This window comes from Pogoniulus pusillus, chromosome 41 (assembly GCF_015220805.1).
Source record: "Pogoniulus pusillus isolate bPogPus1 chromosome 41, bPogPus1.pri, whole genome shotgun sequence".
In the NCBI taxonomy this organism is placed as follows: domain Eukaryota; kingdom Metazoa; phylum Chordata; class Aves; order Piciformes; family Lybiidae; genus Pogoniulus; species Pogoniulus pusillus.
The window spans coordinates 7,258,697-7,385,623 of record NC_087304.1 but is presented as its reverse complement, the minus strand read 5'-3'; the positions used below and the strand labels follow the sequence as shown (position 1 = coordinate 7,385,623).

General features: G+C 55.4%; 1 protein-coding gene and 1 long non-coding RNA gene across 3 annotated transcripts; both read right to left on the bottom strand.

Annotated features, from left to right (window-relative positions):
- Positions 1–8,397: 8,397 nt before the first annotated feature.
- Positions 8,398–12,997, bottom strand: LOC135192065 (uncharacterized). Of its 2 annotated transcripts, XR_010308901.1 has the most exons (5): positions 12,930–12,997; positions 11,542–11,652; positions 11,064–11,184; positions 10,045–10,174; positions 8,398–9,255 (listed from the first exon to the last, which is right to left on the bottom strand). It is a non-coding gene; the product is annotated as an uncharacterized LOC135192065 (long non-coding RNA). The 2 variants fall into 2 exon arrangements; XR_010308900.1 differs by lacking the exon at positions 8,398–9,255 and having other exon boundaries at positions 9,958–10,174.
- Positions 12,998–18,252: 5,255 nt separating this feature from the next.
- Positions 18,253–119,295, bottom strand: TCF3 (transcription factor 3). The gene is given in 21 exon segments (XM_064175316.1): positions 18,253–25,556; positions 27,616–27,760; positions 31,777–32,015; positions 32,987–33,137; positions 33,622–33,745; positions 35,555–35,758; positions 36,184–36,263; positions 37,322–37,400; positions 38,128–38,186; positions 39,058–39,184; positions 39,595–39,734; positions 40,016–40,118; positions 46,887–46,936; positions 48,398–48,527; positions 52,492–52,559; positions 62,515–62,608; positions 64,033–64,106; positions 107,387–107,432; positions 107,434–107,460; positions 116,372–116,473; positions 119,056–119,295. Coding segments are annotated over 19 exon segments (2,013 nt in total). The 5' UTR covers positions 116,447–116,473; positions 119,056–119,295; the 3' UTR covers positions 18,253–25,556; positions 27,616–27,617.
- Positions 119,296–126,927: the final 7,632 nt, after the last annotated feature.

The window sequence follows — 126,927 nt, the reverse complement described above, 5'->3', positions numbered from 1 at the left end:
AGGGGGGCCAAAAGAGGGGCGCAAAGTGAGGGAGTGGCAAAAGGGGGGCAAAGCGAGGGGGGCAAAAGAGAGGTGCAAAGCGAGCGGGGGGGCAAAAGAGGGATGCAAAGAGAGCGGGGGGCATAAGAGGGCCACAAAGCGTGCAGGGGAGCAAAAGAGGGGCGTAAAGTGATGGCAGGCCAAAAGAGGGGCACAAAGTGAGGGAGCGGCAAAAGAGGGGCTCAAAGTGGGGGGGGGCAAAAGAGGGATGCAAAGAGAGCAGGGGGGGCAAAAGAGGGGCACAAAGCGAGCGGGGGGGGAAAAGAGGGGAGCAAAGTGACGGGGGGCCAAAAGAGGGGCGCAAAGCGAATGGGAGGGCAAAAGGGGCACAAAGAGAGGGAGGGGACAAAAGAGGGGCACAAAGCGAGTGGGGGGGCAAAAGGGGTGCAAAGCAAGCGGGGGGGCAAAAGAGGGGCAGAAAGCGAGGGAAGGGGCAAAAGGGGGGCAAAGCGAGGGGGGGGGCAAAAGAGGGGGGCAAAGCGAGCGGAGGGTGAAAGAGGGGCGCAAAGCAAGCGGAGGGTGAAAGAGGGGCGCAAAGCGAGCGGAGGGCGAAAGAGGGGCTCAAAGTAAGGGGAGGGGTGAAAGAGGGGTGCAGAGCGAGGGAGAGGCGAAAGCTGGGCGCAAAGCGTTGGGGGGAGAAAGAGGATCGCAAAGCAAGTGGAGAGCCAAAAGAGTGGCGCAAATCGAGCGGGGAGGCAAAACAGGTGCAAAGCGAGCAGGAGGGCAAAAGTGGGGTGCAAAGTGAGTGGGGGCAAAAGTGGGGCGCAAAGTGAGTGGGGGCAAAAGGGGCACAAAGGGAGTGGGGGGGCAAAAGGGGCACAAAGCGAGGGAGGGGGCAAAAGGGGTGCAAAGTAAGGGGGGCAAAAGAGGGGCGCAAAGCGAGGGAGTGGCAAAAGAGGGGCGCAAAACAAGGGGGGCAAAAGAGGGGCACAAGGCGAGGTGGGGACAAAAGAGGGGCACAAAACAAGGGGGGGCCCAAATGGGGGAGCAAAGCGAGCGCAGGGGCAAAAAAGGGGGCAAAGCGAGGGGGTGGCAAAAGAGGGGCACAAAGCAAGGGGGGCAAAAGAGGGGAGCAAAGCAAGCAGGGAGGGCAATAGAGGGCTGCAAAGCGAGGGGAGGGCAAAAGAGGGCCGCAAAGCGAGGGGAGGGGTGAAAGAGGGGTGCAAAGTGAGAGGGAGGCGAAAGCTGGGCGCAGAGCAAGGTGGGGCAAAAGAGGCTCGCAAAGCAAGCGGAGAGCCTAAAGAGTGGCGCAAATCGAGCGGGGGGGCAAAACAGGTGCAAAGCAAGCAGGGGGGCAAAAGAGGGGAGCAAAGCGAGGGGGGGGCAAAAGAGGGGCGCAAAGCGAGCGGGGGGGCAAAAGGGGCACAAAGCGAGTGGGGGCGAAAGAGGGGCGCAAAGCGAGCGGGGGCAAAAGAGAGGCACAAAGCGAGGGGGGGTCAAAAGACGGGCGCCAAGCGAGCGGGAGGGCAAAAGAGGGGCGCGAAGTGAAGGGAGGAGTGAAAGAGGGGTGCAAAGCGAGGGGGAGGCGAAAGCTGGGCGCAAAGCAAGGCGGGGCAAAAGAGGCTCACAAAGCAAGCAGAGAGCCTAAAGAGTGGTGCAAATCGAGCGGGGGGGCAAAACAGGTGCAAAGTGAGCAGGGGGGCAAAAGTGGGGCGCAATGCGAGCGGGGGGTCAAAAGAGGGGTGCAAAGCAAGCAGGGGGGAAAAAGGGGGGCAAAAGAGGGGCGCAAATCGAGGGGGGCCAAAATTGGGGCACAAAGCGGAGTGGGGCCAAGATGGGGGCACGAAGAGAGCAGAGGGGCAAAAGAGGGGCGCAAAGTGAGGGTGGGGCAAAAGAAGGGCGCAAAGCGAGTGGGGGTAAAAGAGGGGCACAGAGAGGTGGGGAGAAAAGAGGGGCACAAAGCAAGGGGGGGCCCAAATGGGGGTGCAAAGCGAGCGGGGGGGCAAAAAAGGGCGCAAAGTGAGGGGGTGGCAAAAGAGGGGTGCAAAGCGAGGGGGGTGGCAAAAGAGGGACGCAAATAGAATGGGGGGCAAAGCAGGGGCAAAGAGAGACAAGGGCAAAGCGGGGCACAAAGAGAGGGTGGGCAAAGTGGGGCGCAAAGGGAAATGGGGGCAAAGCGGGGCGCAAAAAGAAATGGGGGGCAAAGCAGGGCGCAAAGAGAAGGGGCAAAGTGGGGAGCAAAGGAGGGGGCAAAGTGGGGCGCAAAGTGAGACAGGAGCAAAGCAGGGCACAAAGAGAGAGACGGGGCAAAACGGGGTGCAAAGGGAGAGAGATGGGGGCAAATGGGGGCACAAAGGGAGAGAGGGCAAAGCGGGGCATAAAGGGAGAGAGACGAGGGCAAAGCGGGGTGCAAAGAGAGAGAGATGGAGGCAAAGCAGGGTGCAAAGAAAGAGACGGGGGCAAAACGGGGCTCAAAGACAGAGACAGGCAAAGAGTGCACAGAGGGAGAGAGACAGGGTCAGAGTGAGGCACAAAGGGAGAGGGGTGGGCAAAGTGAGGCTCAAAGAGAGAGAGACGGGGCAAAACGGGGTGCAAAGGGAGAGAGATGGGGGCAAATGGGGGCACAAAGGGAGAGAGGGCAAAGCGTGGCGCAAAGAGAGAGAGACGGGGCAAAGCGGGGTGCAAAGGGAGAGAGATGGGGAAAGCGGGGCACAAAGAGAGACGGGGGCAAAGAGGGGCGCAAAGGGGGGGCAAAGATGGGCACAAAGGGGGGGGCAAAGCGGGATGGAAAGGGGAGGGCAAAGCAGGGGACAAAGAGAGATGGTGCAAAGCGTGACACAAAGGGAGAGAGACAGGTCAAAGTGGGGCTCAAAGAGAGAGAGACGGGGGCAAAGCGGGGTGCAAAGTGAGACGGGGAGCAAAAGGCGGGGCAACGCGGGGAGCAAAGGGGGGGCAACGCGGGGAGCAAAGAGAGACGGGGCAAAGCGGGGCGCAAAGGGGGGGCAAAGCGGGGCGCAAAGACAGACGGGGCAAAGCGGAGCACAAAGGGGGGGGACAAAGCGGGGCACAAAGAGGGTGGGGAAAAATGAGGCACCAAAGGGGGGTGCACAGCAGGGCGCAAAGGGGGGAGCAAAGCAGGGCGCAAAGGGGGCGGGGGCAAAGAGGGGCGCAAAGGGGGCGGGGGCAAAGCGGGGCGCAAAGAGAGACGGGGCAAAGCGGTGCACAAAGAGAGAGGGAGCAAAGGGGGGGCAAAGCGAGCAGGGGGGCAAAGGGGGGGGCAAAGCGGGGCGGCAAAGCGGGGCGGCAAAGCGGGGCGGCAAAGCGGGGCGGCAAAGCGGGGCGGCAAAGCGGGGCGGCAAAGCGGGGCGCAAAGAGAGAGAGAGCTGGGAGCAAAGCAGGATGCAAAGAGAGAGAGATGGGTCAAAGTGGGGCACGATGAGAGAGAGACGGGGGCAAAGCGGGGTGCTAAGAGGGGGGCCAAAGTGGGGCGCAAAGAGGGGGAGGGCAAAGCGGGGTGCAAAGGGGGGAGCAAAGCGCAGCACGAAGAGGGCTGGGGAAAGCGAGGCACCAAGAAAGGGGAGGGCAAAGCGGGGCGTGAAGAGAGAGAGACGGGTCAAAGCGGGGCGCAAAGAGAGAGAGACGGGTCAAAGCGGGGCGCAAAGAGAGAGAGACGGGTCAAAGCGGGGCGCAAAGAGAGAGAGAGACGGAGGCAAAGCGGGGGGCAACGCGGGGGACAAGGGGGGGCAACGCAGGGAGCAAAAGGAGGGACAAGCGGGAAGCAAAGTGCAGGGGCAAACTGGGGAGCAAGGGGGGTCAAAGTGTGGAGAAAAGGGGGGTCAAAGCGGGGCGCAAGGAGACGGGGTCAAAGCGGGACACAAAGAAGGCAGGGAAAAACGAGGCGCAAGGGGGGGCAACCCGGGGAGCAAAGGGGGGGGGGGGCAACCCGGGGAGCAAAGGGGGGGGGGGGCAACCCGGGGAGCAAAGGGGGGGGGGGGCAACCCGGGGAGCAAAGGGGGGGGGGGGCAACCCGGGGAGCAAAGGGGGGGGGGGGCACCCCGGGGAGCAAAGGGGGGGGGGGGGGGCAACCCGGGGAGCAAAGGGGGGGGGGGGGGCAACCCGGGGCGCAAAGGGGGGGGGGGGGGGCAACCCGGGGAGCAAAGGGGGGGGGGGGGCAACCCGGGGAGCAAAGGGGGGGGGGGGGGCAACCCGGGGAGCAAAGGGGGGGGGGGGGGGCAACCCGGGGAGCAAAGGGGGGGGGGGGGCAACCCGGGGAGCAAAGAGAGGGGGGGCAACCCGGGGAGCAAAGAGAGGGGGGGGCGGCAACCCGGGGAGCAAAGAGAGGGGGGCTGTGATGGTTTGGGCTCTTACCCGCCCCCCCCACACTTTTGGAATTGCCCCAGCTAACTCAGACGGTCTCTGGGAGTATAAATGAAGCTATTTATTTTACAGCAGCAAATACACAAGCAGATATTTACAATATATACAGTTATATACAGAAATATACAAAGGATAAACAATACAGAAGCACAACTCCCCTCCCAGAAACCTAAGTTCCCAGGAGGGGTTATCAAACCACCCCAACACCTTCCCCGGCCCCTCTTGTGGCCGTTTGAGCTGATCCTCTACCTCAGACATAGGGGAGAGATGAACATTCCAGGGATAGGCCACATAAATGGCAACAATAGATAAATTAATATAATTTCATTGGAGCATCAAGAACTTAATGTCTAGAAGCACAGTTTCTTCTCCCCCTTCTCCCGCTGGCTTCTGCTGCTGCAGCTTCGCCTATCTTCCCCGGCTGCTGTTTTGGCTACTGCTGCTTCTGCTGCTTCGCCGCCGCTTGACCCCTCCCCCATCTCCCTTAAGGTTATTGTATTGTTTGTGGGTTTTTTTTTCCTTCCTTCCTTCTCTAGTTATTATTTCTCTTTACATTGTTATACTTATACTATAAGAAAATACAATTTCATCTTTCCCTGACTTTCAAAAAAGGATGGGTTTTGTGTTGTGCTGAGTCAACTTCTCCCCAAGGGGCACCTCCCCCAACCCGGGACATCAATTCTTGGTGCTTTTTGGTGCTTTTTTCCAAACAGAGACTTCTCTCCTTCTTAGGTGCATTGGGGCCAGGACTCGAACCTGGGCCACCAACACTTCCCCCCCTCTGGGGAATCGAACCTGGGTCTCCCACATGGCAGGCGAGAATTCTACCACTGCACCACAAAAGGGCTTGGAACTGGCTGCTCCTTGTGGTTCCTTCCAACCCTGACTGATTCTATGACACTAGTTTTAGTGCTTCACACTCCTCTCTATTCTCCAGTTTCATTGGTAAGAATGTTCCAGTTCCTTGCTATTTGTGCTTGAAGTGCTTTATTGGTTTTGCCTTGAGCAGTAATGCAATTTAATTTCTGATATCAGCTAAGGAAATTTCAGGAAATAGATTAAATATTCTTCACTTCTCTATTTTGACAAACTTTCCATCTTAACTTTCCCCCGGGTCAAATTAAATAATCTGTTGGAGAAAATCTTGATTAGCACAGCACACAAGAATTGATAAACATGAGCAACCCATGCTGGGAACGTCTTTGGTTCCCAGTCAGCTCAGCAAATGGAGCTGTAAACAGCCGAGCACCCCACACACAGCTGCAGTGGGCAGAGACTAGATAACCAAAGGGGCTGGAAAAGATTAGCAACTGGGTGTGATTAGAGTAATTAATTTCAGCTTATACATAATGCTGAATTCAAGCTCGTAGACAATATTGAAGTCAAGCTTAGACATAATCACAGACTCACAGGATGTCAGAGGTTGGAAGGGACCCAAAGAGATCATCGAGTCCAACTCCCCTGCCAGAGCAGGACCATACAGACTGGCTCAGCTCACAGAGGAACAGATCCAGACAGGCCTTGAAAGGCTCCAGAGAATGAGACTCCACAACCTCTCTGGGCAGCCCCTGCCATCCTGCCGCTGCCCTCCACCTTCCCCCAGGCAGTCTCTGCTGCTTTCCTCCTCTCCACTCTACGTTACCAGCTTCAGCTCTGTTACCAGTTCCATTACCAGCTGCGGCTCCTGGTCCGTTACCGGCTCCAGTTCATGCTCCTGGTCCATGTTCACATCCATCGCAGAACCTAGAGTAAAACTTTTGAAGATCCTCGTCCGTTACCAACTCCAGTTTGTGCTCCTGCTCCATCTTTGCCTCCATCGCAGAACCTAGAGCAAAACCTTTGAGGATCCAAACTCCTAAAGCAAACTCAGCCTCAATAACAACACAGACTTAGCACCCGTGAGCTAAGGTGGATGTTGCAGTGGGTCAGTAGCCTAGCCCTAAGGTGGCCCTAGCTAGCCAGGGGGCCAGCCAGGCCCCCCAGCCTTTGAAACCCTCCACCACGCACCCGGTGCTCACCCGTGCGCACTCACCTGGGATGCCAGGCAGAGGATCCCTTGGCCCACAATGGGCCCAGCTTGGGGCTGGGCTCCTCCTGCACTGCTTATAAAGGGCACTGAGCAGGGAGGGCAAAGTGGCCACAGCTGGGGTGGGAGGAGACTTCAATTGACCTCCCCTTTTTAAGCTGCTCCAGGAGAGGCAGAAGCCTTTGGCTGATCCCCTTTGTGGGGGTAGATTGGCTGTGTCCTTTGTGGGGTGGTGTTGCTTTTCTCTAAGCCACTCCTCCCCTTTGCTCTGCTTGGGATTTCTGTTCTTCCTTGGTATGCTGTGCTTAAAGCTGTGCTTGAAGTTGTGCTGTTTCCTTCATGAGATAGGTTTGCTTTTGTGCTTCCTGCCTTGCTCCTCTCTTGTTTTCACCTGTTCGGGGCCAGAATCTCCCTTCCTCTTGTTGCAGCCTGGCAGCAAGAGTCAGAGTCCCTACAGCATCTCGTTGCCTCCTTTGCCCTTTGCTTGCTGCGACAGCACAGCTCTGGCCTCTGGTGTGGCTCTCGTTATTGTGCGGGGGAGAGAAGAGAGGAGGTGGGGGGGGTGAAGAGGAGTGGGAAAAGAGAGGAGGTGGGGGGGGTGAAGAGAAGTGGGAAAAGAGAGGAGGTGGGGGGGTGAAGAGAGGAGGGGTGGAAAAAGCAGGTGGGGGGGGTGAAGAGAGGAGGGGTGGAAAAAGAGAGGAGGTGGGGGGGGGTGAAGAGAGGAGGGGTGGGAAAAGAGAGGAGGTGGGGGGGTGAAGAGAGGAGGGGTGGGAAAAGAGAGGAGGTGGGGGGATGAAGAGAGGAGGGGTGGGAAAAGAGAGGAGGTGGGGGGGGTGAAGAGAAGAGGGGTGGGAAAAGAGGAGGTGGGGGGTGGGAAAAGAGAGGAGGTGGGGGGGGTGAAGAGAGGAGGGGTGGGAAAAGAGAGGAGGTGGGGGGGGTGAAGAGAGGAGGGGTGGGAAAAGAGAGGAGGTGGGGGGGGTGAAGAGAGGAGGGGTGGGAAAAGAGAGGAGGTGGGGGGGTGAATAGAGGAGGGGTGGGAAAAGAGAGGAGGTGGGGGGGTGAAGAGAGGAGGGGTGGGAAAAGAGAGGAGGTGGGGGGTGAAGAGAGGAGGGGTGGGAAAAGAGAGGAGGTGGGGGGGTGAAGAGAGGAGGGGTGGGAAAAGAGAGGAGGTGGGGGGGTGAAGAGAGGAGGGGTGGGAAAAGAGAGGAGGTGGGGGGGGTGAAGAGAGGAGGGGTGGGAAAAGAGAGGAGGTGGGGGGGGGTGAAGAGAGGAGGGGTGGGAAAAGGGAGGAGGTGGGGGGGGTGAAGAGAGGAGGGGTGGAAAAAGAGAGGAGGTGGGGGGGTGAAGAGAGGAGGGGTGGGAAAAGAGAGGAGGTGGGGGGGTGAAGAGAGGAGGGGTGGGAAAAGAGAGGAAGTGGGGGGGTGAAGAGAGGAGGGGTGGGAAAAGAGAGGAGGTGGGGGGGTGAAGAGAGGAGGGGTGGGAAAAGAGAGGAGGTGGGGGGGTGAAGAGAGGAGGGGTGGGGGTGAAGAGAGGAGGGGTGGGGGTGAAGAGAGGAGGGGTGGGCGTGAAGAGAGGAGGGGTGGGCGTGAAGAGAGGAGGTGGGGGGGTGAAGAGAGGAGGGGTGGGAAAAGAGAGGAGGTGGGGGGGTGAAGAGAGGAGGGGTGGGAAAAGAGAGGAGGTGGGGGGGTGAAGAGAGGAGGGGTGGGAAAAGAGAGGAGGTGGGGGGGTGAAGAGAGGAGGGGTGGGAAAAGAGAGGAGGTGGGGGGGTGAAGAGAGGAGGGGTGGGAAAAGAGAGAAGGTGGGGGGGTGAAGAGAGGAGGGGTGGGAAAAGAGAGGGGGGGTGGGAAAAGAGAGGGGGGGTGGGAAAAGAGAGGGGGGGTGAAGAGAGGAGGGGTGGGAAAAGAGAGGAGGTGGAGGGGGGGAAGAGAGGAGGCGGAAAAGAGAGGAGGTGGAGGGGGTGAAGAGAGGAGGGGGGGAAAAGAGAGGAGGTGGAGGGGGGGAAGAGAGGAGGGGTGGGAAAAGAGAGGAGGTGGGGGGGTGAAGAGAGGAGGGGTGGGAAAAGAGAGGAGGTGGAGGGGGGGGAAGAGAGGAGGTGGAGGGGGGCGAAGAGAGGAGGTGGAAGTGGGGGAGAGGACAGGGGGAGAGGAGGGGCTGGGACACGGTGGGAGGGGCAAGAGAGGAGGGGGCGGGACACGGGGGGAGGGGCAAGAGAGGAGGGGGCAGGACACAGTGGGGCTGGAAAGAAGAGTGAGAGGCCTGGGGCTGTTTAGTCTGGAGAAGAGAAGGGATCTTATTAACGTCTATACATTTCCCAGGGGCAGGTGTCAGCACCAAGGTGCCAGCTGCCTTTTGGTGGTGCTCAGCAATAGGCCAAGTAACAACAGACAGAAGCTGTTCCACCTCAACAGGAGCAGAGATTTCTTGTCTGTGAGGGTGGCAGAGGACTGGAACAGACTGAAACCAAAACATTGCTCAGAACACAAAAGAACCTCTGAAGCGATGGCAAAAAGCTCAAGGAAAAGATGTTGGATTTTCATGATTCTGTCTCTTAAATTATGTCAGACTAACAGCAGAGTGAAAAATGTGAAATTAATGCATGTGGAACAGTTAGAACTATGGCAGACATTATTGGCTATTTTAATCAAGAAGTTCATTTGGTTTAAGCCTAGTTATAAATAGTGACAATAGATACACTAGGCACAGCAGAGCAACAAGCTTACATCAAAGTATTTCTAAAGCCTCTGCAACTAAGTCTTTTTTGACTGACAAGAGCATCACCTCACTGAATAAGCAATAAACTCTACCATTACAGCAGACTTGGCCTCATAGATGACTCTCTTGCTCCGTTGCAGAAGTCCATCACCACCCTGTGCCTGCAATGTCAAATGGAACCATGTCAAAACTGCTGACGCTTTGCAGTTATGATCCCAACAGTTCATTCCTCAGACCTCCCAACCCTTAAGTCCCTTAAGAAGGAAGTGAAAAGCAATTGCTCTTGCATTTCATGCTGCCCAGACGCTCCCAGCTCCTCCAGTAAGGCTAAGCATTCCAACAGGCTCATGCCAAACTCCCCCACAGTTGTTTGAGACCATCACAGCCAACTAACAGCAAGTTGCTGCTCTACTCTCAGACCACAGAGGCTGCCTAGGGAGTCGCCGTCCCTGCAGCTGTTCAAGAAAAGCCTGGATGAGGCACTTAGTGCCATGGTCTAGCTGACTGGAGAGGACTGGGGGCTAGGTTGGGCTGGATGAGCTTGGATGTCTCTTCCAACCTGGCTGATTCCATGATTCTAAGTGTACAAATACCCCAGCTGTGTGCTTTGAACCTTGTAAATAAGCTTTCTGGAGAGATTGAATGATAAGAAACAGGTTGTTTGTAGTTATTAACAATCTTTGCCTGGATATCAACATTAATATTGATTATTAATTTTGCATCACTCATAACGCACCCATTCCATGGTTCTTGGAGTTCCCACAGTGAGAACAGCAAAGGATGGCACACCCCAAGCACTCCTCACCACGTATTCACTGCCAGCACCCAACACGGGAAGACAGCCAGGACAGGAAGATAAATCACACGGCGTAACAATCAGAGCCACCGCAGCTAAGGGGGGGAAAAAACAAACACCAACCAATATATCTCAAGCCACAACAAAGACTTACTTCAGCAGCACCATCCAAGATATCCTTCATGAACTTAACCATGTCCTCTGTCTTCTCCAGGTGTCTGTCTGGCAGCAAACAGTGCTGGTTGGAGGCATTCAAGACGACGGTAGTACGGATGGTCAGCTCGCTGGCAATGGAAAGCAGATGGGTTACAGGTTTGAAGAGCCACAGTGTAAAACACTGCAAAGCAAAGAATTCCTACAGCATTTCAGAGGGCGCTCATTAAGCTTCTCTCTGTGTGTGTTCCCTTAAAGGCAAGAGGGGAAGGGGGAAGAGAATGGTACAAAAAAGTTTCTCAGCAGTATTTTGTCCCCTCACATCCGTGCAGGCAACGCGATCAAAGCTTATTGCATTTCACACCCCCACAGGTAGCTCATGACTTCCCCAGCAGAAAGAGATCACAGACAGGAACCTTGCACATGAAACATACTGCTAAGGTAACACAGGAAGTATTTCAGCATGCAAAGGCAAAAGCACAACCCAAAACATTCCACATGGCCACAGTCCAGCTGAAGAACGAAAAACTGCTGGAACCAGTTCAGAGCAGGACCACGAGGATAAGCCAAGGGCTGGAGCACTTCTAAGAGGATAGGCTGAGGGAGCTGGGGCTGCTCAGCCTGAAGGGGACAAGACTCCAGGGAGACTTTAAAGCTACCTCCCAGTACCTGAAAGGAACCTGCAGGAAGGCTGCAGAGGGACTATTTCTATAAGGGTGTCTAAAGGCAGGGCAAGGGGAATGGTTTGAAGCTGAGGGAGAGCAGGGTTGCTTAGAGTGAATCTGAGGAAGAAGTTCTTCAGCATGAGAGTACTTTGACTTGCAGAGAGAGAAACACTGTAATGTCTGTTAATGAATTTACAGCCAAGTTCACAAGCGTGCTTCTGTCAGCAATTACTGCTTCTACGCCCACGAATCACACAGTATTGTGTCTTTTATGAAGAAACAGCATCTGAGGCCAGCTGCACCAAGTATTCAGCGACAAAACAAAGCAAATCCACAAAACAAATCTCCTACTTACCCAGCCAAAAAAGCAAACACTTCTCTGCCAGATGAACAGGCAGAAACATCTCAGCAGACAGACAGAAGAGCTTGCACAGGAGGAGCAATTAAGAAATTGAAGAAGGTCTCCTTTTTGGCAGCTATAAAGCACCAGATCAGTCACATCACTTTAACTTCACACCTCCGAACCACCTCTGAACCGCCCTTAAGTGCCCCCCAGTGCCCCCAAACCACCTCCAGTGCCCACTCCAATGCTCCCCAGTGCCCCCCACACTCAGCTGGTGCCCTCCATGCCCACTTGGTGCCCACTTGATGCCCCCCACCTGCACCTTGCTCAGCTCACAACCAACAGCCAAGCCCCAAACCGCCTCTGAACCACTTCCGAACTGCCCTTAAGTGCCCCCCAGTGCCCCCACACCCCCTCCAGTGCCCACCCCAGCAGCCCCCAGGCCCAGCTGGCGCCCCCCACGCCCACTTGGTGCCCATTTGGTGCCCACCAGGTGCAGCATGGTGGGGTTGCAGCCGATGATGAAGGGCAGGCTGCGGAAGCCACGGATGCAGTGGGCGATGCGCACAGGCAGCTCCTGCCACAGGTACCTGGCACTCTTCTGGGGGCAGGGGACACGGCGGGGGGCACAGCCTCAGCTGCCAGCCGCCCCCTGGCACTGCCCAGGCCCCCCTGGGCACCCCCCAGAGCCTTCCTCCCGCTCCCAGCAGCCCCCAGACCCAATAGGGACCCCCCCAGAGCCTGCCCCTGCGGTGCCGAAGGAGCTCTGCAGGGAGGGGAAGGCTCAGGGGGGACCCTCCCTGGGGGGGCTTGGGGACCCCTGCCAGGGCTTGGGGACCCCTCCTCAGCCATTAAAGACCCCCCCCAGGACGCTGAGGACCCCTCCCCAATATCAGGGACCCCTCCAGGCCCAACAGGACCCCCCCCCAGGAGCCCCCAGACCCAAAAGGAGCAGCTCAGAGCCTGCCCCTGGTGGCTGCAGCTGGTGGAGAGATGAAAGCTTAGGGGGGGAGCTCCCTGGGGGGGGTTGGGGACCCCTCCCCAGCTACTGGGGACCCCCCCAGGGCACTGAGGACCCCTCCCCAATATTAGGGACCCCTCCAGACCCAACAGGGCTTCCCCTAGACCCAACAGGAGCCCCCAGACCCAATAGGGACCCCCCCAGAGCCTGCCCCTGCGGCGCCGAAGGAGCTCCACAGGGAAGGGAAGGCTCAGGGGGGACCCTCCCTGGGGGGGCTTGTGGACCCCTCCCCAGCTATTGGGGACCCCCCCTAGGGACCCCAAATCCCCCTCCAGGGACCCCCAATCCCCCCCCCAAAGAGACCCCAAATCTCCCCCTAGGGACCCCCAAGTCCACCCCCAGGGACCCCACCCAAATCTCTCCCAGGGGCCCTCCCATAAGGCCCCCCAAATCCTTCCCCAGGTTGTCCCCCCCAAGGACCCCCAAACCCCTCCCCAAGACCCCTCCAAAGCCACCCAAGGACCCCCAAATCCAACCCAAGGACACCCCCAAAGACCCCCCCCAGGGACCCCCAAACCCCTCCCCAAGACCCTCCCCCAAGGACACCCCCCCCAGAGACCCCCAAAGACCCCCCAGGTCTCCCCCAAAGAGCCCTCCAGGGACCTCCAAACTCCTCCCAAGGAACCCCCCCAGAGACCCCTAAATCCCTCCCCAGGTCCCCCCAAAGAACCCTCCAGGGATCCCCCCAGAGACCCCCAAGGACCCCCCCAGAGACCCCCAAAACCAGGCCCTTGCCCCCTCCCCCCCCCCACCCCGGGTATGTGTCCCTGCCCCTCCCCCTCCTCCCCTCCCTGCCCCCTCCAGGCCGCTGGGGACGCTCCAGGCTCTCCTCCCACTGCCCCCCGACCCCCACTCACCACCTCCGGGGCCCAGACGCCCCCCGGGCAGCCTTCAGAGTGGCTCTGTCCCCTGCGCCCCACCCCGCGGCCTGGCCTCAGCGCTCTACGCTGCCGGCGGCGCCGTCGTGGTGAGGGCACTGCGAGCCTAGGAGCGGGCAGTGCCAGCTCACGGGGTGCGGCGCCAGCTTGCAGAAGGCCACTGCAAGCCTGCGGCGAGTGGTGGCCACTCAGTGAGGGCATTGCCAGCCTGCTGTGTGCAGTGCCAACTCGGTGAAGGCATTGCCAGCCTGCCGCAGCCAGTGCCAGATTGCTGCCGGCAGCGGCAGCCCGCGGCGCCATATTGGTAAGGTCACCGCCGGCTTGCGGCGTTTCGGCGCCGAATTGATGAGGTCACCGCCAGTCTGTCGCGCTCGGAGCCATGTTGGTGAGGTCACGTCCAACCCGACGCGCTTGGCGCCATCTTGGTGAGGTCAGTTCGAACCCGTCGCGCTCGGCGCCATCTTGGTGAGGTCACCGCCGAGCCTGCGCTGCCGGCGGCGCCGTCGTGATGAGGGCACTGCCAGCCTAGGAACGGGCAGTGCCAGCTCAAGGTGGGAGGCACCAGCTTGTAAAGGGTCACTGCCAGCCTGCGGCGAGCCGTGGCGACTCGGTGAGGGCATTGCCAGCTTGCTGCGGGCAGCGCCAAATCCGCGGCGTTGAGCGCCATATTGGTGAGGTCACCGCCGGCTTGCGGAGTTTCGGCGCCGAATTGATTAGGTCAGCGCCAGCACGTCGCGCTCGGCGCCATATTCGTGAGGTCACGTCCAACCCGTCGCGCTCGGCGCCATATTGGTAAGGTCGGTCCAACTCGTCGCGCTCGGCGCCGTATTGATGAGGTCACAGCAAGTCCGTCGTTCTCGGTGCCATATTGGTGAGGTCACCTACAGCCTGTCGCGTTCGGCGCCATATCGGTGAGGTCACCGCCGGCTTGCCGCGGCTCGGTGCCAACTTGGTGAGCTTAATGTCAACTCCGTGAGGGCAGCGCCAGCTTGCAGAGAGTCACTGCCAGCCTGTGGCGAGCGGTGGCGACTTGGTGGGGGCATTGCCAGCCTAGCAGCGGGCAGCGCCAGGACCGCGGCGTTGGGCACCATATTGGTAAGGTCACCGCCGGCTTGCGGCGCTTCGGCGCCCTATTGATGATGTCACAGCCAGACCGTCGCGCTCGGAGCCATCTTGGTAAGGTCACATCCCGCCCGGCGCGCTCATCGCCATATTAGTGAGGTCACTTTCAGACCGTCGCTCTCGGCGCATATTGGTGAAGTCACACCAACCCGTCGCGCTGAGCGCCATATTGGTGAGGTCGCTTTCAGTCCGTCGCGCTCGGCGCCATGTTGGTAAGGTCTCTTCCAACCCGTCGCGCTCAATGCCATCTTGGTGAGGGCAGTGCCCACTCGGTGAGGGCAGTGCCAGCTTGCAGATGGCCACTGACAGGCTGCGGCGAGCAGTGGCGACTCGGTGAGGGCCTCAGCAGCGCCCCCAGGCCAGGCTGCAGTGCTGCGGGGACAAGCTGAGGGCCTGAGTAGGCACTGGGGGGCGCTGGGAGGGGACGGGGAGGGGCTGGGGGATTAGTGAGGGCATACAAGGAGGTGAGTGGGGGTCTCTGAGAGGCCAGTGGGCGGGTCTGCGGGTCCCTGGGAGGTCCCTAGGAGGGTCTGGGGGTCCCTGGGTGGGTTTAAGGGTCCCTGAGAGGTCCCTAGGAGGGTCTGGGGGTCCCTGGGAGGGCCATGGGGTCCCTGAGCCCTCCCCCCGCAGGCTATGGGTCTCCCGGGGGGCTGGAGGCCTGCGGGGGTGGTCTCCTCCTTCCTGGAGCTGCTGGGGCTGTGCTGGAGACCATGGAGCGCTTTGGAGGGGCGGGGCAGGGGCAGGGGCAGGCCCCGCCCACGCCAGAGGACACACCAATCAGCTGCTGACCCTCCCCATCCTAACCAGTTTACCCCCCCAATAAAGTACCAAACTCTGCCAGGTGGACCCTGCCTTCATTTATGCAAATGAGGGGGCGGGGCACAGGGGTGACCATGCCCACAGCCCCCACAGGATCCACCAATCAGCTGCTGACCCTCCCAGTAACCCCTCCCCAACCCCCAACACATCTCCAAGGTACTCAAAGGCAGAGCCTGATATTGAAATGTATGCAAATGAGGGAGGCGGAACAAGCGGCAAACCACGCCCACCACAATCCACCAATCAGTAGATATCTCCTGAACTTCTCCTCCAACCATTTCACTGGTTACTGTGGGGCAGGGGCGGGGCCAGGCACAGCACGGGGGAGAGGGCGTGGCTATGGAGGGGGCGGGGACTAGACACAGCATGGGGAGAGGGCGTGGCTATGGAAAGGGCAGGGAATAGGCATTGCATTGAGGGGGCGTGGCTAAGGAAAAGGGGCGAGGACCAGACACAGAACTTGGAAGGGGGTGTGGCTAAGGAAAAGGGGCGGGGACCAGACACAGAACTTGGGAGGGGGCGTGGCACAGAAAGAAAGGGGCGGGGACTAGACAGCAAGGGGACGGGGGTGTGGCTATGCAAATAAAGAGGCAGCAACCAGAGCCAGGCAAGAAAGGCCAGGGAGGGGGCGTGGCTCCACGAGCCCACTCCTCCCGCAGCAGCAGACCCCTGCAGTACCTTAGAGACATCTACAGCCTCCTACAGACAACTTCAGACCTTTCCAAGGGATCTGCAGACCCTTACAGACCCCTGCAAACTCTTCACACCCCTAAGACCTCTACACACACCCACAGACTCCTCTGCAGAGCCCTGCAGCCCACTCCAGACCTTTAATGGATTCCTGCAGACACTTAACAGATGCCTGACATTGCTTCTCAGACCTTTAAAAGATGCCTGCAGACACCTGCGGGCCCAGAACAGAAACCTCCAGACACCTGCTGAATGCTACAGACACTTGCACACCCCTCCAGCCTCCTAGAGACCTCTAGGGACCCCTCCCGACCTTTCCATAGACTCCTGCAGACCCCTACATATCTTTAAGAGGCCCCTAGAGACCCCCACAGACCTCTACAGACTTCCAGAGAAGCCTGCAGACCCCTAAAGACCTCGACAGACACCTCAAGACCTTTGCAAGGCAACTCAAGACCTTCACAGCCTTTTGAGACACCTACAGCACCACAGACACCTCTACAGACCCCTAACCACCTCCACAGACACCCAGAGAGCTCCACAGACTTCCAGAGAGCCCTCCAGGCCCCTAAGTGTACCTACAGATGCCTCCAGACCCCCGCACACCTCTGCACACTCAGAAAAGCCTCCAGGCCTTTTAGAAGACCCCTGCAGACACCTACAGACCTGGGCAGACTTCTACAGATGCTTGCACACCCCTGCAGACACCGACAGGCTCCTCCTGGCCTGCAAGCTCACACCACGTGCTCGCACTCAGCTTCTCCCCAGCACCCCTAGGGCTGCTCTTTATCACCTCCGCCCACACGCAGCACCCTGCCCTTGCTCTCCTGGAACCTCACAAGCTTCGCCTGGGCCCAGCTCCCCTGCCTGCCCAGGTGTTTCCTGGATGCCATCTTGCCCCTCTGCTTTCTCCCTAGCACCACTCAGTTTGGGGCCATCTGCAAACACGCTGCCAGTGCACCTCTATCTCGTTTGGGACACTCACAGTTTAGAGACACTGGACAACAGTGTCCTGGAGCCAAAGAACTCCTTCACTGAATGCAGACATCTACAGACCCCTCCACACCTTTAACAGACCACTGCAGCCCACTGCAGAACTCTGCAGAGCCCTCCAGACCTCCACAGACCCATTAAAAGGCACCTCCAGACCCAGGCAGACCTCTACAGAGAACCAACAGAGCCCTGCAAATCCCTACAGGCATCTACGGACCCCTGCAGACGCCTGCAAACACATACAGACCCCTACAGAGCTCCCCAGACCCACCCAGACCCCTCCAGATGTTTAACAGACCCCTGCACACATCTACAGACCCCTCCAGAGCCTTCAATGATGCCTGCAGGCACCTACAGACCCACACAGAAACCTCCAAACACCTACTCAACTCTACAGACCTCTGCAGACTCTCTCAGACCCTGACAAATAGCTACAGACCCCTTCACACCTCTGCAGACACCCACACTCACCTACACACCACCACAGACATGGACAAAGCTCAACAGGCACCTGCAGACCCCTCCACACCTTTAAAAGTTGCCCAGAGACTCTTACAGAACCCTGCCAAAATCTACAGACCCTGACAGAGCTCTACAGACCCCTCCAGCACTAAAGGGACATCCCAGACTCGCAGGAAGCCTATTCCACTCTACCCTCACACAAACCCTCATGACTCCCTACCAGCGCGGGGGTCTCCCGGGCCTCCACCGGGGCCTAAACGGGCTGAGAGGCGCCAGAACGTTTTGCGGAATCCCTTCGGCCCCATATGCCCCCCGCAAGGTCCTTCTCTGTTCTTCTCAAAGACCTCAGAGGCCCTCGAGCATCACTCGACACCCCTTCGTCAGCTGTCGGGAGCTCTGCTTAGGCTCTACTTAGGTTCAGCTTGATTCAAAGAGACTGTTAAATTCGGGTACTTTCAGCGTGGCGCCGCTGGGTTCCGCCCCGCTCGGACCGGCTCTGCGCTCCGCCGCTCGGCTCTGCAAGGACCCCTTCGCCTCGCCTCGCGTCAGTCCGCCTCCGCCTCCATGGCGCATGCGTAACAAGGCGGCCCGCTAAGACGCATGCGCCGACTCCATAGCAATGCATTGCTAATGCATGCACCTACGCAGTGCTGCCGCCCTGTGTTTAATTGTCGTCACTGCGGTTCTCCAGCGACGTGTGCGAGATCACATCACTACCTGAGAGGGGGAGCTATGACAACAGGGAGCCGGAGGCTTTCCGGTCTTTTCAGTATCACTTCGGCTCCTGTGGCCTCTTCTCCTTCGGGGCCCTTCTGAGACTCCACCGCGAGCCTCTAGGGGGAACTTACAGAGGCTCACAGACCTCGAAGCCTTCAAACCCCTTTAGAGATCGAGGAGGGTGGGTTGGGAGTGCCCGGTCTGCAGTGGCACTGAAAACCAGAGTGAGATCCCTCCCAAATCCTGTGAGACCCCAAAACCTGAGATCCCACAATTCCTTTGAAGACCCTAGATATGGCGGGGGGGACACCAGAGAGACCACAAAACTGCACTGAGACCCTACCCAACTCCTTTCAGGCCCTCCAGGAGAAAATCCAGAAGCAGGAGGAGGTTGGCTTGGGCTCAGTTCTGCAGCCTGCCCAGGTCCCTCTGGATGCATAGACAGGGGAGGGGGGACGGAGGGTGGGGAGGAAAGAAAAGAACCCAACCCAGAAAGTGCTATTGTTATAAAATGTCACATTTATTGCTACATTACTGTTATATACAGGACAGTTCTCAAAATCTACTTTTAAAAAAGTTAAGGACTATTTTAAAATTCCAAATAATCCAGCCAGCTGTGGGGTTCCTGCTGCTGTGGGCTTCTTCTCTTTTTTTGACACTTGTATAAAATTACTTTTAAAAAAGGAAAACAATTCATTATCTTGAGGCACTCAGAAACACTTTTTTTTTTAATATCCCATCATTGTGATTCATTTCAAAGGACAACTCAGTTTCCCCCACCCCCAAATATTTTACTTTTTTTTTTTTTTTGCTGGGCTAGGCATATATATATATATATATACTATATATATAGTTCAAAACTATAATGTGTATCTGATTTAAGAACAAGGATTTCAGCCACTTTAAGTACATCTGGATTTACAGATAGGCAGCATAAACATCCCAAAAAGCAAGGACCAGGGGGGGTTTAAAGGCCAAAAAACAAACAAAAAACCCCAGCCCCACCTCCAAAAACTCAACAAAACCAACCCAAAATTTTCTATGGGGTTGCGAAATAAACAAAGTCTGCAGGCATCTCCCTTCTGCTCTCCCCCCACCCCCAAATCCTACAAAAATATATAGAAAGAGCCCCCCCAGGAATGCTTGTGCCCCACCAAAGCTGGAGCACTCTCACTTCCCGATGCCTGGTTGGGGGGTCACCCCTCCCCTGCTCCTGCAGGTGCCCTTCTCCTCTCTCCTTTGCCAGGGGATTAACCATGGCTGACAGGAAGGTAAAGGCTCCCCACAGCTCCTTCCCTTCCCCTCCTCTTCCTCCCCCCCCCTCCCCCCACAAGGCCCTAGGTTACAACGTTTGCCCCCAACGCTGGTGGGTTTCAAGGGGGTTGGGAAGACGACACATAGAGCAGAGGGCCACCTGCGGTGCCCCAGCTTGGTGCTGCTGGAGCTGTCAGGGGAGCTCCAAGGCTCTCCTGGACACGGGGATGCTCCTCAGCACCCACCACAGCCCAGTCTGAAGCACAAACTCCTTTGCACTCCCACAATAGTGCCCACAAGGTGTAACTGGGCATCAGTCGAGTTTTAGTCCCTCTCCTTCTGACAGGGTGGGGCTTGGCTGGACCAGAGTGGGTACTGCAAGACCTGAGGAGCAAGAGACAGAGGGAACAGCACCGTGGAGACCCATGGCAGAGCTCTCCCTTGGCCCTGAAGGATGCAGGATGGAGCCGGGAGGTTTGCCAGAAGCCACCCTCCTAGGCACAGAGCAGAGGCCACCTCTACGGGAGCCCTCCAGACAAAGGCACTGCAGCTGCTGGCTCTCCAAAAGGGTGAACTGCCCTCAAGGTCAAACCAGGGCAACTCCAGACCTGCCCCAGGAGCAGCAGAACAGGAAGCAATCTGGCTGCAGCAGCCACCTCCCAAACCCTCCCTCCTCTGTCCCAGCAGACAGGCAGCTGGGAGCATGGTTCTGCCCTGTGAGGAAACTCACAGTGGCTGTGCACAAAGGAAACACCCCAGAGGTGCTGGCTGGAGACACCAGGCAGTGCAGGATGGAAAGCACACCCTGAACCTTGAGGAGGTTGAAGGAAGATCAGGCAAGCCAAGTCCAGACTGACAGACGTCCACAGAGCCAGGCAGCAAGGAGCTGGGACCCAGCTTCTCCACTCAGGGGTACCGGAGAAGATGGTGCAAGGTGAAGGATGCTGGCAGTGAGCGATGAAGCATCAAACAGAAGGCACGGGAGGGTTGAAGGGTGAATGGAGAAGCCCTAGGACAGAGCAGTTCAGTGCTCAGGAACTGCAGCATGCGTTGGCAGAGATGTTCCAGCAGTCTCAGCTTTTGTCCACCCCCCAGCTCCAGGGCATAGGTCTTGAAATGCTTTTGGAGCTGCTGGAAGCGAAGCTGGGCCCTGAGAGCACTAGGGAGCAGGAACTCAGCAGCCATGAGCAAGAACAGAAAGAACTGGCTGGACTGGGATCTGGAGAGCCCTGGGGAGAGGGGAGGAGGTTGCATAGGCTTCAAGAGGGCAAAGACTTCATGCAAGCTGTGGTGTGGAGAATAGGTTTTGCTGTTGCTGGTGTTGAGCAGGAACAGGGCACAGTGGCCCATGGCTTGCTCCAGCTTAGCCAGCCCTGCACCTCAGGGTGGGGACTTGGCCTGGCCCAGCTCCAGAACCACCCAGGCTTTGTTCACCTCCTTTCTAAAACCCCAGCCCAGGATATCACCAAAACTGGAGCTGGTCCAGAGGCACCAGCAGGGAGGACCATGGGCTTCACTGGCACTGATCTTAACAGCCTCCCCAGGGGAGCAGAGCTCAGGCATGAGGGGATTGGGGGTGTCAAAAACCTCCTGCTTCTCATGGCACCCCCAAGCTGCTGAGAGGGAAGATGAGCTGCAAGGTCCCAAGGCCCAAAGGCTCTGCTGGCTTCAGTGGGTACAAGAATGAGACACAAAAGACCTTTGAAAGGAGCTTCTGCAGCCAACCTGAAACTGCAGACTCCTAGGGAAGTCCCAGCCTGCCTCTGTCCTCTTGCTGCCCAACCATGGCCAGGCAGGGAGAGCACCTCTAGGAAACCACTGGCTCATCACGTGGGCTGGGGGCCAAAGCTGCTTACTGGTCACAGATAGGCAGGTTTCACATCACACTTCTGCAATTCTCTGCTGGAAAGAGCAAAACTCCAACAGCAAATCAGCCAAACCCCTTCTGGAGTGATGGTGCATAGAGAGGGGGCAGCAAGGTGACCCCACTGCACGGATTTGCTCCCCACAGCCAGATGTGGGATCCTGGGGTGCTCACCTAACTCCACTGCCCCAATTCCTGCCTCTCCTGACTCCCAGCCAGAGTTCAGTGTAGACAGGAGTGGCACAGAGTGGGATCCAGATGTCCCATGTCCTGTCTCTTCCACCAGCACCCCCCACCAAGGATACCAGTGCAAGCTGTGAAAGCAGAGGAGCAGAGAGCCTCTGGAGCTGTTGGCAAAGAGCTGGAGCTGAACTGGAGCCAGGCACTTGCTGGGCTGTGAGATCTGGCTGGCAGGTCAGAGGCAGAGGAGTGACTGCCAAGGCAGGGCTGAGCTGGAATTCTGCTGCCCAGGGTTGTGAGCAGGAGCAGGAGCAGACAGCCACCACCTCCCCTCCACGTAGAAAAGTGCTGGGGATGCTGCAGCTGTTTTGCTCTAGGGCAGGTGAAGAGGGAGAAAGAAGAAAAAAAGCTGCAATTTTTTACTGTTATAAGCTGGATTCCAGACACTCCCCAGCACCTGGCAGCGTGCACAGCTCTGGGCAGGATGTGCAGGGGGCTGCTGAGGGGGAGGGAAGAGGAGAGGCGTCCCAGGGGCTTTCCCATGACAGCTGTCCCCCTGAGATCCCACCTCTGCTGCTCAACCGTGATGCAGCTCAGCCAGAAGAGAGAACACAGAACACGCAGCTAGAAGGAGGCAGCCTCCGTACTGACCTGATGAAGGAAGATTTCGGGGGGGGTCTGTGGCTCCCAGCAATGAGAGATATGCAGCCCAGGAGAACTCACATGTGCCAGACTGAGAGGAAGCAGAAAGCTGAATGGCACCCTGCAGCACATCACCTATCTGTGACAAAGGTACCTGGGACAAGCAGAGAAGTTTGGAAACAGAAGTGCTCTGGAAGATCCCAGGGCTAAATGGCATCAGAGATGTGAGCTGGGGAGGGTGCAGGTTTCACTGCAACAGGCTCTCTTGCAGGTGGCACTCGGGGAGCAGCACCTGGCAGTGCTCCATGCCAGAAAAGCATCTCTCCCTAGCAGCTGGTAGGCACCATCTAGTGCAATGCAGGGGCAAGCCAAAGTAATTTCCCTTTGCTGGACTCTGCAGCTGCTGCCTCCACATAGATTCCACCAAGACTGCATGGGGTTGGCACAAAAAACACTTGAGGCACAGCACTCCCAGCTCCTGACATTGCACCTTCCTTGGCTGGAGGAGCCAAAACTTCCTCCAGACCATGCCATTGGGAGTTGATGCCCCAAGAGCTCTGCCCAAGCCTTGCCAAGGTTTTGCAGATAAGAATGCAGCACATAAACCACCAACGTGCAGATGAAAAGCTCCATCTCTGCTTGGTGCCGGGGGGCTTGGGAGTGATGGGAAAGACTCATTCTCTTCAGGGGTCCCCCTGGCCTGCAGAACATCAGCCAGGACTTGGAGGGTATTGAAGGAGTTCAGCAAAACTTTGAGCAAATGAGGACTCTTCTCCACTTCCCTGTTCTGTTGAGTCTCTGGGGTTCTCTTTTTCTTTGCATCCAGCTGTCCCTGACTGCTACCTCATGTTCTTGTTGCAAAGCCAGAGTGGTGGGGAAGCACTTCTGAATTCGTTTGTATGGTTTCAAGCTTGTTAGGGCTAAGGCATTGCTCCATTCCCTCTCTGGGTCCTGGAGTGGTGGCACAGAGCCAGCAGGACACCCTGGGCAGCAAATGCTCAGCCTTGGCACTGACCTGAAGCAGGGCAGAGGGAGCAGCTTCTTCCAGTCTGCAGGGAGAAGCTGATTAGCCCCCAGTGTCTGCCCTGGGGCATGAACTGGGGTTGTCAGAGCATCCAGCCCCAGCTGTGGGCTGCAGAGGGGCACTGCCCCCTCCCTGTGTGTTTTGCCACCCTCAGACTGAGCTTGCTGCAGCTTCTGGAGAACTGTCAGGACACTGCAGGAAGATGAGGCTGCTGCTGCAAGAGAGCTGCTCCAGAGGTCAAGGCTGTCACACGAGGCAGGGGGAGCCTCACCCATCCCAGGCTGCTCCATGCTGAAGCATGCAGGAGCCAGGGGAGGGCAGAGAGCTGTAACCTGACCAGTGAATGAGGCTGGAAGAAGGCTGTTGTCACAGGCGAGAGCTGGAAGCTGCTGTGCTCTCAGGTCTCACTACACAGAAGTGATGGTGGCAGCAGGGGGGATATGGGCAGGTAAAGCCAGGAACACCTGAATGTCCCAGAGCTGTGGCTGGAGCTTGCAGAGCCCTGGGGCAGTGCTGGTGCCAGGGCAGCAGGGAGAGGTCTCATTCTGCTCCATGGTTCCTCTCTGAGATGTCAGAGGGGCTAAGCCCATGGTACCCAGCTGTGGGTGGGAGATGAGCAACCTCCTGAGCAGAATGAGGAGCACCAGGAGGTGATGCCAAAACCTAAGGGATGCTAAGAAGCATCACAGGACCCGATACTGGTGGTCAGTCCTTGCCTGTCCCATGCCAAAGTAATGCAGCTTCCCTAGGAGCACAGGCCAGAGGAACACAGAGATGGATGCTGAAGCTGGGGCGTCCTGAATACTCACTGCCCCTGCAACCCCCAAGCCAGCACTCATGTCCCATCAACTACTCTCCTGACTGGGCACCGCCAGGCAGATCTGGACAGCAGCCAGCCCCAGTCCAAGAGCCACTGCTGTGTCAGATGCCCCTGGGAGCTGACACCATCTGCCTTCAGAACTGGGCAGAACCAGGCACAGAATGTTTCAGGAGGGGAAGGAGACAGAAGAAACAAGAACAAACTCCTGCTGGATGTTCTTTCACTGCCATCTCCAGAGCAGCTGTCACAGCTCAGTGTTGCCCAACACCTCTTTGCTTGCTTCCACACCTCCGGGGCACCCTGTGTTGGGGTTGCTGGGGTCTTCCTCCCGCTAAGCACACTGGGGTGGTCTGGAGTGACACTGGGAAGCACTCGGAGTGAAGAGATCCTTGGCCCAGCTTGGCTGCTGGAGCACCTCATTCAAGATGGGCACTCATGGCTCGCCTCCTTGGCAGCATGGAGAGGGGAACAGTTGACAATGCAGGTGACAGTGGCTGCTCTGTGCCCCCAGGGTTTCCCTGCAAGGATGCTCTGGAGGTAGGAGTGGTGAAGATGTGCTGTGAAAACACCTCTGCCCCGAGGCCTGCAGCACTCTGCCCGTTGATGTTGATGGTGGTGGCTCCAGCATGGGGAGAAGCTGTGTCAAGCTGGCATACTGCTACCAGTCCTGGCTTGCTGAGGCTGGAGCAAGTGCATGCTGGGTAGCTGCTTCCCTTTCTGCTACCAGTGTCCATAGGTCCATCTGCTGCCACTGTGTTGGCTCTGTCCACTTCTGCCTCTTCCCAGCCCTGCAGCTTTGTTCAGTTCCTCTTTGTTCAGCGCTGCCCTGGAAGGTCCTCTGACAGGTAGCACCAGGGTCGGACGCATAGGCAAGAGGCACTTCCTGTGACCTGGGCCTTCCTCTTCCATCTGCATCACTGCTCTGCTCACCACAAGAGCACCCCAGTTCTCTTCCACCCTCCCAAGACCTGCTCTCTCCCTGTGGAGCACCTCCTCTCCCAGGCGGGGCTGCAGCCTCTAGGGTAGTCCAGCAGTATTGCAAATGTGCAGAGCCCCTGGCTAGAGCTTGGGCACCTCCTGGGAGGAGCGGGAGCAGCTCTGAGGGGACATTGCTGCTGCTGGTGCAATTTGCTTTGCTGTTTTGTCTTCCTTTTCCCAAATCCCAAGTGGCCAAAGCGAAGAGCTGGCAAATTCAGCACAGGAGCGAGTTGTTTTTTTACAATGGAAGGTACAAGCCAGGTGAGGAAGGATCTCTCTTCCCTGTGGCTACATTCGCTTTTAGTGGCTTTCTGAGCCCAAATCTGAGAATTCCTCTCTTTATATCCAGTCTCTCTTAATACAATTTTAATAATTCTGGTTGATCCTAAAGATGCAACAACTTTTAACTAGAGAAACAGCAGCAAAAAAAGCATAGGGGGAGGGGGGGAGGGGTACAAGACATGTTTTGTTGTGGTTTTCATAAAAAAAAAATTCCTTTTCGTTGCTTATAAAACATATGCAAAAGAAGCTTAAAAAAAACCCAACCCAAATAAAAACAAGCCAAAAGGCATTTTGCTATTTGTTCTACATTAAAAAAAATCTCATAGCTAATGCTTTTTTTTGTTTGTTTGTTTGTTTTTTAAAAAAACAAAGCCACACCAAAAAACCCAACAAAACCAAAACCCCTCCCCAAAAAACAAATATCTCAAGCTTAGGCACAATTTTGCTGCTGGCTGCTTGTGAACAAGCCAAGAGAATGCTCCACCCCCTCCTAACTGAGTGATATGTATTGACTGTTCTGCACTTTTCATACTTAAGGCAATTCTTTTTTTTTCGTTTGTCTTTTCATTTTCTTGACCAAAAAAATGTTTTTGTTTTTGTTTTTTTTATGACTGGTTTCCACCCTCTTACGTCAAGCCAGGATCCGTCCACCTTGTGTCAGTATTTGCAGTACTACAGTTTATGGTTGGAGAAGCTTGCAGGTCACACCCAGGGTTTATTTCTTCCTACAGATCTCTGTGTCCAGAGGAACAAAAAGATCTACAAAGAAAATACAAACAAACAGAAAGCCTGAAGTGAGAAAAATCCAAATGATAAATGAACTACTTCATGTTAGGGGCTGCTGTGAGTGCTGATGGGACTTGAAAAGCTGGAAATGATCTGGCAGTGAGTGCTGCCAGTCCAGTCTTAGCCATGTTCTGGGCTGATCCCCAGCAGTGTGGGCAGCAGGGGCAGGGAGGGAATCCTGCCTCTTTGCTGTGCTCAGCCAAGACCCCCCCCTTGCAGTGTTGGGGTAGCTCTGGAGCCCTCAGCACAGACAGGGACCTGCTGCAGCAGTGCTGGCAGTGTTGGAAGGGCTCTGCTGTGAGCCCAGGCTGAGAGTTTGTCTTGGGCAGCCTGCAGAGGAGAAGGCTGCAGGGAGCCCTTCTGGTGGCCTTGGAATGTTGAAAGGGCTGAGCAGAAAGCTGGGCACAGACTTCCGAGCAGGGCCTGTTGGGCCAGGACAAGTGGGGCTGGTTTGAACTGAAAGGGAGATCAGCATGGACAGAATGGAGAAATGTTTGACACTGAGCATGCTGAGAGCCTGGCCCAGGGCGTCGAGAGGTGGGAGCTGTCCCATCCCTGGCACCACTGCAGATCAGGTTGTTTGTAGCTCTGAGCAAGCTGCTCTAGGTGCAGATGTTTCTGCTGACTGCAGATGGTTGGACTGGATGAGCTTTAAAGAACCTTTCCAATCCCAGCCAGCTGGGGATTTAGCTCTAGTCCCTGAAGTGGGACAGGAGAGCCTCCCCACTTGAGTAGCTGGTGTGGAGGTGCTGCTGAGGACTGACTCAGCCATGGTCTCTCTACAGAGAATTTTATCTTCTAAGTATTTCTTTGCATTTCTGGCACCTCCCATGAGGCCACCAGGCAGAGGAACTGCTGGTTTCCAGCAGCCAGCTGCTGGAACAGGGAAGCGCAGAGCACTGTCCGGGACTGTTCCTGTCATGTGGGGCACAGCTTTGTGTGTCCATGGACAGGTAAACCACGTGGAGATGCAAGCCACTGACTGCAGGACAGGTAAGTAGGTAAACCATAGAATCGTAGAATGGTCTGGGTTGGAAGGGACGTCCAAAGGTCATCTAGTCCAGCCCTCCCTACAGTAAGCAGGGCCATTCTCAACTACATCAGTAAATGCAATGCAACTCAGAAGAGCAGAGATTACTAACTTAAACAACAAATACTTGCTTCCAAAGTAAATTAAGAAGGAGGTTGGCTGGTGCCAAAGGAATGAGGCTGAGCAGCCAAAGCAACAGTGGGCTGGGAGAACAGGGTTGGGGATAGTACCTTGTGCTAGTTTGAAGCTAGCTAGAATGTTCTGGTGAGAAGAACTAGCTTACAGGCTGTGAAAGGGAAACAATGGTGATGTCTACTTCCCCCAGAGTCTCGCTAAGGAGTTTGGGAGGAAGAAATGAAAACATTAGCTAACACTCTCACCATTTTCTCTCACTCTGGCCTGGGCTGCTGACTGAGCTGCATCTCTCTAACACACCCTTCCATTTGGCCTAACCCACCTTCACTTCTTAACCTCTTGGCTGAACTTCTATTATTCCTTAAGATTGGGGTAAGGTTGAGAGGGGTAGGGGGAAGGTGCAGGGGTGGTTGAGAGCCCCCCATGGGGACTCGAGTTTCTGGGAGGGGAGTTGTGTTTCTGTATTACTTTTTACCTTGTCTATTTCTGTCTATAACTGTATATACTGTAACTATCTGCTTGTATATTGTGCTAGCTGTAAATAAATAGCTTCATTCATATTCCCAGAGCCGACTGAGTCTACTCTGGGTGATTTCTAAAGTGGGGGGGGGGGGGGGGGGGGGGCGGGGAACACCCAAACTGTCACATACCTTCACATGCACAGGTCAGGTTGTTTGGAGCTCTAAGCAACATGCTGTAGTTTGGTATGTCCCTGCTGACTGCAGAGAGGTTGGAGTGGATGATCTTTAAAGGTCCCTTCCCACCCAAACCAGCCTGGGATTCTGTGATATCAAACATGAGCCCCTGGCAGTGAAGACACAGCAGGACTCTGCAACAAACACAAAGTGGCTTTCCCCAAGTTGGTACCTTTACATGTGTCCAACAGGGTTGTGACCATCTCCTAGACCAGGATGTGAAGCTGAAAGTGTCATCTGGGGATCTCCTACCACTCCGGACACTTTCTCCTCTTCCCGACGCTTCAAGCAGGCTGCTTTAGGGTTCAGGTTGCGCTCTGGCCCAAAAACAGCAAGGGAGGGAGTGGGGAGAAGCAACCTCAGTCTGGGCAACAGTGGCAGCATCCGAGAGAGACAGTGAGTGAAGACAGAAGCTAAGGACAGATATATGAGACCATGCAAGGACGCAACCTGAGTGCAAGCTGCCTTGTGCCTGCTGCTCGGCACAGAGGCTGCGGAATGGTGGCCAGAGTCCTGCCAGCTGAGCCCAGTGACACACAGAAACCTCAACCAGCTCCCGGAGCTGAGCAGTGGGTTTTCCAAAGCTGCTTAAATGGGATCCAGATGCCAAATTCCCATTAAAGCATGAGGGCAGAGTCATAAGAGAGCAACCTCAAATCCTCCCCAGGCCAGGGCTTTAGCAAGCTCAGCCTTGCTGTGTGCCACACAGCTTGCACCAAAAGCAGGAGATGCAGCAGTGGGGTGCAGGGGTGAGGGGGATGCAGAGAGATATAGTGGGGGGGGGTTGGGAAGAGGAAGGTCCCGAAATGCACCTGCCAGCTGGTACCATACCTCGTACTTGCTGCTCCAGGCCCAGAATGACCTGCACTGCTTGCTGCAGGATGATCAGTTTGGTCTGTGCTTTGTCCGTTTTTAAGTGCATCTGGCACATGCGTCCCAGCTCTTTAAAGGCCTCGTTAATGTCCCGCACGCGCACCCTCTCCCTGGCGTTATTGGCCATCCTCCTCTCCCGGTCCCTCAGATCTTTGTCCTCCAGTGACAAGGCCTCGTCTGTACTGCTGGGTTCATAGCACCACAGGGATTAGTCAGGGGGGTTGGTATGGAGGAGGTGGTGGTGGTGGGTGGTGGGGGAGCTATTAGGTTGCCGTGCTGGTAGTGCTTCTGCTGTCCGCTGCAAGGGCTCAAACGGCCTCGCTGTGCAAAGCCAAATCCTCTTGGGTGCTGCCTCAGCAGTCATGGGAAGGTGCTGCCAGCATGGGGGATGGAAGGTGCTGCCAGGGATGGGGGAGAGCTGTGGATGTGGGATTCACCCCGCACACTGATAGCCCCCCCCCAATCAAAATTTTGCCTTCCTGTTCATTTTTGGATGAAAATTAAAAGTTCAGCCATTGATTGAGACTGGAGATGAGGAAGAAATTGTTGACAGCGAGGGTGAGGAGATACTGGAAGAGGTTGCCAAGGGAGGTTGTGGATGTCCCCTCCCTGGAGGTGTTCAAGGCCAGCCTGGATGAGGCCTTGAACAACCTGGGCTGGCAGGAGGTGTGCTCATGGCACGGGGTTGGACCTGGATGACGTCATCTTCAAGGTCCTTTCCAACCCAATCCATTCTATGAATCTATGAAAAACATCAGGTTCATCCTCCCAGGAAAGATTTCTTGGCAGAGATCAAATCCCACTTTGTAGGATTTCCTTCCAAAATCTCACCTGCAGCAAACCCCTCCCAGTGTGGGTATTTTGGCAGCCTGGCCCAGCACCCTCTTATGGGCAGGAAGCAGCACAGGGGGCATGAATCAAGTGCCCCAGCTGCTGCTGAGGCTCAGTCTCGTATGCAGACACTAAATCCAAGTCTTTCAACACAACCAAAACACCTCTGGAAGGGGAGGGATTTTCTTTTCCAAGCACAGTTGGGAGCTTTGGGAGAGCCTCCATTGCTGGCAGCACCCCAGGGGTGCCCAAAACAGGCAGGGACAGGGGAAAGGCGGAGTCATGCTGGCAGCATCTGAAACTGGCCTTGCACACAGCCCATCCCCTCCAAACCAAATTTAGGCTCCAGACGACCTTCTCCCCCAGAGCAAAAATTCTTGCAGGAAAGACACCTATCTGAGGAGGGTCCTCAGGTGAGATCTGGCACTGGGACAGACTGTGGCTTTCAGCTCCAGAGGAGCCACGCAGGGAGAAGCCTTCATCCAAGAGGGACTGCAGAGTCAGAGCCTTCCTGGGTGTGCTGAAGGAGTGTGGAGAGATTCCAGATGGTGCCCAACAGCATAGAGGGGGAGCAAGAGCTCCCCAGGTCTCTGTGGGACAAAGGGCTGCCCACTGCCCCTGCCTGCATCCGCTCCTCACTGCCATGTCCCTGCTTGTGTCTCCTTACTTCCTCCTTCTCTCTGTCACCTTCTCTCCAGCATGCCCAGGATGGCCATGGGGAGTGGAATGACCTCAGCAAGACCCCAGCTGGTTCCAACACAGGGAAGGCAGCTGCAGTTCCTGGCTGGTGGCTCCATACAGCAAGGCCACAGCTCCAGCAGCACCTTGCATGCTGCATCTGGGCAGGAGGAAGACATCTCCCTGCCACCAGCAAGTGCTGCTTGTGGTCTGCATGCCCATGTGGGGTCCTCCAGGTCCTAAGGACATGCAGTGCCTTGGCTGCCTTGTGCCCTGCTCAGAGGGGGCACTGACCTCCCTGCCTGACTCCTCACAACCCTCCTCAATCTTTTTTCTCTTTCTGCTCCATTTGCTGCTGACAGCAGGGGGAGGATCCCAGCAGCCCCAGCTGGGCATGTGGAGACCTGATGCCCCCACTCCCACAGCAGACCCCCAGTAGGGGATATAGGGGTTGGCTTTGCAGCCCAAAGGCCAAACCCCGCAGAGATGGGCACCCTGGATGGGCACCCTGGCTGCCTGCACTGACACCTGCTGTCAGCAGCTCACTGGTGGCTGCATTCCAGAAGGGTTTAAAAAGGGACAAGCGTGGGAGACCAAAGTGACCACGGCCACGGTGCCAACTCTACCTACAGCCCCCTGTGCCCCCCACCGCCCCTCAGCTCCTGCCTCCAGCCGCAAGCAGCAAGTACAAGGTAGAGAGTGGGACCACCAAGAGGTGACGGCTGGGGACTGTCTGTAGGAGATTGGAAAGAACAGAACCAAAAGTAAAATAAAAAGGAAATTTAAAAACTTGAAATAATAATAATAATAATAATAAAAATAAATAAATTTTAGAAAAAGAAAGAAAAAGGAAGGGGTAATTAGAGACAGGAAAAAATACAACATGTTATGAAAGGCAAAAAATTACAAACTGAAGAGAGGCACAAAGGACTCCAACATCAATGCAACAGCAGAGGCCAGCAGAGAGGAGCAGAGCCAGGCACAAACCACCGATGAGTTACAACAGCCTCTGCAGAGAGAAAGGGGTTAACCTGCCGGGCACCCCTGCAGAGAGAAAGGGGTTAACCTGCCGGGCACCGGCGAAGGCAGCAGCAGAAGCATGCACTGGGATGCAGGAGCAAAGCATCGAAGCCTCTGGAACGGGAAGCCTAGCCCTGAGCCTCCCTTCCCACCAGGACTCAGCCCTTGGGGCCAGCACAGGTGGCTGAGATGGGCACACACTGGTGTGGGAATGCATCCAGCGTGCCCAGGTGATGGGCAGAGCCTGCATGTGCCCACCTGCAGATCCAAGCTCTGCTAGAGATGCACAGCACTTCTAGCTTGCAGTCAAGACCAGCTGACACCATCCGCAAGGGCATGGCACCAGCAGCAAGGGCAGTTCAACCCTTGGCTCAGTATCTCCAACCTGCTGCCCCTTGCATAGCTCCAGCAATGCCTAGGGGTTTTCCAGCTGCCCATAAACCCGGAGTACAGTGGTGGGGCCAGCACAGAGGCCTGTGACAGGTAGGCAGGGAGGACAGGGCATCGCTCGCTGCTGCAGCCACAGGCAGAGACAGGCTGTGTGCTGGGAGCTGGGCCTCCTCGGGACGTTTGCTGGTTTGGGCTGGTTTGTTCCTGCTGCTGAGCAAAGCAGGGCCAGCGCAGGTGCCCCCTCGGGGAGCAGCATGCAGCAGATGCAGTGGCAGTGCGGGGCAAGAGCGAGAACAGCAGGGGTGCAAAAAAAGGGAGGGGGAGAAAACCAAACGAAAAAGTTAAAAAAAAAAAGCAACAACAAACCAAAAACCAACAAAACAAAACAAAAGGACACCAACAGCCTCGGGAACTGGAGGCTTGCGGGGAGAAGAGAAGACAGTGCGAGGCACCACAGCACGATGGCACAGGAGACAGACAGACAGACAGCCCCGTGCCGGTCAGATACGTCAAATATCACCACTCCGGGCCCCTGACTGACCTCGGACTTGTTGCTCCAGGTTCAGTATGACTGATACGGCCTGGTGGAGGATTAGCAGTTTGGTCTGCGGTTTTTCGCTGTTTAGGTGCAGCTGGCACATGCGTCCGAGCTCTTTAAAGGCCTCGTTGATGTCCCGGACCCGCAGGCGCTCGCGGGCATTATTGGCGACCCTCCTCTCTCTCTCTCTCTCGGCTTTTTGCTCTGGGGGAAGAAGATCGTCCTCCTCATCCTCATCTTGACTAATGGTTTAAAATAAGAACGAGACAGGGACATTCCTCGCGTGCACTCTCAGCACTGGGCAACTCACAACAAAGAAACACAGGCCCCCGCCCCCCGTGTACCCCCACTGGCACGTGCTGGCCCCGGTGCCTGGCCTGCAGACACAGGGGGGACACGCAGGGATGTTGGAGAGAAGAGGTTAAGGATCTTCTTCTGCCTCAGTTTTGTGTTTTAGTTTGGTTGTGAACAGCAAAGGAAGGAAGCACAGCAATGCAATTCAGGCCCGAGCTGGCTGCCCAGATGGCTCAGGGTGACTTGGAGAAGGTGTGGGGCCAGGCCTGGTGTCCCAAGCTGGTGTTTTGGGCAGTCACGGCCCTCTGCCTCGGGGGCAGGAGCAGGGATGGTGCCTCCGGGCACCATCACCCTGGCAAGGTCTCCAAGCCGATAGCAAGGTTGCAGAGAAGGACTCTACCTGCTCCATTGCCAGGGATCTGGATGGATAACAGAGGACACAGGATCCTGAAGCACAGTGGAGATGACCCAAAGCAGGGAGGAGGTCAAAACCCTTCCTGCTCCTACCAAGGGGAGCTGAGATCTTGCCTCTCTCTGTGCATAGCCACAAGCAACACCACGAGCAACCACGCAGGAGGGTGCAGCTCAAGTGAGTATGGTGCAAGCCCTCTGCTTTAGAGACATGGGCAAGCCCTGTACCCATGGGGACAGAAGCCAGCAGGAGAGTGGCAGGGACTGTTCCCTGGCACTGCCAGCCAAGGGGAAGCAGCGTGAGGGAGCCCAGGCTGTGCCACCTCAATGTGAGGACACACAGGGCTTCCACGGTGGGAAGGGGTTGATGGGTCTGTGCCACAGGATGACCCCCAGGCCTCACCAGGCTGAGCCCAGTGCCTGGTGTGTCCTCAACAGCTGTGCCCCAGCCCAAAGGCCCCCAGCTGGTAATGGAGTAAGTGAAGGGAGAGACCTGTTCAAAGAGCACCTTGTTCTGTTCCGGGAGGGCTTCAGCTCCTTCTTCTCCTCCTCAGAGTTATCTGCCACTGATGTGTTCTCCTCGTCCTCCTTTTCTTCCCTCTTTATTTCGCTGGTGCCCGAGGAGACACTGCTTCTGCCCAGCCCCCCTGACAAGCCTGCTGAAGAAGCAGAGCCATGCAAGGAGATTGGAGATACCTGACCCACATGGAGGGTTTGGGGGTCCCCAGGCCCTGCTCCTGCTCTGCTGCATCACCACCAGTGTGCAGTGTCCCAGACTCATCTGCAGTACAGGTCTGCAGCAGGAGGAGCTGCAGGGCTGCTGGTACTGCCCTGCCACTGCTCCCTGCTCTTCTCCCCTCACCCCCAAGACCCTCCAGAACCAGAACCAGAGGCAGAACCAGACCAGAGGTAGAACTAGAACCAGAGGTTGGCCTCCCTGAGTAGAGCAGGGTCTGCAGGCTCTGTGCACCCACAGATAGCAGGAGGGTCAGGAACAGGCAGGTCAAGCCTCTGGAAAAGGCTCAAGGTATAAAGTGCTCCACATGCTCTGCAAAGGCCCCCATTCACCCCTCCCCTCGCAGCTGCTGCAGCTGCTGAGGGCTGGAGCTAAGGGGTGTCCTGGGTCCCCTCAAGCTGCCTTACCGCTGTATGTGTCCTGCTGTCTGCTGAGGTCAGGGAGGGAGCTGGGCTGGGACGGAAGTGAGACGTGGTTGTGGAGCATGCTGGGGTTGCTGGACAACCCATCCTCGGGGTGACCTCCTCCCACCTACAGCAGAACAAGCAGAGCAAGCCTTGAGGAGGGGAAGTGTCACAGCTGGTGGCATGAGGACAGCATACCCAGCACAGCCCCATGCCTTTCCTCACTTGCTTCCCACCACCCACAGTGTGGGCACGCAGGAGGGAAGAGCCACCCTGCTCCAGCACCAACTCTGCTCTGGGGACTGTAGTGGGGACTGAAAGCAGCTCTGTACCATGAACACCAGCTGGACCAAGCAGAAAGCCTCACCAGTGCCCCCTCGCCATGGAAAAGTCTCTCCCTGCTGGCAAGGTTGGCACACTGGAAAGGATACACTGCCTAGGCTGTGCATGCCCTGTCTCCATTAAGCACCAACGTTTCTGCGATCTCCTCAGTGCCACCAGAGGAAGGGACATTCCAGCTGCATGGACTTCACTCCCAAGGGCCTGGATGCAAAGGATAAGGGGCCAGGAAGCCCTTCTGAGCCTGCATCCTGAAGACCAGGCAGGGACCTGACAGGACAGAGCCAGCCCTGCAGCTGGCAGCAGCTGGCAGGAGGGGACACACAGGATTCCTGGTGTGGCAGCAGAGTCTGGGGAGCTCAGACTCCCCTGCTGGAGATGCAGGCAACCAGTCCTGCCAAGAACATGCTCCAGTGACCACCAGCTCCTGGACAAGGAGGAACTCTGGTGACCCAGCATGAGACCTCAGCATCCACATGCTCAGGGCACTTAAAGCCTCAACATCCCCCCGCATCCTCCACATGCATGGAAGGATACGGTGCCTGCCCCAAGAGTTTGGAGCAGAGAAGTCCTGGTGATGCCCTGCACCACATTCCTCTTGTTCTCTCTGCATCATTCCCTGGGAAGAGACTGAAGCTCTTCTGGTTCTTCACAAAGAGAGTGATTTCCCATTGGAATGGGCTGCCCAGGGAGGTGATGGAGGCACCATCCCTGGAGGTCTTCAAGAAAAGCCTGGATGAGGCACTTAGTGCCATGGTCTAGTTGACTGGCTAGGGCTGGGGCTAGGTTGGACTGGATGATCTTGGAGGTGTCTTCCAACCTGGTTGATTCTATGATTCTATGGTGAATTTCCATCCATGCTGCAGGAAAAGAAGAGGAGCTTGCAGCACCTCTGCCTGTCCTGAGAAGGGCGAGGAGTAAGTTGTGCCTGAGAGCGATCACTGAGCTGAGCACTGATTCAATCCTCTGCATCTCACCTGGTCAAAGCTGTTGGCAGCTGACCCAAGCTGGACAATCCCAAGCTATCCTCACACCCAAGGTAAAGTCCCTCTGGATGAAGGACATGGATCTGCTGGAGTAGGTCCAAAGGAGGCCACAAAGATGCTCAGAGGGCTGAGGAACCTCCCCTATGGGCACAGGCTGGGAGAGCTGGGGCTGCTCAGCCTGGAGAAGAGAAGGCTCCAGGGAGACCTTAGAGCTGCATTTCAGTATCTGTGGGGAACCTTCAGGCAGGCTGGGGATAGACTGTTCAGAAGGGCCTTTTGGAATAGGCCCAGGGCAATGGTTTGTTTGGAAGTGGAGCAGGGCAGAGTTAGATTGGACATCAGGAGGAAGTTCTGCACAGTGAGGATGGGGAAAGACTGGCATAGGTTGCCCAGGGAGGTGGTTGAGGTCCCATCCCTGGAGGCATTCGAGGCCAGACTCGATGAGTGCCTGGGCCACGGGCTTTGTTTGAAGCTGTCCTTGCCATCTGCAGGGGGCTTGATCTCTGAAGGCCCCCTTCCAACCAGATGTATTCTGTGATTCTATGGAAGCCAGGGGGACCATTGGGTCCCCAGCACATCTCTACTAGCTGCCACAATGGTTCCACACTTACCAGGCCTGGATGTCTGCTTCCCAGGGACATGACCGAAGCAGGGAAGGCCTGGCCCAGGCTGCCCACGGTAGCACTGTGAGCTGGTGCTGAGCCCAGCAGCCCGTGCATATCACTGTGGTTGCTTGACATGGCAGCGGTCTGGCCCACGGCGTGATTCCTCAGCACATGGATGGCTTCATCCAACCTATCTTCCATCTTGTTTTGCTTGAAGGACAGGACAGGGAGAGGTCTGTGTTAGTGCCTGCAGATTCAGCAGCCTGCTGCAGCTCTCCTCGCTGAAGAATGGCTGCTGGCAACAGAGGCAGGGATGGGGAGAGATAACCACTCCCACACAGTCAGGGCCATCTCTTAGAGACAGAAAGGGTCAGGAGGAGGCAGAAAGCAGTCAGGATCTGCTCGGCTGGGCCAGACCCAGAGGGACATGCAAGGACTGTAAAGATGGGGAGGGAGCAAGGCTCTGGGCTTAGGCAGCATAGGAAGCAGAGTCTATCTCTGCTCGGCTACTTCTAACCAAAGGTCCAATTTGTCACCGAGCATCTTCCTCAAGGACCCAGATGTCACGGGGAGAGCTGTGCCCCGAAGGTACAGAGGGTATGGAAGAGGGCAGGAGGCAGATCTGCAGCACTTACTAAGGTGTGGAGGCTCCCTTCGTAGCTGGGAGATAAGGCACCGGCACTTTGCGCGCTTGCCCGCGGCCACTGCGACGTGCCTGCAACCAACGGGAACAGTTTGGCACCGGGCATGGCTGCCACTAGGTGGGGCAGGAAGCTGGGACACTGTGCTGTGAACCGGGTACCGCACTCGCTGTGAACCGCGCACTGCACTGTCCCTGACACTGCTGTGCCACCGCAGTACCACATGGGCCACTAAGGGATCACATGGCACTGCCTGGACCACTGCGGTACCACACAGACCTTCACAGCACCGCATGGACCACTGCATGGGCACTTCATGCCACTGTGTGGACCACTACAGCACTGCGTGGTACTGCGTGGGCCACCAGAGCACTTAATGGGCCAGCACAGCATCACATAGCACTGAGTGAGCCACCACAGCACCTCATGGGCTGCCAAAGTACCATATGGCACTGCATAAGCCACCAGGGCACCATATAGTACTGCATGGGTCACCAAAGCACTGCGTGGCGCCATATGGGCCATCATGGCACTGCATGGCACCACACAACACTATGAGCTCTCTTCTGCTCTACCTGAGCAGGAAACTGTGCCCAGGCCTTCAGACCTAGTGAAGATTTAACCTCGACCACTCCACGGCAGGGGCAGTGCCACTCATGCTGTGCTGACCCTGACCCCAGGGAGATGCAGGCTGGTGGGTGGCTGTGGCTCTGCATCTCTGGCACCAACCAGCCTTTCACTGGGCACCGGGAATGTTTTTTAACCAGGTTGATGCTTCCCAGTTCCCACCACACCCCTGACACGGGAGACACAGCCAGGGGCAAACTCTTCTGGCTCCTGCAAGATGGGGTAGGAGCAGGTCTGAGGGGGTGGCAGCAACACTTTCACTCAAAGCTGTGGTGGTGCTGCCCCATGGGCAAGGCTTGGCCTCTGGTAGAACCTCCTCCAAAAAAGCATCTCCACCTTTCCTTGTCCTGCCCCTCCACTATTCTGCTTTGGGAAGCAAAGGGGATTTGGTGAGGCTGCCCAAAGCATCTCCAGTGTGGGCCTGGGGCTCTCAGCAGTATGCTGCTGTGGCCCTCCTGAACCCAAAGCTGGTGACCCCTTTACAGTCAGTGATGGTGCCACTTACCTGCAAGCCCCTGGGGGGAGCCAACTGGCGTGGAGGGGTTTGAGGAGAAATTATTGCTAGAATGATCAGGGGAATAGATCTGCAGGGAGACAAGAGGGGCTTGGTCAGCAGGTCCCACCCCTGCCATAGTCTCTCCCTTCCCAACAGCAGAGAGGACCCCTGGATGGGACCACCCTATGGCACCTCTCTTCCCAAACCCACACCTGTTATGACAGCCCAGCCCACCAGTCCCTCCACAGCTCCCCCATTGTCCCAGTGGTCTCTGTCCCCAGCGCCACCACCCTGCAGCTACAGCCTCTGTTCTTCAGGTCTCACCTCAGAGTGAAGTGAAAGCCCCAAGAAATTACAGCAGGGTGCAGTGCTGGCACCCTGCTGCCACCAAGCACAGGTCCCTGCATTCAATGTCACAGGGGCAATCCCAAGCTCTAGTAGCCCAGGGGGACCAGTGCCCTCTGATTTGAACCAGCACATGCAAGGGCCACAACTAGTGGGACCTGCAAGTCCTACTGTGAGGGCCATGTAGGATCACCTTGTCAGATGAGTACCAGTGCCAGTGCCAGTACCAGCACCAGCCAAAAGATCTGGCTCAGAGCCATGGGTCTGTGTGGCCACCACGATCTCCAGTACTTCAGTTTCCCCATTTTGCACAGGGCCAGGACCCAGGATGGTGGCACAGAGAGGGTGGCCAACCACGCCCTCAAACTCCTCAATGTCTCCATCTTCCCTGCTGCCCAGAGGGGCTCTGCTATAGAGGGGAGGTCCACGGAGGACCTGGGTGAGGACAAAGAGTCTGCAGAAGCTCTTACTGAAGCTAGTGCCTTCCCAAGTGCGTCCCCAGAGCTCCCAGCTGTGGTTCCTCTGGTACCTGCCGAGAGAGGACACAAACATCACTGCCAGGGCACCCTGCTGGAGCCTGCCCAGGTACCCAGCAGCAATGACCTCGCTGTATCCCTTCCTCAGGTGATAACTGCACACATAGAAACAGACTATTGGTTGGATTGGAAAGTCCTCTAAGGTTATCCAGTCCAAGCAGCAATCCAACCCCACCATGGGCACCAAACCATGGCCCCAGGTGCCATGGGCACAGTGCTCTGGAACACCTCCAGGGATGGGCACTCCACCACCTCCCTGGGCAGCCTGTACAAAGCCCTGACCACTCTGGCAGCAAAGAAATTTTTCCTTATCTCCAGCCTGACCCTCTGGTGCAACCTGAGGCCATTTCCTCTCCTTCTATCCCTTGATCCCAGGGAGCAGAGCCCAACCCCCACCTCACAGCAGCCTCCTCTCTGGGAGCTGCAGAAAGCAGTGAGGTCTCCCTCAGCCTCCTCTTCTCCACACTACTCACCCCCAGCTCATGCAGCTGCTCCTCCCCGGCCTTGTTCTCCAGACCCTGCCCCGGCTTGGCTGCCCTTCTCTGACCTGCTCCAGCTCCTCAATGTCCTTCTTGGAGTGAGGGGCCCAAAACTGACCCCAGGACTCAAGCTGTGGTCTCCCCAGTGCCCAGGCCAGGGGCACAATCCCTGCCCTGCTCTGGCTGCCCACACAATTGCTGCTCCAGGCCAGGCTGCTGGTGCCCTTCTTGGCCACCTGGTTACATTGCTGGCTCATGGGTGACACATAAGGGACAAAGAGTACACTGGAACAGATATCACAGTGTCAGAGGTTGGCACAAGGGTTCAATTTTGCCGTGGAGCCTCTGCATGTCAGTGGGGCACTGAGCCATGCCCAGTACCTACCCATCATGGTGTCAGTGCCGCTGATCGGGGGCGTGTGGCTGGAGACGCCATAGGGCGCAGAGGCCGAAGAGAAGCCAGACACAGAGGGCAGTGCCCCGTTCACCTCCCCTGAATGCAGCTGGTAGTTCTGCAGAGAAGGGAGAAGGGTCAGAGGGGTACTTTAGAGGCTGCCAGGCTCAGCAGCTGGGCTGGGCCTCAGATCGTCCTTGTTGCCAGTCACTCCATGCTGACAGCTACAGGACAAAGTGCCAGGGTGCCAGTGGAGCCCCCACAACAGCTATGGGATGAGTGCCAGTGGAGCCCCCACAAGAGCTACAGGATAGGATGACAAGATGCCACGAAAGGCCATTGCAATGGCCATGAGATGAGATGCCAGGGTGCCACTGGAGTCCCAGGCAACAGCTACAGAACAGGCTGCCAGGGTACCAGTGAAGTCCCCTCCAAGAGCTACAGGACAAGATGCCATGGTGCCAGTGGACCCCCCCCCCCAATAGCTACAGGACGAGGTGCCAGTGAAGCCCCGTGGGTACACGTTACCATGCGTTCATGCTGATGTAAACTGTTGAAGCCACCAGACTGCGGGAGTGGGGAGGAGGAGCTGCCCAGCATGGCCCCGTAACCCGACTGGCTCATGGCACCTGGTGAACTCCACAGGTCTGGCGAGTTATGGAGCCCATCTGCAAGGAAAAGCAGAGCTGAGGACGGCAAAGACGCCAGGATGTGCCCTGCAGCCCACACCAGGGCAAGCCTGCCTGGGCTGAGGTGCTGTGTCTATCCCCACTGCATCCTGCCCACATTAACCATCACCTGCTGGGCACATTGGAGCCAATTCAGGGCTGCTCCATGCCCTGTGCACTCCTGCCCTCAGCTCCCTCCTGTGCAATCCCTCTCATCATGCAGGGGCTGGGCAGCCCTGCTGGGGCCGGTGTGGGGGACACCAGGGCTGTTTGACACTCACCTGCCATGTAAAAGGCTCCGGGATACACAGTGCTGGGAGGCTTTGAGGGAGTATATCCAGCTGGATCCCTGCTGTAGTCATCACCTGAGTTGGATGGATACACCTGGGGGACAGGAAAGGCATTGAAGGGCAGTGCTCGGCCACCCCATGGCCCCACGGCCTCCCCATGGCTCTCCCCACCCATGCAGCTTTCCCCTCGGTTCATCGCAGCAGACGAGAGCTGGGTCCCACAGCAAAGCTGGGGGTGGGGGGAAGCAAAGTGGCTCAGGCAGCAGTGGTGCCATACTGGCACAGCTCTGTCAGGCAGCAGGGCAGGGCAGAGGGAGGTCGCACAGACAGGTCCCATCTGCCTTTCCATGAGAGCAGGATCCACAGCCCCTTCTGCAGAAGCTGGCAATGCCAGCAGAAGTTTCAGCTCTCTGCTCCAGATCCTTTTTCTGTGGTTGTAACTTTTTCTGAGTCACCACAAAAAACATCATCTCTGCTGCTCACCCCGCGGCCAGGGCAGGCTGGACACTGACGAGAGGAGCCAGCGAGGCTCTGGGACCAGCTCATCCCCGTGCTGGCCCAGTCCCAGTGGAGCACAGCCCTTCATGAACACCCAGGGGGACAGTGAGGCACAGGGCTGGGGGGGAAGCTGAGAGCTGAGCAGTGATGTCACAGAGGAGGGGACAGCCTTTGGCCAGCCCTCTGCAGCACTATTCAGCAATGTTATTTACCAGCAGAATAAACAAAAGGCTCTCACCCCCGGCCCATCCTCCCCCCAACCCCCCCCCCCCGCCCCTCCCCGCCTGCCTTCTTAACTCATCCAAAGCCCTCCTAGAAAATCCCTGGCCGAGAATCGCCCTGAGCCGGCACAATAACATCCTTTGGGGTTTGGGGGTGTTTTTTTGTTTGTTTTGGTTTGGTATTTTTCTTAAAGAAGAAATTCATCACGCAAAGAAACTGAAATGCCACCCAAAATGACATGAGAACTTTGGTTGCAGCTTATTTTCAGCCCCACTGATTCATTCTGAAACCACCCATCTCTGGGTTTTAGCAGAGCAGAGGCGGGGGCAGGGCTGGCTGGGCAGACATTGCCAGCTCTTTCAAAAGAAAACCTGCCCCCAGTTTCTCTTTCCCCACAGCTCAGACAGCTCCTGCTGACCTCCCGTCCTCACCCAGCAAGAGGAGACAAAATTGTTCTCTACGTCTGGAACTGACCAGCACACCAAGGACTTCTCCTTCTTTTTTTGTGGAAGTAACAGAAAATAGAAACGTTTGTTATAGAAACGAAGCTCTCGAAGGCACTGGTGACCTCTAAGCTTCGAGGGGGCTACAGGAGAGCAGGGGAGGGACTTCTCACAAGGGCTGGGAGTGAGAGGATGAGGAAAATGGCTTTGAGCTGGGAGAGAGTGAGAGTGGAGGGAAGAGATTGCTGAGAGTGAGGGTGGGAAGAAACTGGCACAGGTTGCCCAGGAAGGTTGTGGATGACCCCTCTCTGGAGGTCTTCAAGGCCAGGCTGAATTAGGCCTTGAGCAAGCTGTGTTGGTGGGAGGTGTCCCTGCCCATGGCAGGGAGTTGGCACTGGATGAGCTTTAAGGTCTCCTCCAAGCCAATCCATTCTCTGACTCTGAATTCCCTTCCAACCCAGTCTAATTTGTGATGATCGCTGGCAGCCCAATTACAGAATTCCAGAATTCCAGCATGGTGGAGGTTGGAAGGGACCTCTGGAGCTCAGCCAGTCCAACCCCCTGCTCAAGCAGGGCACCCACAGCAGCTTGCCCAGGAACACAATGGTCAGGGAGGGCTGGAAACCTCTCTGGGCAGCCTGCTCCAGGCCCCCAGCACCCTCATGCCACATAAATTTATCCTCCTGTTCAGGTGGAACCTCCTGGGCTCCAGTTTGTGCCCACTGCCCCTTGGCCTGGCACTGGGCACCACTGAGCAGAGCCTGGTCCTATCTTCTTGCCCCCAACAGATCCGCTAACTATTGATCAACACTGAGAACATTCTGGTAACTATAAACATGAGGTTCCTGCTTTGGGGAGCAGCTTCCCTTAGAACTGGGAGGTTCAGAGCATCAAAGTCAGCCCTCGATCAGCTCTTGCGCAGGACAACACAGAGATGAAAGCAATTCCTGGGAATCTCTGCTATTGCCTGAGACTTGGCGGGGGGAAATGCAGAGAAAACAGAGAGGGAGGGAAAAGCCTGCTAGACGCTGGCAGCTGCCCTGGGTCCCTCACTCAGAGGAGAAAATGCCCATCCCTTGGCCCTTTGTGTGGTGTGGCCGGGCAGCGCCGGGCGCAGGCAGCTCCGCGTGCGGCTGGAGAGAGCAGGGGAATGGAGGTGGCTGCGGAGAACAAGAATCCAGCAAATTGACTTTTCCTATAATTTGATTAAATAGCGGGAGCTGGGACAGGGAATCGAATGAAGCACATCTAATAGCCCCGCGCCATCTGCCAGGGGCTGGCACCTGGCCAGCGCGCCAGGCAGCTGTGCGGCAGCGAGTGGGCACGGGGCGGGGGGGCTGCAGTATCCATTTAATAGAGCCAGAGTGAAAAGGAGGAGAGAAAAGAGCAGAGATGAGCTTGAGCAGGGCTGCAGAGCAGAGGGGAGTTTGTTGTGCTGTGTTTCCTATCTGGTTCTAGTGATAGGACAAGAGGAGATGGCCTCAGGTTGTATCAGCACAGGTTTAGGTTAGACATGAGGAAAAATTTCTTCCCTGAAAGGGCTGTCAAAACCTGGCCCAGGCTGCCCAGGGCAGTGGTGAAGTCTCCGTGCCTGGAGGGGTTTCAAGGCTGTGGAGATGTGGTGCTGAGGGCCATGGTTTGGTGGTGCCCTGGAAGTGATGGGTTAAGGGTTGGGCTCAGTGATCTGAAGGGTCTGTGCCAATCAAAAAATTGTGGGCAGACTTTGGAGTGGGGCAGCTGGGAGACAATGACAGGGGATGGTTTGGAACTACAAGAAGGAGACTCAGAGTGAACAGAAAAGTATTTGACCTTGAGGGTGGTGCGACCCTGCCCAGGTTGCCCAGAGAGGTGGGAGCTGCCCCATGACTGGCACCAACGCAGGGCAGGTTGTGTGGGGATCTGAGCAACCTGCTCTAGTTGGGGATGTCTCTGGTGGCTGCAGAGGGTTGGACTGGATGAGCTTTAAAGGTCCCTTCCCACCCAAACCAGTCTGTGATGCTATGATCCACCCTACTCTGTCACCCCCCTCACCATCCCTATCTCTTGTTGGATCCCAGGGAGACAGGCTTCACCCCAGAGCAGCCCCAGTCCCTCCAATCCTTCCATTTCCCTGCTGAGCACAGGGCAGGCTACGCACAACCACCTCTGCTCTCCCCCACATCCTCCGGGCGCCGAGCGTCGGAGCGCAGCCAGAGTGCAGCCGCGCCTGGAGCCGTGGCCAAGCCCGCGGCCGCCGGCCAAGCGCCGCAGGAAGCTGTAAATCAGCGCCAGGTCCCTGCTCCCCAGCCCGCGGCCCCAGCCCCTGCGCCGGCGGCAGCCTCGGGGACCTCCAGGTGAGGTCATTTCCTCCGGTGAAAACTGCCAGCGCGGCCAGAGAGCCTGAGCAGCCCCAGCGCTGGGACTCGAGGGCTGCCTGCACTTGGTCTGGATTTGGGGTTGTTTTTTTAAACCTTCCCTGTTTTTCGTGCTTCGGGGATGAGCCAAGGTGGGACCTGAAGCAGACCCAGGCCAAGCGGCACAGTGACCGGGCTGGGAATGCGTCGGATCCTGGCCACTGTGATCTCTGCGCTGCGGCAGCTGCATCCTGCAAGAGCTGGGTTTGGAACTGACAAAATCACAGAAGCACAGAATAGTGGAGCTTGGAAGTGACCTCTGGAAATCGTTCAGTCCAACGTCCCTCCCAGAGCAAGGTCACGTGGGCAGGTCACACAGGAACACAGCCAGGTGAGTCTTGGAAGTATCCAGAGATGGAGATTCCACAACCTCCCTGGGCAACTCCAGGGCTCTGCCACCCTCACAGCACAGCAGCTCCTCCTCATCTTTAGATGGAACGTCCTATGCTCAACTTCATGTCCACTGTCCCTTGTCCTGGCACTGGGCACCACTGAGAAGAGTCTGGCCCCATCCTCCTGCTACACACCCTTAGATATTTGTAAGCCTCCTCCCCTAAGCCTCCTGCTCTCCAGACTCACCAGCCCCAGCTCTCTCAGCCTGTCCCCCACATCAGAGCTGCTCCAGTCCCGTCAGCATCTCAGCAGCCCTGCACTAGACTCTCCCCAGCAGTTCTTTGTCCTTCCTGAACTGGAGTGCCCAGACCTTGGCTTCCTCTGGCAAAGTCACATCATGTGTGGTAGAGACTAGGGGGTCTCACCCAGTCCTGAGTCCTTTGCCAGGGCACAGCAGCCCACAAGGGAGAGTGACACAAGCACTGACTGCTTTCCACAGCATCAGTGAACGGTTTTGGTTGGAAGAGAGCTTTAAGAACATCAAATCCAACCCTTAACTCAGCACTGCCTGGCCACAGGTAACCTCAAAGGGGCTGTGTACCCTGGGGGCAACACCAGCCCACACCACTGCCCTAGCCCAGCACCTTCTCTTCCACCAGGTGACAGAAAGAGAGGAAATGTCTTAAAACTGTGCCAGGGGAGGGTTAGGTTAGAGATGAGGAAAAATTTCTTTGCTGCAAGAGTGGTCAGGGATTTGCACAGGCTGCCCAGGGAGGTGGTGGAGTACCCATCATGGAGATGTTCAAGAACTGTGTGGCCATGGCACCTGGGGACATGATGGGGTTGGATTGCTGGCTGGACTGGATGATCTCAGAGGGCTTTTCCAACCCAAACAATTCTCCAATTCTCTGACATTACAAGAAATAACCCCAGAGTGGGTTCCAAACTCAGGCACCTCCACACCCATCCACAGCCAGCGCTGCCCACCATCACCTGCCACATCCACCCCACCAAGTGCCTCTTGGTGCCTTTGGCAGGATCAGTCCTGGTCAGCTGCTGACCTCTCTGAGTTTTCTGTGCAGCTAGGGAATTATAGATTAAAGCTCCTGATGTTAATCAGATGCTTATTAACTGATTTATTTTGCATGGGGTCCAGTGATAACAGGGGGCTGCTCCTGCTCTGCCAGGCAGACAAGAAAGGGCCTTTGATCCGCTGCCTTTGAGGCCCCTGCACGCTCCCTGCGCTGCTGATTGCTCTCCGCAGGTGTGGAAGTTCAAAAACAAACCCAAGAAGCCAGAGGTCACCCAGCAAAGGGAGGGCAGGGAAAGAGGCAGCCCCGGCCCCAACACCCAGTTCTATGGTGAGGGCTGCACAGGTGTCGGCTCAGACGGGAGGGAAGGGCTGAGCTCTGGCAAAGCTCAGCAGCTCTTCCTGTGGGAACTGGGGCCCCTCAGGGCACTGCCAGCCCCTCGGGCAGCGGGCCCCAGCACCTTTGAAATCTGAGGCCAATAAAGGGCCATTTGGTGGCAGTGATGTGTTCCCCACATGTTGGCTGGGCTGTAAGAGCTCCACGCTTCCCACAGAAACCTGACACAGCAGCATGGAGCAAACACAGGCCTGGAGCTGCTTGCTGCACCATGTGGGTCTGCATGGACTTGCCATCTGCCAGCCAAAGCCAACAAGCCCTTGGTACCTTCCTCTCCCTCCACCCTCCCACCAGCACCTCAGGGGCCATTTCCATGGGCAGAGCCCACGGTGGAGGTTACAGACTGAGCAATGAGGGAACACCACAGCAGTTCTCTCCCAACAGCTGCTCCCTGGGGAATGGAGCCCACTCTACATGGCATCAGCATGGGCAGTGAGAGGCACAACAGGCTTGGGCAAGGGTCCATCTCCAGCACTGCCCCAGGCCCAGCTCAGCTCCCATCAGGATGGAGCCTGAGCCTGCCTGTCCCCTGACAAGCACACAGAGGCTCAGGCCAGGAACGCAGCCTCGGCCAGACAGCTCCCCTAGTCCTGCAGGAACCTTCCAGCCTGTTCCAATTAGCTCTCCTGGAGATCCCATTACTGCTCACCACAAAGACGTTGCTGGTTTATTCCCCCCAGCAGCCACGGGAGCGCAGCTCATGTCCTGCCACAGCCTAGTCCCAGCAGCGCGCACACCTGGAGCAGCTCCAGCTGCATGCCTGCTTCCAACTGCTTTGCTTTCCCTTCTGGAGTGAAATCTGATCCCACCCAATATTGCATTTCACTCGGGACATAACGTCAAACAGAGCATAACTGGTGAGGGCAGGAGGTGGTGGGTCTGGGTCTGGCCAGGGAGGTGGCACCAGCAGCTGCTCCTTGTCTCCATCAGTGTCTCTGCACCACAGTTCCCTTTGCAGAGAATCACAGAAGGGTTGGGTTGGAAGGGACCTTAAAGATCATTCAGTTCCAACCCCCTGCCATAGGCAGGGACACCTCCCACTAGAGCAAGTCACTCAAGGCCTCATCCAGCCTGGCCTTCGATACCTCCAGGTGGGGGGCAGCCACAACCTCCCTGGGCAGCCTGTGCCAGTGTCTCCCCACCCTCACTCTCAACGATTTCCTCCTCATCTCCACTCTCACTCTCCCCTTTCCCAGCTCAAAGCCATTGTCCCCCTCATCCTGCCACTCCCAGCCTTTGTCCAAAGTCCCTCCCCAGCTTTCCTGCAGCCCTTTCAGGTACTTGAAGGCTGCTCTGAGGTCTCCCTGGAGCCTTCTCTTCTCCAGGCTGAACAACTCCAATTCCTTCAGCATGTCCCCACAGTGGAGGTCCTCCAACCCTCTGATCATCTTTCCTCCCACTTCAGAAGCTGTGGCTGGGAAAACCCTTCCCTGTCCTCTAAAATCTAAGCCCTCCACATATATAGTCAGAAGCTCTCAAAGCAAAGGGAGCAGAGACAGAGGAATGGGGAGAGGATATCCATGAGGAAAACAGTTCTGCCACTTACTGAGGAGGGGAGTCCAGGAGGCACCTTGCGAACCTTCTTGGTCTGTCCATCTGGTGTGGGGAGAACAAGAGAGGACCTGAGTTTGGAAGGGGGTTAGTGTAGGGGGGAAACAAGTTACAAGTAAAAGTCTCCAAGGGTAGAAGATGCAGGGGGAATCAGATCCCAAATGCACTTTAGCCCATGGGGAACCATCAATAGGGAAGGGAACCATCAGCAGTGAGAACACCTGAGGACAAACCTCTCCTCCTCATCTCAACTGCACCATCTGACCCACAACCATCTCACAGCTTGGCAGTCTCTCCCCAAACCCCGTGACATGAGGTGCTCAGCACCCAGAGGAGGGCTCTGCCTCTTCTTTGGAAGAGACCAAGCCCCAAAATAAACTTTTTGGGCAGGGGTGGGCATGGCAGTGGAAACAACTGTACTTGGGACTGCAGAGAGAGACTGCAGGAAGAAAACAAAGACAGGGATGGGAATGGATTTTCATCTGCTCCTCATACAGCAGAATATTTGAGCAAGTCTTGGGGCTGCAGGACCAGTCCATCCCCAGCCCATCTCTCCAGGACACTGTTCAAAGAAACATCCCAAGGAGAGGCTCAAGGGGAAACACTGATTAAAATATTGGACGTTTTGTGTCTCCTAACTAAGGAGAGCCCCACCTGTGGGGTGCAGGATGCTAGCACAGCCAAGTCTGCCATGCCACAGATTCTGCTGAGGGGTAGCTCAGGAGGAGAAACTCATCGCACAGAATGACCTGATGCCAAAGAATCATTTTGCAGGCTGACACTAGGACCCAGCAGAGGTTTCAAGTGGCAGTCCCAAGATGGATGTCTGTTTCTGGAAAGAGCTGGAGCTGCTGGCTAGGTTCTGGTTTCATTTGTTGGGGAAAGCCCAAAATAGATTCTGGAGAGTGAGGGGGGAACTATGGCAAGAAACACAAGTCCTGGAGAATTGGGGCTTGTCTTCACTCCAAAGTTAGGCTCTCACATGGCCTCACCCTTCATTCACAGCAAAATGGCTTATTCCAAGGTAGATCCAAACATGGGTCTGGATCCAACTCCTGCTCTGGAGCAATGAAGCAGGCAGGTGGGCAGGAAGAGGTCCCGGAGCAAACCCTGCTTGCTTCCAGGGCACAGCCTGGAGCTCACACTGCTTCTGAACAGCAGTCCCCTTTGCTGGCAGCAGGACAGGGGCTCCCGGAGGTCCAATAGCCATGTAGAAGCCCCCAAGGCAGCCCAGGATTTTCCAGGAATGACTACTGGGATGCAGTGTGGCTGGAGGCATCTTTAGGAGGACCTCAAGGCATTTGCTGCCTTCATCTAACCTGACACTTTCCAGACAGAAGGAAATTTTCCATAACTAAATCCAATTCATCTTTCCAAACCCCTCTTTCACCCCTGAAGGCAAAGCCAACATGGGCACCCACCCAGTCAACAGCCCCTGCAGCTGCTTGACCAAGCTGCAGGACAAGCCAGAGCGGTGGCACCCAAGGGTGGCACAAAACCACTTACCTATGTTGCTCTCAGCACCTCTCCTGCGAGGATTGTTGGGGTAAGAAAAATACTGGGATCCTCCTTTCACCCCTGTGGGGGACAGTGTGCTTGGGCTGGTGATCCCCATCTCACTGGGCAGGAAACCAGTCTGCAGAGAGGGAGACAGAAAAGCCCTCCCATGTCATTGGGCTGGAAAAGCACCACATTGCTGGGGCAGAACAGAGTTGCCTTCAAACCAGTTCAGCTGAGGGTAAAAGTAAATAGAGAAGCCAAAGCGCCAGTAGAGGAAAAAAGAGTAAATACAGAGGTGCAGGTAGAAAGAGCCTTCCAAGCTGTGTTTTCTTGCTGGGCCCTAGTAAGGAGCTTCTCTGCAAACCAAGGATATGAAGCAGCAAGTGCCATGGTGGGGACCACTGTGGTGCCATGCTCCCCTTGATGCTCACAAGGGCAGAATCACAGAATCATAGAATAGTAGGGGTTAGAAGAGACCTCTGGGGATCACTGAGTCCAACTACCCTGCCAGAGCAGCATCACCCAGGGCAGGTGACAGAGGAACACATCCAGGTGGGTTTTTAAAGTCTCCAGAGGAGACTCCACAGCCTCTCTGAGCAGTCAGCTCCAGGGCTCCAGCACTCTCACACCAAAGAAGTTTCTCCTCACGTCGAGGTGGAAGCTTCTGTGACTGAGTTTATGTCTACTGTTCCTCAGCCTGTCACTAGGCACCACTGAAAAGAGCCTGGTTGCATCCTCCTGCCAGCCAGAAGGATGAGACCTGACAGCTGCTGAAGGCACAGAGGAGGTGAGGGTCAGGGGGCCTCATTCCACAGTGCTCCTGCACCCAGAACAAACCTCCTCCCTTGCTGCTGCTGAGGTCTGGTAACAAAGGATTATGGTTTGTGCTGTGCTCAGTGCATTAGGGAGGACACACCCCTGTCCATCCCCATGCAAAGGGCACATCCACCCCGATGGCCTCCTGCTGTCACCCTGGTGATGCTGCTGAGGACCCTATCATGGCAGAGGATAGCCACAGCACTCACTCACCAGCAAAACCAGAACGCCTCTCTGCTAGGGGTCTGGAAGGCTGTCACCTTTCTGCCATATGGGGAAAGGCTGAGAGCTGGGATTCTTCAGCCTGGAGGGGAGAAGGCTCAGAGGAGACCTCATCACCATGGACCAGGACATAAAGGGCGCAGCCAGGAGGATGGCGACTCCCTTTGTGCCACGAGTCCCATGGAAAAGGCAAGGGGTGATTGGCACAGGTTACTGGGGAGATTGGCACTGGACTTGAGAGGAAAATGTTTCCCCATAAGCACAGTTGGGCACTGGAATCATCTCCCAAGGGATGTAAGCGGTGGAGTTCCTACACTGGGCAGTATTAAGCTTGGCAGGGTGCTTGGGGCAGCTCACTCCAACTGCACTGACACCTGGAAAGGTTGGACCAGATGATCCCTGGGCTCACTTCCATCCTGGCATGCTGGAATTCTCCATCCTCCCTAAACTCACTGCAAGAGACTGGAGATTCATCTGCCTGTGACTCTCCCAGTCCCATCTGGCTGTAAATCCCAGCCCAGGGGCTGGCACTGATGGTTCCCCTTCCAGTCCCTCTGCTGGGGCCATTCTCTTCCTGCATTTCATCAGGGCTAAGTCAAATCCTTCTTTCCAAAATGAGGAAACTCCTCCCTTGTGTACATCCCAGCTGACCTTGGGCACACTGGGAAGCAGCACGGAGAGGGCAGGAGCTGGAGCCCAGGGTGCTTGCTGGGATGGTCCAGCCTGCTGGCATGCTCCTTGCACCCAGGAGAGAGGGAAATGCATTTGATGGCGTTTCAGAGGGCTGGCAAAAGGCCTGGCACTCAAAAAGGCTGAGTTCTGACCCAGCTGCTGAGGTCAGCCTGTTGAAATACAGGAGGATTTCAGGCTTTTGAGGAACCGGGAAGAAAAACCCAGGGCTTTAAAACTCCATCTCCTGTAGAAAGAGGTCGGGGAGAGAAAGAGGAGCTGCTGTGCCCACAGCTGGTGGAATTCTTGCAATCTGTTCCACTGCTCATGTTACCCCTGGCACCACCAGAGCCCAGGGCACGCCCTCTGCTGCTGCCTGCCTCCTCCAGTGGGCACCTCTGCAGGGACACTGGCATTTTAAAGCCATTTCCCTGATTTTCCTTCCCCTTCCCTCTCCCTTGGGATGCCTCCAGAGGTTAAAGGAGGGGGAAACCAGGGGTGCTGTGGTGTTGCCCCATCCCTGAAGACACTCAGAATCAGACTGGATGTGGCCCTGAACAAGCTGCTCCAGCTGGAGGTGTCCCTGCTGCCTGCAGGGGCGTTGGACAAGATGCCCTTGGAGTGTCCCTTTCAATCCAGCCACAGTGGATCTGTGGAAGGTGCCCCCATGCAGGGCATCTGCCACTGGACAGTTTTACAGTGCTGTTCAAAAATCAAAACCCAACAAAACAACCACTAGGTCACAGCCCTCCCCCCCCAAAACTGGAGCCAGAAGCAACAACTGCTCTGGGGGCCACAGCCAGCCCTGCTCTCCCCTACCCTGCACAAGAGGAGTTTTGTCTCCTCCACATCAAACAGGCTTGGGGCTCCCGCTCTGCCACCCGATCCACGCCTGCATTGGGGCCTCTCCCAGCCCCCTGGCACCATTTGCCCACCCTGTTTCTGTTACCTTACATCTCCCCCCCTCCTCTTCCAGCAAACCCCAGCAAAACCAGAACATTAAAAAGCAATGTCTGGCATCTGGCCCATTTTTATTTTAGCAGCTTCAGTGGTAAATTAAATCCACTCTGGCACGGGCAGCCAGCACAGCTGCTGCAGCAAAGGAAACATCCTCAGTTCAGAGAGGAGGAAATTATGACAAATTTGTGTAAAATTAAAACATGTAATGTGTGTGTGTGTGCATGGAGAAAAGCAAAAGCTGGCCAGCCAAAAAGCTGCTCCCTTGGAATAAAATGGTGGCACTGTTTCCCTGGGGCCATGCTTGGGCACTGCCAGGGCAGTCGAGGGACACATCACAGCTGAGGTGCTTGTTCCTTCCCCACATGCTATTTCTGCTGGTGGCAACAGCAGAGATCATCTCAGGGCTGCTGGACTGGATTCCTGGGCTCTGATTTACCCCTGTGGTATTCCCCATCGGAAACAAGTTTTTCCCCCCTCACAGCACAGCCCTGCTCATACCAGAGGGGTTCACCCAGGGTGAGCCAAGAGGGCTCTTGCTCAGAGCAGCTCTGCCTTGTTGTGTCACCGAATCATGGAATGGGTGGGAAGGGACCTTTAAAGCTCATTCAGTCTAACTCCCTGCAGCCAGTAGGGACATCCGCAACTAGAGCAGGCTGCTCAGAGCCCCAACCAACCTGACCTGCAATGGTGCCAGGGATGGGGCAGCTCCCACCTCTTTGGGCCAGGCTGTCTCCACCCTCAGGGTCAAATATTTCTCCCTTCTCTCCAAGCTGAATCTTCCTCTTCCAGTTCAAACCATCACCCCTTGGCCTGGCCCAAAAGGCCCTGCTCAAGTCTGTCCCCAGCTTTCTGCTCAGACCTTTCAACTCTGCAAGGCCTTCTCTCCAGGCTGCACAAGCCCAAATCTCTCAGCCTGAAGTGTCCCACCTTGACTGTGGAGAGGAGCATCTGCTGCAGAACCACCGTAAAAACAAACCACTGCCCAACATCCACTGAAGTGATGCTGCAACAGCAAAGAAACCACCTGGTGGAGTGTTGAGTAGGGGGACACAAGCATGCAGGCTGGGATGCAGGGTGAGCAGGCAGAGAACCAGGCACAATGCACTGGGAGGCAACTTCTGCTGCAGTTGCTGGCCCTGTAGGGGCCCATGTAGGGCCAGCAGCTGGAGCAAAGTTGCCTCCCAGACCATTCCTCTGCCTGTGGCTACCCTATCAAGAGGAAAAGATCCAACCTACTGAGACTCCCTTCTGACAGATCTGAGCCTGCACAAACCCTCAGTGCTCCACAGACATCTCTGAGTACAGCAAAGGCTTTTCCAGGATGTGCTGTAGAAAGGTTGAGATGCAACCTTCCAGCTCACTCTCCATTCCCAGGCTCTCACTCCCAGCAGGCAGCACAGGAAGCAAACAATCCAAGTGGATCTCATCCTTACCTGGTTGAGTCCTGGGATCCCTGTGTCTCTGCCGAATGTGGAGTAGGAGGCTCTGTCACTGCCCTTCCCTACAGCACAGAAAGGGAAACAGAAAGAGTTTGTGTGAGGGACGGAAGCTTTGGGTGCCCTCCTGAGTGTCCCACCGAGGTGGGGGCTGCCTCCTGTCCCAGCTGGCTGCTAAAACAGGAGCCTGTGTACACAGAGGTGCAGCAGGACTGGGCTGGTCCACAGGGAGCAAACCTTAACCACTTCAGCAATGCAGGGAAGTGCCCGTGGCCATGGAAACTGCCAGTGCCAGACCCGAGCCAAAAAATCCCTCCAGACACGTTAATAAGAGCCAGCTGAACTTGGCAGAGGCAACAAGAGAGCAATCTGAAAGACAGGCAGCGAGGGACCAGTCCTGCTGGGCACTTTCCACACCACAGGAATGACATCAGAGCAGCCTGCAGGAGCTGGGCTCCTGCTTCCCAGGGCACTGGCATTAAGAAGAGTGTGGCCAGCAGGTCTAGGGAGGTTCTGCTCCCCCTCCACACTGATGAGACCAAACATGGAATACTGTGCCCAGTTCTAGGTTCCCCAGTTCAAGAGAGACAGGGACCTAATGATGAGTCCTATGAGGATGCTGAAGGGACTGGAACATCTCTGCTATGAAGAAAGGCTGAGAGCCCTGGGACTGGCTAGTCTGGAGAGGAAAAGGCTGAGAGGGGATCTGAGGGGTGAGGGACAAGAATGAGATGTCAGGCTCTGTTTGGTGATGCCCAGTGATAGGACAAGGACCAATGGGTACAAGCTGGAGCCCAACGAGGAGAAATCTCTTTGGTGTGAGAGGCTGTAGCCATGGAGCAAGTTGCTCTGAGAGGTTGTGGAGTCTCCTTCTCTGGAGATTTTCAAACCCATTTGGATGTGTTCCTGTGTGACCTGCCCTGTGAGATCCTGCTCTGGCAGGGGAATTGGACTTAATGATCTCTAGAGGTCACTTCCAAACCCTAACATTCTATGATTCCACAATTACCTTCATCCCCTGTCCTGCTGGAGATGCTGTTTCCCCAAACCCCATCTCTGAAGAGCCTGCACTCAACAGCAGAGCCCTTCCTTCCTTCCTTCCTTAGCCCACTCCATCAGGTTCTAAGGGGCAGGCCCCTCCTGGAGCTCCTCGCAGCAGCTGTGGGCGAGCCCAGTCCACATGCCCAGGCACTGTAGAGTGAACTTTAGCACCCAGCAAGTCTTTTATCAAACACCCAACCTCACCCTGCCCACATGCTGCTCAGAAGAGGGCTTTCAAGGAGTAAAGAAACAGAAGTCTAGGGTGACACTGAAATGTTTCCATCCTGAAAGGGCCTTGCAGCCAGACTCTGTCCTCGCTGTCACCGCCCAGCAGTACACCATGGCTCCAAGCAAGGAGCACTCATGGGTGCCTGGAGACATCCCTGAGGAAGGACCCCACTGCCAGGGCAGTAAGGGTGGGGAGACACTGGCACAGGTTGCCCAGGAAGCTTGTGGATGCCCCCTCCCTGGAGCTGTTCAAGGGCAGCTAGATGGGGCCTTGAGCAACCTGGGCTAAAGTGAAGTGTCCATGGCAGGCAGTTGGAACGGGATGATCTTTAATGTCCCTTCTCACCCAGTTCATTCTGTGAATCCATGAGTCCCTGGGGAATAATTTTACAATGTGCAGAAGCACAACAGCCTGCTCTGGGGCCTCCCCTCCAGCCAAAGCAGAACTAAACTCTCCTCTAGTGGGGGACAGGCACTTTTTTCATGGAAAAATGTGAAAACCTGAACTGAAAATCCACAAGGGATTTTCCCTGCTATTCATTGTCATCAGGGAAAAGAGGCAGGAGAGAGGAAAACAGATGATGATCAAAAATGCTGTGGAATCCACAGCTGGATGGCTCTTCTCCAGCAGCTGCCCCATGCCACCACAGGGGACTCTGCCCAGGTTAAGGCTGGGAGGTGCTGGGCTCTGCCAGCCCCCATCCTGGCCAAATCCCTTCCCAAAAAGGGGCACCTGCATCCTGCCTTTGGGTCTGGCTTAGCATACAAAATTGGGAGGCACCAGCACAGCCTGCTGAGATAGGGGTTAGGGCACAGAGGAACATTTGGGCTGGCAGGCAACTCTGCACCCTGTGAAGAGGTTTGAGGAGCAGATCAAAAGATGGAGAGCAAAGTTCCCCAAAACAGAGCCCTGAAGCACAGGGTAGAGAAGTGGGAAGAGAGAGGAGGGGGCTTGGTTTGTAACCTTAGCACGGAGGCCTTGAATTCAATCCCAAATTTCATTGAATGGTTTGGGCTGGAAGAGACCTTCAAGATCATGCAGTGCCAACCCCTGCCATGGGCAGGGACATCTCCCACCAGCACAAGGTGCTCAAGGCCTCATCCAACCTGGCCTTGAACACCTCCAGGCAGGGGACATCCACAGCCTCCTTAGACAACTTGTGCCAGTCTCTCCCCACTCTCACACTCAACAATTTCCTCCTCATCTCCACTCTCACTCTCCCCTCTCCCAGCTCAATGCCATTGTCCCTTGTCCTGGCACTCCCAGTCCTTGGCAAAAATTCCCCCCCAGCTCTCCTGGAGCTCCTTCAGGTACTGGAAGACTGCTCTGAGGTCTGCCTGGAGCCTTGTCTTCTCCAGGCTGAACACCCAGAGATATCCACAGCTAGAGTGGGTCTCCCCAAACACAAGCCCCGCCCCCCCCTCCCCCCCCACCCCGCTTCTTGCCATGCCAGGAGTCCCAGAACTGCAGGCCAGGCCCTGCCACCCCTCACCTTTGGTGACAGCTGGAGGCTGCAGCACCACTGCTATTTGGCTTCAAAGGCTTAAACATTAAGTAAACAAAGGTCAGGATGTCAGAGCAGGGATCCCCTAAACGACCTAATTTCTAAAAGAGCTTAGCAGCTCCACTGGCCCCAGCCCTGGCCACACAAAGAGCTCAACAGGTTGTGGCACCAGGAGGGTTGCAGTGGTTCCTGCAGCACCCCAGGGTGATGCCACACCACTTTATCTGGTCACTGACAGCCAGGCTGACAACTGCCTGCTGCTGCCAGCCATGGCTTGGGTGGTGAGGCCCAAGCCAAACACTTCTGCCCTCAACAGATAACCTCAGAAACTGAACCACAGGGAGGGCTCTTGGCACAAGGGCAGGAAGATGAAGGACTGCAACCCAGTGCCTTGGCCTGAACCAGAAAGGATCTGCACAGGCTGCATTAATGAGGACAAACAAGGCCAAGGTCTGGGTCCTGCACTTGGGTCACAACCCCTGGAAGACTCCAGGCTGGGGGCAGAGTGGCTTGAAACTGCCCAGCAGAAAAGGACCCGAGGGTGCTGGGTGAGAGTGACTGAACATGAGCCAGGGGGGTGCCCAGGTGGCCAAGAAGGGCACCAGCAGCCTGTTCTGGAGCAGCAATGGTGTGGGCAGAAGGAGCAAGGCAGTAATGGTGCCCCTGGATGGGGTACTGGTGACACCATAGCTTGAGTCCTGGGGTCAGTTTTGTCTCTTCACTCCAAGGAGGAAATTGAGAGGCTGAAGCAGGTCCAGAGAAGGGCAAAAAAGCTGGGGCAGGGTCTGGAGAACAGGGCTGGGGAAGAGCAGTGAAGGAGCTGGGGGTGAGCAGTGTAGAGAGCAGGAGGCTGAGGGAGACCTCATTGTTTTCTGCAGCTCGCTCCCTGAGAGGAGGCTGCACTGAGGTGGGGGTTGGGCTCTTTTTTCTAGGAACCAGTGATAGGACAAGACAAGTCTCAAGCTGCCTCAGGAGACGTTTAGGTCAGACATGAGGAACAATTTCTTCCCCAAAAGGGCTGTCAAGGCCTGGGGCAGGCTGCCCAGGGCAGTGATGAAGTCCCCATTCCTGGAGGGGTTTCAAAGCCATGGAGATGTGGTGCTGAGGACCACGGGTTGGTGGTGCCCTGGCAGTGCTGGGTTAAGGGCTGGACTTGATGATCTCAAGGGTCTTCTCCAACCAGTTTCGTGATTCTTCTACCTTTCACGCCCAGCTTCAGAGATGTTTTTGTTGTTTCTGGTTTTTTTTTAACAAACAAACAAAAACCCCAGAACAACAAAAATCCCTTAACCAAATGAAAACAGAGAGTGATTGGCATTGGAATGGGCTGCCCAGGGAGGTGGTGGAGTGGCCGTGCCTGGAGGTCTTCAAGAAAAGCCTGGATGAGGCACTTAGTGCCATGGTCTGGTTGATTGGGTAGGGCTGGGTGCTAGGTTGGGCTGGATGAGCTTGGAGCTTTCTTCCAACCTGGTTGATTCTATGTGCTGCGTGCTTGGGTCAGTTGGCGTCTCTGGAATGGGGGAAATGGGGAAGGGAAAGAAGAGATGTGGCCAGCCCCAGCTCCCTCCTTCATCATCACTTCGAAGAGACAAACCAAGAAAAACCTCAGCAGGAGAAATTCTGCATTTAACTGGCTAGGAAAACAAGGCAGGAGGAAGAGCAATGAATCTAATGTCTCCAGCCTACTGAGATAAAAAGAGTCCATGAGTTGGGCAAGAAGCAGCTGCACTTGCCAGCAGAAGGTGCTGCTTCTGCTGCCAGCAAAGTGTCAGCCACAGAGGTTGCAAGGAGCTGGAATTTGCCTGAGTCACCTTGTCACAGCCACTGACCTGCGGCACTGCCTGGAAATGGTGGGAAAGCCACAGGACCACGACAAGGGCAGGGACTGAGGCAGGTCTCAAACACTAGGAATGTCCCCAGATGCCACCTTGCTCCTAACTGAGTTACTGAAATCCTGCAGCTGGGGGTTAAGGTATCTCAAGGGGTAGAACTTCCCCAAGCTGAAAGATTATTGGGAATAAATCCCTTGATGGGAAAGGGCTTCCCTTTGAATCCTTCCTGATGAATCCACCTCTGCAATCCCGGCCTGCAAAGGTGCAGCACAGCAGAGGGCACCTTGAGCCAGGTGCATCCAAAACCCAGCTGGGAGCACTCAGCATTTCCAGCTCTCCCTGGCACTGTGTGTCCTGCCATCCCATTCCTGCCTTTGCCACCGCCTCCACTCCCTCTCATGCCCTGTGCCTGCCCACATTGCCTTCCCCTGCTCAGCAAGCCATGTCTGCTCTCCCCAGCACATTCCCTCTTGCAGGATCTGTCTGTGCTGGGCTTTAGACAAAGCCTGCCCCAGGCTTGCCCTCACTTCAGGCTTCTGCAGAGCATCCCCCCTCTGCCCTCCCAGATCTGATCCTGGAGACAAGGTGGCAGAACCAAAATTCCTCTTTCCCCAGGCTGCCACCAGCTCCAGCAGCAGGGTTTGTCCTCAGCATTCAGGACCATCTCATCCTAAGGGCTGGAGCAGCTCTGCTATGAGCACAGGCTGAGGATGCTCGGGGTGCTCAGCCTGGAGAGGAGGCGGCTCTAGGGGGGACCTTAGAGCTGCCTTCTGATATCTGAAGGGATCCTGCACACCATTAGGGTGTCTAGAGACAGGACAGGGGAGAATGGATTGAAGCTGAGGGAGAGAAGGGTTAGAGTGGAGCTGAGGAAGAAGTTCTTCAGTACAAGGATGGTGAGACTGTGGAATAGGCTGCACAGGGAGGTTGAGGATGCCTCCTCCCCGGGGGTCACAGGATATTAGGAGTTGGAAGGGACCTCCACAGATTGAGTCCAACCCCTGCCAGAGCAGGACCATAGAATCCAGCACAGGTCACACAGGAACACATCCAGGCAAAGCTGGAAAGTCTGCAGAGAATGAGACTCCACAATCTCTCTGGGCTGTCTGCTCCATGGCTCCAGCACCCTCACACGAAAGAATTTTCTCCTTAGGTTCAGGTGGAATTTTGTGGGCTGAATTTTGTGCCCATTGCCCCATGTCCTGTCACAGGGTATCACTGAAAAGAGCCTGGCCCCTTCTTGACACCACCCTGCAGATATTTCAGGGCCATCAGGCAACCAGCAATAGAACAAGGGGACAGAGTCTCAAGTTGTGCCGGGGTAGGTCTAGGCTGGATGTTAGGAGGAAGTTCTTCACAGAGAGACTGATTTCCCATTGGAATGGGCTGCCCAGGGAGGTGATGGAGGCACCGTCCCTGGAGGTCTTCAAGAAAAGACTGGATGAGGCACCTAGTGCCATGGTCTAGTTGACTGGCTAGGGCTGGGTGATAGGTTGGACTGGATGATCTTGGAGGTCTCTTCCAAACTGGCTGATTCTATGATTCTATCACCCCAAAACAGATCCCCTAGAGCATCCCACGGCCCCCACCACCCTGGCACAGCCACCCACAGTGTGCCAACCCCACCCCCCCCCAGCCCCACAGCAGTAATTTGATCAGAGCTACAGGCTGGGGAAAAAGGAGAAGGCAAAACCCAAGCAAGGATCAGAAGGGGGAAGAAGACAAAAAAGAAGTGTTGCAAAAGCAGGAGCAGCAACAAGCCCCATCCGTGGGCAGATTAAAGCCATTGTCCAGGAAGACGCCAATCCCCAGCAGCTCACAATGCACACCAGATTAGGAGCAGTCCTCTGAAAGGAGCTAATTACTCCAATAATTACTAGACAGCATCTCTTCTGCCTTATCAGTTTCCTTGCTGGTTAAGCAGCCCCCCACCCTGCCCACCCCTGCTTCCCACGGCTGTTAAAAGAGAAGCAGATTTTGGAGACTGGTGATTTGGAACGGACAGAAAAGGGCTTCTCACCCTCTGGGATTGGCCCCTTTGGCACCATGCTGTGTTCTGCCACCACCCTGAGCAGAGAGGGATGGTCCCTGTCACCTCTGTCCAGCTGAGGCTGGGATGCTCAGGCCTGATCTGAATGCTCAAACCTCATCCAGATGCTTCGACCTCACCAGGTTATTTAAACCTCATCTGGATGCTCAGACCTCATTTGGATATTAAAACTCAACTGGATGCTCAGACTTCTTTGGGATGCTTGGAGCTCACCAGGACACTCAGACTCCGACAGAATATCCATCACCCAAGGAGCAGGACCAAGACCTCCAATCTTGAAAGCTCTGAGGAGGAAGTGGTGGAGCTCCAGGCTGTGACTGCTCCCTGCTCATCATTCACTGACCCTTCCCAGCAGTCTGAGCACAGATCAGATTTCATCCAGGGACTGCAGATCTCCTTTTTTTTGTTAAATTGAAGCTTCCTCTCCAGTGCAACACAGCCTCTGCTGCTCCTCCTCCTGCACACCATGGCTCCAAAATGCTGTCAGCATTCAGGGGCAGCCGAAGCCTCCACCCTCAAAAGGCCATGAGCACTGACTCGGGTTGGTAAGAATTACCCAGACCATCAAAGCCTGGTGAGAGTGGAGTCTCCCTTCCATTTGCTGGAGGAATGTGGAACACAGGGCCCAAATCCTCTTGTTTTAGTAGCATTTCTCCAGCCAGTACCAGACCCTTGCCAGCAGCGCCCAGCAACAGGACAAGGGGCAATGGGCACAAACTGGAAGCCAAGAGGTTCCTTCTGCACAGGAAGATAAACTGCTTTGGTGTGAGGGTGCTGGAGGGCTGGAGCAGGCTGCCCATAGAGGTTGTGAAATCTTCTCTGCAGAGCTTCCAACCCACCCTGGGCACTGTGCTCCTGGGCAAGCTGCTGTGGGTGCCCTCCTTGAGCAGGGGGGGTTGGACTGCCTGAGCTCCAGAGGTCCCTTTCCACCTCTAGCCACTCTGTGATTTTCTGAAATGTTTCTTCAGCAGTTTCTGTTCCTCCTTGAAGAAAGGGAGGTGCAGTTAGAAGCAGATACATATTTTGATTTTGGAGGTGATGGTCTCATGCTCATTCTGTCCACCCAGCACCTTGGGACTCCCCACTTTGCCACTTACAAGATTTCCAGAAGAGCTTGGTGAAGAGGAAGAGAAAATGTCACCCGTGGTCTTCCTCCAGACCATCCTTCTCAGCACAGAGGCAAAGCAAAACTTACTGCTGTGCTTTTGGCACCTGCTCCAAGAATTGATGCTTTCTAGTTTAACCACATTCAGTTTAAGGAATAAAAGTTGCCTTTGAAATGGGAGGTGTCCCCAGGCCCCTCCTGGCTGCTCTCTCCCAGCCTCCCCAGCTTCTGTTTTTCTGGTGGAGCTCTGGGTGCTGCACTCAACCACCCAGGTCAGAAACTGAGATCTTGCATCCCCAGTGGGTACTGGAGCCATGGGCATGGTGCGTGGCCCCCATCCTGCCCTTCACCATTGAGGGAGGTGGTTGAGGCACCTGCTGGGGCAAGGGAGGCTCCGTGCCACATGCTGGGGACCAGTTGGGCTCACAGTGTGTCGGGGAGCACTGTAGTGCTTGCCAAGGCCTGGCAGCCCTGGCTTTGAGAGGGAGCCAAAGGCACCACCCCTGCACACACATCAAAGGGAAACCCTCCTTGTTCCTCCCTCAGTTTCTCCTTCTCAGCTGGAGACTCTCAAGGCTGCCTTGGCCCCAGGTGTGGGAGAGGTTGGGATGGGTCCCCCCCACGCACACCCCAAGAAACTCTGCTGAGCTGCAGCGAGGCTCCTGCATCACCAAACATCTCTTCTGCTTTGCTTACATCCTCCTGGAGCAGAAAACGAGAAGGAATAACAACCCCTGCAGAGGGACAGGGGGGATCTGCTCAGAAATCCTCCCCCACAGCTGTTCCCCTTTCCAAGCAGCTCTGCAGGAGGAACCTCTGACCATGGTGAGGATTTTCTGTTTCAAACACGATTCCCTCTTCTAACCTCACCCTGCCAAGCAGCAGCAAAACCCATCAGCTGCAGTGCCCTGCCCCGACACTGCTTCCTCCACGCTCACCAGAGGCTCTTATCCACCACTGCGTGGGCAAAGGTGAGGAGGACTAACCCCAATTCTTGACCTAATGCCATTAGAGCTCTCTAAGCCCTTCAGGATGGATATTTTCTGCTCTTAATCTCTCCTCCCTCGAGCAGGGAGAAGTAACTGGGAGAAGAGCTGCATGCATAGGCTCACACAGGATCTCCAGCTCTGGCACAGCCCATGGGGCAGGGGCCACATGGCACTGGCTGCTCCCTGCCAGCTCCTCAGGTGGCCTGGCTGCAGATGAGGATGCAGGAGCCAAATGGGGCTGATGGAGCCCTGCAGGACTCAAGCAGAGTCCCCAAACCCAAATGCAGCTCTCTTCAGAGCTCACATCACCACGAGGTTGTGAAAGCAAAGCAACCACAAGCCTGATGCAAGACCCTGAGTGTGGGCTGTGTCTGAATCACAGAACCAGAGTGGTGGGGTTGGAAGGGACCTCTGGCGATCATCCACAGTCCAACCCCTGCCATGGCAGGGGCATTTAGAGAAGGTCACACAGGAGCACATCCAGGTGTGTTTTGATTGTCTCCAGAAATGGAGATTCCAGCACCTCTCTGAGCAGCCTGCTCCAGGATTTCTTCACCTTTCAATTACAGAAATTCTTCCTCATGGTCTGAGGGAACTTCTGATGGGCAAATTTGTGCCCACTGCCCCTTGTCCTGGCAGTGGGCACCACTGAACACAGTCTGGTGCCACCCTGCTGACGCCTGCCCTTTAAGTATCACTCAGCATTGATGAGATCCCCCTCAGGCTGCTCTTCTGCAGCCTACAAAGCCTCAGTTCTCCCAGTCTTGAGGCAGTTTCATGTCCTGTCCTGTCACTTGTTCCCTGGAAGCAGAGTCCAATCCCCAGCTAATTCCAGCCTCCTCCCAGGGAGCTGTAGGGAGCAACAAGGTCTCCCTCAGCCTTCCCTTCTCCACAGTACTCATGCTCAGCTCCATCAGCTCTACTCCCCAGCCCTGTTGGTCCCAACCAACCCCAACCAACCAGCTTGGTTGTCCTTCTCTGGACCTCTGCAGCTCCTCAATATCCTTCTTGGAGTGAGTGGCCCAAAACTGAAACCCAGACTCAAGCTGTGGCCTCACCAGTGCCTAGTTCAGGGCTACACCATTGGTGATGCAGGCCTGGGTGCTGGTGCCCTTCTTGGCCACCTAGGCACACACTGGTCATGCTCAGCCAGCTGTGGCCATGGGGAACAGCAAGGCTGGGTAGTACCAATGCTCCCACCACCACGTGCTGCTCTGTGTCAGATGTCCCCTGCTGTGCCCATGTTCCCAGCAGCAGCTCAAGCACTCACCCACTAGTCCAGCTCCCAGGAATGGTGATGAAGCCAAGCTGTTGTGAGCCGGCAGGTCCCGGTGCTCGCTGTAGTGAGAGCCTTCACCATAGCTCTGCTGAAGCAATACAGGACAGTTACCACTGGGCACCAGAGGCTACCCACCCAGATGCCAAGCCACAAGCTCAGACCCTCCCACAGCTGGAATAGTCAAAGGCTCCTCATGAAAAGGGCACAGCAAGGATCTTGTCTTTATGGTGAGGGACAGCAGCGCACTGCAGCCATGAGGATGTGGCACTGAGGTGAGATATCAGAGAATGGGTTGGGTTGAAAGGGACCTTCGAGATCATCCAGCTCCAACCCCCTGTCATGGGCAGGGACACCTCCCACCAGCACAGCTTGCTCAAGGCCTCATCCAACCTGGCCTTGAACACCTCCAGGCAGCCTCCCTGAGCAACCTGTGCCAGTCTCTCCCTACCCTCACTCTCAACAGTTTCCTCCTCCTCTCCACTCTCACTCTCCCTCTCCCAGTTCAAAGCCATTGTCCCTCATCCTGCAACTCCCAGCCCTTGTCCAAAGTCCCTCCCCAGTTACTGAAGCCCCTTCAGGTACTGAAAGGCTGCTCTGAGGTCTCCCTGGAGCTTTCCCTTCTCCAGGCTAAACAGCCCCAGCTCTCCCAGCCTGTGTCCATAGGGAGTTGCTCCTGTCCTCTGATTATGTGGCACAAAGCAGGGACACAGAATGGGGCTGTCCCTTGCTGTCAGCTCTCTGCCAGGTTCTGTCATCGACCTGCAGCCCCAGATTGAGCTGAGAGACCAAGGTGACAATGTTTATGAAAATGAGAACTGACATCGTGGTGCTTGCTCCACCCCTGGCCCAAGGGAGAAGAAGGTGTCACTGTAAAACTGAATCCCACAACTCATAAAACCTGAGCAGCTGGCAGAAGAATCTCAACTCAGGTCTCTCTCCTCCTCTCCTCAGGTCCTAGTTCTGTGCTGTCGCAGCCCTGACTCCTTTCCTACCAAGGGCTGTCACAACCCTACTTTCCGTCCTCACCAAGGGCTCCTCAGTTGGCCAAGGCAGTAAATTCCTCACCAAGCAAGTCTGAGTTGGTCCCTTGGGCTGCCAAAGCTGTGCACAGAGGTTGCTCAGTGAGCTCTCCCCAAGGCACAGCCCATCAGGTGAGATCACTCCAACCCACTGGGGACCTCTCCCACCCCACAGGCAGGAGCAATCCATGCACAGCCAAATGCAGGGGAGGGAGAAGCCGTGGGGAGCCCACATGGAGCAAGGGCCTGGAGGAAGGTTTTGGAGGAGAAGTTTTCTCCAGAGAGTCCTCAAGGAAGTAAAACCTAGGGAGATTGGGATGGCAAAAAGCCCTCTCCCTGCTGGGAGCCCTGCAGGTTCAACAGCACCAACATCAGTCCAGAAAAGCTGTTCCAGGGCTGGAGCCAGCCTGGGCATGGCCACGTGTGGGGAGGCCACAGCAGAGCCCCTGTTTGTTTTGGTTGCAGCTCGGTGTTTGTGCTTTGGCCTTACCCTGCCTTGGTCAAACGTGGAGCTGTTTTGATCTCCTGTTCCCCAGGAACCTGATCCTGGTCTTTCATCCAAACCTAGGGAAAAACAGGAAGAACAAAGGTTACTTTTGCTTTATCAGCAGAGCCTCACAAGGTGTTCACACAAAATTAACTCTTCCTTCTACAAACAGACCAATCTTTTCATTAATGAACTGCTTCCACTCAGCCTAACCGACCTGACCCTCTCCTTCCTCACCTTCCCACTCCAGCTGGGAGTTTATTCCACAAACTTCAAAGCAAATCCCACCACAATCTGGAAATGCTTCAAACCATAGGAGAGTGTGAAGATAAGAAACAAGTGTTTGAACTCCATTCCAGAGTGCATCCATGAACCAAGAGACCAGAGATGGATGGGGAAGAGAACACTGGACTAAAAACTCAATGGTCATATCTTGGTGGGGTTGGAAGTGACCTCTGGAGATCATCCAGTCCAAGCCCCTGCTCCAGCTTGCCCAGGATCACAATGGCATGTGGGGGGTTGGAAACTCTCCACAGAAGGAGGCTCCACAACCTCTCTGGGCAGCCTGCTCCAGGCCTCCAGCACCCTCACAACAACCAACTTTCTTCTCATGTTGAGGTAGAACCTCCTGGCTTCCAGTTTGTGTCCACTGCCCCTTGTCTTGTTGCTGGGCACCACTGACAAGAGCCTGGCACCTTATTTTTGCCCCCACCCCTCAGATATTTATAGATGTTGATCAGATCCCCTCTCCACCTTCTCCTCTCCAGACTAACCAGCCCCAGGTCTCTCAGTCTTTCCTCACCAGATCCCAGTCCCTTCAGCATCCTCATAACCTCCACTGGACTCTCTCCAGCAGGTCCTTGTTTCTCTTGAACTGGGGAGCCCAGAATTTGGCACATTCCAGGTGTGGTCTCACCAGGGCAGAGCAGAGTGGGCAGAAGAACCTCCCTAGACCTGCTGGCCACACTTTTTTTGATGCACCCCAATGGCTTCCAGAAGTATCCAACACCAATCTGTGCCCACCCTGTGCCAGAGTCACCAGGGGCTCTCTGGGGAGCCCTGTACAGCAGCTCCTCCATTGATAGCAAAGTGCCAACAGCTGAGGTGTTGGTAGGGCACTGCAGGACACCACAGAATAGCTCAGGTTGGAAGGGACCTCAGAGATCATCTCCAACCTCCTGCCATGGGTAGGGACACCTCCGACTAGACTACCTTACCCAAGGCCTCATCCAGCCTGGCCTTGAACACCTTCAGGGGAGGAAGCATCCAGCAAGGCACCCACAGCAGCTTGCCCAGGATCACTATGGTCGGGGGGGGTTGGAAGCTCTCCAGAGATGGAGACTCCACAGCCTCCCTGGGCAGCCTGTTCCAGACTCTCTCCACCCTCACGCTGAAGAAATTCATCCTCAGCTCCACTCTAACCCTGCTCAGCCTCAGCTCCAAACCATTTCCCTTGGCCTATCTCAGACACCCTCAGGAAAAGTCTCTCTGCAGCCTTCCTGCAGGATCCCTTCAGGCACTGGCAGGAAGCTCTGAGGTCCCCTTGGAGTCTTCTCCTCCCCAGGCTGCACACCCCCAGCTCCCTCAGCCTGTGCTCACAGCAGAGGTCCCGCCTAGAGCAGAGATGTGCTGACAGCTCTGGTGACAGCTCTGGTGACAGCAGTGGTGACAGCAGAGAGGCAGGCTGGTGGCAGGGCCAGGAGTGTGTGCAGGGGGGCAGCTCGTTGGAGCCCAGCTGATTACCATGGCAAACACACTACCCGTTGGGCTCCCCCTGCTCCCCTCACTGTGCAGTTAACCAGAAACTTCTTTCAAATTACATCCTTCTATTCCTGTGCCTTTGTGTTAATCATTTCCCCGGAGAATTGGTGTTTAATTGCTGTCTAATTTGCATAATTATGCATATTAATCTCCACACCTAATGAATATTCATATTTTTTCTCATTTAGATTTTGTTTTCTAATCAAAAATTTCCAATGTGATTACTGTGCAGAGCAGGGATAAGCCTCTAATAATACCTTGGGTGCTGGGGAGAATTGCTGCCAATTCTCCCACCTCCCACTTCCTAGAATAAACTTTTTGCTTTGCTGCTGCTTCTCCAAAGCAATTTTCAGCTGCAGACCCTGCAAAGCACAGCACCAGGCACAGCAGCTCCTGCCCTTCACTTTGTTTCCAGGGGACTTTTTAAAGCTCCTCTGTCATCAAGGAGAAGACATAAGCAGGAACTGCAGCCTCAGATATCCTTGGAAATTCTGGTCCCTGTGAGGTGGGGGTTGGGAGGGACCTCTGAAGACCAGCAGAGGAAAAGCTGATAGACCTGAGGCTGTTGAGCCTGGAGAACAGCAGCCTCAAAGGGGATCTGAGCAATGCTCAGCAAGAGCTGAGTGTCAGCAGGATGGGGCCAGACTCTTCTCAGTGGTGCCCAGTGCCAGCACAAGGGGTAATGGGCACAAATTTGAACTCAGCAGGTTCCACCTGAACAGGAGAAACTTGTGTGGTGTGATGATGCTGGAGGCCTGCAGCAGACTGCCCAGAGAGGTTGTGATGTCTCCTCCTCTGCAGAGCTTCCAAACTTCCCTGGCCTTTGTAATCCTGGGCAAGCTGCTGTGAGCGCCCTGCTGGTCTGGAGGAGGTCCCTTCCAAACCCACCATGCTGGGGATTCAGGGATCCTGTGCAACCTCAAAGACCTTTTTTCCCTCCCTGGCACTGGTGTTCAGGTGCACACTGAGTGCTGCAGTGAATCCAGGTGATCATGGTCCCAGAGAACAGCTCCTGGCTCTGGAAGTGTCCCCAGAGGCTCAGATGCCTCCAAACGTGCCCATGCCAGCAGACTGCAGTGGGACCTGTCCACTGGCTAATGCCTGCTGGAAAAAAAGGTCTCACACCTTCCTTGAGCTGCAGTCACCACCATGGAGGGTGCTGGCAAACATCTCTGTCTTCAGCCTGCAGGTGCTTTATGAATTCTGGGATTTCTGGGACAAAGCCAGGAAAAAACAGACTGCCTGCTTTCCATTTCTGGCACCTGTCCTGCACTCAATGCCAGCTTGCCCTTCCCTCCATTCCTATCCAAGTCAAGGACCTAAAATTTGGCAGCAAATGTCCTCTGCCAAGCCTGTGAAAATACAAGCCCCCAGCAGCAAGACTCTGCTCCCAAATGGAGGGAAGCCTGGGATAAAGAGGATGCTGCTCGGGCATCCCCACACTTTGGCTCCCTGCTAGTGCTGGCCCAAAGGCACCCCAGCACCCATTCCAGTAACTTGACCAGGTGCCCAGTGGATGGTTAGAAGAACCTTGGGAAATTTGATGACATGCTGGCTGCCTACAGGCACTGCTCATGATCTGCTGGGCTGTCCTTGGTAAGACAAACCCCGGGGCAGATGAGATCCTGCAGGCATCTCTTTCACCCTGGGCATGGCTGAGGAGAGACCTCATTGCTCTATACAGCTGTCTGAAAGGAGGTTGCTGCCAGGTGGGGATTGGGCTCTGCTCCCTACCATCAGAGGATAGAAGGAGAGGAAATGGCCTGAAATTGTGCCAGGGCAGGCTTAGGTTGGAGATGAGGAAAAATTTCTTTGCTGCCCAAGTGGTCAGGGATCAGCACAGGCTGCCCAGGGAGGTGGTGGAGTGCCCATCCCTGGAGGTGTCCAAGAAGGAAGTGTGGCCGTGGCACTTGGGGCCAAGGTTTGGTAGCCCCATGGTGGGGTTGGGTTGCTGCTTGAGCTGGATGACCTCAGAGGGCTTTTCCACCCTGGAACATTCTATATTGCTATGAATTTCCTATGGTCACATATGCAAGCCTGGGGAACAAGACTGCAAACCAAGCCCTGAACTGAGCTGTCCCCATCTCAGGTGGCAGAGAGCTGAGCTACATTTGCACACAGCAGCTTTGTCCTGGCACATTCCAGCCTCTGAGCACTCTAAGGCTCTTCCAGCGCAGGGTGTGTGGAGCTCTGGACAACCCAGGTGTGCTCCACAGCTGCTGTGAGCCAACCTCCCATTAAAACAAACCTATTTGCCAAACCACCCAAGCTAAGGCAGACTTCCCAATTCAGAAGGAGCTGAAAAGAGGAGCTGCCTCCTCTCTCCATTAATACAGTTATTAAAAAGCCTACAGATTAATTGTGCATTTTAATAACCCTGAGCATGAATATTCATGGCACATTTCTTGCTCATGTTCTAATTAAAACACACTAATAGAATAAGATGTAGCTGTCAGACAGGCTGCTGCTTTTTTTTTTCCCTCTCCCCTTACAATTTCTCTGCTGCAGCTATGGGGAGCTGATAGACAAGAACCATCCTAAGCTCTCAGTGTTGATAAAAATAATTTGGCTGTGGCTTAGTCCCAGGAAAAAAAAAAAAAAAAGCAAAGCAAAACCAAACCAACAAACAACCAAAAACCCCAAACCCCTCCAGCGGGTAATGAGCTGCAGGAAAAGGCTGCATGCACCTGACCAGTCATGCAGGGTCAGGAGGTTCCTCACCCAGAAGGAACAAAACTACTTTAAACACACAATGCTTCAACCAGAAAAGGCTTTAAAGAAGGTGTGAGGGTTCTCTGCCCCATCCCCACAGCCCAGCAGCCATTTATGGCCTCTCCTGTACAGTTCCTGGTCTGTGGCTTCCAGTCATCACCACCACACGGGTCACGGGAGCTGAAAAATGCCACACTAAGGAGATGCTGCTCTGGGTTCCTACATTAATAGCAGGCACAAGCTCAGACCCTCCAACAGCTGGAATAGTCAAAGACTCCTCACAGAAAGGGCACAGAAGCCCTTGTGGTGAGGGACAGCAGCCATGAGGCTGTGGGACTGGGAGGAGATATCAGAGAATGGGTTGGGTTGGAAGAGACTTTAAAGATCATCCGGTTTTAACCCACTGCCATGGGCCCACCTCCCACACCTCATGTTGCTCAGAGGCCTCATCCAACCGGAGCTTGGACACTTCTAGGCAGGGGACATCCACAACCTCCCTCGGCAATCTGTGCAATCTCTCCTCACCTCACTCTCAACAATTTCCTCCTCCTCTCCACTCTTCTTCTCCCCTCTCCCAGCTCACAGCCATTGTCCCTCATTCTGCCACTCTCAGCTCTTGCCCAAAGTCCCTCCCCAGCTCTCCTGGAGCCTCTTCAGCTACTGGAAGGCTGCTCTGAGGTCTCCCTGGAGCTTTCTCTTCTCCAGGCTGCACAGCACAAACTCTCCCAACCTGTTGCCATAGCAGAGCTCCTCCAGCCCTCTGATCAGCTTCGTGGACTCCTTTAGACTCACTCCAGCAGGTCCGTGTCCTTCTTTTGTTGGGAACACTGAGCCTCAAAATCTGCCTGGCCTCATGGGCCAGACATGAGCCCCAAGGTGTTTTGTAGCCCCAATCCTCCTGATCGATCCTAGCATGGCACTGGGACATGGCTTGGCAGGGAGCATGGCTTTGGTGCCATGCAGATGTGGCCAGGAAGAACACTCCAACCTGTGGCCTCTGCATTCAGGCCAAGCTCAATCCCTAATGATTCTTTTGTGAGCAAAGCTCAAGGGGTGCACAGGCATCCCTTGGGGGGTGGAGGACACGCAGAGATGCAAGCAGGACCTTTGCTCCTGAGACCTCTCTGCCATGTCTGTGCGGCAAGAATGCAAAGGGGTTTGCTCTTAAATCCTGCACCAAGCTATGCCTGGAGATGATATTCCCTGCTGCTGAGCTGTGGTACACAGTAGCCTCAAATGGCTCAAAAGGCGGGGGAGAAAGCTGCTCAGAGGTGGATATGATGAGGGGCAATGGTTTGAACTGGAGCAGGGCAGAGTTAGGTCGACATAGGAAGACGTTCTGATGTGATGAGGGTGGGGAGGAAAGTGGAAGAGGTTGCCCAGGAAGGTGGGCTGAGGCTCCACTGCTTGGAGACATTCAAGATCAGACTCAATGTGTCCCTCCGCACCCTGCTCTGTTTGGAGGTGTCCCTGGGCCTGGCAGGGGGGTTGGACAAGATGTTCCTTGGAGGGGTCCTTCCAACCTGATGCAGGTCTGACTCTGTGAAGGTGCAAGGAGACCCCACAGCAGCCCATGGTTGACAGTGGGGGACAGCACTGGGAGTGCTGCCTGCTTGAGCTGGGGCTGAGCTGGGCTGAGCCCTTCCCTCTTCAAGGCTGCCCCTGCTCTGCAATCTGCCAGCATCCAAGTGCCCTCCCTAATCTGATCCCCAGCACCATGACTGGGACAGGCTTTTTTATTTAAAGTCTATTAAAAATATTTAGGCCAAGCCCTTCATGTGGCTGGACAAGGCTCGGGAGCAGCTGCAGCTGCCATGTACAACTCCTGCGAAGCACGTGATAGGACAAGAGGAAATGGCCTCAAGTTGCACCAGGGGAGGTTTAGGTTGAACAGGAGGAACAATTTCCTCTCCTGAAGGGGGAAGCATGGACTAGGCTGCCCAGGGTGGCGGTAAAGTCCCCATCCTTGAAGGAATGAAAAGCTGTGAAGATGTGACATTGAAGGATAAGGTTTAGTAGTGTCTTGGAAGTGCTGGCTTAAGGCTTGCACTTGATGACCTGGAAGGTCTCTTCCAACTAAACTCATTCTGTGGACCACAAGTTGCCTGCAGCAAGGCTTGGAAAGTTGGGTGGCAAATCCATCTCAACAGGGCTGGAGCAGGGCAGGGATGGGGCTGCAGCAGAGAATACAAACCCCACAGCCAGCAACCCACCACACTTGTGTCACAGAATCATGGAATGGTTTGGGTGGGAAGGGACCTTTAAAGCTCATCCAGTCCAACCCCCTGAGCCAGCAGGGACACCCCGAACCTAGAGCAGGGTGCTCAGATCCCCAGACAGCCCTGACCTGCAGTGGTGCCAGGGATGTGGCATCTCCCACGTCTCTGGGCACCTTGGGTGAATGTCTCACGAATCCTCTTAAGCCCTGATAGCCACCAAACCACCCTGGGAGAAGCAGAAGACCCTGACGGAGGTGGGATGGCAGAGCCGCCAGCACCCCAGAATTTGATCTGCAGCAGAGGTGACAGAAGGCTGCTTGAAAAACACTTCCCAATTAAGCAGCTTTGTCTCCTAATCGCTCTGGCGATCAGCCCCACGGCAAAATCTCTGCTAAAAGGGATTTGAAATCAATAAAATTAGTTGACTACTAATTAGCTTTTAGTCCCAGGCAAACCAGAGAAGTTGTTTTTCCTGGCAGGACTCAGCCCCCCCAGACCCCCACACCAGGCCTGGGGGAAGTATAACCCCCGCCCCGAACTCCCCAGGAAAGGGCCCTGGGTGCAGCAGAGCTCCTGCCAGGCTGCAGGGAGGGGCTGTCGCCGCTCCTGTTTATTTACCAGCCCCATCCACCCCCGGTAGGAAAAAACAGCTGTGGATGGAAGGCAGCCGGGAGCTGTTTACAGGACGTGGATTGTGGAGGGGACTACACAATGTGAGCACTTCCCCTTCCCGGAGCTCCACAAAACAATTCAACAACAACAACAACAGAGGCAAACAGAAAAAAAATGCCCAGGACCCGACAGTGCCAAGCACCTGGGGAGCAGCACAGGGTCTCCCCGCGGTGCCGCCTGCGGGACCCGTCCCCGTCCCAGGGAGCGCAGCTCTGCTCGATCCAGCAGCAGGGCAGGGATTGCCCCTCTGTGCGGGGCAGTGGGGAGGCTGCACCTTCAATACTGGGTTCGATTTGGGGTACCTCACTCCAAGAAGGACACTATGGGGCTGGAGCAAGTGCAGAGAAAGGCACCAGAGCTGAGGCAGGGTCTGGAGACAAGGCTGGGAGGTGCAGTGAGGGAGCTCAGGGTGCGTAGTGTGGAGCAAAGGAGGCTGAGGGAGACCTCATTGCCTCTCTGCAGTTCCTGAGGGGAGGCTGCTGTGAGGTGGGGGTTGGGCCCTTCACAAGTGGTAGGACAAGAGGAAAACAACCTCAAGTTGCCCCAGGGGCCTTTAGGTTCGACATGAGGAACAATTTCTTCCTCACGACGGCTGTCCAGGCCCGGCCCAGGCTGCCCCGGGGCAGCGACGGGTTGTCCCCATCCTCGCAAGGCTCTGCAGGCAGCGGAGATGCGGCAGCTGAGGCCGCGGCTCAGCGGTGCCCTGCAGCTGGGCTAAGGGCTGCACCTGAGGACTTCCAATGGTGACGGGACCCCTCCGCAGCCTCCAAAGGGGAGGCTGGAGCGGAGCAGCCTGGCCAAGGCAGCAAGGCTCCGCTCTGCTTCTGGCCTGCAGAGACAGGCTTCTGGCGGGCTTCTCACTTGAGCTCTGGACGGCTTCGTGCCTCATCACCCAGCCCCTGCTACTCTGCTTGAAGGGACCTTAAAGACAGCACAGTGCCAGCCCCCTGCCATGGGCACACCTCCCACCAGCACAGGCTGCTCAAAGCCTCATCCAGCCTGGCCTTGAACACCTTCAGGTAAGAGGCAGCCACAAGCTCCCTGGGCAACCTGTGCCAGTCTCTCCCCACCCTCACTGTCAACAATTTCTTCTTCCTCTCTGCTCTCACTCTCCCCTCTCCCAGCTCAAAGCCATTATCCCTCATCCTGCCACTCAGAGCCCTTGGCAAAAGTCCCTCCCCAGCTCTCCTGGAACCCCTTCAGGTACTGGAAGGTTGCTCTAAGCTCAGGCACCTGAAGCAGGGACACACACAACTGCACAACCAGGTCACCTCAGAGCCTGCTAACACAGATCCCTAAGGATTTTTGGGGCAGACTCTGCCTTTTTCTCTCTCTGCTGATGAATGCACCCACAATCCTGAGCCAAGATACAGAGCACCCTACACCCCTACCCCAGGGAAGTGCTGGCTGCTGCTTCCCCCCTCCCCAAACGCCCACTCAGGGATAATTTTTCACATAAAAGAAGCTGATGCCACCACTTTGGTGATCATTAATTCCTGTGCTCAGCATCTGCTCTGCCATCTCCTGCACCGTGTTCTGGTTCAGCAGTTTCTGCACAGTCCACACTCAGAGCTGGGCTTTGGGAAATGTCTGGGGCAGGGGAAAAATGGAGTGGGAAAATGATCTGTTGCCTATTGGATTTGGATGAGGAATGAGGAGGGACAGAAATCAGATCCACAGTCAACACCAAAAAAAGAAAACCAGAAAGAAGAGAGAAAGAGCCCAAGAGGCACTTCAGTTACTGCTGCTCTAATGGAAGATGGTCTGGGAGATGCCGCAGGTGGAGTTCCTAACTGAAGCTGCTGTCACAGCTGCTGCTGGGGGTCAGGACACTGCTTCCCTCCGATGTCACAGCCCACGAGCGGACTGAGATTAGCCATTAGGAAGAAACTCTTTTCCAGGAGAGCAGTGAGGAGAGACCTTAGAGATGCATTTCAGTATCCGCAGGGGACCTCCTTGCAGGCTGGGGAGGGGCTGTCCAGAAGGGCCTGTGGGGATAGGCCAAGGGCAATGGTTTGGAGGTGAAGCAGAGCAGAGTTAAGTTGGACATCAGGACGAAGTTGTGCACAGTGAGGATGAGCAGAGACTGGCATAGATTGAGGCCCCATCCCTGGAGTCATCCAAGACCAGACTTGTTGTGTCCCTGTGCAGCCTGCTCTGGCTGGAGCTCTCCCTGCTGCCTGCAGTGCGGTTGGACAAGATGCCCTTGGAGGGTCCCTTGCAAACGGATGCATTCTGTGAATCTGTAAGGCACTGGACTAGGTTGCCCAGAGAAGTCCTTTCCTGGGTGCCAGGCCCAGCTGGGCAGGATTTATTAAACTAACAAAAAGCTGGTGAGAGCAAGTGAAGTTCTGGAGGCCATGAGGCCTCCCAAGCCCAGGCAGGGAGATTACAGGGAAGGTTCCTACCTCCCAGCCCGTGGAAAGCCAGCAAGATGCCACAGGGAGAAAGAAAACAAACCTGTGACGACAACCAGAGGGAAGAAAATAAACTGGAAAGCTGAAAACATTTCCCCCAGCTGTAAAAACAAAGGCACTGCGATGACCAAACACATCACAAAGGAACAGCATGAAAAGGCGACCGAGGAGAACACAGAGCCCGACCAGGCTGTGCCTTCAAGAGGTCAACAGCCTGAGGGACAATCCCAGCCCCTTGTCCTCAGCCTCTCCAGGATGAACCTACCCAAGTCCCTTGTCCCCAGCCTCCACCCAAGGCCAGCAGCCCATCCACACTTTGCCAGAGGCAGCAAGTCAAGGAGGGTCTCAGGGACAAAAGTGCAGGGAAGTGGATAAAAAAACACTGCTTTGAGTCAGACCTTGACAGGTGTCACAGAAATCCCTTCTCTGCCACCATTTTGGATCAAGGTGGTGTTTTGGAGGAGCACCTGTGTCACCCTCCCTGCAGATGGAAATGGACACAGTGTTAGAAACCCCAATGCCACCCACTGGGCAGCCCTGCGGTGCCATTGCATCATGGCACAACAATGCAGGATTGCAGGGACCACGGAGGGTGGAAGGAGCACGAGGGATTGCCCTAAGCTTTGGGGATGAGCCCACACTGGAGATGAGAGGAGGCTGCAGCCAGGCGGGGGTTGGGCTCTGCTCCCTGGCATCAGGGGATAGAAGGAGAGGAAATGGCCTGAAATTGTGCCAGGGCAGGTTTAGCTTAAAGATGAGGAAAAATGTCTTTGCTGCCCAAGTGGTCAGGGATTGGTACAGGCTGCCCAGGGAGGTGGTGCAGTGCCCATCCCTGGAGATGTCCAAGAAGGGTGTGGCCGTGGCACTTGGGGACATGCTGTGGTGCTCACAGTGGTGTTGGGTTGCTGCTTGGGTTAGATGATCTGAGAGAGGTTTTCCAACCCAAACCATTCCATGCTGCTGTGAGCCACTTGCAGCTGCTGGTGGCAGCTGACAACAAACACAGTCCTGCAGAAGAACAAAGAGTTGGCTCAGATCTGTGAGACCTCCCTTTCCAGGAGGGTACACAGAAGCACCTCATCCCTCCCTGAAATGCTTTGTGACAGCAGCCTGAGGAATATCCTCATGCTCCACCTGGGGGCTGCCACATCCCAGAGCAGAGGAAGGAGCACAGCACTGGACACCAGCCATGTCACCTCCCCAGTAATCCTTCAACTCAACCCTCCTGAGGGCTGCCAAGATGCTGCTATTTCTAGGGGGGCAATTTCAATGTTTAATTCTCTTAACTAAATATTAAACACATAGAGCTACAAGGAGTTGCATCACTGGCCTGACCAGCAGACTCAAGCCACTCGGCAAGCATCCAGCTTGAAGCATACATGAAAATTGCAACCTCAGCAAGTTTGGGGATGACACCAAGCTGTGTGGTGCTGCTGAAAGGCTGGAGGGAAGTGATCCAGCCAGAGGGACTCAAACAGGCTGGAGAGGTGGGACCAAGCCAGCCTCATAGAGCTCAGCAAGGCCAAGGGCAAGGTTCCTGCACCCCAAGCACAAATACAGGCTAGGGAAGGAGTGGCTGAGAGCCACTCTCCTCAGCAGCCCTGAGGAGAAGGCCTTGGGGGTGTCAGTTGGTGACAAAGTGCCCAGCAGCCAGCACTGGTCAGTGGCAGCCCAGAGGCAGCTGAGTGCTGAGCTGTAGCCAGAGCAGGAGAGCAGCAGCACAGGGAGGGGATTCTGCTGCTCTGCTCTGCCCTTGCCTGCAGCACTGCCTCCAGCTCTTGGGAACCCAGCACAGGGACCTGTAACTGCTGGGGAGGGTCCAGAGTAGGCCACCAAGATGATCGAAGGCTGGAGAAGCTCTGCTGTGGGCACAGGCTGGGAGAGTTGGGGCTGTGCAGCCTGCAGAAGAGAAGGCTCCAGGCAGACCTCAGAGCAGCCTTCCAGTGCTTGAAGGGACTGCAGGAGAGCTGGGTAGAGACTTTGGACAAGGGTTGGGAGTGGCAGGATGAGGGACAATGGCTTCGAGCTGGGAGAGGGGAGAGTGAGAGTGGAGGAAGAAACTGCTGAGAGTAAGAAGGGGGAGAGACTGGCACAGGTTACCCTGGGAGGTTATGGATGTCCCCTGCCTGGAAGTGTTCAAGGCTGGATGAGTTCTAGTGGGAAGTGTCCTTGCCCATGGCAGGGGGGTTGGAATTGGATGATCTTGACGGTCCCTTCCAACCCAACCCCTTCTATGACTCCATGAGTGCCTACAGGACTTGCAAGTGAGATGCCAGCCAGGGATGAAACCCCCAAGGTCAATTCCTGGTGTCTGGGAGCTGTGGGTCCCCCCCAGACACCAGGAATTGACCTTATGGGTTTCGCAGCAATTGTGTGATTTGCATGGAACAGGCACACGCATACCCCATGCACACTTCCTTCACCCTCCATTTCCTCCCTGATTTGCATCTTTCCAAATCCTGTTTAATTTGCAATGTAAAACCAAATTCCAGACTGGCTCTCCTTGTGCTGGGCAGCAAAGAAATCTTCTCCCACTTGTGTTCCAAGCCAGAAAATAGAAGGAAAAAAAAAAGCTGTTTGCTTATGACCTGACAAAAAAAAACCCATCCCAAAGTATGCAAGAGAGAGATTTCAGATCAAACACAGCTTGCCCAGGCTACTTCAGCCCTGCCAGCCTGTGTCATGCTGAAAAGCCAAGGGTAGGGAGGTCAGAGGTGGCTAAAAATTAGAGAAATTAAAGACAGCATCCCAAAAATGGTGGAATTATGTGGGGCCAAGCAGACGGACCCAGCAGCACAGTGGTTAGGTGATTTCCAGGTCTTCCCTTAAGAGAGAATCCCAGCGTGGTGGGACCTCTGAAGCTCAAGACAGTCCAACATCCCTGCTCAAGCAGGGCACACCCACAGCAGCTTGCCCAGGAGCATGATGCCCATGGGGCATAGGAAGCTCTGCAAAGGAGACTCTACAACCTCTCTGGGCAGCCTGCTCCAGGCCTCCAGCACCCTCACACCAAATAAATTTATCCTTCTGTTCAGATAGAACCTCCTGGGTTCCAGTTTCTGCCCACTGCCCCTTGTCCTGTCCCTGGGCACCACTGAGCTGAGTCTGGCCCCAGCCTCTTGCTCCCCACAGGCCCTGCAGCTCTTGCTGAGCACTGCTCAGATCCCCTCTGGGGCTGCTCTTCCGCAGGTTCTCAGCCCCAGGGCTCAGCCTTTGCTCCTTACAGAGCTGCTCCAGGCCCCTCAGCAGCTCTGCAGCCTCTTCTGGACCCTCTCCAGCAGTTCCCTGTCCCTCCTGTACTGGGAAGCCCAGAACTGGACCCAGGACTCCAGAGGTGGCCTCACCAGTAGGGAAGGAGATCCTCCCTTGGCCTGCTTACCACCTTGGTGTTAATGACTGCTGTGCTCCACTGCTAATCAGCCAGCACTCACCCTGCAAACTTCCTTGGAGCAAAGGGAAAAAAACAGACCCCAAAGGGCAGAGGAAAGCCAAGTCAAACCCACAGCCAGTAGTGTTTCTTGGTGACCCAAAATGCCTCAACCCTGCAGGGTGCTGAGCTGCCAAGAGGCAGCACAGGATGGCCCAGCCCGCACAGGATGGGGCTGTGGGGCTGGCTGGGGGAGCCAAGATGTTGTGCAGACGATGATTCAGCCCACAGGAAGGATCATCTCAGAAGAATTGTTCGACACAATGAGAAAAACTTTCCCAAACAAAGTGTTCCAAACAGCACCTGCCCGCAGCCTCCCTCCTCTGCCTCCCTCCGCGGGTCTGGGGCAAGCCCTTGGCTCCAGCTTTTGTCTGCAAATAACTTGGAGGCCCATGGTGGCTGCAGTAAAGGTTCCTCTTTGTGCCCCCTGCTGTCCCAAGCTGAGCAGAAAGTTCAGAGCTGCCATTCTGAGTCTGGGAGCAAGATGGTGGCAAGCCAATGGCCACCAAAAGCAGCCTGATGGCAAATCCAGCACCCAGGCGCAGTCTCAGCACTGTCACTGCAGAACTGCAAACTTCAGTAGGTATTGAAAAGGAATCACAGAATGGGTTGGGTTGGAAGAGACCTTCAAGATCCTTCAAGTTCCAAACCCCTGCCACAGGCAGGGACACCTCTCACTAGACCAGGCTGCCCTTCATCCAACCTTGCCTTGAACACCTTGAGGGATGGGGCAGCCACAACCCCCTGGGCAACCTGTGCCAGTGTCTGCTCACCCTCACGAGGTAGAATTTGTCCCTAATCTCTCATCTAAACCCAGCTTCTTCCAGTTTGAAGCCACCACCCATTGTCCTATCCTTCCAGGACAATGTCCCTCCCCATCTCTCCTGGAGCCCTTTCAGGTGATGGAAGGCTGCACTAAAGTCTCCCTGGAGCCTTCTCCTCTCCAGGCTGAACACACAAGACAAGCTTCCCAAGGCACCCCTAGAGCAAACCCAAACCCCAGCAGTACACAAAGTGCAGAGATTTGGGGCAACTGCCTGTCCAGCTGAGTATTTTGTCCCCCCAGACCTCAAGTTCTTACAGAACATGGCCCACAAAGCCAGCACGGGGAGAGACTTACCTGAAGAACAATTTTAGGACAGATGTGACCTACTTAGAGCTCTGCCAAATATTTCTGGAACTGAAGTACTGTACCATTGATTATTTCAACAGCACTCACCAGGGCTGCATCCATCTACTTGCTCCTAAGAAGCACCAATTCCAGCACCCACAACTCCACCTTTCTGGAGCCCAAGATTTCTGCTCAGCCCTTTCAGCACTGCAAGGTCACCAGAAGGGCTCCTTGCAGCCTTCTCCTTTGCAGGCTGCCCAAGACAAACTCTCTCAGCCTGGGCTCACAGCAGAGCCTTTCCAGCCCTGCCAGCACTGCTGTGCCCTGCTCTGGCCCTGCTGCAGCAGGTCCCTGTCTGTGCTGAGGGCTCCAGAGCTGCCCCAGCACTGCAGTGGGGGCTCAGCAGAGCACAGCAGAGGGGCAGAATTCCCTCCCTGTCCTGCTGCCCACACTGCTGGGGATCAGCTCAGGGCAGGGCTGGGGCAGGGCTGATAGCGCTCAGTTCCAGCTCATCTCCAGCTTTTCACCGCCCAGCACCTCCAAGTCCTTCTCCTCAGGGCTGCTCTCCAGATCTTCATCCCCACCCTAGACTGATAGCAAGAGTTGCTCCAACCAAGGTGCAGGTCTTACTGAACTTACTGCACTAGGTCTTATTGAACCTCATGAGGGGCTCAGCTCATATCTCAAGCTTGTATCATCAGCTTTGTTTTACGGTCTACAAAGGTTTATGGTGTAGATGGTGCAGAGCCCATCACGCAAGGAATTGTCCAGCCTCTTAAGCCCATTAGTGATGGGTTGTGTCATGTTTTCAGGCTGTCATCCAGGTTCCTAGACCACGCTTCTAATCACACCTTGGCCAGAGGACACCAAAAAAATCTCTCCAGCCCCTTGTACTCTGGTTCCCTCTGTCCATAAAAGCAGATCTCAAAAGCTATGTCCCAGCAGGACATCAGCCCAAAGGCTGGCACAGAGATTTAGGGACCAAGCTGCTGGGAGTCGTCAGGGTTTTGTAAACATCTGCCCTTGGTTCACTGTGAGGGGCAGCTCAAGGGAGGGGACAAAAACAGAGGGGACAGGAACAGGGAGTGGCACAGCCTCTGCCAGCTGCAGCCCGGATTCACCCCACGTTTATCAGTCATGGAGGTGCTGCGTGGAGCATCCAGCTCAAGCCCGGATGTGCCAGCATCAGCAAATACCTACTTCTAGGCTCCTCCTGCACCAAGTGGGACTACAACTTGCTTGGACAATGAGCACAGTGCTGAACAAGTGGAGAAGCACATCCTTACCACCCCTTCACAACAGGATGGGCTCCCTCTGTAAACCCCACAGTGGTCCAGTGCTGCTGACCTCAGCTCTCCCTGGGCAAACTTGTCAATGCCACGACTGAGGTACCAGATGGCACTTCCAGTGTCACACATCTCCTCTCTTTTCTGGTACCCACCAACACTTCTTTCCTGCCTGCACATTGCAAATCATTTCCTGGGTGCTACTTCAGCAATATTCAGTGACAGACCAGGAGCATATCCTCCTGGCTCTGTTCCCTCATGCTGAGCAACAAAAGCAGTCCTGAGAAGAACCAACTACACAGTTCCCAGGAAGCCCCACACAGATCTCCTATGGGTAGCTTTGACTCCTCTGCCTGTTACAGCATGAAGGAACAAGAATCCACCTCACTGGCAGCTTTCAGCCTTCCCTAGGCATGCACAGAGCCACCACTGGTCTTTGCAGTGCTGCTGGGAAGGTCAGGATGGCCAAACCCACACAAGTCCAGCCTGGCTTCAGGCACCACAGTCAAGCCCTCTGAGCGCTCCTCACATCAGAGGAACAAGCTGGGGACAAGAAGAGAAGAGACCTCTTAGATTCTTTCCCATGAGAGTGGTGAGGAACTGGAGCAGGATGTCCAGAGAGGCTGTTGAAGATCCCAAGCCTGGTAGTATTCAAGGCCAGGGTCAATAGGGCCTGGAGTAACTTGCTCTAGTGGGAGGTGTCCCTGCCCATGGCAGGTGGGTTGGAACTGGATGATCTTCAAGGTCTTTTCCAGCCCAAACCATCCTATGATCTCGTCTGTGTCTCCTCCACAGGATGTTCTGCTTTGCAGTGCCGTCTGGACAAGCAGCAACACTTCTCCCTCCCCGGGACAAATGCTTCCTCTGGTAATTTGCTTAACCTTTGCTTTCTCGTAACTGCAAGAAGCTCAGAGGGCTTCTTCCCTCCATGAACAAAGTGCTGTTCAGTGCCCAACTCATAAATACAGCAGCTCTGGTTGTCTGAAGGGGTTTGTTAAAACCTGGAGCTCCACAGTTTGTTGGGACGGTGAGAGCTGAGTCATGCAGGGTAAGAAGCTGCTGCTCTGCAGCTGCATTTGCAAACCAAACTTCGGGAAAACAAAATTATCTGTATAAAAATGGAGGGGGAAAACCACTTCTAGCCTCAGTGCTACAAGGAAGAAGTGAAGGATTAAAGTCATCACTGCCTTCAACACACAAAGCTCTGCCAGCAGCTCCCATCCCACCTCTGCTCCTGGGAGGACCCTGGGCCACTCCAGCTCCGGACTCAGCTCCCTCCAGCTACTCGCTGCACGGGGTTCACGAGGAGCTCCAGGCACTGTGGCACTCACTGCTCTCAGCCCTTCTTAACCTGCATTTGTCACAACCAAGTTCTGGGGCTCACTGGACTTTCCAGCGGCTGCTAAATGTGTAAGCCAGCAGGAAACGTAACAAAAATCAGTTCCCCATTTGGAGCACAACGTGCCCCAGAAGCCCCCAAGGGGCAGGCCAGCATGGACAGGAAGAGGAAGATCTTAAGCTCAGCTGTTTGCAAAACCACAGCTCCACACCTCTGCCTTCCAGGGGATCTCAGAGCCCTGCTTGGTTCTGACACTGCAGCAGAAGTCCTGACCTGCTGGTCAGAGGCTGGAGAGGACAACCCCCTGGGGACAACTGCTCCACTGGAGCCCCTCAAGCCCAGACAGAAGCAAAGGGATAACATGCCAGCTGTAAACCACCAAGGTGCCCAGGATCCATCACATTCCAGAGTTTGGCTGCCCATCCCTCACACTGGAACTCACATCTACCTCTGGTGACCTCTGGCATGGAGGTTTAGTTCTCTCTTGGGAAGCTAATTTTGAGATTGCAGAGTTTTTGCCCCATTTGCACTTATCTCAGCAGCACTCCAAAGCCTCAGATGCTCACTGGCATCCCAGGGGGAACCCTGTCCACTATGAAGCACACAGCTACTGCCTCACTTCAGTAAGCCTGTGCTGACCTAAAACTAAGAGGGCTGTGGTGCTCCTAGCAAAGCAGGGGCCTCTGGACCCCCCTCATGTCAAAGCAGGCAGCATTGGCAGTGGTTCCTCTCAGGTTAAACCCAGACACACAGCAGCCACTCCAGTTAAAGTAAACTCCAGAGAGCTGGGCAAGCCTTCAGCTTCTTTCTAAACCTGACTGAAATGAAACCCCCCACAAACCCCGGCAGGGCAAGGAAGCCCTCACCCAGGGTACATCACCCACCCAGAACAGCAGCTATTAACCACCTCTGCTGTTGCTCACAGCATGGGGACCACAGGGCACTACGGTCATCACCTTCCCCAGTAACCCCTCATTGTGATCTAGAGCAGGCCTGCAGCTACGTACCTTCTTGCCCTGTGCCCAGCTGCACTCCTGGTACCCAGCTTCCCTCACCCAGCTCCTCTTGCCCAGCCCCTCTCCTTTTGCCCAGCTCAACTCCTGGTACCCAGCTCCTCTCTCCATACCCAGCTCCCCTCACCCAGCTCCTCTTGCCCAGCTCCTCTCCTAGTACCTAGCTCTGCTCCTGGTAACCAGCTCTCCTTGCCCATCTCCTCTCCTTGTGTCCAGCCCCACTGCTTGTGCTCAGCTACACTCCTCATGCCCAGCTCCTCTCCTGGCCGTGACTGCCTTTCACAGCCTGTGCATTTCAGAGGCAGGCAGGAAGCAGCAGAAGTGGAGCTGCTCTTGCACATGTCACTCCTATTACAGGATCCTGTGCCCTGGTGCAGCACTCAGCACCCTCTGCTGCTCCCCAAAAGCACAATGCAGGAACTCGGAGCGTGGGGAGGAGGAGAGGAAGAGATGCTGAAGACACCCAGCCTGGCACCGCAGCCCACCTGCCTCCCAGTCCCTCAGGAGCACAATTCTCAACTCATTTGCTAAAAATTACTCACCCACGCCCCATCCTCCTGCCCTCTGCCCAAACATGCCAGACGCCTGGCAGGAAGACCTACCCCAAAGCAGCTTGTTGTGCGATGCCATGCCCGCCGCGAAGCCTGCCGCCCTGCGCTCCGGCCCCGCCGCGCTCCTCTCACGCTGCCCGCATCTCCGGGGAGGAGCAGCTCCCGATGCCTCCGTCCCTGCCCACCCCTGCCTGCCTTTGTCTAGGCCACTCTAAAGGAGGTCACTCTGAGGACAGGAGAAGGCAGTTAACGGGAAGCTGAGGAGGTTTATGGAGTGCCCTGAGCTCGCCAGGGGATTGGAGGAGGAGAGCAAAGAGCAGCGCAGCAGCATCCCCCCCGGAGCAGGCCGGCTCTCGGGGATACAAAACTGGCGTGCGGGAGCTGAACAACTCTGACGGGGCCAGGCTGAGAGAACTGGCGCTTTGTAGGCTGCAGAAGAGCAGCCTGAGGGGGATCTGAGCAGTGCTTCAAGGGTGGGTGCCAGCAGGATGGCACCAGGCTATGTTCAGTGGTGTCCAGTGCCAGGACAAGGGGCAATGGGCACAAACTTGCCCATGAGAAGTTCCATCTGACCTTGAGGAAGAAATTCTCTAACCAAAAGGTGATGGAATCCTGGAGCAGGCTGCCCAGAGAGGTGCTGGAGTCTCCATCTCTGGAGACATTCAAAACACATTTGGATGTGCTCCTGTGCGACCTGTTCTAGGTGCCCTCGCCTTGGCACGGAGGTTGGACTGGATGCTCTCCAGAAGTCCCTTCCAAACCCCATCACTCTCTGATTCTGTGAGCACTGGGCCAGCAGCTGGGCAATAGGAGCATGGGCAAAATCACCCCAGTGTGCCTTGGTTGTGCCCTGACTCCCAGATGTTCTCTCCTGAACACAATTTCTTCTACAGAAGAAACTGTGGGGCCAGAGAGGGGGCTGAGCTGCACCCCTGCTGCACCCAGGGCTCCCAGGTCTGCAGCAGTGGCTCCCAGAGCAGCTGTCTGCCCTCTGACAAAAGCCATCTCCACCCAGTCCTGCCCTGCTCCGTTGTGGTACCCAGGGTATTTCTCTGGCAGAGCCTGGACACTGTTTATTGTCTCCCTCTCATTTATCTGCAGATCTCAAAGCATTTTATAAAAGTAAAACCTCAAAGCCTCCCTAGGGAACAAAACTGCTCCTTGACATTGTATGAGACCAAGGCATGCCCAAAAACCAGGGCAGAGCTGGAAATGCAGCAGCAGAGCCCAGAGCTGAGGCAGCCTCTCGTGGCAGAGTGGCACAGATCCTAGTACTAATGGTGACAGGGCAAGAGGGGATGGATTGAAGGCTGAAGAAAGCAGATTCAGAGTGGAGAGGAGGAAGAAATTGAGAGTGAGGGTGGGAAGAGACTGGCACAGGTTGCCCAGGGAGGTTGCGGCTGCCTCTTGCCTGAGGGTGTTCAAGGCCGGGCTGGATGAGGCCTTGTGCAGCCTGGACTGGTGGGAGATGTCCCTGCCCATGGCAGGAGGTTGGCACTGGATGATCTTCAGGGTCACTTCCAATCCAAACCATTCTGTGAATCCTGCATGGCCAGACCCATCTCAGCTATTATCCCAGGCACTCGTGCTCACCAGGCCCTCGCACACAGAAAAGTCTCTACAGGTGGTGATGCAAACCACAGTGCCCCTCTAATCTTTCAGTTTTCTTTGCTGGGAAAACAAAAGCAGCAGGGCTCCAGTTTCAGCTATTGAGAAAATTATGTAAAGAAAACACAACAACCCCTCCACGCTGCTTTAAAAACTACAAAGTGAGCTGGGGGAGAAGTGAAGTCCTCAACTTCTGAGCTGAACCAGGATGGCAGGAATAGGCAGTGAGGTGTAGACTTGATTATGCCTGGATCTCCTTGCCAGGGGCAGCCCCTGCTACCAATCCAGGCTAGGGATGAACGGCTGGAGAGCAGCCCTGAGGAGAAGGACTTGGAGGCGCTGGGCGGTGAAAAGATGAAGATGAGCTGGCACCAAGTGCTGCCAGCCCTGCCCCAGCCCTGCCGTAGGCTGATCCCTAGCAGTGTGGGCAGCAGGACAGGGAGGGATTCTGCCCTTCTGCTGTGCCCTGCTGGGAACCCCCTGCAGTGCTGGGGCAGCTCTGGAGCCCTCAGCACAGACAGGGACCTGCTGCAGCAGGGCCAGAGCAGGGCACAGCAGTGCTGGCAGGGCTGGAAAGGCTCTGCTGTGAGGCCTGAGGGTGGGGAGAGCCTGGCTCAGGTTGCCCAGAGAGGTGGGAGCTGTCCCATGGCTGGCACCCTGGCAGGTCAGGTTGTCTGGTGCTCTGAGCAGTCTGCTCTAGTTGTGGGTGTCCCAGCTGGCTGCAGAGGGTTGGACTGGATGAGCTTTAAAGGTCTCTTCTAACCCAAAGCAGTCTCTGACTCAGATCTTGTGGCTCATGTCCTGCTCTGAGAGGTCCCAAGCTGCAGCAGTTTCACAGTGGGTGGCACAAAATGGAATTCTTCAGTGCCATCCAGTCTCAGCTTTTGCCACTGCTCCCAGTAGTCACACGAAAGCTTTACTGGGGGGATCACAACCTGTAGACTCCAGATAGAGGAGGAAATAACCAAGTGCCTGGGACGGGAAGGAGCCAGCAGAAGGGTGCTCCAGCCAGGGAAACAGCAGCTTGAAAACCTCAGAGGAACAAGAATGAGCAGCAGCTGCTGACAGCCCAGCAGCTGGCACAAGAATACTCTTGGATTCAGGAGGTCCTGAAAGCACCTTGCTGTGAAGGCTTTGGGACCAGCTCCTACACGAAGTTAAGTGCCTGCTTCAAAGGACCTCCAATTTTGACTGCAACAAGCTCTCTAGAGAGGACCCCCGAAGTTTGCTCCAGACATCAGTACCCTGAGATGCCTCCAGTACCCAGGCCCTTCCTGGAACATCATCTCTCCCAAAAGCCTCGGTCTCATCAACACTTCAGTTTCTGACCCACACCTACTGCTCTGCACCACAAGAAACCTGGAAAGCAAAACCAGCTCCGAAGAGCACAGAAACAACCCACAGGCCAGAATTCAGGACTCTTTTTCCACTCCAAACTGTTCACCTCTGCACGGTGCTTCCAGCCCGGCACCGCTCCATCTGGATCAGCTTCATGCTTCCCCGTGGATCTTTCCTGGAAAGTCAGCACAGGGAAAGCAACACCTCTCTGCTGCCAGCCCTGAGAAGGGAGAGGACAGGAGACAGGCCAGGCCATCACCAGCTCCTTCCACTGCTTCCCTGCAGCCCTGCCGGGGAAGCACCCAGAGCCAGAAGGGCTCCAAGGCAGCTTTTACCCTCAGGGAGAGGACAAGCAAAGCTCTAGAAGGCATCTGGACTAGAAATAGCAGCTTAAAAATAAATGAGTTTTATGCTCAGAGAAACCGAGAGGAGCTCTGCAGGATCGCTGCTGACCACAAGGCAGTAAAGGCTTCTTCCTCCTCAGCTGCTCTGAGCCCAGGCTGTAGCTGCAGCCCTGCCAGCCTCCATGGCTCCTCACTACATCCCAAACTACTGCCCAAAAGCAGCTAATGAAGGCACCAGCAAAGCTCCAGGTCAGAGGATCTCACCCAGCCAGGTGAAGAATCTGTCTAAACCAAACCCAAGTGGGAGTCTGATGCCCCAAATTTTAAGCAAGAAGATCCAAAGTGGACCTGGGCTGCTTGGGTAAGGAGGAGCTGGGGATGGCTGCCACTGGGGGGATGATCTCTGGGCATTATCCCCCAGGAAAGCTCAACCTCCCAAAGGTTTGGATCAGATGAGATCACCAAAGCAGCCCGCATGTCCCTTCTCTGCATTTTGCACCCTTTTACAAACTGCTGAAAGGGGAAGAGCTTCATGAGAAAAGTGATGGCTGCTGGGCCTGGCAGCATCAAGAGTGATTTAACTGCAGGCAGGTGGATAAAGAGGAGAAGAAGCACTAGGAGAGATCCAGAATGCAGGGTGAACACTGTCCAGATGGCCACTGGCTAAGTGGCTGCTCGTGCCAGAACAGGAGCTCAGGACCTGCTTCTTCTATGCCCACCAATGCCACATCCCCAGGGCTGGATGTGCCATTTCCAGCAGCACAGAAATGGCTTTTGTGTGAAAACAGCCCAAAGTAGCCCAAAATGCATCCCCAGGCTTTGGGAATTTGGATTTGGATTTGCCCCAGTCAGCACCTTTAGTGACAAAAAGGCTGAACTAGAGCACAAAGGCACAACCCTGTGCCTTGGTCCTCAGCACCCATGAACCAGGCTGGAGCCTCTCTGCTATGAGGACAGGCTGAGGGAGCTGGGAGTGTTCAGCCTGGAGAGGAGAAGACTCCAGAGGCACCTAAGAGCTGCTTTCCAGGGCCTGAAGGGATCCTACAAGAAGGCTGCAGAGAGACTTTTCCTGGGGGTGTCTGGAAACAGAACAAGGGGGAATGGTTTGAAGCTGAGGCAGAGCAGGGTTAGAGTGGAGCTAAGGAAGTCCTTCAGTACAAAGGTAGGGAAACTTTGGAACAGGTTGCCCAGGGAGGTTGTGGATGCCTCATGCCTGGAGGTGTTCAAGGCCAGCCTAGATGAGGCCTTGAGCAGCAGAATCTAGCTGAGAAGTGTCCCTGCCCATGGCAGGGGGGTTGGAGGAGATGAGCTCTGAGGTCCTTTCCATCCTGAGCCATTCTGTGATTCTTCCTGGGAGGGTTTCCAGAGCTAAAGGAGCACCGGTAGTGGGATTGTCAGCAGCACAAATGCACAATCAGGAGGGGAAGACGAAAAGCATCCAACTGGTGAACATAATACTTGGAAGGAAAAGCAGATTTGACAAAAAAAAGGGGAAAAAAAGAAAAAAATTAATGAGGGGGTGGTAAAAAAACCTCTCAAATCTCAGGAAGTCATCCAGTCATTGCTGCTCTTTGCTGAAACAATGGCCTGAGTTATAAATAATCCTGCTGGCTACACAACACAAACAGCAGGCAGGAGCAGGGTAACTGTGGGGCCGAGGGGCAGTGAGTCACTGCCTGCCTACGGCATCGCCAAAGAAGGGCAAACGCTGCCTCTGCGGGGGGCTGTGCCAGGGCGAGGGGCTTCTGCTGGGACCTCCTGGCCAGCTACTGGGAGGGGAGAGGCAGCCTGGTGCTTGGGGAGGCCAAAGCTGCAGAGTCCCCAGCCCTGGTGTGCTTTTGACTGTCTCCAGACAAAGCAAACCTGACATCCCAAGGCTGTTGGAGTGACGGAGAGAAGATGCTGGGGCTGGGGATGAGAATGGGAAGGCACTGAGTACAGCACATCCTCCTCCGTGCAGGAGGGAAGTGGCCGTTCTGAGGCCATGGGGCTGAGACGTTCTCCAGATTGCTCCTCTGCAGCCTGACAGGGAGCACAGAGATGAGCAAAGCCCACAAGGCTTGAGATGCTGGAGAAACCATCCCAGGGGAGGGATGGACATGCAGCTGCTGCAGTGGGTCGAGAGGAAGCTGCAAAAATGCCTAGAGGGCTGGAGAAACTGCCATGGGGACAGGCTGGGAGAATTTGGGCTGTGCAGCCTGGAGAAGGCTCCAGGGAGACCTCAGAGCAGCCTTCCAGTGCCTGAAGAGGCTGCAGGAGAGCTGGGAAGGGACTTCTGACAAGAGCTGGTAGAGGAGAGAGGGAGAGTGGAGAGGAGGAGGAAATTGTTGAGAGTGAGGGTGAGGAAAGACTGGCACAGGTTGCCCAGAGAGGCTGTGGCTGCCTCCTGCCTAGAGGTGTTCAAGGCCAGGCTGGATAAGGCCTTCAGCAGCCTGTGCTGGTGGAGGTGTCCCTGCCCGTGGCAGGGGGGTGGAGCTGGATGATCCCCAAGCAGCGCTACAGGCTGGGGCCAGAGTGGCTGAGAGCAGTCAGGCAGAGAGGGCCCTGGGGGTGCTGGCAAAGAGGAGCTGCAGAGGAGGCAGCAGTGCCCAGGTGGGTGTGCTAGTTTGAAGGCACCACTGAGCAGAGTCTGGCCTCAGCCTCTTGCCCTGCCACAGGCCCAATAGCTCTTGCTGAGCATTGCTCAGATCCCCTCTGGGGCTGCTCTTCAGCAGGCTCTCAGCCCCAGGGCTCTCAGCCTTTGCTCCTCAGAGAGCTGCTCCAGGCCCCTCAGCAGCTTTGCAGCCTCCTCTGGGCCCTCTCCAGCTGCTGGAGAGCAGCCAGGCAGAGAGGGAGCTGGGGGTGCTGGTAGAGAGGAGCTGCAGAGGAGGCAGCAGTGTGCCCAGGTGGGCAGCAGAGCCAATGGCATCCTGGGCTGGCTCAGGAGCAGTGTGGGCAGCAGGACAAGGGAGGTTCTTCTGCCCCTGTGCTCAGCGCTGCTCAGGCCACACTTTGAGTGCTGTGTCCAGTTCTGGGCTCCTCCATTCCAGAGAGATGTTGAGGTGCTGGAAGGTGCCCAGAGCAGGGCAGCAAGGCTGGGGAGGGGCCTGGAGCACAGCCCTGTGAGGAGAGGCTGAGGGAGCTGGGGGTGTGCAGCCTGCAGAGGAGGAGGCTCAGGGCAGAGCTCATTGCTGCCTGCAGCTCCCTGAAGGGAGGCTGTAGCCAGCTGGGGTTGGGCTCTTCTGCCAGGTAACCAGCAACAGAACAAGGGGACACAGCCTCATGTTGTGCCAGGGCAGGGTCAGGCTGGATGTTGGGAGGAAGTTGTTGGCAGAGAGAGTGATTGGCATTGGAATGGGCTGCCCAGGGAGGTGGTGGAGTCGCCATGCCTGGAGGTGTTGAAGCCAAGCCTGGCTGGGGCACTTAGTGCCATGGTCTGGTTGACTGGACAGGGCTGGGCAATAGGTTGGACTGGATGAGCTTGGAGGTCTCTTCCAAGCTGGTTGATTCTATGATCTTGAAGGTCCCTTTCAACCCAACCCATTCTATGAATCTGTGTGTGAGAGACTCTGCCCCAAAGGCAACACTGGGGGATGGACATGGCCCCTTTGGCTTGGCAGCTCTCATGGACATCCATCTGTTTTGAGCACCCAAGACAACCTCATGGTTGCTACAGCTCCAGGCTGACTGCAGCAGGGAGCACAAATTGCAGTAGCCCTCAAAGCAAGAACAGGAGGATGCACATGGCCACGGTAGCCAAGCAGCCCTTATGGCAAGAGTAACTGAGAAAGGGATAGATCCTTCCAACTGGAGCCTTGGATCATTCAGAAGTGACACAAATTCTCCTGTTTCTGGTGAAAAAAAAAAAAAAAAAAAAAAAAAAAAAAAGGAGCTTCCTGCTTTGTTATTCCATTCCCCAGATCTGGAAATGCAATCAGATTGGTTCAGCTGCATCAACACAACAAAAAAAAGCAACACAAAACTGCCTTCAAGACCCAAACTCATCTCCAAGGGGCCAAGAGATAGGAGGACAGAAGTCAGGAACCTGTGGCAACCTCCTGCAAGCCCTGTGGCCAGCCCAGCACCCAACTGAGCCTTGACAGAGAGTCCCAGAGGCAGAGGATGTGAAATAATCAGGATATGAAGGGCATTTTTTGCCAGGTAGGTGAGGTAAGAGGTCAGAAAGAGCCACGTGAGCAGGCTCAGCTCAGCAGCCTCATGCTGAGCTTGTTACAGAGCTTAACCTCGGTTAAACTTCCCTCAGACCAGGAGAAAAATCCAGCCCCCAGCCAAGGGGAAAGTCCTGGCAGCTCCAAGACAGCAAGGGGATGGCTCCAGCCATGGCCTCAGCTCCTGATGCAGTTCTTCCTGCAGCACCAAGATCACAGAACAGCTTTGGTTGGAAAAGCCCTTTGTGAGCATCCACTCCAACTATTCTCTAACTCCGGCAAGGCTGGGGCTAAGCCCTGGCCCTCAGCACCACAGCTCTGCCTCTTTGAAACCCCTCCAGGGATGGGGATTCAACCACCTCCCTGGGCAGCCTGTGCCAGGCTTTTAGAACCCTTGCTATGAAGAATTTTCCACTAATGTCCAACCTAAACCTCCCCTAGGGCAACTTGAGGCTATCACCTCTCATCCTATCACTTGTTCCTTGGGAGAAGAGACCAACCCTCAGCTTGCTCCAGTCTCTTTCAGGGAGCTGTAGAGAATCTGAGCTCACTTTTCTCCAGGTTGAACAACCCCAGGTCCCTCAGATGCCATCACTCTTGTTTTCCAGTGGCTGTGAAGCACTGCTGGGGAAGCCAAAGCCACAGACAAACCACGTCCCTGTCTGGGGAGGGACTTTTTGCTGCCACCACTCCAACCAACTCACAATGAAAAGCCAAAAGGCTTCAGCCCCCAGCTGGACTTTCAGCAAAGCTCTGCACCCCTGGAGATCATCTGAGACTTGGGCAAAACAATGCCAGAACCCTCCCCACGCTCCTGCCACGGAGGCAAAGCCAGCTCCAAGCTTGCGTGGCTGGGCCATGGAGGTGCCTTTTGACAGAGCAGAAGCCTGCTGATGCCAAAGTGCTTTTGAGCTTGAAGAGGTTCATTAAGAATCAGAGAACTGGTTGAGTTGGAAAGCACTCTAAGGTCACCCAGTCCAGCAACCCAGCCCCACCATGGGCACCAAACAACAGCCCCAAGTGCCATGGGCACACCGCTCTGGTACACCCCAGGGATGGGCACTGCACCACCTCCCTGGGCAGCTTCTGCCAATCCCTGACCACTTGGGCAGCAAAGGCATTTTTCTTCATCTCCAACCTAACCTTCCCCTGGCACAATTCCAGGCCATTTCCTCTCATCCTATCACCTGATCCTAGAGAGCAGAGCCCAACCTCCACCTCACTGCAACCTCCTCTCAGGGAGCTGTAGAAAGGAATGAGGTCTCCCTCAGCCTCCTCTTCTCCAGACCTACAAGGACAGAGCAGCCACGGCTGGAATCTAGGGCACAGGGAGGCTCAGCATCAGGCTCAGCTTTTTGGTCAGAAGGTGTTGCTGAAGAATAAATTTGGGGCAGAACTCCTGCTCTTCAGAGGACACAGCGACAAGGACACAGCCAAAGTCAGCTCCAGGTTTTAGAATAATGGTGAGAACAGCCTGAACCACGGTAGAAGGAACAGGATGCCCAGGGAGGTTCCAGATGCCTCCTGCCTGAAGGTGTTCAAGGCCAGGCTGGATGAGGCCCTGAACAACCTGGGCTGGTGGAGGTGTCCCTGCCCATGGCAGGGGGTTGGAGTTGGATCATCTTTGATGTCCCTTCCAACCCAAACCATTCTGTAATTCTATTAATTAAGGAACCTTGCTTAAGATTTTTACTTTAAAAAGGGAAAATCCAAACCACCAGAAAGCCAAACTCATGCTTGGGAGGCATCTCCACCTTCCCAGGCCTCTAGGGCCATCCATCACTGGGATCAAATCCAGCTTCACACTGAAACGCAGCTGGACTTTCAAATGCAAATCTGAGGAGAGGAGCAGCATATGGTGGAGGTCAGGAGGAATCTTTCCTAATTAAATGGCACTGCTGCTTTGGGTGCCAACAGGAACAGGGCAGCGAGCCTGGGCGAGGAGACCACCTCACCTGACAGCAGAAGGGGCCCAGGAACTCACACACCAACACGGGGCCAGATGGTGAGAGGGCTGGAGAGCCTCTGGTGCCAGGACAGGCTGAGGGAGCTGGGGCTGTGCAGCCTGGAGGGGAGAAGGCAGCAGGGAGACCTCAGAGCAGCCTTTCAGTGCCTGAAGGGGCTCCAGGAGAGCTGGGGAGGGACTTTTGACAAGGGCTGTGAGTGACAGGCCAGGGGACAAGGATTTGAAATTAAAGGAGATTTAGATTGGATATTAGGAACAGGTTCTGCACTATGAGTCTGCTGGAACCCTACAACAGGTTGCCCAGGGAGGGTTTGGTTGAGGTCCCATCCCTGGAGATATTCAAAGTAAGGCTCAACAAGGCTCTGAGCATCCTGATCTAGTGGAGGGTGTCCTTGCTGACTGCAGGGGGGGTTGGACTGGATGACTCTGGGAGGTCCCTTCCAGACCAGCCCATTCCACGATTCCATAAATGAGTTTTGCATTGTCACAGCCAAGCCACCAGATCACTCCTCTAGGTGTGCAGCCTGAATGAGGCAAGAGAGGTGACCAGCAACAGCAGTGTCCTCTAGGACTTGCCCTGCAGGAGGCTGGCTGAGTGTTCTTCCAGGTCAGGGCCCCAGTGGCACACCTGGATGCCACTACATCTTTGATCAAAGAGCACGGTGGAGACTCAGGATGGGAAGACATTTATGAATGCTGACCAATGTCTACAGGGCAGGGGGCAAGAGGCTGGGGCCAGACTCTGCTCAGTGGTGCCCAGGGACAGCACAAGGGGCAATGGGCACAAACTGAGCAGGAGGAGAAAGTTGTTTGTTGTGAGGGTGCTGAGGCCTGGAGCAGGCTGCCCAGAGAGATTGTGGAGTCTCCTTCTGTGCAGACCTCCCAACCCCCCTGGCCATTGTGCTGCTGGGCAAGCTGCTGTGGTTGCCCTGTTTTAGCAGGGGCGTTGGACTAGCTGAGCTCCAGAGCTTCCTTCCGACTCCACCATGCAGGTCTGTGAGATCTTCTGTAGGAAGATAAACCTCAATTCCTCTTCCCCAGGGGCCAGTGATGAAGGATGGGCAGAAGATACTCAAAAGTCTTTGAGAAGGAAACAAACAGCTCTGCCTCAAGGGGTGGCCAGCAAGCCCTGGACAGACACCCTCACACCTGCTGCTCAGCAGGTAACTGCTGCATACTTCAGCACTCTGCAGACAGGACATGGAGAGCATCAACTCCTTTCCTGAAGGTATCTCCTGTTTAGGATGGGTGAGGATTTGTAGAAAGAATCACAGCATGGTAGGGGTTGGAAGAGACCTCTGAGGATGATTGAGTCCAGCATCCCTGCCAGAGCAGGGTCACCTTGGCCAGGTCACATAGGAGCACATCCAGAGAAAGAGACTCCACAACCTCTCTGAGCATCCCACTCCAGGCCTCAAGCACCCTCACAGCACAGAATTTCCTCCTTATGTTTAGATGTAACTTCCTATGGCCAACTTTTTGCCCATTACCTCTCATCCTGTCACCAGGCACCACTGAGAAGAGTTTGTCACCCTCCCTTAAATATTTGTAAGCACTGATCAGATCCCACTCAGCCTCCTCCTCTCCAGCCCCAGCTCTCTCAGCCTGTCCTCATATCAGAGCTGTTCCAGTCAACTGGCCACTGCCCCGCTGGGTGTATGAAGGACCCCAGCTCCATGCACACCCTGGTGTGCTGGAGCCTGCCCTCCCTCCCAGCTTCACCCCCAGACAATCCAAGACAAAGCTTGAGCAGTTATTTTGGGTCTCTGTCTAACCACAGAGCCTCCCCTGCTAGAAAAAGCTTCTGCCACATTGACTTCACCTCCCTCCTGCTGATGACGCAATCTCCAGCTAAATTTAGAGGGAGCTGCTGCCTGAGGTCCCTCTGGAAGTGGGGATGAGCTCCTCAGGGTCAGCAGACAGATGGACAGAAGGCTTTTAGGGTCTCCTCTCTGTTGGCTTTGGAGCTGGGCTACCTGCAAAGTGAACTGGAAAATTCAAGATAATAAAAAGAGGGAGGCTGATGTCCTGGAGGCCTCTTTCCTCCTTTAGCAGGGGATGAAGGTGCTGTGGAGACATCCTCCCTCCAGAAACATCCATCACAGCAGCAAGAAGAGCACCAAAAGAGCCACTACAAACATTCTCAGAAGCTGAGTCAAGAAGTCTTTACTCCCTGGTCTGTTTTTTTTCTCTTCTGATGTTTCCTCATAGGTGTTTCCACCCTGCAAGGCCACCCAGGAGAGACAAAGCCAAAATCTCTAGAACCAGATGGCAAAGTTGCCTCCCTACCTCCTACCCTAAGCTCAGGCTGAAGTGGCTTTAAGACAGCAAAGACACAAAGACCACAGCAGCTGCTCCTCCTCCTCATGAAGAGGACAGACCTTGGGGAGTCACAGGCACAGAACATGGAATGCACTGGGTTGGAAGGGGCTCTTGAAGGTCACCAGCCCAATTTCCCTGCAGTCAGCAGGAACAGCCCCAGAACGACCAAGCTGCTCAGAGCCCCATCAAGCCTGACCTTGAATGTCTCCTGCCATGAGGCCTCCACCACCTCCTTGGGCAACCTGTTCCAGTGTCTCACCACCCTTGCATCTACCTCATCAATGAATCCCAGCAGGATGGGGTTGGAAGGGATCTCTGGAGCTCAGCTGGTCCAACCCTCCTGCTAAAGCAGGGCACCAACAGCAGCTAGCTCAGGATCACAATGGCCAGAGGGGGTTGGAAACTCTCCAGAAGGAGACTCTACAGTCTATGGACAGCCTGTTCCAGGCCTCCAGCACCCTCACAACCAATAACTTTCTTCTCCTCCTCAAGTGGAACCTCCTGGCTTCCAGTTTGTGCCCACTGCCCCTTAGTCCTGTCCCTGGGCACCACTGAGCAGAGTCTGGCCCCATCCTCTTGCCCCCCACAGGCTCTTTAGCTCTGGCTCAGCACTGAGAAGCTCCCCAGTGCCCAGCTAAAACCCCACAAGAGTGACACTCCCTGGGGGTGTGGCAGTAGCTTCCACTTTGGCTGAGGATGTTGGCTTGGTCCAAACTGCTTCAAAGAGCACTGCTGGGGCACAGAACCCCCCAGCTCAGCTCACAGCTGCTGGCACAAGCCAGGGCTGTGCTGCTGCTGCCAGGCACCCACATTCTGGTGCCAGGAGAGCTCCGTGCCCAGCTTGCCTCAGGTGATCTCCTCTGCTCAGCAGTCACTGTGCCCACTCCATGATGCCTCTCACCCTGGATTTCATGACTCATTTGGCACCAAAATTAATTAAACTTTCAGTCAGCACTGAAGCACTACAGCACCTTTCTTCCCTCACTGGCAGGGATAACTCAATTTGTTGAAGATAATTTGCTAATGAAGGCTTGCAAAGTACTTGGGGACCTTCTGGCACAAGGGCCTCAGCAGCCAGATGTGCTCCTGGGTGGTTCCTCTGGAGGCCGGCACGGCCACAGGCATCAACTGCCTGGCAACAGCCTGCCTGCAGCCACCCTCTGGATGAACTCAGCTCTCCCAAAATGCAAACCACGCCCAGCGGCGCTGGTCACCATCAGGCTCTGCCTTCCCACCATCAGCCGAGCCTGCTTCACAGCCCCCGAGCTACCCACCCCCACCTGCCACGGCATCACCAGGTCACCGCCCATCCTCACCTGTCAAGTGGAGCAGGATCACAGAATCATAGCAAACATGAACCCCAGTCCCATAATGGGGGCTGGAAGGGACCACAGGAGCTCAGCCAGTCCAAGCCCCCTGCTCAGGCAGGGCGCCACAGCGGCTCGCCCAGGAGCACAATGCCATGGGAGGGTTGGAAGCTCTGCACAGAAGGAGACTCCACAACCTCTCTTTTTTGAGCAACTTGCTCCAGGCCTCCAGCACCTTCACACCACACAAGTTTCTCCTGCTGTTCAGGTAGAAACTCCCAGGTGCCAGTTTGTGCCCGTTGCCCCTTGTGCTGGCACTGGGCACCACTGAGCAGAGTCTGGCCCCAGCCTCATGCCCCCCGCAGGCCCTTTAGCTCTTGCTGAGCATTGCTCACATCCCCTGTGGGGCTGCTCTTCTGCAGGCTCTCAGCCCCAGGGCTCTTAGCCTTTGCTCCTCACAGAGCTGCTCCAGGCCCCTCAGCAGCTTTGCACCCTCCTCTGGACCCCCTCCAGAAGTTCTCCATCTCTCTTGTACTGGGGACACCAAAACTGGACCAAGGACTCCAGATGTGGCCTCACTAGAGGGGCAGCAGAACTCCTCAGCCTGCTGGCCACACTTCATGCACCTTAGGAGCCCACTGACTTTCTTGGCCACAAGGGCACATTGCTGGCTCATGATGACCTTGTTGTCCCCCAGCACTCCCAGCTCCTTCTCCACAGAGCTGCTTCCCAGCAGGTCCTTCCTCACCTGAACTGCTCCAGGGGTTTGCTCCTGCCCAGCTGCAGGACCCTGCACTTGCCCTGGCTGAAGATACCAAGCTGTGCTGGTGGCCTTGGGATGCATCAGGGGAATCCTAGCACCTAGTTCTAACACTGGCCAGGTCCCTTTGTCCTTGCCATACAGGGACAGCTGACCACTGCTCCTCCTTGTTAGATCTTCCACCTTCTTGCCATGCTCCTGGGATTTCACAGCTCTTTGGAAGTACTGGGAGAGGGCAAAACAACCCCAACCCACAAAGGCTGGCAATCTGAGAGGCAGATGTAGACAAGGGCTTGTAGTGCTAGGACAAGAGGCAATGGCTTTGACCTGCGAAAGGGGAGACTGAGTAGAAATGAAGAAGAAATTGTTGAGAGTGAAGGTGGGGAGAGACTGGCACAGGTTGCCCAGGGAGGTTGTGGCTGCCTCCTGCCTGTTCATGGTGCTGAGCAGTGAAGCTCAAACTGCAATTACAATGATTTTTGTTTTGGAGGTCCTGAAGGGCTGGATTTAATGTCTGTGGCTGTTAACTTGCTCTGCAGGGCCTCAGCTCTAGCCTGGCACTTCGCTCTCCACCTTCAACACAGCTGAAGGAGGCTATGAAGGCTCAGTGCTGCCATGCGGAGCAGGACTTCTGGTGTGGGTTCAGCCACGTGGTGCTGGCTCTGCTCTCTTTTGTCTCACTGCTTTCTCCCCGTGGATGCTCTCCCCGCTTCTGCTCAGCTGGGTGGCAGATCTGAAGTGGGAGATCACCATCATCCTCCTACTTGTGAAATGTCTCTACTCAACAAGACCATCACTCAGGTGGGTTCAGAGCCTGCTCTTGGGTTAGGAGAGCATCCAAAATGTCACTTTTAGAAGGATGCCTTTATAAGATGCTTCAGCTGTGTTAACGATGGAGAGCATAGCGCCAGGCTAGAGCTGAGGCCCTGCAGAGCAAGGGAACAGCCAAAGGCATCAAATCCAGCCCCTCTGGACCCCCAGTTCTTGCTCCACTGCTCAGCACCATGAGCAGTAGGGGGTGGGCTGGGCAGCGAGTGGTCACACGAAGGACACGTGCTGGAGCAGGGCATCCCACAGAGCGTGCAGAATGTGAAATGAGCAGCAGCCAGGGCCAGCAGCAATGCTTGCCAGAGCTGCTGGGCCCCTTCCAAAGCCATCCCTGCGTTTTGGAAAGGGCACAACAAGGCCTCAAGCTGGGATGCTGAGCCAAGGGCTAACTAACATGTGCCACTGGTCCAGCCCTGTGTGAGCAGGAACTGAGGCAAAGCTAAACACCAAGTACACTGAGCTCCAGAAACCTATCTGTGAGGAGACCCTGGCCCTTGTGGTTGAGAAGACAGCAGCAAAACAAGGCAATGAAAGCAGATGTGGTCAATATGCAACCAGATCCTTGTAGTAAAGCAAAAGCAAATTCCTGAGCTTGCATACAGTCAGTCTGCAGGTGACACCAAACTGGGCAGCAGTGGGACCAGACCAGGGGCTGGATCTATGGGCTGAGGTCAGTTGTATGAGGCTCAACAAAGCCAAGGGTTGGGTCCTGCACCTGGGTCACAACAACCCCAGGAAGGCTCCAGGATGGGGGCAGTGTAGCTGAAAACTGCTTAGCAGAAAAGAATCCTCAACAAGGTCTGCCTCAAATCTGCAGTTTCCAAGCAAAAGCTCTCAATGCAGCTTCAGCTTCCTGCCACTCCTGATATTCCCTCTGCTCCCTCCTCTCAAGCCCTGCCTGAGGGACTGACTGCTCCCCGGGGTGGAAGGGGAAAAAAACACTGAACACATACACACATAAAATAAAAAATCTACCTCCTCTGGCTGTGCAGTGTGGACCCCTCCAGCCCCTGAAGCTCAGCACAGCCCAAGACATGGGTCACATTTCATAGAATCGCAGATTCAGCTTGGTTGGAAGAGACCTTTGAGATCATCTGGTCCAACCCTTAACCCAGCACTGCCAGGGCATCACTAAACCATGGCCTTCAGTACCACATCTCCACAGCTTTGAAATCCTTCTAGGTATGGGAACTCCACCACTGCCCTGGGCAGCCCGGGCCAGGCCTTGACAGCCCTTTCAGGAAAGAAATTGTTCTTCATGTTCAACCCAAACTCCTCCTGGCACAACTTGGGGGCATTTCCTCTCAGCCTGTCACTTGTTTTATGTGAGAACCTCACTGCAGCCTCCTCTCAGGCAGCTGTAAAGAACAATGAGGTCTCCTCCTGCCTCCTCTTCTCCACACTACTCACCCCCAGCTCCCTCAGCTGCTCCTCCCCAGCCCTGTTCTCCAGACCCTGCCTCAGCTTTGTTGCCCTTCTCTGGTCCTGCTCCAGACCCTCAATGTCCTTCTTGGAGTGAGGGTCCCACATTTGCCTCTCCTCAGCTGCTGGAGAAGCAGTGAGCTGCTGCCAGAGGACCCTCACTGCCTCAACAGCTCAGCTGCTCTTTTCCTGCCTTTCCCAGGCTCACTCCTTGCATGTCCCCCAGGCGCCAGCCCTGTCTCTGGTGGGACAGCCTCACTGTCTGGTGGGACAGCCTCGCTGTCCGCCTTGCCCAGGAATTCAAGGTTAGGAAAAGACAAATGAGAAGAGAGGTAACAGAGGGAGAAGGGAAAGGCTTCATGTTCCACCCTCACTGCAAAGGTGCAGGAGAAGCAGCTGCCCAGGTGGGGAAGCCCTGAGAGCAGGAACATGCACCCCAAGACACAAGGGTAAGAGCTGGTACCAGGGTGTGACACTGGATTAAGGGACAGAGGCATGAAGATCTCTCCCTGCCATTCGTTCCCCCACCCTTGCCATTTCCTGCCGCTCCCTACCCCCAGTTCTCGGCCCCTCCAAGCCCTATTCTTCCCAACCCTGTTTTCTGTACCCTGGTTAACAGGAAAAACAGGGAGCAGAAAGGGGAGAGGAAGGAGGGCAGGAGCTTCCCGAAGGCAGAGACACAACCAAGCGGAGAGCTGCAGAACACACCTGAGCAGCGCGTGGGAGCCAAACTCAGAGTCCTCCAGACTCCGAGGCTGAGATAGAGCCCCCTGGGTGCTTCCCTGCAGCACCCTCCCACACCCCGGGAGCAGGAATGGAAATGCTCCAAGGGTGCAAGGAGCAGCAGGGAGCTGCAGGGATAGTCTCCAAGCCCTCACAGTTTGCAAGTGTGCCTTGGCCAAGCTGAAGCTGATTTTTCAACTTTGGTAACGATGAAATAGTAATTTTTACAAGTAACGAATCACAGAATGGCTCAGGTTGGAAGGGACCTGAGAGATCAGCTCCTCCAATCCCTCTGCCACGGGCAGAGACACTTCTCACTAGCCCAGGTTGCTCCAGGCCTCATCCAATCTGGCCTTGAACGCTCCCAAGCATGAGGTATCCACAGCCTCCTGGGCAGCCTGTGCCAGGGTCTCAGCACCCTTGTACTGCAGAACTTTTTCCTCAGCCTCAGTCTAACCCGGCTCTGCCTCAGCTTCAAACCACTCCCCTTTGTCCTGTCTCTCGACATCCTTAGGAAAAGTCCCTCTAGAGCTCTCCTCTAAGATCTCTTTAGGTGTCAGAAGGCAGCTCTGAGGTCCCCCTGGAGTCTTCTCCAGGCTGAACACCCCCAGCTCCCTCAGCCTGCCCTCACAGCAGAGGTGCCTGGCCCTTGGCTCATGGAATCATGAAATAGTTCATGTTGAAAGGGACCTACAAAGGTCATCCAGACCAACCCCTCTGCAGTAAGCAGGGGTAACCTCCACTATATCATTGTTGTGGCCTCCTCTGGACTCACTCCTGTAGCTCTGTGTCCTTCCTATGCTGGGGACACCAGTACTGAACACAGCACTCCAGGTGGGGTCTGACCAGTACCTTGTTCTGCTTTGTCTTTTCAGCTGTGGTGGCTTTGTGTGCAGTGCCAGCTCTGCAAGACCCACACCGTGGGCATGAACGCAGGAAGCAGGCAGTCTAAGGGCCCTTCCCCAGCGCAGAGCACAGCTCAAGATCAACTCCCATATTGTGCACCTCATGTCTGCCTTTCAGCATCTATCAAAATAGCAAGCGAAGCCCTGCACTCCCACTTCAGCAGGAGCAGAACATGTGGGAAGGAGAGGAAAACGAAAAAGGCATCCTTGCTAATAAAAGCTTCCCTTTTCCTCACTCCCATGCATTGCAGCAGCCGCAGCTTGGCTGCTGACAGCACCGCAACACTGCGCTGAGCTCTTCACAGCCTCAGGCCTCCATCAACTGAAGGGGACTTTTCCAACCTAAACCATGCCACAACTCTAAATTAGATGAGCTTGCTGCACACTGGAGAAGAGAAGGTTCCAGGGAGACCTCAGAACAGCCTTTTGGTGCCTGAAGGGGCTCCAGGAGAGCTGGGGAGGGACTTTGGACAAGGGCTGGGAGTGGCAGGATGAGGGGCAATGGCTGTGAGCTGGGAGAAGGGAGAGTGGAGAGGAGGAGGAAATTGTTGAGAATGATCGTGGGGAGACATTGGCACAGGTTGCCCAGGGAGGTTGTGGATACCCACTCCCTGAAGGTGTTCAAGGCCAGGCTGGATAAGGCCTTGAGCAAGCTGTGCTGGTGGGAAGTGTCCCTGCCCATGGCAGGGGGTTGGAGCTTTAAGTTCCCTTCCAGCCCAACCCATTCTGTAATTCTGTGCATTCAGGAAACTTGCCTTAGGGGCTTTTATTTTAAAAAATCAATTAAACAAAGCACCAGAAAGCCAAGCTCATGCTTGGGAGGCAAAAGGGAGTCCAGAGCAGAGCTATGGAGCAGACGCCAAGCTCCAGGTCTGAGCTCCAGAATCCCCCCCCACAACCCCTCCACCTTGGAGCTTCTTTGTGCACACACAAAGAATTACATCTGCAAACACCTCACCCATAGCACCAATTAAAGAGACAAGCTCATCTCTCAGAGAATTTATTACTCTCAGTGCTGCTGCCACAGGTATCCAAGATTGAAGGTTGTTTAAAGCAGCTTTCAAAGGGGGTTTGGACTCACCTCCCTCTAGGGAGAATGCTCTGGCTTTGTTCAGGCGACGAACTCAACATTTGCTACATGCATCAGCTTGTACCTCTTTGAAAGCCTCCTTGCTCAGCCAGCTTCAGATGTCTTTTACAAACTCTAGCCCTGATCAAAGACATTCCCTCAACGAGCCTCATCTCCCCACCTCGCCATCACGAAAAGTGCTGAACAGACTTTGGGGTGGAAATCACAGCACAGACTCTCCCTTCTAAACCTACCTAAGACATCGTCACAGAATGGTTTGGGTTAGAAGGGACCTTCAAGACCATCCAGTTCCAAGCCCCGTGCCATAGGCAGAGACCCCTCCCACTAACCCAGGTTGCTCAAGTTCTCATCCAGCCTGGCCTTGAACGCTTCCAGCCTTGGAGCCACCACAACCTCCCTGGACAACCTGTTCCAGTGCCTCACCACCATCATGGGGAAGAATTTCTTCTCTATGTCTCATCTAAGTTCAGCTTCTTCCAGGTTGAGGCCATCACCTCTCATCCTGTCACTCCACATTTTTCCAAAACCTCTCCTGGAGCCCATTCATGTACTGGAAGGCTGCTCTAAGGTCTCCCTGGAGCCTTCTCCTCTGCAGGCTGCCCAAGCCCAACTCTCAGCCTGGCCTCACAGCAGAGCCTTTCCAGCCCTGCCAGCACTGCTGTGCCCTCCTCTGGGCCTGCTCCAGCAGGTCCCTGTCTGTGCTGTGCTGAGGACTCCAGAGCTGCCCCAGCACTGCGGGGCGGGGGGGGGGGGGCGCTTAGTAGAGCACAGCAAAGAGGCAGAATCCGCTCCCTGCCCCTGCTGCCCACACTATTGCTGGGGCTCAGCCCAGGACAAGCTGGGGCAGGGCTGCAGATCCCAATCAAGGAATCTGCCCCCAGCACAAAGCAGAAACGAAAAGGCATTTAGCGGTGAATTTGCTCAAAAAGGGAGCAAAAACCAAAAGTGATTTTTTTTGTAGCAGAATCGTCTGATGTGGGACACTGCCTGGGCTCCTGTTTCAGCAGGACATGGACCTGGCAGTTCAGAGCTGTTCTGATGTGCTGGGGAGGTGGTTCCACACTTTCCTTATTAACCACATATGCAAAGCATCGCTCATGAGCTGCTCCGTGAGGTAGGATCTCAGACTCATTTAGGTTGCAGAATGCCTCTGAGCCCTGCACTGCCAGGTCACCACCAAACCACGGCCCTCAGCACCACATCTCTCCCAGGACGGGGCCTCCACCACTGCCCTAAGCAGCTTCACAAGGGCTTAACAACCGTTTTGGGGAAGAAACTGCTCCTCATGTCCAACCTAAACCACCTCTGGTGTAGCTTGAGGCTATTTCCTCTCATCTTGTCACTTCTTTACCCGGGAGAGGAGCCCAACCTCCACCTGGCTCCAGTCTCCTTTCAGGGAGCTGTAGAGAGCAATGAGGTCTCCCTTCAGCCTCCTTTCCTCCAGCCTAAACAAGCCCAAGTGCCTCAGCCACTCCTCACAAGACCTGTGCTCTAGGACCTCAATGCCCTTCTTGGAGTGAGAGGTCCAAAAACGACATAACCTTGGCTTATTTCCCTGCTCTGCTGAAGAAGGGCAGAGCCAGCAAGCACTGACACAGCCAAGAACACGAAGTGAGACCTAACAGCAGCCTTCCAGTACCCGAAGAAGGCTACAAAAAGGCTGCAAAGGGACTGTTTGCAAAGGCCTGCAGGGACAAGAGGAGGGACAATGGTTTGGAATGAGAGCAGAGCAAATTTACATTGGATGTTAGGATCAGGTTCTGCACCATGACAGTGCTGGAACACTGCAACAGGTTGCCCAGTGAGGTGGTTGGCTGCACAGAGCTCGACAGGGCTCTGGGCAACCAGATCTAGTTGCAGATGTCCCTGCTCACTGCAGGGTGTTGGACTGGGTGACCTTTGCAGGTCACTTCCAATCCAAACCATTCCATGATCCTATGACAGCCCTGGCACTGCCCCATGCCACAGTGCCATCACCACAGCCTAAGCTGGAAGGAACACAGTGACACCTGTCAGCCTCCTGCCAACCCTGCTGCCTCCAGGTCAGTTACCAACAGTTCTCTCCATCTGAAGTTTTGCAGGAGCCCTGTCCTGCTGGAGGTGCAGTTAACAAAGTGCTGCCGGGAGGAAGCTCCTTGCTGATCAGCTTAGTCATTTACAAACTGTGACATGGGGTTGGGGGTGGGGGGGAGATGGAGGACAGGGTTTGAGATGTTTTTGCTACTGCAAAGAATAAACAAAAGAGTTTGGCTAGAGATGACAAATGCAGAAGACAATGGGCAAAGCCCAAGCGTGTCCCCCCCTCCAGCAGCAGGCACTGCGGCTGGCGCTGGCAAACACCAGTTGCAGCACAAAGCCCCAGGAAGCCAAACTTCCCTGTGGTGACCTATATGTGCTATAAATGCTGCAGCCACGGGCTGGCTGACGTCAGCTCCAGCCTAGTGGCAATTGTTGGCTTGCTCCTTGCCAAGAAAAGGCAAAGCGGAGGTGCTGAATTGTCCATGCGGCAGGGGTGCTAAACCAGTTCCTCCCCTGGTGCATTTAAGGACAGAAATGAGGGGAAACAGTGGCAAAGCTTAAAATAAAAGCAGGAGACAAAAACATAAAGGCAAAAAGGATCTCAGCATTGGAGGGTTTGCTTCATTCAGCACTTTGAATTCTGCTGGCCTGGGAGAAAGAATTGTGTTCCTCTTCAGGAAGAGGCCACCGTAGGAGTCATCAGCTTGGCCAGGGCAGTTATCAGTTGGGATTCACAGATTGCATGGGGCTGGAAGGGACCTTCAAAGGGCATCTTGCAGGCAGCAGGGACAGCTCCAATCAGAGGTAGCTGCACAAGGACACATCAAGTCTGGCCTTGAATGCCTCCGGGGATGGGACTTCTCTGCCCACCCTCACTGCGCACAACTTCCCCCTGATGTCCAACCTAACTCTGCCCTCTTCCAGTTTCAAACCATTGCCCCTCGTAATTTTATCACTGTGTTTTTTTTCTAGCAGTGCTGTTTCAAAGGCCTGTGCTATCTTATTGACCAACTGGACATGAATAGCTGCTACATTTCTGTGTCTGAAGAGGACCTGCAGGTAGAGACTGTTTCCAAGGGCTTGCACTGATAGAATGAGGAGCAATGGTTTGAAATAGGAGGTTAGGGCTGCACTGGATGAGATCACCCAGCTGAAACAGTTCTATGATTCTACAAGCAACCTGGGCTGGTAGGAGGTATCCCTGCCCATGGCAGGGAGGTTGGAACTGTATGGTCTTGAAGGTCTCCAACCCATTCCATGACCCTATGATCACCAAGTCCAATCACTTCACTGAAGCAATTCCACTGCTGCTCCTACGCTACTACCACTAAACCACATACCTCAGCACCACATCCCCACACCAATTTTTCTGGCACATGAGACCATCAGCTTATTACCATGGGTGTGCCACAACAACCCCCACAGATAAAATCCTGGCACTGTGGTGCATATCACCCAACCCAGACAGAAATGCACTGGAGCCTGATTCTCCTTTCCAGGCTGCGCAATGGGTGACAGTGGCAAGGAAGTGCTGCACCAAGATTTAAGGGAGCTAATCTGCAGGTCCAGATTACAGCCTGGCTGCATAGCCTTCAGCAAGTCAGACTCTCCAGAACCAAGGACCATCTGCCCTCCACCCTCTGACCACACTGGGGTTGGTGAGGATTCAACTTCAAATCAAAGTGTGCTGGCAGGCTGGGGATGGACTAGTGACTGACCACACTTTGCTCTTAATTAGTGAATTAAGTCCAACCAACGTTAACAAACTATGAAATAAACCACTAGGCACTGTCTGGGACTTAGCTTAGACACTTCAGATCCTTCTGGGACAGACTTTTTAGCAGGACCTGTGGAATAGCACAGGAGGGGATGGTTTGACAACAAAAGAAGAAGACTCAGACTGGTGAGAAGGGATAGACTTTTACACTGATAGTGGTGAGAGCCTGGCCCACGCCACCAAGAGAGGTGGGAGCTGACCCATGCCTGGCACCATTGCAGGTCAGGTTGCTTGGGGCTCTGAGCACCCTGCTGTAGGTGCAGATGTTCCTGCTGACTGCAGGGGGGGTTGGACTGGATGAGATGTAATGGTCCCTTCCCACTCAACTCAGCCTGTAACTAACAGACCACACGTACCCCTCAGCATGGGCACAGCAGCCAGCACCTCACTGCAGTCATTCACCTCCAGCACAAATCCAACATCAAACGTTCAGGACCAGAAATAAGTGACAAAGCCAACACACAACCAAAACATGCCCCCAGCTCTCCAAAGGTGAGGCCAAGGACGACTGGCCAAGGGATAACTCTGTTGCCCAAACCAAGCCCCAAGCTGCATTTCAAAGCCAGGATGCCCACGTCAGGACAAAGGAGCCACCAGGAGGACTGAGACAGCAGCAGTTGTGCAACTGCCTTCAGTTGTCTAATATCAGTTCTCTGTTTTTATGGACTGCTGAGAGCTAGACTCAAAAAACAGCAGCCCAGAGGAAGGGTGGTGTCAACATTACCTTTCACTCACCCGAAAGAAGAGGGGGGGGGGGGGGGGGCAGAGAGTCTCTGTCGTTCAGGCTGCTGCACAGCCAAGGTGGGGGCGTCTGGCCGCGCACTGCACAGCCCTGCTCATGGCCAGAACCACAGAGCCTGCAGCCAAGCAGCCCCTGAGAGGAAACTGAGAGCTGCTCCACTGCTCTCCTCTGGCCAGCGAGTCCTCTGTGGATGACTTTACCAGCAGCAGTCACGCAGGGGAACACTCACTGCAGAGATCAGCTTCCATCTGGCTTAACCAGAGAGTTCTCTCCCCCTCGAATTTCCTCCAGCACCTACTCAGCAGCTTCCCTCCTGTAAAAATGTTTGCTCAAACCCATCCTGACAAGCAGCCCTACAACCCCATCTGAAAGCAACAAAATTTCTCTGCCTCAAAACGGCAGGAGCAGGGCAGAGCACATCCCTCCCATCCCACTTCAGCAGGTTTTCCCCCCGCAGAGCTGCCCCACAGCACTGTGGCATCAATGCTACTGTCCAGAAATCCCACCGTGGTCTCTGGGAGGCTTCCCAGTGCCAGGGCACAGCCATTTCATACAGCCAGGAGTTTCTCTGGACAGCTCAGGGCAAGGAAGGTCAAATTTTAACCATTCTCAAAGCATCAGCATGTTCCAGCAAGAAGGGCAAATGAACTCAGCTTCCTGTGTGCCAGGGGCTGCAGCGAGCCAGGCAAAGAGCGGCTTCCCCGGGCATCAAAAGCCTGGCAGGACACCATGCCATGCCCAGCTGGGGAATTCTCCACTTTAGCCTCAAATGAACCAGCACCACGTTTCCCAGCCAGACACCCAACACCAGCTGCCCTCCAGCCAGGCTCCTATCACTGTCAATCGCCAGCCTGCTCCTCCTGCAGGTACCCAATGCCCTTTGATGTTAGATGGGCAGAGATTTGGCCACACAGCATGTCTGGGGAGTGGGACCAGCTGCTGTCTTTGAGGGCAAGGTGGGACAGGCAACAGCAGCTCAAAATCACTGCAAGGTTCAGCTCAGAGTCTGGTGAAACAGCTCCAGCCACACCTGCTGCCCACCTGCCTGCAGACATCTAGCCAGGAGGGCTTTGCAAAGGTCCCTTTGGGAACACAGATATCCCAGCAAATAGCAGGGTGCCGCTGGAGGGGTTGAGTGGAGAAAACTGCACCAGAGCCTCTCTGTGGGACAGCTGAGCCCCAGGTACTAACCATCACCACCAGGTTTTCTCAGTCACCTACAGCAGAAGTCTCCCAGTGCCTGCAGACAGGCGCCCACCTAAGCAGCTTAGAAGACAGCATTGATTGTGGGGTGCCGGCTGCAGCCCAAGCAGATAGGCAACAACCTGCAGCTTCTTCACTGGAAACTCATCAGCAAGAGCAGCTTTGCGCACCCAGAGACAGCAACAAGAAAATCATCTAGAGAAATCATAGGAGGCCAGCATCAAGCAGTCACAGAACACACAAGCACAGAACCCCACCACACTGAGGCTCTGGGAGCAGACACAAATTGATTGCAAGAAACATTTATGGTGCTAACAAAAAAAAATAACAAATGCAGATGACAGTACCTGATCCTCCAAACTGAGTGCTTGCTAGGGTCGTGGGTCTGTTTTTTTCCATTAGCCACTGGCAGGGGAAACATCTAGAAAAACAAGCAGATGAGAAAGAAAGGAAAAGAAGAGATTTCAGTGTGTTGGTTTTACTGCGCTGCTGCAAAAGGGGCAGGTGGGGCAGGCATAGGGGAGGAAAAGGGAAAGAGCAGCACTTGATTGATGTATAAACCTTTCTCCTCTCCTGCCCCTGCTCCATAGATCAGCTGCAGGAGGGGCAGAAGCAGTGCAGCTGGGATGCAGCCACATTCCTACGTGCAGAAGCTTCTCCTGCACACACAGCCTGGCTGCTTCCTTAGGTGCGGCTGAAAGGCAGCCAAGCAGCAGCATTGCTGTGGTCAAAACCAAGAGTTCTTCCCTCAGTCATTCACAGAGGCTCAGACTTGAGGGTGCCCACAGAGGAAGGTTGGCTCCATTCATAAAAATCTCCCTTATCAATGCTCGCAAATATCTAAGGGGTAAGAGGCAGGAGGATGGAGCCAGACTCTACCAAGTGGTTGCCGGTGGCAGGAGAATGGGGACAAACCTGACCATAAGAAGTTCCATCTAAACATGAGGAGGAACTTCTGTACTTTGAGGGTGGCAGAGCCCTGGAGCAGGCATCCCAGAGAGGTGGTGGAGTCTCCATCTCTGGAGATTTTCAAGGCCTGCCTGGATGTGTTCCTGTGTGAGCTGCTCTATGTGACCCTGCTCTGGCAGGGGGGTTGAGCTGAATGATCTCTGGAGATCCCTTCCAATCCCTTACATTCTGTGATTTTGTGAAAACAACAGCACCCCACAGAGCTCCTTGTACTCCCCAACACCAGCAGCAAGCTAGGCCTCATCCAGTGTCTCCCATCACCCTGCAGTGCCTAGGGCTGCCTGTGGGCTCTGGCTGGCAAAGGCAGAAGTGGCAGCCATACACTTGGGCGAGCCTGTCCTTAGTGCAGGGAGCCTCACACCAGCTATGGGAGGGAAAAAACCTCCACAGAATCACAGAATGGTTTGGTTAGAAAAGCTCTCCGAGATCATCCAGTCCAACCAGCAACTCAACCTCACCATGGGCACCAAACCCTGGCCCCAAGTGCCATGGGCACACATTTCTGGAACACCCCCAGGCATGGGCACTCCACCACCTCCTCAGGCAGCCTGTGCCAAGCCCTGATCACTTGGGCAGCAAAAACATTTTTCCTCATCTCCACCCAAACCCTGCCTTGGCACAATTTCAGGACATTTCCTCTCCTTCTATCTCCTGAACCTAGGGAGCAGAGCCCAACCCCCACCTCACTGCAGCCTCCTTTCAGGGAGCTGTAGAGAGCAATGAGGTCTCCCGCAGCCTCCTCTTCTCCAGCCTCACTGAGCCCTCAGCTGGCAGCACCATCACCTACACAGCCCTGGGGTGCCACGGGAGAAGCAGTACTGGGCCCAAGGGCACTGAGCCCCCTGGTTAGAAAGATTCTAGCATTTTACTGCATGGATCACCCTGGCTGCTTGTTTGCTGTACTGCTGCAGCTTTGGTATCACAACTAATCTTCTACTGGCAGAAAGCTGCCTCCAAAACACTGCAAGCTTCCTCAGCTAACTTGTATAAATATCGTTAATCTATGTTGGGAGGGTTTCAGGATCTGTTATTTAAAAATTTATATGCACCTGCATGCAGCAGGCACAAAAAAAAAACAACTCCTAATTCTTCTCCACACAAACGAAGCTGCAGCCAATAAAACAACTGGTGGGAAAAGGCTGAGTGAATTAACATTTTAATATCCTTTTTACTACTCAGCTCCAGATACTTTCACCACCAAGTCATTTGAATTTTTATTATTTTTAGCTTTGCAAAGTCTGAGCAACTCCAGAAAGTTTAAAGCTTTGAAGATTAAACAATGTCACGGCACCAGAGCCTGGAGAAAAGCAGCAGCTTCATGCCCTGACATAGCTGATGTCTGCCTGTGGTCAGAAACATTCCTTTGTACAAAACCCTCTGCCCAGCTTCGTTTTCACAAATGCTGGGGAGAGAAAACAAAACAAAACAAAACAACAACCCAACACTTAAACGTGGTAGAGATGCAGAGGGAGCAGCTAAGGAATCCAAAGTACCGCTTAAGCAAAGCACACAAATTGGGCAGGTGGCTAAGGCTGCACAGCCTGCCTGTGCCAGAGTTCTGCACGGAAATCCAGGTGGAGAGCATTTCAGTGTACAGCTCCTGGGAGGACACCAGCAGGCAGCCTGCAGCCTTCCTGCCTCACCAGGGCCTCACCCTCAGAGAGGTATGGCCATGGCACTTGGGGTCACGGTTTGGTGCCCATGGTGGGGGTGGGTTGTTGGCTGGACTGGATGACCTCAGAGGGCTTTTCCAACCCAAACAATTTTGTGATCCTTATCAATTTTATGATCTATTTCTGCAACAGATTGCTCAGGGAGATTGTGGATGTCTCCTCTTTGGTTGTGTTCATGGTCAGGCTGGATGCAGCCATGAGCAGCTGAGTCTAGCTGAGAAGTGTCTCTGTCCATGGCATTAAAGTTGGCATAGATGATCTCTTGAAGTCTCTTCCAACCAAAGACACTCTGTGACTATGTTCACTCCTCACTCCCTACACCCTGGCACTGCACCCTGCTGCAACCCCCCATGAGGCAGCTCCCAGAACATCTTTGCTGGGAAAAGACCTTCAAGATCATCTAGACTCACTTAAAACCCAGCACTGCAAGGTCCCCACTAAACCATGGTCTCAAGCACCAGGCCCACACAGTTTAAATACCTCCAGAGATGATGATTCCGCCACCTCCCTGGACAACCTGTTCCAATCCCTGACCACATTGGCAGACCGCTCCAATGTTTGAGAACCCTTTCAGTGAAGAAATATTTCCTGATATCCAGCCTGACCCTTCCCTAGGGTGGGCTCCAGAGTCACTTGGGGCAGCCCAGCAGCCGCCCCATCGAATAGGCCTTGTTTCCTAATCCCACTTCCTAAAGAAACACCACAAGCAAATCCTTACAATGCCAAAGGCTTGCAGCCTACCTTTCTCTGCACAGCCACAGGTTTTTCCTGCCTCTACTCTCGCTGTTTTCTGTAAAGATCTCTAAAATCACTACAAACGGACTTTACCTACTGGATCCCACCCAGCCTGTGCTCATCCCCTTCCCCCTTAAGGTAAGGAAGAGGATTACATGGCTTCAAACCTCCTACTTTTCCACAGTAGGGAAGGAGATTAAGTGGTGCCAAACCCCCTTGCCAAGAGTCCTGCCTGTGTGAGCAGGGAGGGCTAGGATGTGTGAGCATCACAGTGCTGAGCAGCACAGAAAAGCACCAAACAGAACAAAAAAAGCACTGCTGGCTCTTTTGCAGGAGCATTTCTGCTTCATACTTGCTGATGCTGAAAAGCCCAAGGTCTGAGTGGCAAATACAGGTGGAGAAACTGAGCAGCTTTCTTCCATTGTGCAAGCAGTGCTTTCAGCTTCTGCAGAAGAGGAGCTGTGGTGTGTGTCTCCCTGCCACTGGCAATCCCCAGCACGCCCCCGCACCCCAGGAGATGACCTCTTGCCCTCCCCACCTCCCTCCCTGCTTCGAGAGAGGTTTCCAGACTGATGCAACACCTTCCTGCACTCCCTTTCCAAGGGACTGAGGAGTCACCCACCCTTTTTCCACCCCGAGACAGGTGGGGATGTCAAAGCAGGGTGATACCAGGATGGGGGGGATCCCCGGGTCACCCCTTGCCTCTATGCCAGGGTTTGTATCTTATCACTTGTCAACTCCAGGAAGTGTTTTTTTTGGGGTTGGTGATTTTTTTGTCCTGAGCCAGTCTGCTTTTCCACCGTGGTGTAGCCTGAGGCTGCCTGGGTGCTATCCACAGGAGTCAGAGGTGAGTGGTGTCTGCCTTCAGTGGCCTGCGCTGCTCACAGGCGAAGTTCAGCCACCCACTGCCAACTTCCTTTCTGCTTATAAAAGCTGCTTTCAAAATAAATGGGGAGGGAGGCAGGACATGAACCAGAGCTGGCACATACTGGAGGCACCCAGAGGCATGGAGCAAGGACCCAAGCATAAGCAGCTGAGGAAACTGCCACTGGGTCATTCCTTGGCCTTTACTGGATTTGAATCTTGTCGATTTAAAGGGTTATGTAAACCCCCCAAGCCCCACCCCTATCTTAAGCTGCTGTATTGGGTTTCTCAAGCCCTACATCCAGCCTCCTCCCAGCAGCTGACCACAACTTCTGCATGCCCTCCTATCTCAATTCCCACCCATCCCAAAGAATTTCTTCTCTCAGGGTAAGATGCAAACCCAGGGCATTGGGAGATCCAAACTCCCGCAGCCACCACCGTGGAAGTTACAGATAAGGGACCTCAAACTTCCACCAGACTCGTAAGCAAGGAAGGGAATCTGTTAGACACGAGGAACAACCACCAAAGCAGCATTTCATTTATTGTGCACCTCTAGCAGTGCATCAGTGCTCTGAAATTAAAAAGCTGTTTCCACTTCCTCCACTCTCCCACCTCATGAACTCCAGGCTGAACTCAAAACCTGAAATCTGTTTTGTAGCGTGGAAAGTATCCAGATGGTAATTCAGGGAGAAGAGGGAATTCATCTCCATATCCATTGCCAGCAGGATATTTTATATGTGCTCATTTAAGACAAACCTTCCTCACTACAGCCCCAAATGTCCACTGTGGCCTAAAGTCAAAACTTTACAACTGCTTCACTCTAAACAAAAGCAAGACTTTTATCAGGAGAAATCAAGAGCTGTGCCTTGGCTGGAGCAGGGCACAGCTTCAACATCCCCCAGTGTGTCTGAAGCAGCAGCAGTAAGGACAGGAGGAGCTTGCTCCAGCCCTACTTGCTGGAAACCCTTTGGTTTTCAACCTCTGTTCCTTGGGAACAGTTTCATCTCCACCCCCTGCTCGCTGGCTACAGCCACCAAAGCTGGCATGAAAGGAGAGCAGTTGCTCCCCGAGGCAGATCCTATCTGACTGCTCAAGCCTCTGCCCACTCTGCGACATCTCGTGGAGCTAGAAACCCACCCTGACAAGCAGCAGCCCTGCAGCATATGGTTAATACTCTGCTAATAATCATGGCTGTTAACAGCATTTCACTTCTGCCAGAGACCTAGGCTGGCACACAGCCGTCTGCCTCTATCTCGTTTGGCAGGCATGCTCTGCGGCACGGACAGGTTCCCAGCCCCATGGCTGCTCCATCGCAGCTCTCCCAGTGCTCTCCAAGCATCCCAGACTGGTTAGGACACCTCCTCACACCACCTTGCCACCACACACCGGCACCATGACAGGGCTGAGACACCACCTGGGGCACCCACGGTGAGTCTGAGCATCTCTGGATGGCACAGAGCAAGGGCAGCTCCACAGAGTGATAGAATGGGTTGGGTTGGAAAGGACTGTAAAGCTCACCCAGCACTAACTCCCTGCCACGGGCAGGGACATCTCCACCAGCTCAGGTTGCCCAATGCCTCATCCAGCCTGGCCTTGAACACCTCCAGGCAGGGGGCACCCACAACCTCCCTGGGTAACCTGTGCCAGTGTCTCCCCACTCTCGACAATTTCTACCTGATCCTCAGTTTCAATCTGCCCTCTTCAAGCTTCAAACCGTTCCCTCTTGGCCTATCAGAACACATCTTTTCCCCATGGGGCTGAGCTACCAGCCCGGGGGACAACGTACCAAAACCCAAGCCTAAGAAAGAGTAAGCCAACAACTGGGCTCCACGGGCAGAATGCGCTCTCCAGAGCTCTCCTCTGGATCCGCAAGCCCTGGAGTCCTGCCAAGAAGCAGTGGTGAGAGCAGCTTACAAATTACCTGCACTTTGGGGCAATTATTAAAGACAATTTGTTCCAAGGTGGAGGGAAGCGAGCATGCTGCCACGCACAGCCCAGAGCAGCCATCAGACACCACAGCTGCTCTAGGCTCTGCTCCTCAGCTGCACCTTGCAGACCCCTCTGATTTGTACCCTTGTAAACCCCTCTGCTTTCCACCCCTTTCAAAGCTTTGGGCAAGCACTTGGCAGCTCAGGAACCACCCAAAGGCCTTACTTATTAAAGGGCTGGAAGGCAAATTTAGATCCTCTCGCACCACCTTCTGACCATACAACCCAGTTAGGGCCAGGCCTTAAACTCCACTCAGTGCCCAGCAAAATGAAGCACTGAGGTGGACCACGGAGTGTGGGGGCCGATACTTGCCTAGAAAAAAGGAATCAAGATTCTGATATGAAGGAAATGCTTCCAGCTGCTCTGAATCTTTCTCTCTAACCTTCCCTCCCAGCTCCTCTCCTGGAGAGAGTTACTGGACCAGACCTCCACTCAGATATTGCTTTGGGTTGAAATGGACCCTCAAAGGTCATCTTGTCCAACCCCCTGCAGTGAGCAGGGACACTTCCAACTAGGATCAGGCTGTCCAAGGCCACAGGAAGTCTGATTTCTCACTCCTGCATATTCAAAGAAAAACAGAAATATACTTGAAAGGGGCAGGCTTGTGGTCAAACTCTCTGCAGGGGAGAGCACAGGAAAGGCAACCCACGGAGCAGCCTCTTCCACAGCCCCACACTAGGCACCATGACCTTGCATGCCAGGGTGAAGATCATCCACTGGCTAGGATGGGAAGCTTCCCATGTTAGCTACTCACCCTTCAGAAGAGAAGTGAATATTCCCTTTATGCAAACTCAGAGTAGGGGGTGGGGTGTGCAGAGAGGAGGGTTTGTGAAACAGCTCTGGCTCGAATCCAGGCTATGTTGGAGCACAACTCATCTTGGAGGGAACATCTTCCAGTTACAGGCAAATGACATCCGCAGGCCCTGACCCTGATGCATGCAGCCACCCCCACTGCTGCTGCTCACAGAGCCTTACCCAAAGCGCAGAACCAGTCCTGGTCATTCCGAGGGCTACACCAGTGTGGAAATGCTGGAACTGAACCCAGACTCAACCATTTAGGTGCAGGCCAATCTCCATGGGCGGAGATATTTGTGTACAGAAGGAATGGGTCAGGACCTCTCTGGGGAACACAGCTCTAAGCATGCAAATGAGGAGGGTTTGTTACATTTGAAAGCAAGATTTGGGGTTTTTAAAGCTCTGAGCAAACAGTGGGGCTTGTTTTTTATCTAAAGAGGAAAAAAGGCAAAGCAGGAGCCACTGCACCCTCGACCAGAAAGCAAACTTTGGGTTAGTCTCCCAAAGTGCACTTCCAAACCAGGCACTCTGGGGTGCAGCAGATGGAAAGCTCGAGGACTGCTGCTCACCCACGGGACCTCTGAGATGACAGAAAAACAAACAGCCACAGCACCACTCCTCAGAGAACCCTAAACATGGCCCTCCATTGAAACCCTTCAGTTCCTCTACCAAACAGGCTGCTGTGGAAACATCACCGGTAAAATCGCCCATAAAATAACAGACCCAGCTGTCCAGCACCAGCACAGAACTGGGAGAACTGGGACGATCCCAGTGCAGGACTTCTCCTGGGGGGACTGACAGACCCTACAACCAACTGCCTCATAGCACAGAGTCCTGCCAGGACTGGTTTATGCCCAACAGCATAAAAATGTTTATTTCATAGAATGGGCTGGAAGGGACCTCAAAGCTCATCCAGTTCCAACCCCCTGCCACAGGCCCACACTACAGCAGGTTGCCCTGAGCCACATCCAGACCTCCAGGGATGAAGCTTCCAGCACTTCCCTAGGCAACCTGTCCCAGTACCTCACCACCCTCACAGTGAAGAACTTCTTCCTAACATCCAGTCTGAATCTCCCCTCTTCTAGTTCTACTCCATTCCCCCAGTCCTATCACTACCTGACACCCTAAAAAGTCCCTCTCCAGCTTTCTTGTAGTCCACTTCAGATACTGCAAAGCCAATAAGGTTTCTCTGGAGCCTTCTCCAAACTGAACAACCCAAATTCTCTCACCCTGTCAAGGTTTAGTGTATTTCCCAGCACTAAAACTCAGCACTCAGATACTGAAAGGCAGCTGAGCCTTAGCACTTCCCACAGGCCTAACAGGCACCAGGGAGTGCCCCCAGTTCTGCCACTAATTTCCCTACTTCATTCTTTTCTTCTCCAAGGGGCAAGAAAATCAACACAATGAGGCCACGGGCTGGGTGACCTGGGACAGCCCAGAGCCACAGCAGTGGCACTCATGGTTATTCCTCCTCACAGAGATGTTTTTTTCTGTCTCCACAGCGGTGTGCTTATCTAGAAAGCAAGAGGCGTGCTCGGAGGGCCCTGAGGGTGCAGCACCCAACAGAGGAAGCCAACAGCAAGTCACATTCTTCTGAAGACAAACTCCCCTCCACAAATCACCTGCCAAGGACAGTCAGCACCGGTGCAGCAAGGTGTTGGGGGCTAAACCTCACTCTGCCACAACCAGAAGGGACCTCTCCTGCCACCCCGAACTGTGTACACCCTACAGGAGGAACTCTTAAGTCCTGGTTCTTTGAAAACAAACAGCTCCTAAAGGCAGCTGAAGGTTTCCAGGATACAAAAGAGCAGAGTGTGTGGAATACAAGTGTCCAACGGCTGCAAAAATAATGTGCTGGAGAGCTTGGACACGTTTCAAAGTGTGACAAAATAACCTGTGGGAGCAAAAGTTTAATGGTCTGGAGCCGGGGAAGAGGAAAAAAAGCCTGGTTAATCGGCTACTGAAGTTACAGCTTCAGACACTCACCCAAGCCCACTGCCCAGTGAGCATTTAAACAGAGGACAGACAACTCCCATTCAAAATCCAACCCCCCCAACTCACCTCTCTGTGCTCCCAACGCATGTGTTTTAAAGGGGAGGAAGGGATGAGGAGGGAGAGGAGAGGCTGAGGCATCGCTTTAACTTGAAAATAAACAAGTTGCAGCACATGTGCACAGCCACACAAACAGGGCACATCTGAAACCCATCACGTCCAATTTACAGGCTCCCATTTCCTCCCTTCTGCTCCAAAACACCGCACACAGGCAAAGCCTCAGGACTTTAAAGCCCCCCGGCAGCGCTCTCTTACCATACTGAAGTCCAGCAGGTCACTGAGCTCTTTGTCTGTCCCAACTGCAGCCATTCTCTGCTGCTGCTGATTCATACTCCCACAGACTCAACAGTGGCAGCCCTAGAGAAAGCGAGGGGGAGGGGAGAGAGAGCGCGAGAGATTTTAACGACTAGAGCAAACTACCCACCCCGTGGATGGGTATCTCAAAAAGACAGAGCCAGGGAAAAAGGGGCAAAAGAAGAAAAAAATCCTTTGTACGTCTCCAGCAGCCAAATCCTGGCCTCAGAGAGCACACTCAAGAGTCCTCACATAGCACCCAGAGGCAGGAACAAGCACTCCATTGACCAGACACACACTTGTACGCTAGTTTTTTGCTGCCAATACCACTGGTTCAGGCCAATTTTGTCCCTGACATGTGGCAAATGAAGGGAAGGAAAAAAAATTACGGGAGAAAAAGGAATAAAAAAAGTCAACTCATTTATCAAAAGGTTCAGGCAAGTTATCACTCGGGCGCTTGTCTGGCTTGGCTCGCCCCGCTCCTTCCCCCGCGCTCCTCCCTGCAGGAGCCTCTCTTGTCCTTGCCTAGTTTTGTGTAAGAAAAAAAGGTCTGCTCTTAGCCGCTTCCCTTCGGGCTGCAGAGCACCTGCAGCTGCGTTTTCAGGGGGTGAGTTTGGGGGATGCCCAATACTCAGAGAGAAGCGAACCCGAAGGGACTGGAAACAAAACAAAACCGAAAAAAAAACCACCACAAAAAAAAGCCCAACAAAAAGCCTCTTTGCAAAGTGTTCGGCACAAATAAAGCCCTGCAGGCAGCTCTGCGAGGCAGGTAAATATGCTTTTTTTTTTTTTTAAGGAGAGACTGAGGTTTTTTGGTGGGTTTATTTAGCCAGCTTGCTACGATAAAAAATACTTCTTTGGGGGGGAGGAAAAGAGGCCTGGGAAGAGATAAAAAGATTCCTTTTTTTTTTTTCCTCATTTGGGCTTTTTTTTTCAGGCACTCATTCATGGTTACAAAGGGCAGCTGGCCAATAAATTTAACTCATTAATCATAAGGTGGAAGAAAAAGAGAACTGCACACAGAGGTTGCAGGCAGAGCCCCGGCTTCAGCCACCACATTTCAATGAAGTTTTACACCCCCTCAAAGAAAAAGGAAGAAAGAGGCTGAAATCAGCCCAAGGTGGAAGACCTTTCAGCAGCATCCAGGGCTGCTTTTTTTTTTTTTTTTTTTTTTTGAGGGGCGTCTTTTTAGGGCTCTTTTTTTTTTCTTTGAAAAGCCTTTTAAAGTGTCCCCGATGCATCTGGGCAGTGTCTTAAAACCAACTTCACCAAGCTCCTGCTTTGGCCGCCCCGGTGGGGTTGGGGGAGATGAAGATCGTCTCTGTTAGACCTCTGCGCCCCCGAGGAAGGGGGGGGGTCTGGAACATCACCCCAGCAGCCCCTCAAACGCCCAGCAGTTCCCCAAACTCTAGCGGCCCCGCCAAGCTCTCGGACTTCAACAATACACATTCCTCACCCCAAATTCACTCCGGTCTTTTATTTTTGCCCCACTCGCCCCTATTTTTAAATCCATCCCAGGGAAGCAGCGCCCAGACCCGGCCAAGGAAGGGCTTTACCCGTCCCGGCAGCACAAAGGCCAGGCAGAACTTGACCCGGCAGACACAGGGGGCGGCCCGGGGGGCCCCGGCGGTGCCGGGCTAACGCGCAGCAGATGTCCGTTCTCCCCCCGTCCCGCTCGGGTTTCCTTAGCGGGGCGCGGCGACGGCACCGTCTCTCTTCGGACAAAGGCTCGGCCGCACCGAGCTGCTCCCGCTCCCGGATTCCTTGATCCCTCAACTCCAGGCGCGGCCTGAGCAGCCCGGGACACGCCGTGGGCCCAGGCAGGCTGGCCCGCTCGGACCGGGTCGGGCCGCGCCGCAACGGGCCCGGCCTCGCCGGACCAGGCCCAAGTGGTCCTAGACGGGTCCGGGCCTCGCCCGCCGACCCCTCGCCAGCCCTGGGGTCCTAAGCGGAGGGGGATGGCGGTAAGCATGCAGCACCTCCACGCTGCGGGAAGGGGGGTGAGGTGGATCACTGCGCCTCAACCCTCTCCCCCGTGCCGTGGGGAGGGGATCCCGGGGGCTCTCCCCGAGCCCAAACGAGGAGGCCGAAACGAGCCCCCGAGGGCCTCCTCCCTGCTGCGGGTGGACGCGGGCAGCCTCCACGCCGCGGGGGCAAGGCCGCATCAGTCTCCCCCGCCCCGCCAAGTCCCCCAACTTTTGCAGCCTTTCGCCGCGACCCAGGAGCAGGGACGAGGAACGCCCGCGGGCGGATGCATGCCGGCCGAGGGGCGGTGGAGAGGGTGTGTGTGGGAGGGGGTGCCCGGCTGAAGTTCGCAGCAGGACGGGCAACCGGCTCCCTCTTCCCGGGGTGGAGGGGCGAAGCGCGAACTCCCAGCAAGCGTGGGGACACCCCAGCACGGCCCCTTTGCTGCCCACTCCCCCTCTCCCCCCGACCCAGGCAAACTTTGCCGAGAGCCAACAGCGCGGAGGGACAATGGAACCGAGCCCCGTCCCGGGGCAGCGCCAGTGCGAAGGAGGGGGCGGGAAGGCAGGCAGCCGATGTCCTGCAGCGAGAGCACCGGGGAGGGGCGGGGAGGGGGAGCGCGTCCGTATTTTCCATTACTTTACTTGATTTTATTATAATTATGATGATTGTTTTTTTACCTGTTCCGGGGCAGGCGCGCACCCCAGGCGAGGTAAGGGGAAGCGCATGAAGGTCCCGCGAATACCGGGGCGGGCAGCGAGTACGGGACACCGGGCGGGCGGCGGCCGCAGCGCCCAGGGCCGGCGGGCGGCGGCGGCGCCTATTGTTCTCGCGCCGCCGGCGGATACAATGTAACGAAGCGGCGCGATCGCCCCGCACCGGGCGGCGCGTGCGCCCCGGCCCGCCCCCACCTCCGCCTCCCGCTGCTGCCGCCTCCTCCTCCTCCGCCCGCCCCGCTGCTTAGCGCTGCTGTTGCTGCCGCGCCCGCTCCGCCTCCTCTTCCTGCCGGCCCCACTGTTGCTGCTGCTGCGCCCACCGGCCCCGCTGCCTCCGCATGGTCCCCCTGCGGCGGTGGCGGCTGAGACGCGGCGCCCCCCTTCCCCCACCTCACCCCGTTCACGCCTCCCGGGCTCCCGCCCCCTGCGTGATGCAGTACCTCCCACTCCGCGCAGAGTCCTTGCTGTATTCATCCGCCGGGCGCACAGACAGGTGGTGGGGCAGACGCTGCACCCCACGCAGGCCGTGCCGCTATGGGAGGAAATGCGGCGGCTGCTGAACGGCGGGGACGGGCCGACGAGACAGAGTAGGGAAGGGCCTGCGGGAGAGCACTCCTCGAAGGGGGAACTATGTTTTCTGGCGGAGGGGGACGGCAACAGGCTATCTTAAGCACGCTGTGACGACACACGAGCCATAGACTGATAAAGCCACGGGGCGCCATCCAACAGGAGGGTCTCACAGCTCTGAGTGGCAAGCGATATGGCCAATCAGAGCGCGTCTTGCTCTGGTCACCGCCCACCGAGTGCGGGAGGCGGGGCGCGGCGGAGGCCGGGGGCGGTCGTTGACGCTGGTTCGCGTCGCCGCCTGTGGCTCACGGCGCGGATGGGGCCCCGTCGGGGCCTGCCCCAGTGTGGGGCTTTAGAGGACGGGCTGGTTGCGCCCCGGGAGCGAGGTCCTCGTCCCGGTAGCTGCCTCCTCGTTTGTTCCGTGCCTCGCCGTGGGATTGCTTTACCCGGTCCTACGAATCGCCAGCAGGACCAGCGCTGGCACTGCTTGGGAGCCGCGGCCTGGTCTCGTCGCCTCCTCGGGATGTCTCCCGTGGCGGTGCTGGGGAAATCGATCAAGGCAGCCCAACCGCCCCCGCAACAGACCCACCAGTGCGGAGCTGTGTGAGGCCTGCAGACAGTGGTGCCCGTGCCGCCCACAGCGGGCCTTGTGGTGACAAGTCCTTGTTTTCCGTCCGCACCTTCACATCTTGCCGCCCGTTCATCCGCCCCGGTCAGCCCCGCAGCTGGCTACGGGCGCTTAAAAGCCGGCAGGAGCTTTGTATCAAAGGTGCCGGCTGGGCAGCCCCGGAATGCTGTGCCATGTGCCCTGTGCCTGCACAGTTCACCAGGGTGAGGGAGGCTGCTGGTGGATGGACTTTTGCACCCCCAGCCAGTAGGGTTGGAAGGGACCCTGGAGATCAGCCAGCCCAATCCAACTAAAGCAGGGCACCCATAGCAGCTTCCCTGGGATCACAATGGCTTTGCGAGCAAACCACGGAAGGAGACTCCACAACCTCTCTGGGCAGCCTGCTCCAGCCGTCCAGCACCCTCACAACAAACAACTTTCTTCTCCTCAGGTGGAACCTCCTGGCTGCCAGCTTGTTCCCATTACCCCTTAGCCTGTCCCTGGGCACCACTGAGCAGAGTCTGGCCCCAGCCTCTTGCCCCATTACAGGCCCTTTGGCTCTTGCTGAACATTGCTCAGCTGCCCTCTGGGGCTGCTCCTCTGCAGGCTCTCAGCCCCAGGGCTCTCAGCCTTTGCTCCTCAGAGAGCTGCTCCAGGCCCCTCAGCAGCTTTGCAGCCTGCATTGCTGTGGTGCCCAGGCAGCTACTTCCCCATGGGAGGAAGTTTACTGACTCTTTGAAATGCCACCTGGGGAAGAGGGAGTCAGATCTGGGGGATCCCTGAACTCTTCTGATCCCAACACTGCTCCCTGCTTGGAGTCACACCACAGTGGAGAGCTGACGCTTTGTGCCCAGCTCAATCACTCCAGGCAGGTGCAAAAAGAGACAGAGAAGCCTGTGAGTGCTGAGGGGTTACCTCAGCTTGGCAAGCCCACACCAGTACCTGAGAGAGGGATCTATCTGGATCTGGGCCATTGCCCAGGCTGAAGCAGGCACTTTCTCTGGCAAAAGCCTGCGGCTCCTGCCCTGCCAGGTCATCTTTGGAGCACTCGCTCAGCCAGGCTGCTTTCGTTTTCACTTTGCCCGAGCCCTGCTGCAGCCAGGTCCTGGCCCAGCTGCCACTGACACCTCAGAGCCATTTGGCTTTCTTTTCTAGAGTGGAAAGAATTGCCTGCATTTAATCAGGGTTGGTGACCAAAGTAATCTCTTGTCATCGGGGATGGATCTTCCCAGAGCTGAGATGGTCTCCAGCCTGCTTTGGCAAGAATGGCAGTGAGCCACTGGATGTGGCAGTGATTGTAATCTAAGGAGTGTGAAGGGGGCACCACCAGCCCCTCCAAGAGCAGCAGCATCCCCTAGAGATGGCATTAGGCTACCCCAGGCAGATCCAGCTCTGAGCCTGGGTGTGGTACCAGGGGCTGCTCATCACCGTCAACCCTGGGCAAAGAGCATGGCTGAGGAGCCTGGGCTGGGAGAGGGAAGTTGGGCAAAGATCAGATGGAGCTGGCCACTGCCTGGGAATTAGTACAGAGCTGGGCCCTGGGCTAGGAGGGTGACAGAAGTGCAGCTCCTTGCCCCTGCTCTGTGCTCCCTCTGCTCCCTGCTCTGTAAAAAGAGGGCATCTGCCTTTGCTCCTGCTTTTTATACATGCCTGATGATTCCTCAGGCTACTGTCACCCTGCAGCACCCTAAACTCAGCTGCTTCCCCCCACAATCACAGAATCAGAGATTTCTTGTATTGGAGAAGCCTTTTCAGATCATCCAACCCAAGCAGCAGCCCTCGGATTTCTTGAAGCTGAGAAGTTCTCCCTTCCAGTTCACAGCATGGCTCCCCCAGCTTCCCATTTCAGCCTATTTCAGTGCAGGGCAATAGGAAGGAGAAAGGATAGGTGAGGAATCCACAGAGGGTTACCACAGGGATGCTGTGCAGACTTCTCCCAAGACACTGCAGACAGTTGAGGGAAATCACTTTGGGATGCGCTGGAGCCTGCAGAGCAAACTCAAGATTCCCTGAGCACCTCAGGATGGGAGATGTAGGCCAACCCTTGCCCTTGGGTAGCAGCATAAAAACAGAGCAGCACTCTAAGTTCTTGGTTCCATCCCCTGAACCTTTGGGATGGGGACAGCAACTTCCATCATTGTCACAGCTGGTGGTGCTAAGAAATGGAGCTAAGGCTGTATCTGTCCCACAACACCAAGAGCTGTGGCTGAAATAAAACAGTTTCATAACAGCTCCTGCAGTCCTCAGAGCTGGTGATGTTGGATGTCCAGAGCAGGCACCAGCTGAAGGAGGGCATGAAGACCTTCCCCACAGGCAGATTATTCCTTGAGGCTCAGCTCCTGGCCAGGCCTTGATGGAAAGAGAAGAACCCACCCATTCAGTGCTTCCTCCTTGAAGGAACTGACCCTGTTAAAAGCATTTGCTACCTTTCAGAAGGGCTTTGTGGCTCTGGAAGCTGGTGGTGAACCTTGCTGTGCTGGCAGGTCCAGAGCAGCTCATCTGCCTTCAGGCTTCCAGTGAGACCTCCAGCAAAGAGCCTCCAGCAAAGAGCCTCCAGCTCTACCCATGCTGAGTTTGCCATTGCCCCACCAACTCTGGGGGGCAGTTTTGGGCCAGGAAGGACATTGAGGGACTGGAGCAGGTCTAGAGAAGGGCAACAAAGCTGGGGAAGGGTCTGGAGAACAGGGCTGGGGAGAAGCAGTTGAGGGAGCTGGGGGTGAGTAGTGTGGAGAAGAGGAGGCTGAGGGAGACCTCATTGCTCTCTGCAGCTTCCTGAGAGGATGCTGCAGTGAGGTTGAGGTTGGTCTCTTCTCTGTAGGATCAGGGGATAGCAGGAGAGGAAATGTCCTGAAATTGTGCCAGGGCAAGGTTGGGTTGGAGCTGCAGAAAATTTTCTTTGCTGCCAGAGTGGTCAGAGATTGGCAGAGGCTGCCCAGGCAGGCGGTGCAGTGCCCATCCCTGGGGGTGTACCAGAGCGGTGTGGCCATGGCACTTGGGGCCATGGTTTGGTGCCCATGGTGGGGGTGGGCTGCTGCTTGGGCTGGATGACCTCAGCGGGCTTCTCCAACCCCCAAAATTCACTGATTCTATGGCATAAGTCCCTTGGTTGCTGCATGTAACACAGCCAACGTCCCTCAGCTTTGCTTCCAGAGATGCTCACTGTCCCCTTCCCAGGGTCCCATCGCTGCCCGAAGCCCTGGCAGCTCCAGCTCTGGGTCCACACAGTGTGGTGCCCAATGGCTGTAACATGGAGCAGGGCACCAAGAGCCCTGGGAAGTGTAGGGCAGTGAATGGTTCTTCAGACAAACCCCACTGGCGTCAAACCTGCTTCAATCAACTAACCTTCTGGAGTGCACTCAGAAGAGTGCAAGGGCAGGGCAAGGAAGGTTCTCCTTACCCTCTGCTCTGCCCTAATGAGGCCAGAGCTGGTTCAGTTCAGGGCTCCCCAGCTCAATACAGATAGAGAACTACTGGAGAGAGTCGATCAGAGGCTGCAAAGCTGCTGAGGGGCCTGGAGCAGCTCTCTGAGGAGCAAAGGCTGAGAGCCCTGGGGCTGAGAGCCTGCAGAAGAGCAGCCCCAGAGGGCAGCTGAGCAGTGCTTAGCAAGAGCTAAAGGGCCTGTGGGGGACTAGAGGCTGGGGCCAGACTCTGCTCAGTGGTGCCCAGGGACAGGCTAAGGGGTAATGGGAACAAGCTGGCAGCCAGGAGGTTCCATCTGAGGAGGAGGAGGAGAAAGCTGTTTGTTGTGAGAGTTCTAGAGGCCTGGAGCAGGCTGCCCAGAGAGGTTGTGGAGTCTCCTTCTGTAGAGTTTCCAACCCCCCCTGGGCACTGTGCTCTTGGGCAAGCTGCTGTGGGTGCCCTGTTTTAGCAGGGATATTGGACTGGCTGATCTCCAGAGGTCCCTTCCCACCCCACCATTCTAGGCTTGGGACATATGGCAGTGGTGTGTCAGCCCGTGACGGCATTCCCAGGAAGGGGTGTCCTGAACAAGTCAGAAACTTTGCAGCAGAAACCTGCCCAAGCCAGTGGAGGGAGAGCTGCTTTACGTCCCAGTCTCCTTCCCGGCGCCAAAAATCACCCAGGCCATGTAATTCCTCCCCGAGGAGGTGCAGCATCCATCTCTGTCTCCAGGAAAAGTGCTGCCGGTGCAGAGGAAAAGGCTGGGACCCAGGGCAGGATGGGTGAGACTTGCTCATGAGCAGCTTCAAGGCAGGTTGTTCAGTTTCTGAGCATCAGCTCTGGCCTGCCCCTGTCCTAATGTCCTCTCCCAGCATTTCTGCAGGGTGTGGGAAAGTCTCACTGTGGTCCTTGGCCAGGAGAGCCTGGAACTGCTGGGCTGATCCAGCCCAAGTATTGCAGCAACGCCTGGGGGAGGCTGCGGCTGCAGCGGGGGCTGCGGGACATGGCCACTGCCACCTCCCAGGGAGCTTCCCACCCCCTCTTACAAAACTGAAAATGAATGAAAGTTCAGGGCAGGGCTGGGCAACCAAACAGGCTTCAAAACAAAGATACTGGAGCAAAATCCCCATTTCCCTGGAATTTCCTTCGAGCTTTCCAGGGCATGATATGGTCCCTGCGTATGCTGCTGGGACCTGTCCTCGTCTGGGACCGAGACTCCTGCCCTCTCTCTTAATGACAGAGGACACCCTGCTACCGCCACCAGAGCCGTGAGGGACCTGACACCTGGTGCAGAGGAGGTGGATGGGCTGAGGCCACCCAGCAAGACTGGCAGCTGCACGAAGTCCTAGTCAAATCCTCTCTGCCTCCTCCAAATCGGGGCAGCCTGAGGAAGCCACTTCGGCGTAGCAGACAGCAAGAGATAGGACCAGTGAGCATCTCCCACCCAGAGATGCGGTCTGGGGGTGCTGTCCTGTCCCTAGGCTGTCCCTTGGTTCTGATTTTAGGGAGCTAGAACAACCCAGGAGTTGCAGAACATTGCTTGTTACCGTGGGGGGATCTGCAGGTGTCTGTTCCCAAAGCCACCAAGACATGTGCCAGTGGTGTGAGCAGGCTCAGGCCACCTCACCTGCAATCTTGGGCTAAGGGGGCTGGGTGGGAGCTGGAGGCTTGGTGCTGGATCCTAGGGACTTTAATGCACAAGCTGGAGCTCGGATTTGCATTTAGTCACAGTGTGAGTCAGACATTCCAGCCCTGGCTGCCCAAATACCGCAGCTCTGACTTCTAATTTCCCACTGCAGCCTAGGAGGGGGTTTTGGTGTTTTTTTGTTGTGGTGTTTTGTTGGTTTGGGTTTATTTTCTTCTCTTCTCTTTTTCTTCCCTTTCTTATCTCTCCACTCTGGCAGCCGTGTTTCAAAGGCAGGTGAGGCTCCCATGGGATTGGTGCTGGGCGTGGGGCAATGGTGATGATGCAGGAGGGAACAAGGCTGAGGGGTGGTTGTGGACATCCTGGAGAAAAGCAGTGAGAAGCTGCTGGGGGAGGGGGGGGCGAGTTAGAAGCCTGCCAGACAGTGCAGTTGTGGATGGACTTAAGCCAGGGAGCTCCCAACATCCCTCCAGCAATCGGGAGGAGGAGGAGATGAGGGTGGCAGGAGCCCCACTGAAAGCACTGACAGCTTTTGGCTACCGTAGGCATGGCAGCAAGTCCCCAGGGCAGGGCTAGACATGGAGTGGGGGCAGAAAGATGGGGAGGAAACAGGCGGGGGGAGGCCTCCAGGCAAAGGCCACCAGACCTTCTGCTCTGCTGCAGAGGCTGTGCCAGCCTTGGGCAGGTTTATTTGTCCTCAGCAAAATGCCAGGTCCTGATTTGCCATGGTTTGAGTTCAAACAGACCTGGAGCTCAACCAGCACAGAGTAGGGAGCTGACTCCCACCGTGTCCTTGCCCCAGCACCCAAAGCTGGGCCTGGCTCAGACGTGTGGGGCTGCTGAAGCCCTGTGCTGGGGCTGGGAGCAGGAGAAATGCTGCAGATTTGGAAAGGCAGAGGGGTTGTGTTTGCTTTCCTGCGTGATGCGTTCCACATGGTGTTGCATCACACACAGCTGGTGCCTGGCTTCAGCCAGGACCCTTCCAACAAGTGGCCTGGGCTGGAAATGGGCCTCTAATTATTATTTATGGGCAACAACAGCACCGGGGAGAGCAAAAAGACCTCCTGGGCTTTAAACCCAACCCACTTAGTTCCTATCTCTCTCCCAGTGTTCTTCAGCTATCAGCTCTCTCCCAGCTCTCAAGTCTCTCCCAAGCTCTCAGCCCTCTCTCAGCTCTCTCCCTGTGCTCTTCCAGCTCTCTCCCAGTCCTCTCCCATCTGTCTCCCTGCTCACTCCTAGCTCTATTCCAACTCTCTCTTAGTTATCTCCCATCTGTATTCCAACTCTTTCCCAGTTCTATCCCAGTTATCTCCCAGTTCTCTTTCAGAATCCTGTCATTTCCCTTTCAGTTATCTCCCAGCTGTCTTCCAACTCTCAGTTCTCTCCTAGCTCTCTCCTGGTGCTCTTCCAGCTCTCTCCCAGTCCAAGCAATACCACACCAGCCCAGCTGCTATGGGGATGAGCTCTCAGTGAGGGCAGGCACTGGTCTTGGCTCATTCACTCCAAGAAGCTCGGCCAGTGGTGACCCTTTGGCCACACTGTCCCACTCTCCTCTGAGAGTGTCTCCTTCTTCCTGCCCACCCTCTGCAGCACCCACAGCAGTGCTGGCTCCTGCCAC